General features: G+C 48.2%; 2 protein-coding genes across 6 annotated transcripts; one reads left to right on the plus strand and one right to left on the minus strand.

Moving 5' to 3' along the window:
- Positions 1-9,846: 9,846 nt before the first annotated feature.
- On the plus strand, positions 9,847-43,246 carry Brd7 (bromodomain containing 7). Of its 2 annotated transcripts, none has more exons than XM_038312316.2 (17): positions 9,847-10,064; positions 10,256-10,464; positions 15,214-15,343; positions 15,639-15,696; positions 19,782-19,926; positions 23,709-23,819; positions 29,422-29,606; positions 30,930-31,053; positions 31,760-31,835; positions 33,144-33,251; positions 33,931-34,066; positions 36,310-36,421; positions 38,627-38,683; positions 41,206-41,320; positions 41,538-41,681; positions 42,446-42,589; positions 43,008-43,246. In XM_038312316.2, the coding sequence occupies exons 1-17, from the start codon at positions 10,016-10,018 to the stop codon at positions 43,061-43,063; spliced, it is 1,959 nt and encodes a 652-aa protein (XP_038168244.1). In that variant the 5' UTR covers positions 9,847-10,015; the 3' UTR covers positions 43,064-43,246. The 2 variants fall into 2 exon arrangements, with proteins under 2 accessions (XP_038168244.1, XP_038168245.1); XM_038312317.2 differs by having other exon boundaries at positions 9,853-10,064; positions 41,209-41,320.
- A 2,487-nt stretch (positions 43,247-45,733) lies between these two features.
- On the minus strand, positions 45,734-85,466 carry Adcy7 (adenylate cyclase 7). Of its 4 annotated transcripts, none has more exons than XM_038312314.1 (26): positions 85,276-85,466; positions 67,840-68,260; positions 66,593-66,796; positions 65,550-65,717; positions 64,729-64,878; positions 64,302-64,450; positions 63,054-63,165; positions 61,497-61,624; positions 60,017-60,175; positions 59,744-59,876; positions 57,670-57,861; positions 57,359-57,393; positions 56,801-56,881; positions 56,561-56,633; positions 55,511-55,608; positions 53,955-54,039; positions 53,612-53,737; positions 52,494-52,592; positions 51,696-51,871; positions 50,958-51,039; positions 50,653-50,808; positions 50,038-50,184; positions 49,384-49,488; positions 49,116-49,230; positions 48,064-48,188; positions 45,734-47,912 (listed from the first exon to the last, which is right to left on the minus strand). In XM_038312314.1, the coding sequence occupies exons 2-26, from the start codon at positions 68,008-68,010 to the stop codon at positions 47,766-47,768; spliced, it is 3,216 nt and encodes a 1,071-aa protein (XP_038168242.1). In that variant the 5' UTR covers positions 68,011-68,260; positions 85,276-85,466; the 3' UTR covers positions 45,734-47,765. The 4 variants fall into 4 exon arrangements, with proteins under 4 accessions (XP_038168242.1, XP_038168239.1, XP_038168241.1 ...); XM_038312311.1 differs by having other exon boundaries at positions 50,958-51,126; XM_038312313.1 differs by lacking the exon at positions 85,276-85,466 and adding an exon at positions 79,553-79,607 and having other exon boundaries at positions 50,958-51,126.
- Between the last annotated feature and the right edge of the window lie 31,421 nt (positions 85,467-116,887).

Here is a 116,887-nt window from a genome sequence, read left to right on the forward strand (position 1 = left end):
GCATTTATTGCTTACAGCAAACTTGCTGGAAGTTACATGGCGCTGCCTGTGTATTGTTGCATGCAGCTGCATCAGTATCTGCCAGGGGTCACTGAGCTCCTGGGTAAAGAGAGGGGCACTCACCATCACAGAGCCATGACTTCACTGCATACCTCTGCCCTCTGCCTAGCTCCACTTTCCCCCAGTCCCTTTAACCAACTGAACTCTTCCACACATGCCCTTCTCCCAGCTGGAAACAAGAAGCCCACCAAGCACCCTGCCCACTGCCCCCACATGCCATGGGCTCCCACAGGAGGTGTTTCTGGTCCTGAACAATCTCTTCTTTCTAGCAAAGCCATCCTCCTCTTTAACCACAAGATAGTGCAAGTGACTCCTTCCCTTTCTGCTCCCCTCAAGGCTACGGTCACCTGAATCTTCATTAGAGATTTAAGAGGGGCAAGCAAGGCACACAGTCCCGAAAAAGTACTTCCACTTAGGCCTGTTTGATAATGGTTAGTACAATAACTTTCTCGCATTTATGCCTAATCAATCCAAAACTGAGAATCCTGTGTGTGTGTGTGTGTGTGTGTGTGTGTGTGTGTGTACTGAGCTCTCCCCGGCCCTCTTTTTACTTTTTTTTTTTTGTTGTTGTTGTTTTTTTTTTGTTTTTCGAGACAGGGTTTCTCTGCAGCTTTTTTAGAGCCTGTCCTGGAACTAGCTCTTGTAGACCAGGCTGGCCTCGAACTCACAGAGATCCGCCTGCCTCTGCCTCCCGAGTGCTGGGATTAAAGGCGTGCGCCACCACCGCCCGGCTCTCTTTTTACTTTTTTAAAAAAGGTTTTAGCATTTATTTTTTGCTATGCAGTGTGTATGGGTATGTTCATGGGAGTCCGGGTGCCCCCAGAGACCAGCAGATCAGGTTCCCTGAAGCTAGAGTCACAGGTGGTTGTGAGCCACCCACCATGCGTGCTGGGAGCTGAAATACAGTCTTTCCCCCAGAGCTGCAAGCATTGCTTGTCATCTCTCCAGCCCGTTCCTTCTGGGGAGGGTATCTGTTTGGTTTATTTTTGTTTTAGGGGGGTTGTTTGGTTGGGTTCTTTTTGGTTTTTGGTTTTGAGACAAGTTCTCACTATATTGCTCAGTCTGACCTTGAAGTCACTCTGTAGCCAGTCTGGCCTTGAATGTCCTGCCCCCGCCCTGGTGCTGTGCCCCCAAACCTCTCTAAACTCTCGGTCATTTTGAATGAGGGACTTTGTGTGCTTCCCATTGGCACTGGCTTCCAGATGATTCACTGGCTGAGACCGTCCCACTGCTCCAAAATGCACCTGAGCAAGAAGATAGCACTGCTGCCCCTGTTCTTAGCACTGCTGAGATCGGGAGCTGTGTCCTGGTCCCACTGCATGCTCTGTCCTTTAGACAGAGGATGCACTTAGTGAACACCAAGGTGCACGTGGGGGTGGCACACGTGTCTGCCTTTATTCAGCCACTGCAAAGTAGTCACACTTAGAAGAGGAATCTATGGGCTCACTGGATTGAGAAGATAAAGAAGTGAATAAACTGGGTTTGATCCTGGGCTCTTGGCTGCTTCCCAACGTGACTCTTCTCAGGCACCGTCTCATCCGAAGCCTCCGAAGCCCCAGGCCAACATGCAACCAGCTTAGTTTTTACAAGACAAAATGGCAAGTTCCCACCAGGGCCAGCCTCGCTCTGTGGCCATCTCCGTCTCTGTACGGATCATTAAGCCAGAGGCTGTGGTGGTCCCATTGGCCAGACCTCAGTCACATGGCTACCCCTAGAACTGTCAGTCACAGGCAGTTTGGCTGCCGTTACTGACTGACTGTGCTGGATGTGTAGACTACCAAGGTCAGGTGGGACAGCTAGAGCAGGGAGCAGAATGGACAAACTGATACAGCGCACGAGTCTGGAGCAGGGAGCGAAAAACAGACACAGCGCAGGCAGCTAGAACAGAGACCATACTGCAATGTGGTGTTTAAAAACAAAACAAGACAGGAGGAACTGAAGATGCCCACGAGTAGATCACTTGCTTAGCATAGACAAGGCCTGGCTTCCATCCCAAGCACTGCAAACATAAATAAAATAAGAAAAGAGAAGCAAAGAGAGCAGAACCAGGCGCGAGCACACAGTCCTGAGAAGTCAGAAGAGGACATACTTGAGCAGGCTGCAAGGATGCCTTCCCGAGGAAGTAAAAGAGGGAAAGGAGCCAGAGTCTGGGAGCCGCAAGTAAAAAGGCTGGCCCTGTTGTCAAGGGAGGGTTGTTCAAAAGACTAGGATTAGTCAGAGGGAGTCTAATCACGGATGATAAGTCAAGTAGATTATGAAATAAGATGCTGGTGGGGAGCCAGGCCTGTAACCAGGGCACGCAGAGATTTGTGGACTGCGGGAGAGATGGAGCTTGGCCTGAGTAAGACGGGAGGACCTAGAAGGGCGTGACCAGGCAGTGATGTGGTCTTCTCCGGTGGATGTTTCCAGGCCACTCTGACTGTGGTGGATAGCGTGCATGGACATGGGACAGAGTACACCCCGTTATCAATGGCGTGGTGGCTCTTACCAAGCCAACGTCAAGGGTAGACAGAGATAGGTACAATTTCGTCCTCATGGGGCATCAGGGACAACGTTAGGGAGGAAAAGTTGAACCGATAACCCAGAAGCAGCTTTCAGTTCCCCCTCAAAGATTTTTCTTCCTAAGAAGTGGGAAGATTTGGTTTTCCCTTCTCTTTTCTTTTTTTATAATTTATTTAAATTTATTTTTTGTGCATTGGTGTGAAGTTCTCCTGGAAATGGAGTTACAGACAGTTGTGAGCTGCTGAGTGGGTACTGGGGATTGAAACCATGCAGCCCAGGTTGGCTTTGGATTTTTGATTCTCTAGTCTCCAGTGCTGGAATTGTGTGTATGGACCACTGCACCTAGCTATCATCATTATTTTTAATAATCAGGAATATTTTAAAATGAATGAAAAAAGCTCTTGGCTCCTCCCCATCTTTCCTTGAGTTTGTGAGTAAAAGGCAGCTCATCTGAGATTGTCCTTCAGAGCTCCCCTGTGGGTGTCTAGTTGCTCTGAATTTACAGAAAGACTCTCCACGTCTTGTCCGAGAAATAGTCAGGAGTGACCTAATGCTCTAGAATGTTACTTCTCAAACTTTAACACCTGTGTGTGCATTGCTAGGAGATTCCAGTTCCACATCTCTGAAGAGGGCCCTGCTATTACCCAGTTCTCAGGACATGCAGATTGACCTGTCCATGGCGTTAGACCTGTCCGTAGAAGCAAGACCTTAGAATATTCCATAAAGGAACATTATGGATATACTGCCAAGGCAGGAAGAGGAGAATCACTACCAAACTCTAGTGTGGGAAAACAATGAGAAAGTCTCTGGAATGACATATTCCAAAATATTACAGAAGCGGTGAGGTTCTGAGCAATTTAAATTTTCTTCCTCTTTCTTGTCTGCATTTTCAAATTCATAAGGAGCGTGCACTGCTTAGGATGAAGCTGAAATCTGTTCCAGCTTCATCAAAATTGTCCCCAGCTCACATTTTGAATGGATGCTCCTCAGCTGGTAGAACTACTCTGGGAGGGTGTGGAGACTTTTAGGAGGGGTGGTGGCTACAGAAGTGGCCACAGGAGGTGGGGCTTTGAAGGCTCCTGTCTTGAGCTCACTCTCACTCTCTCTGTTTCTGTCAGTCTCTCTCTCATCTTGAACACTCTCTCTCAATCTCTCCCTCCCTCCCTACTTCCCTCTCTCTTTCTGCAACCCCCATCACAGGCTCCCATGCCATGCCTTCCCCACTATGATGGAATAAACCCCTATGAAACCATGAGACAAAATAACTCCCCACTTTAGCCCTCTCTTCCAGATAGTGTGGTCCAGTAATGTGAAAGTCACCAATACAACATCTAAATGACTAAATCAAGAATAACGATCTAAAATACACACAATTTTCTTTTCTGAGACGGGTTACATGCAGCCCAAGCAATCCTCAATCTTGCTGTGTAGCCAAGGATGAACTTAAACTCCATACTGTTCGAGTTTTCTCATTCTACACAGTGAAGTCCATCCTGGACACTCTAGCTTCAAAGCCCCTCAGACCCTGCCTCTGCTTCTCTTTCCCAGACCTCCACTCGCCCAGCCTCTGACTTCAGTGCCCCAGCATACATGATTCTGCTTGCATGAACCAGCCCTGGAGACTCTTAGGCGGCTTCTCATCTTCCTGAAACCTGATCTTGCCTGTGAGTTCTCTTCCTGCTCCTAACTGGTCTTCCTCAGTCTCCCTGGATGACACCTGTACAGAAGCTCCCTATAGCCCCTTCTCTTCTGCTCACTCCCCTCTCTTTTCCTGAAGTCTCATTCCCTCCTAAGGTCCTGAATTATCTCTATGCTCGCCTTTTTGCCTAGCTGGCCTCTCTGCCAAGCATGGCTTCTAGGACCATTCCTAACCCCTATCAAATGCCCCATCCTAAATGACTCAATTATCCCATCACACCCAGCCCATATTCCCCACCGTCTTCCCTTCAGGACTTCAGCAGCAACCTGGGTCTCTCTGCCACGTCTCCAAAGCACCATTTCTTACATTGTAAAGCTGGACATGTATCCCCTTCCCCCGCTTGTTTCCTTACAAAGCCCCATACCTGAGCCGTGCCTCCCGAGGCTCTCCCAGCCCAGGCTGGCCTCTTACACTGACCTCCTCACACTCTTGCTCAAGTCTGGCCTCCTTTCTCCCTTGCATGTGTCCACCAAGGGGCCTTCTGCTGCTTGCTGGGTGGATTCGCCACGTACCTGACTTTGCAGAAGGACATAGCCAGTAACTGAGAGTGTTGGTTGCTAAAGGGTCCGTGGCCACTACTTTCTCTGGAGAATTGTCCTGGGACAATGGAGTGAACTCTACGGCAGATGACCCAGGGCTGACCTCACTGTCTGACAGGGACTGTGAGAAGTCAGTCCTGTCCCTTGAAGTGTGGGTATCCATAGTGAAGTTTATTCTCTGCGTACCGTCACTGGGCCACCTTGGGACCTAGCTAAGCTTAGGACTCATCTCACTTCATTTTAGCCTGCTTCTCTCCCTCTGCTTTGACTTTCTCGTGGTCCCTCGTTGCCTCTAGAGCACTCCCTTCTAAGTTCCCGACCCTCTTTATGTAAAGGACGGCTTCCCCAGGAGACCTTGCCTGAACCCTATGCTGGGTTCAATCCTAACTGCTCTGTGTTCTACGTAAGAATCAGAACATCTGCAGCTCACTGGTGATCAATGTCATCACTCATGAGGCACAGGTGGCCCTCATAGGTTTGCAAACTCCACGAAGCCAAAACCATTCTAGTTCTCCCAGCATCCTCCTAGCTCCTAGGGGCACTTGGCACTTAGGAGATAGGCAGTAAACACTAGGTGGGTGCACAGGGAGGAAGGGGAGGGAGAGAGGGAAGTCCTTGCATTGCCTTTCATGTTGGGTCCAGGGCTTCACGCTTATCTCTATTTTGGCAGGCACTGAGGCTGGCTGTGGCGTTCGGGTTGGCAGCCAGAAGCATTTGTGTGCCAGCTCATGGCACAACTCCACCCCCAAGCAGCCCGTGTAAGACCACACAGCAGAGGTGGCGCAGGATCCCCACGTAGACTGCTGCTTTCTTTCTGCTCACTAGGAAGCTCACTAGGAAGCTCACTAGGCTTGGCTGCTCCACCGGTGACTGAAAACCCTGACAGCTGCACAGCCAACTGCGTGTCACCATATGTCACCTGAGACTGGTGCATTTCTAAAGAGCTGCCCGCTAACTGGCCTCAGCCCCTAGGTCCCAGGATCTCTCCCAGCAGAGATGGCAGGCTAGCACCAAGAAGACCCTGACATGCCTATCCTGTCAAACTGGGACACCTACTTAGTTATTTCCTGGGCTCTGGAAAATGCTATCTTTCTCCCTCTCTGGGAGATAGGACTCCTTAACCAAAGTATACAGAAGAACCAGGCCTTCCCCGCCCCATCCTACCCCCTCACATCTGGAAAGAGCCAAGGACGCTCACTTCTCTTCTTGCCCACTCTCATGCTGGTCACACACAAGTGTGTCACCTCAGATGTGCAAACTGAGGTCAGACCGAGGAGAGGAGACACAGCTAGGAACGGGGACTCCCAAGCTCTAGAGCTCCTCACCTGCCTTCCTGCCACAAGAGCAAGTTTTAAGAAGCAAGGCAGAGGTGAGGATGAGGGGTGAGGGGAGAAGGACGGACATGCAGTGCAGAGCTTTGGGTCCTGCCGTACAGGAAAACTCAGGAGGGCTCCACAGGATCTCCAGAGCCAGGCCAAGTGGTTCAGTCTCAGCTACAGGAGAAAGAGGCCACAGTCTACTTCAGGATTAGTGGCCAGGACCGCAGATGTGGCCTGAAGGGTACCCTCTCTCCATAGGAGTACCACAGCTGAAGCTCTCAGACCATGGCCCAGCAACTCTTCCCAAAGGGGCAGGGCACAGGGTGGAGGCTGAGCTGGACAGATTTTTCTGGGAGCGCCATGCCCCCCAGTGGCCACCCGAGCGGTACCTCTCCCCTTCCCAGGCTCCCTTACTAAGATACTCAGAACCTGTTCCCCCAGAAAAGACCCCAGGCAAGGGAGGAGGGAGGGATTCATAACCACAGCATGGGGAGGCTCATTCGCTCATTCATGGCCTGTTTCCTGCCCAGTTCTGCAGAAGGTCCAGGGTCCCTGTCCTGAAGGTTCTCATCCTCTGGATGTTGAAAGCCTAAGGGAGCAGAGACAGTGTGCCAGAGCCAAGTGAGTTTAGGGGAGGCCAGCGTGGAGGCACTGAGATGATGGGGTGGGGTGGGGAGGAGAGACAATGGCACAGAAACAAGTGCAGAGGCCAGCATGGAGGGGCTGAGATGACCGGGCGTGGCGGGTGGGTGGGGGAGACAACGGAGTAGTTCAGGCCCTAAGAGCCCAGATGCGGTCTGTCCAAGACTATGACTGGGCTGTTAGCCAGGGCTGAGGTCTTATCTGTATGTTCCAAGCAGGAAAATTCAGTTTGACGAAAAACACAAATGTTACGTGTCAGGTACAGGGGTGGAGTTAGGAATTCGAAAACGGATGCCTTGGGGTTCTTGTTTTGTAGAAATTTCTATGAGCAGAGATTTCTGCTTCATGCTCTTATTTTTCCCTCCTGCGAACCCTCTACGGCTGTGGAGGATCATTCTCTAACGGAGAAGCTACTAACCCTGCAGTATAAATGAGGCCAGCGGGTCCTCTTCCTCCATTGTAGGGGCAGAGGGGAAGGCGAAAGGGAGGAAGAGAGACCTCTAAGAAGCCCTGGGAGAGTTGTGGCTGACTTGCTGCAGGTGCTTCCAGAGAACGGAACCATCCCTACCCATCCCTACCCTTGGAAAGCATGTAGAACAAAGGGCAGACAGGAAAGCCCAATCCAGCCTGGAGGAAGAGGTACGCCACAGGCGTCATAAAGAAAGAGCTGTGCCCAACAGCTGGGGAGCTGGCCTGAGCTCTTTTCACAGGGCCCAGGGCTTGGTTTCACTGTAGCAGAATCCCCTTGGCCACACAATGCCCAGTTTTTCAACCTGTGCCTTCAACTTCGGAGATTCCAAAGATGCGGTGGTTATAAAGTACCAGACTCAGGTCTGGCTTTTGTGACAGTGTAGCTGCCTTCACTAGAGCTTGGAGCTTTGACTTTACTAGAGCTTAGAGCATCACCTTCCCTGGCTCAGTCCCAGACCTTCTTCCTTTTGGCAACAAGACTGGACTTGGTACCAAGATTGGATCAGTCTTCCCTGACCTATAAAACAAGTCTCAAGTGAGCCAACCAGAGTCCTTCCCTGGGATTTTTTTTCCGGGTGAAGCTATAATCACTTCCCCAGCTGCCAGGACATACCAAGAACCTAGAGACAGTTGGTGGCCATGTTTCCAGCTATACGTGGTAGGGGTGGGTAGAAACTCGAGAAGGTGGGGGACAACGGCACCAAATTTGTGTCACCCTCCCCTTTCAGACAATAAATGCCCTTTTTATTGAAATAATTCAAATTGGGGTTTCTATCATTTTCCAACAGCTCCTAAAATATCGGCCCATCCTTTCCCCACTGGAAACCAAGCTCAAGCTCTGGGGCTAGGGGTGTAGTTCAGGAGTAAAGCATTTACATAAAATGCACAAAGCTGGGCTCCAGCCCTACTATACCATGCGCAGAGATAAATACACTAATCTTCCTGAAGCAGGCCATCTAGAAGTACAACTTGGGTTCTTTTTTAAAATTTATTTGTGAATGGCTGCATGTATGCATATACACTGGATGCATGAAGGTGCCCAAAAGAGCCAAAAGGGAGCATCAGACCCCTGCAACTGGAATTACAGGCACTGTGAGTTGCTGACTGTGGGTACTGGGAACTGAACCCAGGTCTTCTACAAGAGCAGCAAGTGCTCTTATTTCTATCTCTGCAGTTCTAGGTGCAGATTCCTAATACAGTAGAAATGATTGCTATCAGATTTCTCCTTGAAGAAAAAAAAATGAAATCATAAGATTATTTTACAGAACATATAGGGCAGTATAAGGTTAAAAGTGCCGTAAAGACATCTTTCACTGTGTATCCTAATGAAAAGGACCACGACTCCAATTCAGACCTGGATTTGAATCTGTCTCTGGCCCCTAACTCGCCTCTCTGGGCATCCGTTTCCTCGTCTATAAAACGGGAATGCATATATTACCTGCCCTTCTCAATGTATAAAGTTGTCTCTCTCACACACACCACTGACACAGCTTTGTGACCCTTGGACATGCAACCGCAAGCGCTATTTTTAGATGACATCTCACCACGTAGCCCTGGCTAGCCTGGAAGTCAGTTCGTCCTCCTGCCTTAACCTGAGTGCTGGGATTACAGTCACGCACCACCATGCCCAGCACAAGCAGATCTTAACATGGCATACCTGGGTGAATGCCAGTGGATAAAACTGTCCGTGAGCCACTGCCCCGGGGGGCTGGGCATCCAGAGATAAGAGAACAGGAAGGGCATTGACAAGGTGAGACACAGACAAGGCCTCCAAAGTCAGTCTGGGCCTCCCTAGGGAGTCAATAGCTACAACTTCGTCACCTTTTCTAACTGATGTTCTAGCTAATTTCTAGATTTTTATCTGTCTTATCTTTCCAGTTACTTTAGCATGTAAATTATGTTTTAAACAACAGAGATCAGCATGAACCTAAAAGAATCAACCGCCATTGGGTCCTGGTCACCCAAGATAATCAAATTAAGCCGTGCTATGTGTTTCCAGCCTTTGACTCCAGATGACTTCACCTCAGGTCTTACTTTTAAAAGCCCTGCTCCACACTTGGTGGATTTAATTAACTTAGATGCTTTACCATATCATCAATAAGGCTTTGTTTTCTTTCTTGTTTGCTTCTTTCTATATTCATTTACTTGTGTAGGGGACGTGTGTGGATGTGTACTACTATGGTACATTAGAGGTGTCAAAGGATAACCTTTCAGGAGTGGATTCTCCTTCTACTATGTGGGTCCTGGAGATCAAACGAAGATCGTGAGGCTTGGCAGAGTGTTCTTGTGTTTTCCAGATCCAGTCAGATTCAGAGTTCAATGATATTGTTAAAGAGAAGAAACAAAAGCAAAGGAAAGTGAAAAGGAGTCAGGAAATGGGGGGGGGAGATGAATGGAGGGAAAAAAAGAAAGTCGGAGAGACTGGCTCCGCCTCCGAGCCCGCCTCCAGACGCGGCCCCGCCCTCGACCGCAGGCTGCAGTGCCACCTCCGGCCGCCAGGAGCCGCCACGCGCTGCAGCCTGCATCCCGCGCGCCCCGCGGCCCCTCTCTCCCGCCGGTGTGCCGGCCTCTCGCCCTCCCGCCACCGCTCTCGCGCTTCGGCCGCGTCTCGCGCGTGGTCTTCTCGTGAGGGGCCTCGCGCCGCCCGGCGCGCCGTCCCCCTGCCTCGCGGCGCGGGGTCTCGCGGGCCCCGCTCCCGCCCTCCGCTCGCCTGGCCCGGACCGGAAGCGGCGCCGCACGGCCTGGGTCTGGCGCGGGGGGCGGGCACTGGGGCCCGGTCGGACATGGGCAAGAAGCACAAGAAGCACAAGTCGGACCGCCACTTCTACGAGGGTGAGGAGCGACCGGGCTTCCTGCGGAGCCGCGCCGCCTCTGCCCGCAAGGCCCCGACCCGCGGAGATCCCCCGGCGGGGCGGCGTTCGACTCGGGCCTGCCGGTCCCGGCGGGTGTTCGTGGGGCGCTGGGAGGTGGGGCGCCCGCCCTCGGTCTGCCCGCGGTCAGCCCGCGCCCTGCTGTTGTTTCAGAGTACGTGGAGAAGCCCCTGAAGCTGGTCCTCAAAGTGGGTGGCAGCGAAGTGACTGAGCTCTCCACGGGCAGCTCCGGGCACGACTCTAGCCTCTTCGAAGACAGAAGCGACCATGACAAACACAAGGACAGAAAACGGAAAAAGAGGAAGAAAGGAGAGAAACAGACGCCGGGGGAAGAGAAGGGGAGGAAACGGAGAAGGGTCAAGGTAAAGGTGGCTTCGTTGCTTATGGCCCCATCACCAGCTCCAGTGGGACACGAGGGCGCCTGGGGAGGCGGCTGGCTTTGTAGAGGAGTCAGACAGACCAGAAGCCTGGGTCACCCGGGAGCTCAGCAAGTCTTGTCTTTATAACACTTTTGAGCACTGAGCACTTGTGCTGTCCCCACACGAAACATAAGCAGCTGAGTCCTGGCCTTCAGGAGCTGCTTCAAAGGGTGCTGTGTAATTATGTAGGAAGGGTAAGACGTCACTCCCCAGAAAGCCGTGGAGGTTTGGCAGCCCTAGCCGTTCTTCAGAAGTGAGTGCCATCCTCGGGAGTTCAGGTGGTGTTCCGAAACAGGAGCTGCAGCTGCGAAACAGGAGCTGCAGCTGCGACGAGTTGGCCCGAGCCTGTAATCCCAGCCCTCAGGAGGCTGAGGCCAGCCTGTGCTGTTTAATGCAACTGCCTCAATAAATAAATAAATAAAAGTTGAGTTTGAGTCGGTTGAAGAGAATGTGATTAGACGCCTGAAATAGCTGTAAACCAAGAGTACAAACAACCGTTCTCACTAAATGAAAAAGAATTTGTAGCTGATGTCTTAAGTTACAAGGTAGGCTGACTAGTAAGAACTTTTCCCTGCAAAGTTGAGCTGGTCCATGTCTGGAATTGTCCCAGAATTCTGCACAAAATTTTTACTACTTCTGAGTGGCTTCCTAAAACTAATTCGCATGATTTGATTGTAGAATTCTTTTGCTGTATACAGCCAAAGTGCCCTCCCTATCCCTGTCAGTAAACACACTAGTGAGTAACCAGGCCTTAGAGATTGTCTCTTTAAGATGTTTTAAAGTATCCAGGGAGCCGGGCGGTGGTGGCGCACGCCTTTAATCCCAGCACTCAGGAGGCAGAGGCAGGCGGATCTCTGTGAGTTCGAGGCCAGCCTGGTCTACAAGAGCTAGTTCCAGGACAGGTTCTTTAAAAAAAGCTACAGAGAAACCCTGTCTCGAAAAACCAAAAAAAAAAAAAATAAAGTATCCAGGGAAAAAAATTGTATGTCTCTCTGACCGGGTTTTTGTTGCCTTTAGGTAGACTATGACAGTAGTCACAACCTTTTCCTAAATTACAAAAACCACAGAAGCACGAGTCTTTGCTTTAACTGAGAGCTTTGGAAGTGGGCATGTTGTAAATTGTTTTACCTGTGAGGCTCAACACGTCTTGTCTTGACTGTTTTCTTGGGCACTTGAACATCAGGTAGGCAGCTGGCCTAAAACTCACTATATATAGTGTGATCTTTCTGTTTTCATCCTCCCTATTACTAGGATTGTGGATGCATGCCACCACCCTAGTTTAGAAACCTAAGAAGTATGTATAGGTAGGTTTGGTAAGCGTTCCACGTTTAGAAATATTTGCTCTTGGATAGAATTGTCATACAGACTCAGAGTTTGAGTCAGTATAGAAATTTAAATTGAAAAGTATTTTCTCTCGGAATTTTAAAATTTGGTGCATGTGCATGCAGTTGCTTGTGGAGCCCAGAAGAGGGTGTCACACCATTAGCTGGAGTTCCAAGCAATTCTGAGCTGTCCAATATAGGAATCAAACTTGGGTCCTCTGGAAGAACAACTGCTCCTAATTGTTGAGCCATCTTTCCATTCCTCCATCTCTCAGATTTTGAAAGCATTTTAAAATTTAAAATAAACTGGGTAGTGGTGATGCATGCCTTTAATCCCAAGCACTCAGGAGGCAGAGGCAGGCAGATCTCTGAGTTTGAGGTCTGATCTACAGAGAGAGTTCCAGGACAGGCTCCAAAACTACACAGAGAAACCCTGTCCTGGGAAAAAAAATTTTAATTAAACATATTTCATTTTCTGGCTATCATTCAGAAGTTACTCTGTTGCGTTCTAATTCTTTGTTTTTTTTGTGTGTGTGTGTGTTTTTTTGGTTTTTCGAGACAGGGTTTCTCTGCGGCTTTGGAGCCTGTCCTGGATCTAGCTCTTGTAGACCAGGCTGGTCTCGAACTCACAGAGATCCGCCTGCCTCTGCCTCCCGAGTGCTGGGATTAAAGGCGTGCGCCACCACCACCCGGCTTAATTCTTAGTTTGTGACCATTGTTTGTTTCCTTGGAGCTTTTGGGATTGTCCCCTTTGTTGTCATTGTCCTAATGTTTCATAATAGATACCTGTACCATCCTGAGGTATCTGCTCAACGTATCTCTGTGGTCATTTTCTTCCTCCATTTTCTCTTCCTTTAGAACCTCTACCGTGTAGATGTTGGACTCCTAGATTGAAACTATTATTTTCTTATTTTTTTCTCTTGTTTTGTGTTCTTTAAGGAAGACCTCAACTTTCTCTTTTGAGCCTGAGAATGTGCATATAAAAATTTCCAAGTTACATGGGTATTGCTGGCATAGGGATCACACTTCGGGGTCACTGGTACAATGCTTTCTGCCTATTCACAGGCTCTACCTTGTACCATTAGCTCAGTAACTCTGGGGACCCTGACTAGCCACCTGTGTTTTAAGGTCTTTGGATGGTTCTAATGCACATTTCATCTTAAGAACCATCATGTTAAGCCAGGCATGGTGCATACACCTTTAATCCTAGCACTGGGGAGCCAAAAGCAGGCAGACTCCAAAGTTTGAGGCCAGCCTGGTCTGTATAGTGAGTTCCAGGACAGCCAGGACTACACAGAGAAACCCTGTCTTGAAAAAACAAAAAAGAAAAAAAGAACCATAAGTCAATAGTAATCTTTTGTGTAGTTCTCTATCATGTTGTGGAGTTTCTCTAGGATATTTATAAAGGAATAGCTAAGATTAGGGGGGAAAGTTCTTCCAGACTTTGTAAGGTAATTATAGCTGCTTTCCTAATTGTGCCTACTCAACTATCTAGAACACGGTAGTTCTTAACCTATGGGTCACGACCCCTTTGGGTCTACTGACCCTTTCACAGGTCACAGGTCACCTGAGACCTCAGAAATCATAGGTATTTGTATTATGATTCGTAACAGTAGCAAAATTACATTTATGAAATAGTGCAAAAATAATGGTTGTGGGTCACCACAACATGAGGAACTATATTAAAGGGTTGCGGCATTAGGAGGGTTGAGAACCACTGTTTGGAAGGTATTTGAGTCTTATTTCTCTACATCTTTATTAAAACTTGTTCAGACTTTTAAATCTTGCCCACCAGAATGACTGTCTTCTAAGTTTTTATTTTATTTTTTAATGTGGATGGGTTGTCTGTGTGTATATGTGTGTGCCACTGCATGCCTGGTGCCCAGTAGAGGTAGAAGAAGGCATTGATCTCTTGGATCTGGAGGTGTGAGACGCCCTGTGAATCAAAGCCAGGTCTTCTGGAACAGCAGCCAATCCTCTTAACTGCTAAGGTATCTCTCTAGCCCTGCCTTCTAGTTTTTAAGTTTAGAGTTCCTGACTCTTAGGAAGCCAAAGCTAGTTTTTACATCCCTTCTGTGAATTACCTGTGGTGTCTTTTTTCTTTTTGTTCTTACTCTCTTTACATGGTTTTGTAAATGTTTTGTATCTATTCTTGCTCTCCCTTTTATGATTATTTATGTTTCAAGTATTTCATCCCAGTCTATGGCTAGATATTTTAGCTTGGATTATTGGCTTTATTGAGGCACCAAAATTTATAAAGTTTCAACTTTGGACTGTAGAGACAGTTGTTATGACCACTTGCTCTGCTAAGGGACCTGAGTTCTGTTCGTAGTGCCCATATCAGACAGCTGCCAACTACCTGTAACTCCAGTTCCAGGATATCTGAGGCTCTCTTCTGGCCTCCATGGGCACTAGATGCATGTGATGTACATATATACACCCAGGCATACATGTATACATAAAATACACATCTTTAAGTCACATTTATCAAATTTGTTTTTTAAGAATCAGTCTTTCTGTGTTTCACTTAAGGAAAAAATTCCCTACTCTTGGGTCCAAGAACCATTTATCTGAACGTCTGAAGTTCTGCTCTGTACACTTAAGTTTTTGGAGTTTTGTGTGTAGGTTGGTTTCTGGGCTTATATTCCATTCTGTTCTGCTTGTCTGTCCCTCTGTCCACATTGTCTTTACACTCACTGTACAAATGCTTAGCGCCATTAAGGCTTACTGTCTTTCGTAGCTTTCCTTCCTTGCTTTTTTGGTTGCTTGTGGTGCTGGAAATTAAACCTAACCAAGCCTTCTCAACTGTTAGGAAAATGCTTTATCAGGCATGTACATCCTCCGATTATCTCACTTTGACCTTTTCAAAACTCTCCTGGTTTAAATTATTCACTCTTTAAGAAAAAGTATGTAATTGGTTTGCAGATTTCATAGAAAATTCTGTTTTACAATTTTGAATGGCATTACATTGAATTTGATGAGCTTGAAGAGAGCTGACTTCATTAACATGGTATATCTCCTTTATTCATGTCTTCAGCTTGAATAAAGCTCACTAATGTTGGCTCACTAATGTTTCATGATTTTTCCAGAAGGTTTTGGGAATCTTAGGTTTGCTCTGATGTATGTTATATATATTGTGTGTGAATAGTAGTATTTTTCTAATCTATTATTTCTGGCATAGAGAAGTGCACTTCTTTTCATCGAGGAACATGTTCTCTTTGTCCAGTAGATGGCAGCAAAATACACTAAGATTTCTTAATTTAGACTTTCTTCTTTTCAGTAGTACCTTTTTTCCTTCAAAACCAAAATGATATGTTTAAATATGTTGATTATGAAATATTTCTAAATTGCTTCCAATTTTTCTACTTAGGACGATAAAAGGAAGCGAGATCGAGACCGCGTGGAGAACGAGGCAGAGAAAGATGTCCAGTGCCATGCCCCTCTGCGATTAGACCTACCTCCCGAGAAGCCTCTCACGAGCTCTCTAGCCAGACAGGAAGGTTGGAGTTACCCTGAGCTGTCTGTCCTGAGTGGGGAGGGAAAGGGATCAAGCATTAGTTTCTGAATTATAACTAAAAGACCTGTAACAAGTTTATTCTAAGTTCTCTTATTTCTCTTGCTGCATGAGAGCTCTAAGTTAGCTTCAATGTTGACTTGTTATTCTCAGCCTTTAACACTTTTGTGATAAATTGAATTCCTGTGTGAGATGTTTAATAAAACATAGATGAGTCATCTAAATAGAAAACTGAAGTGCCAGCTTATATCTTTCTAACATACATTTTCTGTTTGCTTTAGAAGTAGAACAGACACCCCTTCAGGAAGCTTTGAATCAACTCATGAGACAACTGCAGAGGTAAATGTTTTCCAGCTTTTCTAAAGATAGTAACTCACAGGGCGAAGATAGAGGTCCACACCACATCTCTGTTGCTAGTTATCTAACGTCATGTTGTAGGGCCTAAGCCCAAACACACTTGGTTTTAAAGTAGATGGTAAGCACCTTGCCTGGCAACAGAAGTAGTCCCAAGAGGGTGACATGTACTCTTACTTGGTTTGTTTCAACTGGCAACTTTAAGGGTGTTATGAAATGTCTAGTTTCTCCTTTCTGAATTAGTTTCTCGTGTTAAAACTTGAAACTAGCAGTAACAATACAGATAACTGGCCCCCCTCTTCCTAGTAGCACAGGGCAGTCCTTTTTGTGTGTTTGTGCAGCACCTAGCCCCTGTGTTCAGCAGTTATTAAGTCTGAAAGATATATGAAATGCTGTAAGTTTTATGCCCCTTACTTGAGTATGTTATCTTTGAGACATGCTCTCACAATCTGAGGCTAGCCTGGAATTCATCATCCTCCTGCCTCAACCTCCTGAATGCTGAGATTATAGGTGTATGCCACTGTGCCTGGCTTTCTGCTCCTTTAAATGTAGTGATTGTTGTCTAAAGTATTCTGTAGGTAGAATAAACCAATGTAAGTTCATAAAAAAAAAAAGAGGTGCTCAGCTGTAATAAAATTTTGATGCATCTTTTTACTCCAATTTGAATTCCAATTCAGTGATATTTATTTTACTTGAGAAGATTGACGGTTGTGGGTTTTGTTTCTGATAGGGAAATTTTCTCCTAGCTGTGTTACCTGTTATCTGATAGAGTTTATATTCTCAACATCCATCTGGCTTTTCAATTAAAATCAGTAGTTACTAGCTTCTTTGCTTTTTTTTGAGACAAACAGATTTTACTATGTAGCTCTGTCCTTGAACTCACTTTGTAGAGCAGGCTTGCCTGAAACTTACAGAGATCTGCCTACCTCCTAAGTGCTAGAATTAAAGGCAAGGCTTTGACTAGCTCTTTTTATGTGTTGGTATAGGTAAGAAAATGGTATCTCTAATCTTTGCATTTCAGTAAATTATTGCTTGTCAGTCCAGCAGAGAAGAGTTAAGTGTTGCTATCCCAGTTGGAAGGTGTGTCTATAAAGTGTTTTGCTTTTTGTAACAAAAGATCAGACTATTTGCCAATAATATCACCCTAAAAAAATAAAGTCTACATCAGGAAGTATTTAAAGTCAGAAACTAACAGTGATCAGCACATTTTGAGGATTAGAATCTATAGCCACGTTCTGTGACTAGCCTTAGTGACTGGATGATTCTTCGTCCTTGGGGTTCAGAGTTAAACCTGATTTTTTAAAAAATATATTTGATCAATTCTGGTGGTACCATTTTTGTTTAGAAAATAAGGTGGTCTCTATATTAAAATGATTGATTTTTAAGGAGTACAGATAATTTGTCCTTAAAGGTAAGAGGTCAGCCATTGGTGAAGCTTGTTATTCATAGTAACCCCGTGGACTGTTTGGACTTCTGTATGTGGGTTCCACATTGGACATTTTTGCTATTTGGCATTACTTTTTGGTTTTGCAGCTTAGCTATTAGAGGCAGTCTAAGTTCAGGTTCCAACTCTTTTATTAGATTTATAGTCCATATATATTATTCTCTTTTTCTTTTTTCTTTTTTTGATTTTTTGGGGCATGGTTTCTCTGTGTAACCCTGGCTGTCCTGTTACTCTCTCTGTGTAGACCAAGGTGGCCCCAAACTCAGAGAGCCTCCTGCCTCTGCCTCCAGAGTGCTGGGATTAAAGAATTGTACCACCACTGCCCAGCTACAAATTATTCTTACTCCTAAGTTTCTGCCATCATCTACCAGTGAGGAAACCACCAGCTGATGTGCCAGCTCTGTCAGTGGCAAGATAATAAACAGGTTTTCAAAATTGTTGCTGTGACTTATTTTGTTTTTAGTCATTTGTTAAAGTTTTAACAAAATCTGATATGCCAAGTTTGCTGGGTGGATAATAGTCTAATGGCCTAATTTTATAGAAAAGGGCTTAAATTTTTTCCACTTATAACCTCTTTCCACTCAATAAATTTTTATGCAGTCTCAAATGTATAATAACAAAAAGTAGATAAACAGATCAAACATAAAAACATTTAAAAATTGTGGAATTTATTCCATTTATTTATATTTTTGGTTTTTTGGTAAATAGGGTCTCTATAGCTAGCTGTCCTGGAATTTACTATGTAGACCAGGCCTGCCTGGAACTCAAAGAAATCCTCCTGCCTCTGCCTCCACCTTCAGAGTGCTGGGATTAAAGATGTACTCCACTAAGCTCTACTTGAAATTAATTTTTCTTCCTCCATGTTGTATCTCTGGCTGTCCTGGAACTCGATTTGTGGACCAGGCTGGCCTTGAACTCGGAGAGATCAGCCTGCCTCTGCCTCCCAAATGCTGGGATTAAAATTGTGTGCCACAATTGCCCAGTGCCAAATTCTTCTTGACACCTTCCCACTGGCAGTTATGCAACACTGTATGAAGTCACACCCTACAGTTTAAGAAGTTGTCCCAAAGAGCATGGATACTCAACCCTGGCAATATTAAACATACTAATGCCATATGTGGATGCCACACTGAACCCTGGATACACCAATGACTTGGTGCCTTCTTCCTTAGAAAGTCTTACTATAGTGAGGTTGGGGCTAGCCTTCCCTATCCCACTCTTGAAATGTACAGCCAGAGTTGAGAATGAAGCTGTGGTAGAAAGCACTAGTTTTCACATATAAAGGTTGTGTGTGTGTGTGGGTATGCATGTGCTTGCTATAGCATGTGTGTGAGTGTCTTTTAGGAATCAGTTCTCTCCTCCAGCCATGTTGGTCCTGGGGATTGAACTCAGTTGTTCAGTATCTAGTAAAGAAACAGTACTCCTTCTTCCATTATAACTATACAGCATTCATACGTCTCCTCTGGTGAGATACTCTGGCACAAGAGGCTTCTTAAAGCCCCTGAAGGCACTGTACACATAAGTATCACCCTTTTCATTAGGTTAGGATCTCCTCCTCTATTTGCCTCTCCTGTTGGATGTTGTGACCTCTTCAGTCCTGAGCATCTATCTGCAGCTGGATGAAACAGGCAGGCTGGGGCCTATAGGCTATATAGGGCTCCTGAGTCACCGCAAGGATGACAGCACAGGAGGATTACACAAATGGTTAACTTTCCAAGGCCACTGCCTCCAGTTGGGTCACTTTGGGGGGACGGGCGGATGGACAAGAGAACAACCAGAGGGATATTGCTGCAGAGTGAACCTAAACAGGCTCTCCTATGCCCAGTCCCAACCCTGCCCCATATCCCATCAGTTTCCACCACAATCCAATAGGAACTTTTCTTTTTTTCAAACAGTTTTATTTATTATATATACAGTGATCTGCCTGCACACCAGAAGAGGGCACTAGATCTCATAGATGGTTTTGAACCACCGTGTGGTTGCTGGGAATTGAACTCCAGACCTCTGAAAGAGCAGCCAGTGCTCTTACCTTCTGAGTCATTTCTCCAGCCCCCCCAATAGGAACTTTTTAAATGTCTTGGGGGAGAGGGGTTCCAGATTTACATAACAGATATGTTAGTTGATGGGAAAGTATGCTTTTATGGTACAGAACCAGAAAGAAAGCTTATAGATGTATATTCATAGTTAAACCAGGCTGAGTCACTGGGCAGTTAAGTCTAAATTACTCATAGAAGGTGCTGCTAATAGGTTGCTTCTCTAAAAGAGAGGTTCTGTGTCTTAAGAGTCCTGCTGTTAGCAAGGCGGTGGTGGTACTTGCCTTTAATTCCGCACTCCAGAGGCAGGGACAGGCTAATTCTCTGTTAGTTTGAGGCCAGCCTGGTCTATAGTGTGAGTTCAAAGACAGCTAGAACTAAACAGTGAGACCCTGGGAGGAGGGAGAGCACTGTTGTTTAAAGTCTCTGATCCTTATTGTTAGTTGGTCTTGAAAATCATTTCTTCAATTTTTCAATGAAAAGCATATATAAGTTTTTTCTGATTATGAGAGTTTATTATTCTGACTTTGCTTCTGTACCAGTAGGTTGCAATAGAAATAAAATATAACTTTACCTTTTATGTGCCTATACAGAAAAGACCCAAGTGCTTTCTTTTCATTTCCTGTGACGGACTTCATTGCTCCTGGCTACTCCATGATAATAAAACACCCAATGGATTTTAGTACCATGAAGGAAAAGATCAAGAATAATGACTACCAGTCCATAGAAGAACTAAAGGTAATTGTAATTAGTAGTTTTATTCTGTTTTATAATGGGATCTATTTTAGCCTATCCTGACCTTGAACTGATCCTCCTGCCTTCCTTCACTTATCAGGGACTAGGATTATAAATGAGTCCCACAAGATGTCACTCATTAGCTTTTTATTAGAGAAGTAGACTAAAGTATAATGCATTTTAACTGAGAGTCAAACTCTTGGATCCTGTGTAAAATAGAAAATCATGTTAAAAATCTACAAATATGTGTTAGAGTCCCAGCATCACCATGATAGCGGGGAAAACAAACTCCACAGAGCTGTCCTCTTGACTTGTACAACATGTGATGCTGTATGTGTGTGAACAAAATAGGTAAATAAAGGTTACTTTTTGTATTTAGTTGCCAGTCATGGTGATGCACATTCTTCTTTAGTTTGTGTAGCTTTTGGCTCTCTTGGCACTCATTCTGTAGACCAGGCTGGCCTCAAACTAACAGAGATCCACCAGCCTCTGCCTCCCGTGCCCTGGGATTAAACGCATGTGCTGCTGCTACCACCCAGCAATCTGATATTCAGTCTTTAGTTGTAGCTTCATTTTTAAATAATTTTATTTATTTTAAATGTCCAAAGTCTGTATTTTTCTCTTGAGCTGAAAAGGTGGATCAGTGGGTAGAGGTATTTGTACACAAACTTTGATCCCTAAGGTCCCATGAGGTTTCAGGAGAGGACCTGTTCCCTAGAGTTGTCCTGACTGCCAGACGTGTGTCATGGCACACTTGCACACAAAACACATTATTTTATTAATAAATTAAAATACTACAGGGAAGTTTAATTGTATTTTCCAGTTTGATGAAAATGACTTGTTCTCTGAGTTCACTCTGACTGCATTCATCTCAGCACACTGCATTTCCACTCTTGAAGAGAAGGGGCTGAGAGTGTGTGGTTTGATGGTAGAGGAGAGCTCCTGCCTAAAGCACAGGCGCTGGGTGTGACCCCAAGTCTGCGGGAGGAAGAAGGAATAACAGTTACATAGAAGGGCCGGGAGGTGGTGGCACACACCTTTAATCCCACTTGGGAGACAGATACAGGCAGATCTCTATGAGTTCAATGCTAGCCTGGTCTACAAGAGCTAGTTCCAGGACAGTCTCCAAAACTACAGAGAAACTCGGTCTCGAAAAACTCCGAAAAACTCTGTGTGTGTGTGTGTGTGTGTGTGTGTGTGTGTGTGTGTGTGTATGTGTAATCTAGGGAGGTAGGGTAGATGGTTCATTGACTAAAATACTTTCTATACAAAGCATGAGGACTTTGAGTTTAAGTCACTAACACCCACATAAGGCAGGTAACCTGTTTACCTCAGCACTTTGTGGGCAGACACTGTGTGGAAACAGACTGATCTCAAGGGCTTTTTGGCCAGCTATTCTAGTTGAAATATTGAGCTCCTGGTTCAGTGGGAGAGAAATAGACTGACATCTCCCTCTGGTCTACACAGAAACACACACTCACCCACCACAGTCTAGGAGCCCCCAGGACAGCATGTGTGTTTCTTGTTTTAGGTTTTCTTTCCTCTTCAAATAGTCTGAGTGTATGTTGATTTCAGGGATGTGCTTTCATGTTAGTCTTAAATTAACCTTAGGTGGTGAAAGTTTGCATTAGAATACATACACACTTCACCTGGCTTTTGGCAGGGAGGAAGGTCCCATATGATAATGTTCAACTAACCTACAAGATGAATGCTAATCAGTTGCAGAAAATTACTTACTCTTTTTCTTTTTTAATTCACATGTTAATCAACTAAAATTTATGCAGACTACCAGCATCTAATTTGCTTCAGTTTTAGTTTTAATAATTGACTTGGAAAACCTGAATTCCACCTTCTTACTTAAATGGACATTTTTTTTTCTGACATATTTTCATCTAGTGAAAATCAGTCTGAAACTTTATTTCAGACTTTATTGCTCAGTAGAAATGAGTTTTACAGTTTGGGGTTGGTTTGTTTGCTTGTTGTTGATCTTTCTCTTGTGGTCACAGGTGAGAGTAGGGATTTGTTCCCTGAGATGTTTAAGTAAGTCAAAGCTTTTCAGCATTTGAAATGGGGTATTTTAGCCTTCTGAGCTTTCCACAGAAAGGAAAGTGTGTAAGTAGATTGAGCTTTTCGAATGGTCAAGTGCCATCACACAGAATGCAGTAATGCCTACTCACCAGGTGACAGCTAAAATTGAAGGAATCCGAAGGTCACCTTGGACTGGGGATATAGGTAGTTTCTAGGTTTAAACAGCAACATCACAAGAAATAAAAACTTGTTACTTTAACAGATGACAGAGTATCATTAAAGCCATCTCCTGCCAATTCATAAACTCATCATTCTCTTGTCAGCTATAGACAAGTGATTGTTTCCTGAGTGTGCATAGCAGTCTGATGTCTTCCCTCACTTGCATTCCTCTGTAGCTCATGTAAGATTCTGAGAGGTCCAGAATTTAGCAAAACCTTTGACCAGAGCTCAGTATCTACATACACTTCCATTTGATTTTAACTTGATAGCAAATTTATTGTGGACTTTGAATCTGCTCATAATTTAAAAAAAACTTAGTCTATCTCCCTATTTTTAAGTTCTAAACTGTCATTACTGCTATTAGTGAGATTTGAGGGGTTTTGGTTGGGACTTGGAGGTTTGTGAGGCGATGTTTTTCTGTTTAGGTTCCTCCCTTTTTTTTTTTTTTTGTTTTTTTTTTTTTTGTTGTTGTTTTTTTCGAGACAGGGTTTCTCTGTAGCTTTGGAGCCTGTCCTGGAACTAGCTCTTGTAGACCAGGCTGGTCTCGAACTCACAGAGATCCGCCTGCCTCTGCCTCCCGAGTGATGGGATTAAAGGCGTGCGCCACCGCCGCCTGGCTGGTTCCTTCCATTTTAACAATAAGGCAGTGGCACGATTACACATAATTACAGATGTGAAGATGTGTCACCAGGAAAAAGTGCAGGGCTTCTGCTTCAGTACATACACATCTTTGAAATGTAATGAAAGCCCAAGTGCAGTTGTGATAATTTAGCTATTCCAGTTATATGTTGCAACTCCATGATGTTGTATAGTTTATTTAGCATTGACATGATTTTATAATATCTGAAAATTATGTTTAATTTATAGTAGTGTCTAAATATTTTAACATAGTGTAAATATTTTAACATTTTTACTCAGTTTATTTGCATTTGGCAGAAAAACTTGTTATAATTTAGCTCTGGTCCCAGTTTTTAATTAAAATTTGAACTCAAATATTTAACTCATAAATAACAAACTTAAAATTTGCCTTAAAAAGTGAGGGTAATATTTGTAATTATATGAACTACCCAGCTTGAATTATTAAATTTGAACTAGAAATATTTCCTCCAAATTTTTTTTTTTGTTTTTTTTTTTTGTTTTTGTTTTTTCGAGACAGGGTTTCTCTGTGGCTTTGGAGCCTGTCCTGGAACTAGCTTTTGTAGACCAGGCTGGTCTCGAACTCACAGAGATCCGCCTGCCTCTGCCTTCTGAGTGCTGGAATTAAAGGTGTACGCCAACACCACCCAGCCTGAAAAAACTTTTTAGGTTTATATACTAGATTGAAAGTTAATAAATAGATACTAAAATGCTTCAGAATTTAGAAACAAATTACAAGTATTTATTTTGTTGGTCTTGAATTGTAGTTGTTATTTAATAAACGGTAACAAAAAAAGATGTCTTCTTTTGGTTTTCAAATTTTTACAGGGCCTCTATGATTTCAGACAAAGAATTAAGAGTTTTATTCTAATGCATTTTTCCTCTTGATACTTTCTTTTTAGGATAACTTCAAGCTAATGTGTACTAATGCAATGATTTACAATAAGCCAGAGACCATCTACTATAAAGCTGCAAAGAAGCTGTTGCACTCAGGGATGAAAATTCTTAGTCAGGTAAAGAAACTTTATCACAAATAAACAACCACTATAAAATCTATATCTTCACTTAAGTGTTATCTTCCTCATTGGCAAATCATGTTAACGTAGTGAGAACTTAGGAGAAATTGTCTATCAAGAAGCTCACATATAGTCTTTTCTTCTTTTTTTTGAGTCAGGGTTTCTCTGTGTAGCCCTGACTGTCCTGGAACTCACTCTGTAAACTGCAAACTCTCAAGAGATTTCACCTGCCTCTCCCTCCCCTATGCTGGGATTAAAGGTGTGTACCATCACCGCCTAGCCAGTTATTTCTTTTTCAAAAGTTATACTATTCCATTTATTTATGTATTTGTGTGTATGTGCACATGTACCTGCTCACCCACATGCCATAGCGTGTGTGTGGAAGTCAAAGAGCAATTTGTAGGGCTTCAGTTCTCTTCTGATACATGGATCCTGAAGATTAAACTTCGATTGTCAAGCTTGGTGGCAAGTGCCAGCCTTCTGAGCCATTTCACAAGCCATCCTTTTTTTTTTTTTTCTTAAAGACAAGGTTTCCTGTAGCCAAGGCTAGCCTTGAATGGACAATTTAGCCAAGGATGATAGTCCTCCTACCTCCACTTCCTAAGTACTGAGATATAGGCTAATGCCACCACTCCCAATTTTATTCAGTGCTGGAACTCAAACCTGGGGCTTTATGCATGTGTAGGCAAACAGTCAACTGTAATTATTTCCCTGAAGGCTCTTCACAGGTTTATTTTGCTGTGGGAGAAGCAGCAGCCTGAATTTCAGAATAAAATTGGATGAAGTATGAGGTCTTTTAGAGAAAAGTTCTGTTTACTTTAGTGATGGAATCTAATGTTCTGATCGGCCCTGTACTTCCTAGTGAAGTACATGGCTTGTATTGGTAAGAAACAAAATATACAAATGAGAAATAACTTGAAATGTTTCAAAACTACCTCTGTACAAGAACAGTTCCTTCCTTGAAGGATGATAATCAATGCATAATAAAGAAGGCAAGCCATAATCCAGTTGCAGGAGAGAGCTTAGACTGCTTGCTGCACATAGATTGTGGCAAGAAAGTATGTGAGTTTCACCCACTTTAAAAAAAGGGGGTCTTATCTGTGGTCTCCAGCATGACTTCAGCATGACATTTCTAACTCCAAATAAGAACTAAAATAGGGAAGAGAAAGGAAGGAATAGCCAGAGATGGCGACTTTATACAAGGAAAACCTAAGTTTCATTATAATGCAGACACATACACAAGAGACACATACAGAAGAGAGAAGGAGAAAGGAATCAGAATGAAGAGCTTAAGCTCAGGCTTGGAACAAGTAAAGGACAGCAGAAATTAGTCACGCACTCACTCGGGTTCTCTGAGTTAGTCTGGCGATTTCTACAGTGAAGAAAGCGGTCGTGTACAGATGTCTGGGTGTCTGTACGCTTGGCTCTGAGAGATTCTTAAATCAGCTTACCTAGGAAAGGAAAACATTTGAATTGGTGGTTATTCTTACATTCCTAATATTTACTAATGAGTAGTCATTGAAAAATGGTTATTCTTACATTCCTAATATTTATTCCTAATATTTAAATTAAAATTTAAAATCTGTTTAGCAAAATTTGTAAAGGAGAATGTAAAATGTTTGTTTTATTTCTTGTAGAAAGACTATCAGAATCTAGAATGAAGCCATGTTCCACATTTAAAAACCCAGACCTGCTTGTTAAAAAAGTTCATTGAGCAAATACAGTCTTCATTCCAAAATAATTTTGAGAGTTGGAAAGAGGAGGGCAAGTGTGTGTTTTGTTGGGGGTTTTGTAGTTGTTGTTTTGTGACAAGGTCTCACTATATGGTTCTGGCTATCCTGGAACTTGCAGTGTAGACCAGGATAGCTTTGAACTCACAGAGATCCGCCTACCTCTGCCTCCCAAGTGCTGGAATTAAAGGTATGTGCCATCACCCAGTGTGTAATGGATTTTCAAGGAAAAATCTAGTGGTGTTTTGTTTTGTTTTGTTCTTTTTAATCCTGACTTGCCACTATTTTGTCTAAATACTATAGTCAGCATAACTAAAGATTTCGATGTCTTCTAAAGTTTACTGGGAACAGGAAGGTTAAGCTTGTCCCCTTCTCCTTCTCTTTGTCTTGATTTTTAAAGATGTCTTGGAGCTGTAACCTTCTTGTGCTTAGCCTCCTTTTTGACTTTCACTCTAAATGGAAGGAATCCTTACAACGGTGATTTATAAAACCTTTAAATCTTAACTTTCCGAGTTAATACTACTTAGTCTAGCAGTGTAGGCTCCCAAGAAAGTCTACACGCTTTTCCATGAATGGTATCTTTTCAGAGGCAGGTCTTATGAGTAGTCATTGAAAAATGGTAACAGTCGTCACTTTTTCCATTACACCCAATATTAGTACTTAGTACATGTGTTATTTTTATAAAGAAAGAACTGATAGCCAGGCATGGGGATAGCATCGCAACACTTGAGATGAAAATAGAAGGGTTGGGAGTTTGAGGCCAGTATGGCTACACAATGAGGTTCTTGTCTTAGAACAGCAAAGTAAAACAAAGGCAAGACGGCCATAAATACTTGAGTAGACACTGCCTCTGGTACACACACAGCAGTATTTGTAGAATACTACCTCTGGTACACACACAGCAGTAGACGGCCATAAATACTTGAGTAGACACTGCCTCTGGTACACACACAGCAGTATTTGTAGAACACTACCTCTGGTACACACACATAGCAGTATTTGTAGAATACTACCTCTGGTACACACATAGCAGTATTTGTAGAACACTGCCTCTGGTACACACATAGCAGTATTTGTAGAACACTACCTCTGGTACACACATAGCAGTATTTGTAGAATACTACCTCTGGTACACACACGTAGCAGTAGACGGCCATAAATACTTGAGTAGACACTACCTCAGGTACATACATAGCAGTATTTGTAGTGCGGTGGCCTTGGAATCAGACTAATGACGTGTTTAGTCCTGCTGCTGCTTAGCAGCTAGGTGACCTGGCTCTGCAGCCTTTCTCAGCATTCCTCCTGTAGGTAGGGTTGGTGCTTAACTCAGAGTTGTCTGCTACAGAGGAAGGCACTCCATCAAGTGTTGGAACTCTAAAGCAAATGGTGTCTTGAGCCCAGGATTTAGTGAGACTTAACTTGGAAGGGAGGGAGGCTATGTTAAATAGCATGCATACTTATGTGAAGACATGAATTACACACACACAAAAAGCATTTCTTTCAAAGTAAAACTAAACTTCTTCCTGTGACATTCCTAAATTTAGAAAATTTTTATGCTTTAAGCATTATGCACACATTATGTTTATCAATATCCCTAAATGTTTTTTATTATAGTTTGTGCTTTGTAAAACAATGGGATGGATACTTAAAAATTACTGAGAATTTTGTAAGCTGAGCCTGTTTGTCTAGCTGTTTATTTAGTGGCTACAGTATCAGTCTGTTGTCAGTACTACAGACCCAAAGATAAATAGGCACGACCTGAGTGATGCATACAGTGAATAGCCAAATTCACTACTGTCCAGAAGTATGAAGTAAAATAGCGCATTTTTAAAAAGAATGCTGAGTGGTATATTTTTGGTTTTGTTTTAATAATACTGTTCAGTTTGGCACTGATTCAGAGAAACTGTCAAATACTAGAAACTGGTTAAATCTTCCTGGAAGAAAGTTTGACAATAAGTATTCCTTCACGCTCCACTGCAGAAATTTGCCCTGAAGGAGTAAATAAGACTCCTAGAGAGGTTTATTGACTGTGTTTAGTGGAAAGTTTGAGTCTAAATGGCTAGTTATATTTTTAGTTAAATAACTATTTATTATACATTGTAATTTTTAGAATACTAAAGACTATAATGATATGGAGGACAAATACAGTTTACTAATAAATAATTTATTAATTTGTTTACCAAATATTGAGTGTGCAGTTCACTAAAAAGTGTACCATGCTCAGAAGAAAGAGTTGAAATGGTAACTGCTGGTACTGCTTTTCCCCTGAAGATAGGGAACAAGTTCGTACTTGGCCTCTGCTGTGTCTTCATTTCTTTAGTCTGATACATCACTTCATAGTTTTACAACTACTTTAAAAGCTGTCTTAGTTAGGGTTTCTGTTGCTCTGGAGAGACCATACAGCAGCTATTCCCACCTTCACAGCTTCACACAATGACCTCTAGTTCTCCATGCAGGGATGCCCCTGATACACGCCTGACTTCACCACACCCATCTTCAACTGCTTTTCTAATCCAAAATCCACACTCCTCCCAACAGAAGCATGGTCAGGCCTATCAGTCACACCCCAGTCTCTTATACCAACTTCTGTCTTAACTAAAGCTTCTGTTGTTGTGAAGAGACCCCATGACCACAACAACTCTTATACAGGAAAACATTGAATTGTGGCTGGCTTACAGTTCAGAGGTTTAGTCCACGGTCATCGTGGTGGGAAGCATGAAGGCATGTAAGCTGACAGACATGGTGCTGGAGAAAGAGCGGAGGGTTCTTCTGGAACCACAGGCAGCAGGAAGAGACTGCTACACTGGGCTGGCTTGAACATCTGAAACCTCGAAGGCGTGCCCCCCCCCATAACATTTCCTCCAACAAGGCCACACCTCCAATGAATGCCACTTCCTATGGGCCTGTGGGTGCCATTCTTATGCAGACTGTCAGAAAGGGCAAGTAAGGGTCTGAAGACTGCTCAGATGGCTGAGTACTTTACAAAGCATGTATGAAGCCCTAGATTCAGTCCCCAGTATGTACCACATAAAGATTGGGGAGGGAGGCCCAGAACATCAGGATCATCTTCAGCTACATGATGAGTTTGGGGCCACCCTGAGCTATCTGAGACTCTGTATCAAAAACACAAAATGTTCAGTAAAAACAACAGGAGTCGTGCTCTTGGATATGGTCATGTACACACACCCCATAGTGCAGTGGAAGAGGTCTGGAGGGAGGTGTTATAGGGAGTCACTCATTTCTAGTGCTTCCCAGTCTCTGTTATTGCACGGAAGCTTTCCATGCTGTTAAAGTACAGTACTCAGGAGCTTGTGCTTCTGGTTTATCCAGTGGAAACTCTAGTTAAAAGACAGTAGTCTGTGGGAACAGAATTGTCCTCTTTATTTTAAAAAAAATTCAAACCCCTAGTGAAATTTTTCCAGCACATTATTGCAGTGGAAAATTGGGCATATGCTTCACAAAGTAGCCAAGTCTTTTCTGTTTAGTAAGAACATTATGCACTGTGGAAAAGAGAGTATTCTAGCAATCACTTATTTCCCCCAGCCTGTGTTTTCATTCAACAAAATGCTAATCACTGGTGATCGCCATAGGACTCTGGAATATAGAGATCCTTCGGTGTTCCAGAGTTTAAATCCTCAGTCGTTCTTAGCCCCAGTTCATATTTTGTCATCTATTGACTTTTTCATGACACAGTATCGTTGTAAAGCCTCTGCTTACATTGGAAATTAAGAGGTCTGAGATAAGTGGACCTTACTGTCCTGGTTCCTTTGGTGCACTCTTTCTTCCTTAATAATAGTGCAGGCTTTTATGGCAGAAAATGCATTGCTCAGTGACACCCATACAGTATTGGTTTTTTTTAATACTTTCAGGAGAGAATTCAGAGCCTGAAGCAGAGTATAGACTTCATGGCAGACTTGCAGAAAACTCGGAAGCAGAAAGATAGAACAGATGCCTCTCAGAGTGGGGAGGACAGTGGCTGCTGGCAACGAGAGAGGGAAGACTCTGGAGACGCTGAAACACAAGCCTTCAGAAGCCCCACTAAGGATAATAAAAAGTAATGCATCTTGGAATATGAAGGTTAAGTTGTGGGGTTTGGTTTGTTTTGTTTTGTTTTTGCACTTGCCCTATTTTTATTTTTTAAAAGGATTTATTTTTTATATGATTTTTATTGAGCTATATATTTTTCTCCCCTCCCCTTCAACCCTCTCCCAAAATCCCCATGTTCCCAGTTTACTCAGGAGATTTTGTCTTTTTCTACTTCCCGTGTAGATTAGGTCCATGTACATCTCTCTAAGGGTCCTTTTTGTTGTCTAGGTTCTCTGGGCTTGTAAGTTGTAGGCTGGTTTTTCTTTACTTTATGCCTAAAAGGCATTTATGAGTGAGTACATATTATATTTGTCTTTCTGGATCTGGGTTACCTCATTCAGTATGATGTTTTCTAAATTTATCTGTTTGCCCAAGATTTCAAGATGTCATTTTTTCTGCTGTGTAGTACTCTGTTGTGTAAATGTGCCACATTTTCCTTATCCATTATTCGGTCGAGGGACATTTAGGTTGTTTCAAGGTTTTGGCTATGACAAATAATGCTGCTATGAACATAGTTGAGCACATGTCCCTGTGGTATGATTGAATATCCTTTGGTATATACCCAAAAGTAGTATTAAACTTTGGTTTTAAAGCAAAACAGGAATATTGATGAAGTTTGACTTGGGCAAACCAAGTCCCTGTATATCAGTACTACCTTTCTTGGCATAAAGATCTGTCTTAATAGTGTCTTCCCTCCTGTCACACAGAGCACTGTGAAAAATTAACCAAACAGCTCACAGATCAGTTCCAAATAGATATTTTTATTAGTTGTATTACAGCAAATTAAGGAGTTACAGTATCAGGGAGTTTGTTTCAATAGAACTATTGTATAGCTCTAATATAGTGTATTATATAACTTCACTCCATAAAAACTTAGGGATTCCTGTGTACATGGGCTGGCACTAAGGTGTGCACATGTTTTCCATTGAAGAGCTGCTGGTCATGGTGCTGGACAGTCGTCTGTGCTACCCACTCACACCACTGATACCCACTGATACCCATACAGAAAGTTAGAATCAACAGTTGGGGTTTCTGCTCTCATAATTCAAAGAAAGTTTAGAGTGTATACTTCCTCTTCAAAATAATACCTGAATTAAAATTTATTTTCATGATTATACCCAGAAAAAACAATGTGTAATACAAGTAACACTTGGGACCCTTTGCAGGTTGCTGGGGAGTGGTGTTGATGGCTGGAGGACAAGTGTTTCCAGTTACTATGCTCAACTTTCAATATTTTTCATCTTACTTATTTAGGCATCTCATTTTAACTTTGTGTGAATATGTGTCTCAGGAAAGATAAAGACGTGCTTGAAGACAAATGGAGAGGCAGCAACTCAGAAAGGGAGCACGAGCAGATTGAGCGCGTTGTCCAGGAGTCAGGGGGCAAGCTAACGAGACGGCTGGCAAACAGTCAGGTGAGGGCTCTCCTTCCCTCCACCCACTGGCTTGTGTCTCTGAGACCAGTAGCTTTTTAGTTTCTTCTGTACTTTTAATTTTTTATCTGCATAGAAATCTCCATCCCTACCATATGCACAAGAGAGTCTATCAAGTATGACTATCCTATTCTCTATTACTAGGGGTTTTCTTTGGGGGAGGTGTGGATAGCATACTTGGTTTTGTTTTTTGAGATAGGGTGTCACTATGTAGCCCAGATTGGCCTTGAAGTCCCAATCTAATTGTCTCAGCCTCTCAGAATGCTGGAGCTGTAGGTGTGCGCTGCCATGCCTGGCAGCAGACTTTTAACAACTTACGTTCTGGTCTTTTGAACTTACCCTATTGATTACATTGGTTTTACAACCAAGTAGAGTTATAATGGCTTTGGGTAAGTTTCCTGCCCCCTCCTGTACCTCAGCCCCCAGCAGTCTGTAAGTCCATATTAGTTCTGATAGGTTTTTGTTTTGTTTTGTTTGATAGTTTGGGAGAACTAATGGCCCACACAGCTTTTCCAAATTGTATTTCTTCATCTTCCATTTCTCTAGCCCATCATTACCTGTAGACAGAAATGGCTATGAAAGTTGGTGTTCTGTATTTAATAATAGCCTATATGTTCATTTGATAGCTATGTTCTGTATATATAGAATGTGTTAAATTTTATTCCACTGATAACTTCGGTCATTTCAGTGTGAATTTGAAAGAAGAAAGCCAGATGGAACAACAACACTGGGACTTCTTCACCCTGCTGAGCCCGCTGTCGGAGGTGGGTCACAGCTAAGACTGTGGACCTGCTGCTGATTTGCAGAGCTGTGTTAGTGGTGTGTTAGTCTGATGGAATACCTGCTAAACAATTCACAGGACTTAGTGTTACTTAAGTACACAGTTTGAGAGTGTTCTGTCCATAATTTTTGGCTCTAAGCTTCTATTGAGGTAGAACAGGTGGAGGGAACATGCAATGATAAATCCAACTGTTAGCTGCTAAGAATTTGTCTGGATGCTATGTGTTTCATAGAACATCTAGCTTAGCTTCTACTTCTACTTAGGTTAATTTGTCTGATATAATAATACATTTTCATACTGTCATAAGAAACATAGTAGGAAAATAGAAATGGGTAATAACAGAATTCCTACATTTAGAAAGTAATGTCCAGTAGTCATTGTTTGCTGTGGGCAAGTCACTGTCTTTGGAGTCCAGCATAAGTTAAGTTAGGTGTATGAAGGGAGCAAATGAGACAAGTCCCTTACCCTAACACCCTGGAGGGTAAAGTAGTAAGAACACATGAAGCATCACTGAAAGAGATGTCTGCCAAGAACTGAGTACTTCTTAAATAGTTGTCTTCAATCATAAGTACCCGAGAAGACTAGTTCAGCCATAATTGGAGCTGAGGGAGGGTGTGGCTGCCTAGCATTTGATGGGAAGAGAGAGCTTCTTTAAGGAAATGATGTTTAGGTGATGTCATAAATGAGTTACATGATCAGGGAATAGCAGTGGGACCCATGGGAAGAATCCTGGAATTAGGGAAAAGCTTGCTTGATACATTTGGAGACTAATGGTTGAGCCTGCATTCAATGACCAGTAATAGGACTAGCTCAGTTGATAGACTGCTTGCCTGGCATGAGCAAAGCTATGCCCAACACTATAGAAACTAGGTGTGGCAAATGTCTGTAATCCCAGCACATGACATGTGGAGGCAAAAATCGAGAATTTAAGGTCATCCTTGGCTACACAGCAAGTTAAGGCCAATCTAGGCTACATGAGATTCTATCTCAAAAAGCCTTTGTTTTCTTAGTATTGGTTTATAGGTGTGTGCCAATATGTCGAGGGAGCTATTTTATAAAAATCTTACTTTTAGATGAAGTGTAACGTGATGATGGAGAATCCCACAAAGCATTGGAGAATAATGAAGAGGACAAGGTTTTATGATCTATGCCACATACCTTCTGAATTCGGATTAGCTTAGCTTAGAAATGAGTAGAGTAAAATCTGCCCACCTTTTTCATAGTGCATTGATAACATCTCTGAATCTCTGCCATGTGTGCCTCCTTCATTGTGCTGGGTGTTCTGTCCTAGAACCCGGCTACTGCCCTGTGAGACTAGGGATGACTACTGGAAGACTGCAGTCTGGAGTGAACACCCTGCAGGGGTTCACAGAAGATAAAAGGAACAGAGTAACCCCAGGTGAGGCTCCTGCCTGGTTCCCAGAGTTGGGAAAAGAAAGTGCAATTGCTATTCATTGCTCCATTCACTGTCTTCCTGGATATTTTTGCAATAGCAGTTTATCATCAGATTCAAAAGAAACTGAAAAATTGGCTGTTAATATGCAGAGTTTTTTCCTCCCTCCTTTGTGGTAATAACTCATTTGTGTCAATGCTCTGCAGTGCAAGTGGCCCTCTGTATCCAACGCCAACTCATAGAAACCAGGCAGAAATAGGACAGAAGGACAGAGACTATCCTTATCTCTTAAACAATACAGTATAACATGGGAAGTAGAAAAAGACGAGATCTCCTGAGTAAATTGGGAGCATGGGACCATGGGAGAGGGTTGAAGGGGAGGGGAGAGGCAGGAAGAGGAGCAGAGAAAATATAGAGCTCAATAAAAACAATTTTTAAAAAAAAATACAGGTATAACAGTTATTTATATCACACTGGGTTCTTCAAGTTGCCTAAAGCTACAAGCAAATATATCTGTGGGAGCAACAATCAATCCCCAAGTATACTGAGGGATGACTGTACCTAGTGGGAGTGTCTCTTAGATTTATATACAGGTCAGTGAAGTTAGAAAATACTGTCTTTTAATAAAACCAAAAGGTATATTAACAGTTTAAACGATACCGTAGTATTTAATTTTTTTTAACAGTGTTATACTTGAATTATGGACCCTATAGTTCTTATGCCCCACATTACGACTCTACATTTGCCAATATCAGCAAAGATGATTCTGATTTAATCTATTCAACATATGGGGAAGACTCTGACCTTCCAAATAATTTCAGGTAAGCCACCTGATAGTACTCTGAACATTCTTTTTTCTGAAATATTAATATACAATGTGTGATTTGTAGGTAGACTTATAAAGTTATCCAAATGTCTAGAGAGAACATATATCTTCTTGATACTGGTGTTTGTAGTATTTTCTAATAGAAATATCTTTCCTTTGTAGATTTATTTATCACTATTATTATGTGTATGAGTCTTTTGCCTTTGTGTGCTGGAGTTGGTCAGAAGAGAGTATCAGATCCCCTGGGACTAGAGTTACAGAGAGTTGTCAGCTGCTGAGTGGGTCAATTCCAGGTTCTCTGCAATAGCGACAAGTGCTCTTAACTACTGAGTCAATTCTCCAATTTCAGAAATAGCTCTTTGATTTGTTTTGGATTTTGGTTTTTCAAGACAGAGTTTCTCTGTGTTGTTCTGTCTTGGAACTCATTCTATAAGACCAGGCTGGCCTCAAACTGAGGGTTTTGCCTACCTCTGCCTCCTGAGTACTAGGATTAGCGGTGTACTCCCACTGGCTGGCTATAGAAATACCTTTTTAAAGATGTTCCTGATACTCAAGTTTGGGAGCTTCTTACATCAGAACCTGCTCTTCTATAAAACTACGTGTCAGTTATGTTTCAGACTTGATCATCGTAAGAACCAACAAAGCATTTTCCCTAAGCCTTGAAATGTAGGACATGATGACTTAATTTCTAAAGCAGCCCACATACAGGACAGTTAACTATCATGTTCCAACCAAACCATTGTAATTACTCCCAGCCACTCCTTTTACATGTCTCAGTGGGTCAGTAACTTCATATTCCTCTTCGGGATGCTGAGTACTTTTTATCTGATCGGCTTAATGAGATACTTTCCCAGTTTACCAGGACTCTGCCCAAGATGGGACATTGAACCTGAATTTTCTTTTCTTGGCCCTGGTACTTTGTTAATTTTTATTATGTTTAAGAATTTAATCCAGTAGACTAACCAGTCCCCTGGTTTGGGGTTTCTGTTGTTGTTTTGGGTTTTGTTCATTTATATTTGGGTTGGGGGTTGTTTAACTCTGATCATTCACATTGAATGTGCGTGCTCATATTGTGTTTCCAGACGGGGTCCCTACGTTAAGATACTGGCTGTGGTTTCAGATTGAGCAATTTTTATCCTTAGACTGCACAAAATGGGACACATTTGTTGTAGATTACTCATTAAGGCAATCCACAAATTAACAGTGTGTGCCCACTATGTGCCAGATATTCTTCCAGATAGTGAGGATTCCATACAGAACCATGCCCTCCTGTCAGAAAGTGACAGAGCTTTGGAACAAGACGAAGTAGCCCAAGCAGAGGTGGTGATGCTGAGTTTCAGTGGCAGGAGAGGGAACCGGCAGTGCTTCTCTCCGAAAGAGGTGCATCCTGGCTCAAAAGTGGCTAGGCAACGGACCTGAACTGAGGGCTTGCCTGACCCAGCCAAGAGTTTTAGGAATGCTGTAAGGAGCAGAACAGGTGGAGGGGAAAGCAGTGATCACAAGGGTCACTATGGGAGATTGCTGTGAGGACTTGGTGTTCTCAGTGGGTCAGAAGATGGTCGGTGGCACATAGAGTAGTGACCCAGTCTGGATTGTGATTCTGAAGGGACTGCTTGAGTAAGGAGTATTCAGAGCATAGGCTTCAAGGGCAGAAACCAGGACATGAACAGTAAACCAGGGAAGCAGCCATTGTGATGTTGAGGGTTAGTAATTAGTAGGTTGCTGGTTTTTAACTGGAGGGTAAGAGAAGTCAGGATGATATCAGGGTTTTTAGACTTGCAGTTTACTGAAAGGGGGATGATTTTAGATCAGAACACTACTTGGGGAAAGTAGCTGATTTTTCAGTCTGCAGTATTTTAAGCTTGCGATACCTGTTTATGCAAACAACGATGTGATTTTTTGAGGTTTTGGTACATAGGAAAATCTTAAGTTGAATAAGATTATTAAGGGGAATTAGCAAGAAGCCCCAGGACTTACTTGAGCCTCATCTTTAATATCCTTGTTTTCTTCAGGGATCACTTTTGCTTCAGTGTGTGTGTGTGTGTGTGTGTGTTAATTCTTTCATGATGGTAAATTAGTGGCTGATAAGTATGTAGGTGCAACACTGTTTGTGAACAGAACATTTTGTAGTATATATAAACCACGGGGCATCTAATGGGAAGAGTTGACTGTGGTAGAGACTAAGCAAGCCATAGAAACTACTTCTGTAGAAGTGATTTTCTCAACTTTTATTTTCAGTGTCTCTGAGTTTTTGGCCACATGCCAAGATTACCCATATGTTATGGCAGATAGTTTACTAGATGTTCTAACGAAAGGAGGACATTCCAGGAGCCTACAGGACTTGGACGTGGTAAGCATGCTACTAAAGAAACAGGCTGTTTATAAATGGCTTTGAAACCCTAGACACTCAATGTTATGAGTCCAGGGATTAACCAGTATGACAGATGAACTCCATTCCCCCTGAAAGGACAGCCTGCCGTGGGTGGAGGACAATGAACCAAAAGGAATAAGTCAGCTCCAAGATGCGAGAGAGTTAGAACATGGCCATACTCTACTAATTTTGGTAAGACTCAGAATAGAGTTGAGAAGTCAGCAGGTGCTGTGGAGCTCCTGAGCTGGGAATGAAGCTGACTGACGCGATGGGGAGTGTGCTTTCCCTGTTGTGCAGAGATAGAGAGAGCACCACACTAGGAGCCTCAGAAAGGAAAACCTTCACCACTGACTCTTTGTCAACGCTTGAACTCTATAGTTCAGATCAAAACAGTTTATAATCTGGATCATTCAGTCCTGACTCAGAGACTAGAGCCAGGAAGCATTCCTATTGATGTCTACAATGTTCTGATCACCATGTTAGAGGAGTCTTGGAAGTCACTTTTTTTTAATGTTTTTATTTATTTGTTTTTATGTGTATGACTTTTTCTGCCTACATGCATATGCCACATGCATGCCTGCCAAATCTCCTGGAATTGGAGGTGGTTGTGAGCTGCCATGTGGGTGCTGGCCAGCAGACCCAGGCCCTCTGCAAGAACAAGTGCTCTTAGCTCCAGAAGTCATAACTTTTAACGGTGGCTGTGACCCCAGTGCCTCAACTTCAGTGACTTCTGCTGCAAAATGCTATCACGTGAATTCCTTTTCTTACACCTTTTCATATGTCCAAATGATCTGATCCTTCCCCTCAGCTAATTAGAATTAGTAGTTACCTAGAATCGGATTGCTTTGATTTGTTTGTTGGCTGTTTTAAATATGGGTTGGGTTTTTTTTTGCCCTGTGATCTAGCAGTTCTTCTCTCAGAATTTGTCCTAAAAGGTCACACATAAAAAGTAGTGACATCACTACTAGGGACTGGAGAAGGTGGCTCAGTGAGTAAAGACGCTAGAAATTAGAAATGGGCTATATCAGAGTATAAACCTTCAAAAAAAAAGATAACACTTTTATTGATGTACATGATGTGCTTTTTGTTTGTTTCTTTCTGTTTTTTCGGAGACAGGGTTTTTCTGTGTAACAGCCCTGGCTGTCCTGAACTAACTCTGTAAACCAGGCTGGTCTCAAACTCAGAGATTCACCCTTCACTGCCTGCCGAGTGCTGGGATTAAAGGTGTACACCACCACACCCAGCTAGCTATGTTTCTTTTTTTATGTGTGAATTGCACTAATGTGCATATAATCATGTGGGATCATCTACATTCTGTGGCATTTGTATGTATTACAGTAAGCCTCTGCTGCCAGAATGTTGCTTCTTTTGTCTGTTTGTTTGTTTGTTTGTTTGTTTGGGTTTTGTTTTGTTTTGATTTGATTTTTGAGTAATAGTCATAGCTTTCCTGGAACTAGCTCTGTTGACCAGGCTGGCCTTGAACTCACAGAGATAGACCTGCCTCTGCCCCTCAAGTGCTGGGATTAAAGGCATGCGCTACCACCATCTGGCTAGAATGTTGCTTCTTTAATGCCTATTGGCCTCTTAAAGTTTCTTCCTCCATCTCGTTGTCAAAGACTATAATATTTAGGTATTTATATACTACTTACCAAATATATTTTTATATAGACATAACATATATACATATATATAAAACAGTGTTCTAGAAAAAAATTGATACAGGGCCTCAGTCTCCCATTGCTAGTTTATAGGCATGCACCACACACTTGGCTATGTGTAATCAGATATGGATCTTAACATCACTAGCAACTCACAAAGACTCGGAATGTTAATAATTATTATATTAATTAATTTTGGTTTAAAAATATATTCTTGGGGCTGGAGAGATGGCTCAGTGAGCACTGGCTACTGTTCCAAAGAACTCAGGGTCAATTCCCAGCACCCATATGGCAGCTCACAACTACTTGTAACTCGAGCTCCAAGTGATTCAACACCTCACACTGACATACATTCAGGCAAAACACAAATGCTCATAAAATTAAAATAAATAAATCACTTAAAATATTTTAAGTATACTATATTATAAGTGGTATACTTTTCTCTTGCCACAAAATTATGTTTTCTATTTACCTTGATATTTGCATTTACTGTTTGCATAAAAAAGTTTTTCCTTTATCCATATAGTCCTCATCTGAAGATGAAGGCCAGACCAGACCACTGGACACAGCAAGAGAAGCAGAGGTACTTACATTTTATTCCTTAAATGGAGAAAAGTTTAAGAAACCTCGATGATTAGGCTTTATTTATTTTAAGGTGACAATACTACTTGAAACTGGTGAGATGGCTCAGCAGGTAGATGCTTGTCATACAAGCCTGGGGATGGAGTTCAATCCTTGGAATTTATATAAATTTATTTAAATTTACACAAAAACTCTCTTCTAACTTCCAGAACACCATTCTATGCCATGGCATGTGTAAACACACACACACACACAATGATTATTGAGTATCATCTGAAGTGAAAGCAGTAATTTGGGGAGTTTAGAAGTAGCTCATGTCATAGACAAACATTTAAAGAAGGGAACTCAAAGCCATTACCACAGTATAACTGCCCAGCATGCACCCTTGGGGTTGGGGAGCTCATGCTCGCAGGAGCAAGAACAGGGCTGGAAGATGAAGAGGCATTCATTATTCATTCTCCAGCATAGAGGACATGTGCTCAGTGTGCTCAGGAGGCAGGAATCAAGGTTTCCAGGAAGAGGAAGACATGTAGTGAGACTATGTAGGTAGGAACCCAGTAATGTTCCCTGTGCAGGGCTAAAAAGCTGAGATTTTCTCCTAGAAGATAAAAGGTGGGCTACTGTGGTAAATTATAAAGAGAAGGACCATTTAAAAGCTGTCAGACTTGCTGACATAGTGATACGCACCTTTAATGCCAACACTTGGAAGGCAAAGGCAAGCTGAAGTCTGAGTTCAAGGCCAGTCTGGTCTATATAGCAAGTCCCAGGACTATAGGGCTATGTAGAGACCCCAGTTGTTTGTTTGAAGAGGCTTGTGGGACTTGTCTACACACACACATACATACATACATACACACACACACACATATCATTCAACATAAAGGAAGAGAATTTTGGGAAATGCACCAGAAGATTCCTCAGCTATACAAAAGAGAAAAAGAGAGACATAATAAAAGACTGACAAGACCTGGTGGGTGAGATAGGTGATTATTAGCTCATGTAGGACATGCAGGGAAAAGAACTTTTGAGAGAGAAGGCCCCAAGAGTTTCTGTTTTGCCAGGTGAATTTGGGACATTGCTGGAAGTATAAGCCAGGAAGTCCAAAGTCTGGACTATGGTGTGAATCTGACAGGAGTGATTCAAAATTAATTTTATTTCAGCCACTCACTTGAGACTTTTCAGGGAGAGCATGGAAAAGGCTGAAGAATAGAACCTTGGAGAAGTTCAAAGTTGAATAATGTATGAATCCCATGAAGGGATGGTTAGCAGAAATGGAGCAGGTTCAGCAAGATGGGATAGATAAGCCCAGTGAAGGCCTTACAAGTGTCATTCATCACTAATATCATCCATCATCAGAGCATCTCAGTAAAATAGTAGAGGCAAAGGATAGACCTTGGTAGGTCACACAACTTGAGGATACTGAGCTGTATAGGGGTGTTTTAAGATTGGACAGACTCACACCAAGCTTTAACTGAAGGAAGGAAAACTTGTGATATGAGGTTCAAATAAAGGAGATGGTACTTAAGTAGCCATGCCATCTTCATGGATAGAGGAGCCAACATGGTCTTGTGTTTAGTGAAAGAATAGGAAAGGAAATCGGTTAAGAAAAAGACCATTGAGTAGGGTTGTGTGGGCCGGGCTGAAATGGTAAATCAGTGTACATATTTTTCCTGCACTGCACACTCTTCAGCCCATGTGTGGGCTGCCAGGTGTTCAGACTGACTACACTTGGAGCACAGTCAGTACCCAAGTAAAAATGGAACTATGAGCTCTTGGTTCTTGTCAATTGAATTGATGCGTTAGGGGGTAGGTGTTTTGGTTGGGGGGAGTTTGGTTTTTGGTTGGTTGGTTGGTTGGTTGGTTTTTCAAGACATGGTTTCTCTGTGTAACCCTGACTGTCCTGGAACTCAGTTTGTAGATAGGCTGGCCTCGAACTCACTGAGATCCACCTACCTCTCCCTCCCAAGTGCTGGGATTAAAGGCATGCGCCACCACCGCCCAGCAGATTGATAAATTCTTAAAAAGTTGTGTTGAAATTATGGAAATTCTGAGTCTTATTCCAAAATTAAAATTGTCTTATGACTTTGTTCTCTTGTGCAATACTGATGACCTAGCCTTGGGGCTGGAGGAAGACCCAGGAAAGTGCTGAAGCTGTAGATGTGCTGAGACACTAACCTTCAAACAGGCATTACCATAGTCACTAAAAGAAAGCACTTAACGGTTCAGACAGTAACAGGCTCTTAGAACTTTGTCATCAGAGTAGTTGGCATATGAAACAAATTATGCAGATTGCATAAGCTGTCATGTCATTACAGAGAAGTGTGGATTTATGGACACTTTTTTGGCCAGGATTTGAGAACAACATTTCTAAAAGAGTTCTTGGGAGACATAATCAAAATTATGACTGTAAGGTGACTAGGTGGAATGACTTTGCTTGTAAGCACAAGCCATCGTACTGACTTTTCCTTGGCACTGTCATGGTTTCGCAAGCTCAAATAATTAACGTTTCCCCCCCTGTTGAAGCAGATTGCCCAAATAGAGCCAACAGTGCGTTTGGAGTCCAGCAGTCAGGACAGGCTCACAGCACTACAAGCAGTAACAAACTTTGGTGCTCCAGCTGAAGTCTTTGACTCTGAAGGTGAGTGTCTGAGACCACTGATTGCTGGAAAGTGTCCAACACAGGCAGTTAGACTTGCTGTCATGTCAACACTAATTAACCTAATGCTTACTATAGAAAAATCTTGGCCAACTGGATTTAGAGACTAGTAGAGAGAAGCTAACCATAGCAGAGCCTGGGACCATAACTCAAACGCAGGCTGCGTTGTTTTCTTCAGTGTCGTCTTCTTACCACACAGAGGCTGAGGTGTTCCAGAGGAAGCTTGATGAGACTACAAGATTGCTCAGGGAACTCCAGGAGGCACAGAACGAGCGGCTGAGCACCAGACCTCCTCCCAATATGATCTGTCTCTTGGGTCCTTCTTACAGAGAAATATACCTTGGTATGTTTGTCGCAGGGATGGGAAGGAGAGCAGGGCTGGATGTATGAAAGAAAGGCTTCCAGCAGGAGGCCAGACTGGAAAGTAACTGCAGTGACCGCCACACCTTGAATGTAGTAGTTCTGCATTTATACATTTACAGTTCTTTAGGGTTTTGATTGTTTTTGTTTTTGTTTTTTAATTACCAGGGGTTAGGTAGATGGTTCATTTGGCAAAGTGTTTGCCGCGAAAACACTTTGACCCGAGTTCAGATTCCCAGCATGTTGAAGGTGCAGTGGCATGCATCCAGCCTTAATGGGAGATGGAAATAGGCAGATCCCTGGAGCTCACTGACCAAGCCAGTGTGCTTTAGGTTCAGTGAGAGACCATGTCTCAAAAAATAAGGTGGACAGTAACTCACGTTGACTTTGAGCCTTCACGTGCACACATGCATACACACATCTAGGTGGCACACACTTAAAATTCCACCCCTTGGGGTGCTAAGGCCAAAGGATTTCTGTGAATCCAAGGCCAGCAATAGCTACATAGCAAGACTTTTTTTAAATTTCTAAAAGGCCAGGCAGTGGTGGCACATACCTTTAATCCCAGCACTCAGGAGGCAGAGACAGGAGGATCTCTCAGTTCGAGGCCAGCCTGCTCTACAGAGTGAGTTCCAGGACAACCAAGGCTACACAGAAAAATCCTGTCTTGGTGGGTGGAGGGGCAAATAAAACTCTAAAGGAACCACTTTGGTACCTTGAGCTTTTTTTTCTTCCCGTTTTTCCTAGCTGAACAAGTGACCAATAACCTTAAAGAACTCACACAGCAAGTGACCCCGGGTGATGTTGTGAGCATACATGGAGTCCGTAAAGCAATGGGCATTTCTGTTCCTTCCCCTGTCATGGGAAACAGCTTCGTAGATTTGACAGAAGGTAGGTGCCCTGTTTCTATGGGTGGGGAGATTTTTAAGAATAAAAGGAAACTCGTCCCTTTTTCATTTAAGATGACTTAAGAACCCTTGTCTGGCTTGATTTTGTTTCATGTAATTTTTCTTTCATTTTTCGAGACAGGGTTTCTCTGTGGCTTTGGAGTGTTTCATGTAATTTTTGAGATTAGCATACAAAGTAATGGGTTTTATCATGGCACCTTTCAGTTTTCTCTCCATCTTGTTTAAAGAATTAATAGATCTGATACATTTTGTCAAAAAGCTGTGGCACTGACTTGATGCCAGGCTTCTCCCTAGCTGTGAATGTGACATGGAGGGCTGGTAAACAGTGCCTCTACTGAATACTAGCTTCTTGTTCGTAACCCTTGGGACAAAATGCTGAGAGTGCTGTCTTCCTCCTTCAGAGTGTGAAGAACCTAAGGAAACCTGTGCTGCCGAGTGTGGGCCTGACGGGAGCTGAAGCTAGCCTGGTATTTGGTTATATTATGTACATATTTTTTTCATTCTGAACTTGGAGGTGCTTTTCAGAAGATATTAACTATTTGTAAATTGTGTTTTAATTAAGCTTTGGAACAGTTCCTTTCAGTGTTCCAGAGACTGAACTTGTATTAGTCTCTGAAATAAACTGAACCTGGGACTGTGAGGTTGCTGGCGTGACGGCTGGATTGCCCTTTGACTTGGTCTGTAGACGCCTAGAACACACACTAGCCTTTTTCATGATCATCTTCCAAAGGAGTGGAAATAAGTAAATTACCCATTTTTCACATTTTCCACTCTCATTAAAAAATTATAAGCAGGTAATTACAAGGTCTGGTAAGATCTGTCTTACCAGAGTTCATCTGAATGACATTCCAAAAATCTTGTGAGCAGGCCATCCTGGTAGCCTTTCAGACTGCCACTAGTACTGTTTGATTTAACTGAGCAAACCCAGCTTTATTATTGCTGTTATTACTATTGGATGTGTGATATATACACATTGGGCACATGCGCGCATGTGTAGAGGTCAGAGGGCAACTTTTCAAAGTTGTATTTCTGCTTCTGTGGTTACTAGGGATTAAATTTAGGTCACCAGACAAAACGCCTCTTTACTCGCTGGACCATAGCACTGGCCCAGGACACAGCTTTGAAAACACAAAACACAGTTCTGTCCAGTGAGGTTTTCTAGCATCATACCATGAAAGTGAACACTCTCAAGATAATGTTAAAGTTTTCTGGTATAGTTCTGCCCTCTGTGTACCTGATGGGAATGCTGTCCACATTTGTGGTTATTGAGTACTCCACCTGCCCCCACATACAAAAAGAAAAAACAGTGGGCTAGGAGATTCATGGTGATAAATATGTCTAGTGTATTTTTTTTTTTTTTAGTTATTTGGAGCTATAGCAAAAGGACACACAAATAAGACGAACCAAATCACCTTTAGATACATTAGAGTGTAGAACTTAAAGGAGAGCTCACTTCTGCTCAGTTTCTCCAAGGCCACCTGTGCCCTTGAATCATTTCCCTTTATCTGAAATAACAAAGGTCAAGTGACCAAGCAGATTAAGTAGGAAACCATCAGATATGTCCCCTTCTATCACACATCACTGGGCTGAGATGATTGATTTTTCTAAATCTGCATCAAGATATAACCTGTTTGAACAGCAAGCTGTGTATGGTAGCACATACTTACAAGCCCAGTACTTGACGGGCTGAGAAAAGATTGCCATAAATCTCAGTCTGGTTGGGATACATACTGAGACCCTGCCTCAAAAAGGGGGGAAAAAAGGTGGAGATGGGGGCACTGGAGAGATGACTTGGCAGTCAAGAGCACATACTGCTCTTGCAGGGGACTGGAGTCAGGTACTCAGCATCCTCATTGGGTAGCTCAAAGACACCTGTAACTTCAGCTCCAGAGAATCTCATACCTCTGGCCTCTGCAAGCACTGGCACTGTGTGTACATACCCACATAGGATTTTTAAAAATAGAATGTCAGTGTGGACATAACCCCTTTGCCTGTCTGCAAAAATGTAGACCAGAAGATAGACCCATTTTTCTTGATTTAAAATCATTAAGCCAGAACAAGAACAGTAAAGGAAAGCTGATTCTCTCAAGAAATTATGGGAGCCAGGAATGGTGGTACCCATGCCTTTAATCCCAGTACTCAGGAGGCAGAAGCAGATGGATCTCTGAGTTCAAGGCCAACCTGGTCTACAAAGTGAGTTCCATGCAGCCAGAGCTACACAGAGAAAGTCTCAAAAAAGAAAAAAAAATGAAATTATAGTGACTCTCTTGTAGATTATTATGCTAATAGAATAAAAAAACAACTTAAGTGTTGATCAAGTCTTTTTAGATTTTGATTTTAGTCTCTAAAATATAGTTTAGGGGCTGAAGGGTATGAGTCTGTTGGTAGAGTGCTTGAAGGCTAGCAATTCTGATCCCCTAGCACCACATAAATTGGCCACAATGAGCTGCAAGTGGAGTGTGTGGCTCAGTGAGTAAAGTGCGTGTGCAAGCTTGACCACTTGAGTTTGGATCCCCAGAACCCAAGTTCTGATCCAGTGGTGTGCATGTCTATAATCTACACTCCTATAGGAAGATGGAAGCCAGAGATCAAGGACCCCTGGACATTGCTAGGGCAGCTAGCATGGAGCTGGCGGATGAGAAAACAGAAAAACCCTGTCTCAAGGTAGAAGGTGAAGACTAATACCCAGGGTTGTCTTCTGATCTCCACAGATGTAGCCCTGCACACACATGAACATGTATGCGTACACAAAAAGAAACTGGCTGTAGTGGCACATGTCTATAATCCTAGCACTCTAGGAGTAGACACAGAAAAATTCTGAGTGGAAGGTTTGAGGACAGTCTGAGTTATATGAAACCTTGCCTCATTATATATATCTAGATATTTATCTATCTATATAGATATAGATACTTAGATATATATATTTAGACAATAACCCATAATTCACCAGTAGACCTACTTGCCACAGGTCAGTTCCTGAAGACTCAGAAATACCTTAATTCAAAACACCTTAGGACATTGAGGTTTTTGTTTTGTTTTTGAAGGACATTCAGGTTTTTAGTTATTGGCTGAACATATAAAAGAGCCAGGCACTGATTTCTGAAAATAATGAAACAGAGACAGATGGTAAAGCTATAAACAGCACACACAGAGCACACCATAGTTATTTGCCTGCGCCTGCTCAAAGCACTGACCTGTTATCCATGAAGTACACAGTAATAATCATCTTTTGTCGGGGAGTGTCCTTCAGTAAGCCAGAACAGGGTATTACTTTCTGTAGTTAGTAGTAAGGGCCACCTTAGTGGATCCCTGAAATGAATCCTTGAGCCACAGAAGGGTTTAAAAAAAGAAGTTCCTAAGAAATTACTTGGAAATTCAAAAACAAGTATGTGCATAGCTCCCAAGTGTTTTGTCAGTTACGCTCCTAAGACCTGAACAGTAGTAACTTAATACTCCTAGCCCAGTGCTTCAGGTGAAGATGTGTGAACAGTAGCCAGTTGTTCTTAAACTCAAGCTAGGATTTCTGTTGAAGGAGAATATTATTGGATGTTGGAAGAGTAGAAGTGTGTCAGCTTCAGGGAGGCTCATTCCTGCTCCCTGTGAACTGCATTATGACATTAGCGGGAACCTTCTTAGTCCCAGGGGAGCCTTGCTGGGAAGCCCTGACCACTGCTGGATTCCTCTGTGCAGACTAAAATCAGCCCCTCTTCCCTGGGCTGATAAAGCTCCACAGGACACAGTTCTGGTAGGTAGGTCTTGTCCCCTTCCCTCTGCATCCCTGACTACTCATCTTGAACCCAAGTTCCAGGTAAACCTGGCTGGTCAGGCACCCTGCCTACAGCACTTATATCATTTGCAGACTCCTATGTGCATGATTTTCTGTGTTTAGTAGGTTCCTTGGTGACTTCTAAGAATGCCATGACGTAGTGAAGTTCTGTGGCAGTGAAGTCACTTCCAAAAAGGAGTGGGATGTTTGCATTACTCAGCTTGAGTGGTCTGGAGATAAAGCACAGTAAGATGCCATCGCACAGAGCTGAATTTGCCTTGACTGGTGAGTGAGAGCAACTTGGCATTTGCTGAGGCGCTCAGTTTCACAGCCCAGGACCTCAACACAGTGCCCGCCAGGTGGATCACAACTGCAGCTCTACATGTAGTCAGCTCAGAAGACTAGAGAAAGGGCAAGAGGTACACAGGTTGTCTAAGCCCTCTCTACACAGGCTTTCCCACGGGAAAAAAAAAGCTGGCCATGGTAGTGCACATCTATTCGAAACACTCAGGAAACTGAGGCAGGAGAGTTGAAAGTTTGAGGCCAGCCTTGGATGACTCTGTCTCTAAAAAAATAAATAAAGTGCAGACAGAAGAACTGAAACATTACACCTCATTTCTAGACTTTCAGCTTCCTGAACCTTGTCCCAAAAGACTTATTCCAAAAATGGTGGATGCAGATCCAAGGTTTTGCTGCTGCTTGTGTGAGCCCCGTCTCTCAGAACTCCACCCTACAGCCAAGCTAATCCTATGAACTGACGCTGACCAGCAGTCCTGTTTACGTGTAGTCAGTGGCTAGGAAGAGAGAAGATTGTTGTCTAGCATCTCAGAGTTGGTAGGAAAGATAGAACTTCCATTAGTGACATGTCCATTTCAAACATAGAAATGAGGTGGTAAAAAGTGACGTGTCAATTGGAAATTTTTCTCTACTGTTTGAGACTACCTGCCAATATGCCCACTGTTTTCAACTCCATTTGCCAGAATGCCTGCATGAGAGATTAGCATCCCGTGGTGGGTACTAATGGGAAGAGGGAGGCTTTAACCTATGCTAGACAGCCTGGCTGAGCCTCCTGGAACCAGGAGTTTTTCACCCGGTACATGCTGTTCACTGGCTACCAAGGTGGGTGTCAGTCTTGGTCATGCATTAAGGTCTCTTCCCCAACATCCTGGGAACAAGTACAGCCCACAGTAGACCAGTGATCTAGCTAACTAGGAATTGCACAAACTGAAGCACAGAGGTTCTGGACAACGTAGCTGCTTCAAACAAAATCTGATGCATGTGTCAGAGCCATCCATCCTGTAGTGCAAGTCCAAAGAAGCCACACAGCCATCTGCAGCTGGCATGGGGCTGCATTCTTGGCTCCCTCAGGGAAGGAGACAGACTACCAGACACCTCAGTTCAGCCCCAGGCCTTGAAACTTGGCAGTGTCTGTACACACAAAGTAAGTCCGCAGCTCTCCTTTGCCTTTGACGTTGATCAGCCCTCGGCACTCACAGGAATATCCTAGTCCCTGGAGGATGGTGCATGTCTCTTCTGTAACCTGGAATGAAAAAGACCAGTGTCTGTTGTCTGTTCCTAGTAGTGATGGCCAGTGCCACACGGCCCAGTGAGAGATGGGCCATGTCCTAGAGCAGGATACTTCCTCAGGACATGTCCTTTCCCCAAGTGGATGCTTCTCAGTGGACTTTTACCTGAATTTTCCCAAGCTCTCCAGTGCTCTCCATTCGGCTGGCAACATTGACTGTGTTTCCCCAGATGTCATACTGAGGTTTGCGTGCTCCAATCACTCCAGCAATCACAGGCCCGTGGTTTATGCCTTAAGATTGTTTACAGTTAGCCATTTATAGTAACACTGAGGGAGCCTACAGAAAGGCTAACAGGGCAATGGGGTGCAAGTTCCCTTGAAACTGTTCTCTGTAGGTTGTGCCCCTGCAGTATGAAAGGCCCCAACTGTCTCTTGTCCACACTCCTGAACTCATTAGCTCTTCCCTAGTATCTGCTAATTTCTCTTTTTAAACAGTGTAGCCCTGGCTGTCCTGAAACTAGTTCACTTTGTAGACCAGGCTGGTCTCGAACTCACAGATCTGCCTGCCTCTGCCTCCCGAGTCATAGGATTCAGTGCATGCACCACCACCGCCAAGAGGCCCTGAATTTATAGTTATATATTGTTAAATTTTTCAAAGCCTTGGTGGCTGCCAAGGTGGCTTATCAGGTAAAGATGCCACCAAGTCTGGTGATCTGAGTTGAATTCCCAGAACCCACACAGTGGAAAGAGAACCAGCTCTTAAAAATTATCTTTGATCTCCACATGTGCACTGTGGTATGTCACACACTAAATAAATGTAATTTTAAATTTACTAATAAGAGGTCGAAGAGATAACTCAGTTTGTCACATAAACATTGGGAATGTGTATTGGATTCCCTAGCACCCCATGTAAAGAGTGTGATGACATCTGTAATCCTAGTGTTGGGGAAGTGGTCACAGGACAGCCTCACCTCATTAGCAAATCCCAGGTCCCAGGGAGACAAGTCAAAAAATAGGATAGTCAACTGCTGAAGTTGACTTCTGGCCTCCATACATACATACACCCATGCACAAATACACATTTTTCATGAGCATATGCAAGGGAGGTCAATTTTAATAACACCAGAAGGTCTGCTGAAACCTCATAGCAGAAGGCCCATGACACCTTCCAATCAAGAGGGTATGCACAAGGCTAAGCTGCCCATTTGTAAGCCTCACCAACTCGAAGGCGAAAGGAATTGAAGGAGTGCCTGTTGATTCCGTCCAGCTTGCTCATCAGGGCCATGCTGAATTCCACCAAGACACCGATGTGCACGTGCTTCCGCTCTAGGTCCTGCAGGACATGGATGGCATACCTACTCTACAGCCTTCACTGAGGGCACGCACATCCATGGGGATAGGGTGCCTCTACCCAGACACACCCTTTAGTAAGGTGCTAGGACTAGGGATAGCCCGTAGTATTTACTTTCACACAGGCCTGGGGTACCTGGTTCTCGTGTCCTGAGGGGACACTGAGCCCTGCTGCGGCCATGTAGGTGCTGCCAATGGTCTTGATCTTCTCCACACCACTGAACTTGGGCTTCAGCAGCAGCTGCACAACAAAAAGAAGCCACTATAGCCTTGGTGCTGAGAAAGGAAGAGAGGACCCACCTTCCCCTGATGTGCAGTGCACACATCTCGTGTATGTTGTTGTCCTTCTGTGCTCATGACTGCAGGTGAGGACACAGCTCCCAGCACCTCATCCCTTCCCGTCTCTGCACTCTGACCCTTCTAAGAGCAGCCCACCCAGCATAATTTTCTCAGAGGCAGGTCAGTTTCTTCCACAAACCAGCCCAAACTGACTTCCTGAAATGGCTGACAGCATGGCTCAGCCTGAGTCAGAGTTGTTCTGGAAGGACCTAACCTGTTGGCACCTGTCCAGTAGAGATTTAATAAAAGTTTCCTTACTTGATTAAAGAAAATGTGTCTCTTGATATTTAATGTTGATCTCGTGTTTTGTTTGACTACTGTTTTCTCTTACAGGACTAAGGATTGAGCCAGAGCCTCTCACATAGTTAAGCTTACATCTCCACCCTGCCTTGCCACTACACAGGTGACAGGCTGTACACCCCAACCCCTGTGCATACCAGCCAGGTTGTACCTCGTCAAAATCAGCAATGATCTCATTCAACAGGCGCAGGCACTCCAGCCCTTCTTTGTTGACATCACACTCAGTGTAGAACACTTTGAAGTCCGGGACGGATGCAAACATGACACAGACACAGTCATAAGACTGATGGTACCAGTCCTGCAGCAGGACAGGAGAGAAACAGGACCCTAAGACCACTAACCCAGGGGCTCAGGTGCTGGTGGGGAAGGCCTGGCCAGGCTGGTTGGCCGTGTGAGCTGTGACAGCTTGAATGCAGCTAAGGCAGGAGTCCAGTCAGGAGGTGGCCTTAGACTGAGCTGTCTCTGGGCCTGTGTCCTGTGACAGGAAGGCTCTGCCACAGGCACCTCATGGAAGTACAGGATTCTTAACAATACAGACCATCCAGATGACAGACAACTCAGCATGTTTGAACCTCATAATCTGTTTCCCAGGGTGGAAGTCAAGGCCAGGGAGGCATCTTACCCACAGCCCCTGTGGACATAGAGCCCTAACTTGACTGCAAGCCTGCCTTTGCATCTAGCATACTCCAGGGGTACTGCTGAGTAGCCCAGGCTTTCACTGGGCGGCTCTGCCCACAGACTCCTAGAGCACCCCACCTTCACACACCTCAGCTGCCTTGTCTCCAATAAAGTGGGCAGCCACATGCGCTGGCAGCACGTTTTCTAGAAGGAGGCGGTTCACATTCTCCATTGTTTCAAACTCCTCATGTTCCTTCTTGAATTTCTTCTTCCACAGACAGTCCAAGCGGCAGTAATAGTCAATCTGCAAACCAGGGAGCCAGTGCCATAGCTGTCACACCTGACACACCACCCAGGGCTGGGATCTAGGGACTAGACCAGCCTACCTACAGTGCTACCCACCCTGCTCTCTGCACCGTCTGCTCAGAGAAGCTGGACAAGTAGTCTACACACCTGTCTAGACAGCAAGATGAGGGTGGCATAGAACAGGACCAGGTAGAAGTTGATCATGGTCTTCAGGTCTCTCTCTAAGCATCTGCTGGGGAAGGGGGCAGTCACCTGAGCCCCCAGAGCAAGGGTGTAGTTGTGCATGCTTTGTGCAGCAGGCAGGAGTGGAGGTGTCCTAAAGGGGGTAGGGAGTAAACAGTTGCTCTTGAACTTAAAGGGGGACTTCTGGATCACCCCAAAAGGCCCATCTGCTGAGTGAATAGCTGCAACGGCAGCTGTAGATTAATTAGCATAAGGACCTGGCCAGAGTAAGGCAGACAATTTTTTCTAGGTCCTCAATCCAAAGCCAAAACCTTGAAGGCTGCAGGGTGCTCTTCAACCCACAGGAGTGCGCACTACCCAGAAGACACCAGGCATCTCCACTTCTGACATTGGTGATCTGACCACAGGTCAGACTTAGCTGGCTCATGGCTCCCATCTCACACCGTGACAGGCCCAGAAAGAGGAGAAGCCTGATTGCTAGGACCTCCCAAGAGCCTATTAGTAAGCCATACACCCAGCTCACTGCAGGAGACCTGGAGCCTGGACCAGTCACTGTACCTCTGGAAAGCAGAAATCCATTTGTCCACAGTATGTTTCGTTGGTACCATGGACAGAGATGCGCCATGCTCTGGCCAAGGGCTAGGTTGAAACAAACCAACTTACAGTAGTGGGCTACAGAGACACCAGCAAGTAGGTCCCCACCTATGTGTACTGTTGGTTTCGGTGCTGTTGCCTGGGACGTGCCAGCACGGGGAGAGGTTGAAGAGCAGCAGGTAAGCCACCAAGGCCACTGTCAGCAGCATGGCCTTCACTTCCAGGCTTATCCGCAGGAAGACGGAGCATGAAATGAAGCCCAGGATGCAGCTGCAGGTGTAGTACTACAGGTGGGGACAATGTCCTGTGTCAGTCACCAGAGGCATGCCTGGAACAGTCTGGTGCCAGTTCCCTCCTGCTGAGGAGCTCCATGGCCGGGCATCTGTACCATCCTTGGCCCACTGCTTCCCTTTTCAGCAGATCAGCAAGGGCACTGCATAGCACCTGTGTAAGGCCATCCCTAGTCTCCCCACTTCTCATGACCCCTACTCTAGACTTGGGCCTCTCCAGGTTTATGTCAGCTGTCTGGGCCCAGCCCTATATTCCTTTAAGGCTTCAATTAACCTCTGATGCAGGGATTCTGACTGCACAGAGAGAGTGACTCAAAGACACCCTCTAGTGCAACTGATGCTGGCCTGCAGTCCCTGCCCGCCCAAGTCTTACAGCAAGAAGCAGTGACCCAGTGTTCTGTTTCCCTGGCATTGGGGCCGGCAGGAAACAGTCTTGGCTACCTGGGCCTGGCCTTCTCCACTTACACTGGGAGACACTAGATTTCTTCTTCCTCTCCAAGGCCTTAAAGATTCAGACCTTCAAACCATGAGCTGTGCTCTGGCCAGAGTGGTCCAGCAGCACGAGAGGACTGGCCAGGGGCTGGGTGGTGTTGGGAGCCAGGATGAGCATACTCACCGGGAGGAGCTCACAAAGGGTCCCAACTCTAGTTCTTGCAGCCAGCTGACTTGTCTCGTTGCTTCCAGGCCGCTCTGGGCCTGGGTTAAGCATCAGTGGCTGAGGAGAGACAGGTTGCCATTAGAGTAGATCCACGGATGGAGAGCTGTCAGGCCCAAGGCGGGTGACAACTGTAGGAACCAAAGGTGCCCTGATGCTGGGTGCCAGGCTCTCAGCTGGGCCCACCAAGTAGGTGTGTCCACAGCACCCACCAGGTATGAAGTACCTGGGGTGGGGAGAGCTACAGAACGTGTTGACAACAGTAGCCCAGGGAAAGCATAAGAAAAGGCTAGGACTGGCCCCTCAAGAGCTCCCTTCTGCTGGACTCAGAGAAAGGCATGAGTGCTCACTCCCAAAACTGCAGCCTACAGTGTAGGAACAGTGAGGAGACCTCTGTTCTAAAGGAAAGAGCTAGCATAAGGCAGGGCTGTGAGTTCCTACAGGCCGCTTGGCAACTACCCACATGGGACTTGGACCAGAGTCTTATCCCTTACTGAGGAAAGAGAGTGTGGGAAGGAGGAGCTGGCAGTCAGCACGTATCTGTAGCGTTTCTGGGTGCCTCAAGCCCTCCCTTGAAGGGGTGAAGAGCTCTAAGCCTGCACTGGGGACCCCACAGTGCTGCAGAGCTATGAAGGGGTCACCCCAGATGGAACTGTTCAGGCAACAAGAATGGGATTCTAGAATCTACGTTCCCCAGGTGTAAAATGGTTCCTTTCCTGATGTGGGATTACCCTCTGTATTCTGTGAATATGTTTTATTACCACTGGTTAATAAAGAAGCTACTTTGGGCCTATGGCAGGGCAGAATAGAGCAAGGCAGGAATTCCAAGCAGAGATAGAGGAGAAAAGAAGGAGTCAGGGAGACAGCACGTAGTTGCCAAAGGAGACAGACTCTGGAACCTTACCTGGTAAGCCACAGCCTCATAGCAATACACAGAATAGAAATGGTTTAATTTAGCTATCTAGGAATATGCCTAAGCTATTGGCCAAGCAGTGCTATAATTAATATAGTTTCTGTGGATTATTCGGGTCTGAGCAGTCTCCGCCCACACTTTCCCCTGGCCTGACCCCGTAACTTACCATGTTGATGACAGCAACAGTCAGTAGACTGCCAACAGTCAGCACAACCAGGGACAGCCTGAGCAGGGGCTGCGTCTCCACACTCTCCGAGATGGCCTGGAGTGTACCTCGGGCTGGAAGGCACCTCTATGGAGAGGGACAAGACATGCAAACAGCAGCTGGGACGGCCCTACTCAGGAGGATGGATGGCACTAACCAACCTGAGAGTCTAAGGACTTGGGAGCAGTCTGCAGGGACTCAGTTCTCCTGGAGCTAAGATGGGCACCCAGCCATTGCCTAACTACTGGTGAGGGAGAGGCCACAAGGATGAGAACGAATGCACTGGATTCAGGGATCCACTCACCGAGAACTCAGTAGCGAAGCAGAGACCTAGCACCAGCCCCAGCAGGCAGGCCACAAGTCCAAAGGACACGCCCAGAGTGGCCATCCTGGAAAGGAGGGAAAACATGAGCCCAGGTCCCCTCCACCAGTCTGTTCTCCAGTTCATAGTCAACCCGTCCCTCCCCAGTGGACATTCTGCAGCCAGCAATAGAGACCTTGAAGAATGACTCCAAATGTCCCACAAACAATTATCATAAAGATCAAGGTTGTCATTAGGTCCCCCTGGAGGCCAAGTTTATAAGAGGTGAGCACATCGTGAGCCTCTGAAACCATGTCTGCCATGAAAACATGAAAGCAGCTGTATAGGGGGCTGGAGAGATGGCTCGGGGGGTTAGGAACACTTGTTGCTCTTGCGAAAGGATAAAGGTTCAATTCCCAGCACCCACATGGTGGTTCCCCACCACCTATAGCTCCAGTCCAGGGGCTCAGACACCTTCCTCTCACAGCCCCGGGCATCAAGCACATGTGGTATAAATGCATTCACGTAGGCAAAACTCACAAAAATACAATTAATTTTTTTTTTTTTTTGGTTTTTCCAGACAGGGTTTCTCTACAGCTTTAGAGCCTGTTCTGAACTTGCTCTGTAGACCAGGTTGGCCTTGAACTGAACAGAGATCGACCTGCCTCTGCCTTCTGAGTGCTGGGATTAAAGGATTAAAGCCACCACCACCTGGCTACAATAAAAAAAAAAAATTAAGCATTTATATATAATTTTTATTTACCATGGTTTGTTTGCTTTCAGTCTTATTGTTTTGGTTTTTTTGATACAGGGTTTCTCTGTAGCCCTGGCTGTCCTGGAACTCACTCTGTAGACCAGGCTGGCCTTGAACTCACAGATATCTGCCTGCTTCTGCCTCTGGAGCTCTGAGATTACAGGCATGCGCCACCACCATCTGGCTTTAGTTTGGTTTTGATACAGGGACTTACAGCTCTGGCTGACCTGGAACTTACGATATAGACTAGTCTGGTCTCAAACTTGAAGTGATCCTCATGTCTCTGCCACTGAGTGCTGTGGAACCACAGGCCTGGGTCACCATACCTGGTTGCTATTTAGCGTGTGTGTGCGTGCGTGCGTGCGTGCGTGCGTGCGTGTGAATGCAGGCACACGTCATAACATGCATGTGGAAATTAGAGAGTAACTCTGGAGTCAGTTCTCTCTTTTAACCACGTGGATGGCAGGGATCGAACTCGAGCTGTCAGGCTTGCCGGCAGGTGCCTTTACCCGCTGAGTCATCTCACTAGCCCTGTGTAGTCTGTCAAACACATCCAAAACCACAAGGCCAGTCATGCTTTCTTTTAACTGCCTTCTGGAAGCTATCTGTGGCTAAGCTTTGGTCCTCCTGGCCCCTCATCCATGTCCGCACCAGCAGGACCCCAGAACATGAAGTAGGAATTTCAGGGTTCTTGGGTCCAGGCTGGATGCCACGATCTCTGTAAATCTCACCTACCCACGTGAAAAGGAGAACCCCAAAAGCTGGACCCCAGTGGGCTTGCTCATCCTCTCCACCACAGACTGACCTGGGCATCACGAGAAGATGGACAAGCAGGATGCAGACGAAGACAAGGCTGGCACAGGCGAAGTCGTAGCGAGCACGGGGGATGGGCACCAGGCGGTACTAGGTAGGGGAGAGGCGACATGACCGTGAGAGACAGCAACCAGCAAAGTCCCTTTAATGGACATTCCAAGTTCATATCCTAAAATAAAATGTGTGGCGCTACCCCGGGAGCTCGAGGAAGTCTACTCCACGCAGTCACTCGCCTGCCAACACTATACAGTTCCTCTCTGCATGGGCAATACTTAACACCCAGCAAGGCTTTCGTTTTCATTTCTTGGGCCCCACGCGGGAAACAAACTCCTGCTCGTGGGGCTGTTTGTCAGTAGGCCTGACCTCACCCCTCACAAAGGAGTATTATCTGCGTCCGAGCCCCTGGACACACAGGTAGGGATCCCTGTGTCTACTCTGTGACCACATCATCATGCTCCCATGGTAGAGGAGCAACCAAGATTCGGGCCATGTGACCCACAGCCAAGGGAAGCCCCCTCAGCTTTCTTCCCAGTAACTTTACTCAGATCCCCAGGGAGAAGATTCCTCCCCTCAATATTGGATATTAGGCCATGAAAGTCAGGACAGCCATATCCTAAAGCTAAGGACAACCAGCTTCAACACTGGTCTAAACTGGATCTGGCACCTGCCAGGCTGCCTGCGGGAAAGGTGGAGTCGATCCCAATACAGACCCAAGACCTGCCAGGGAGCCACAAGTTGCTCTAGACCTATGGGCATAAAGTGTGTCACAGCAGTCAGGAAGGAGGTACCACAGGTATGCAACCAGGAGACTGGATTTGGGATAGCATCCTCCTGAAAATCTTAAGCACTCAATTGCCCCAAACCTCAGGGACAAATCTCTAGGGTGGTGTGAGATAAAGGGAGCAGGCCAACGGGAATAGCCACAAATGAGACTGCGCAGAATCCCATCTACCCAGCAGTCAGTTCAGAGCGCCCTGTGGGTCTCCCCACCCTGTGCAATTTGCTGGACCTGGCAGTTCTGTGGTACCTGCCCGAATCTCACCTCCCGCTCAAAGTCCTTCTCGAGGAAGATGGGACCAAAGGTGTGGAAGTCATCAGACTTGGAGCAGCAGGGCCTGGGGGAACAGCAGCACAATGTCCGCAGAGCCGGAGAGGGTCACACTCCTGGAGACAACCCCGGGGCAAGGGAAGGAGCTACAGGCCACAGCCAGGGCTCCACGTCTAGCAGAGGGACCAGCCCTGCCGTGGGAGGGAAGAGGTGGGTAGAGATCACAGGCCTCACCTGGTGGAGCTGAGCCCCTCAATGGCCGAGAGCATCTCGTCATCACAGTCGTCATCCAAGCGCCCCTTGGGGGAGGCGCTCCTAGAATTAGAGCCCCAGCTACATCACTCCAGGGGCCCACCTGGCCAGGGGCTAGGCTATGGATGCTGGATTTGCCAGTAGGATTACTGGTATCTGTTGGGGTCCCTGAGTTCATAAAAGGGGTTAAGGGAAGGGCCAGCAGCCCAGAAAAAAGCAGAGGACACATCCCTAACCCCTAGACCAAAGCCACCTCGGCTAGGGCCAAGATCAGCACAGAAGCCAGAGAACACACAGCGACCCGCTGCCCCTGCCCTAGGGTAGCACACAGCATGCATCCCACCGCAGTCATTCATAGAGCCTGGGACCTGGGGGGTCCTGCACCCACAGAAGACAAACCTGAGCCCTGGCAAACCCGCAGAGGCTTGGGCTGGGCCTGGAGGGGCTGCCCCAGATAGAGACTGGTCAGGGCACCTGCCTGCAGGAGGAGCCTGGCATAGCACCGGCCGTAAGCAGTGTGCAGGAGGGCAGTGCACCTACCTGGCAAGGGCACGGTGTCGGCGCAGTGAAGAGGCCTGAAAGGGGCGAGAAGGGGAAGGTGAGCACTCCCTGGACACTGACTCTCATCCCCCACGGGTCTGGCTTTCTTTCCTCAGACTGGAAAAGGACCAGGAGATTCTAGGATATTCCAGGCCCCATTGGAGCCTTCTTCAAAGACATCCTCCTGTCCAGACGGGAGGCTTGGCAGAGACTACCCACAATGCATCTAGAGAAGGGCGGGACAGAGCCTTTTGCTCCCTGTCCCTTCTCAGAGGGCTCCTGACCCAGCAACCAGATGGGAGGGGACCTACCTTTGACCTCCGTCCATTGGAAATGGGGGTCTCGCTGCTGCTCACACTCTCCCGGTGGTTGAGGTGTGCAAAGGGCCGCGCTGCACCCCAGGACTCAAGATAGCGGGTTACACGCACTGAAGCCCGCATCTTCAGGGTCGCATCCCCCTTGGGCTTGGGGAGGTGATGGCTGGGTGGGGGTGGCTGCTGGCTCTGCAAACACATAGACATGACCTATTCTGACCTGTTCTGCCTGTTCCCCTCTCAACTGTCCCTGGCATGCATGTGAGCACGCCTGGAGCACTGGCTGGTCTGCTAAAGGGGAAAGTATTAAGTTTCTGAGCCTCTTCTTGAAGCCCTGGGGACTGGCTGAAGCCCCAAGTCAGGAAGAGGCTGATGGCCACACAGCTCAAGCTCAGCCACCCTTGAGGAAGGGTAAGCGGGAGCCCTGCCCTGCCCTGCCCACACATGTGGTTCACACATGCTCCTTCCGGTGAGAGCAATGGAAGGAAGATGTGTGTTGGCTTGAACTCAGAGACACAGCTACTAAAAGCGCCAGCCCACTCCACACCCAGCTCAGCACCAAGCCCATCTGCCACACACTTGCTGGGCCCAGCACCATCCTGGGGCCTTAGTGATTCAGCCAGGCCCTGAGGGAGGGTCCAGCTTGGCCTCCTGTCTCAGTGCCACTGAGCCCCAAGGCCCCCTTAGCACATGCCTGGGCCTTTGCCAGTCAGGGTGGCCAGGTATGGCTGGAAGCAAAAGAGGAAAAGAAAGCCTCAAGACCATCAGACAAGCACAGGCTCCCTTGTGTCTGCTGAGGCTCTTCCCTCCTTCGCCCCCCACATCTCAGACACTTCCTCCAGAGCCCTTCTCCTCAGACTTGCCGACACCAACAGGCAGCAGCCTTCCTACAGCCCCAGACCGGGCAAAGCCCAGTGACAAATTTACTGGAAACTTCCAGAGTCTCTGGGCATAGAAACCTCTTTAAACCCTCTGAGGCTCCTCTCCTGCTGGCTGCCCTTGTCACATGCTGGTCAGAGACAAGAACGAAGAGGAACTCCTACCGGTCCCTCTAAACTGCCAGCTATGTGAATAAATGGATAAACACGCTGGAGAGAGGGATCAGGCATCGTGACAGTCCCACACTGCCAGTGGCTGACACGCTGACACGCACACATGCACACACATAGGCTGCTGCTTCTCTGAAGCCTGGCCGGAGTCTGGCCAGCATCCTGCAATCGTGCTGGCTCAGGCTGGCAACCCTCAGGGGTAGGTTTTGGAACCACGCCTGCAGATGTCTTTGAGGTTGGGGCTTCATCCATTTCAAAGCCACTAAGCGCATGCTCAGAGCAGAGCTGGGCCATCTGCAGGCTAGAGGGTCAGTGGTCTTGGACAGCATGAATGATAATAAACAAGGAAAAGGATAAATAAACAAGACCACATGGGGACAGTAAGGCCAGAAGCGGGCATTTTCCTGTATGTGGGGGCAGCCCTGTGGACACAGAGTAACCAAGACAGGCAACAGAAGTTAGGTGGGTTTGCAGGCTGCCGCCAGGCACAGCCAAAGACCAGAACCAAGAGAGCAGGAAGAAGCTCCTGCCACCATTCTGGAGCAAATTCCACGGATGATTCAGGAGGTTAAGTCCACAGACAACAAAAGGCAACACACTGCCAGCTTGGAGCAGTCAGCAGAGACACCCAGCAGCCTCTCCAGTTGGGCCACTAGGGCAAGTCGGGCTCCAGGAGAGGAGGCATCTTGAGCCACCTGAGAGTCCCAGTTCCGCAAGCTCCAGGAGCAGGTTGCCCGGCCATTCCCTGCTTCCCTGAGTCTTTGCAGGGGTGAAGAGACCTTCCTGCAATTAGCTTTGTGGGCCTGCACTAACGTGGCACTCTATGCCCATAGTCCTTGCTCCCCTCCTTACAGAAAGACAAACAGGTTGTTCCTTGGTGTCCTAGACTGTGTCCAGTTCAAGGAAGTGTCTTCCTACTTTGAGCTAGTCTCTGCCACCTCACCACAGCCTTGAGGGTCAGTTGCTAGTAATTGGAACCTCCCAGGCTGCCCAATCCCCATCCACCCCCCAAGCCCTTGTACCCGAGGGTCTATCACCAGGTAGGTTCGGATGTTCATCTCTTTCAGATAGGGGTCGCGCTGCTGCCCGTTCCCATCCTCCACCTCATACGCCTTGTCCAGGTGGTTCAGTGTCGCCTCTGTGATGTGCACCCGGCTGGGGAGACGGAAGCCAGATAAAGCAGCGTGGTCCAGGCACCCACTTAGGGGTGCACAGCAGACAGGACTGGCATCATCCCCTGCCTCCACTCTTGGCCCCACCCTCATCAGCCTGGCCTCTGCCCCGCTGAAACTCACCCAGGGACTCCGGCCGCCTCCATCCTGTTGGCCAGGGACACGTCATGGGACCACACGTCATACTGCCACTTGCGAAGCCCGATGACCCCACACAGCACATTGCCGGAGTGGATACCCACCCGCATGCTGATGTCCACGCCTGTGGCCTCACGCACCTGCCTGGAGCAGAGCGGTCTGTCACCTACAGCAGTTCAGGAACACACTGGAGGTCTCAGGGATGGCAGCGCACCAAGGAGGGAGGCAGAGGGTCCTCTTCAGAGAGGTCAAGAACTCCAACCTTGGGAGTGTGTAAACTCACACCCAGCTCAAGGGTGTGCAAGAAGAGAAAGGGACTTAGGATGCCGTTTATGCTGATGCGCCACCTTCTGTCCCAGGTATCCCCTGCCGGGCAGCCCTGTTGGTTTTGATAAGGCTTCCAGGGTGTAGAGGATGCTAAGCCCTACCCAGCACCCAGTATAGACAAGGACCGTGGGGGTTTCTCAACTCCACCTGCAGGAAATGAGAGCCCTATTCAGCACAAGGAGGTCCCAGGGTGGAGCCTTCCAGGACGTGGCACTACCCCTATTTCCCAGGCTAGAGCAAAGCTCTATACCCCTCAGGCAAGCTGGTGGTTAGGGGCTCAGGGACCACCAGCACCTCTGTCCACCACTGCAGCTGCAGATGAGCTAAAACCACCAAGGCTAAGCCAGCAGGAGCAAAAGCTGCCTCTCCACAATGCAGAATGGGGACATGCCGGGTCCCACGGCAGGCATCCTGGGTGTCAGGCCGGGTCCCACGGCAGGCACTCTGGGTGTCTGCACTGTGGACTATACCTACGACTTGGGGAGAGTTCTGGAGGTACGGCAAAGAGGTATCAGATGGAGTACCTCCTCTGCTGCCTAGACAGGCCACCTCCACCACCACCTCATGAATCTTCCTGCACACCCCTGAGCACCTCACCAACAGACCAGTGCCAGCAGAAGGGCCCAGAAGATCCAGGCCTACCTGCCGATGGAGAGTAAGCTCTCTGGCACCAGAGGCTTCCCAGAGGAACGGAAAGCTGATGGCGTCTGAGAGCTGGACCTCGCCTCTGGAAGGCCTTCCTGCTTTCTGTCCTGAGCTCCTCCTACAATCTTAGTCCTTGGAAGGGTGGAACCCAGCTGCCCAAGCTCAGCTTTTTATTCATTTTGTTTTGTTGTTTTGTTTTTTTGAGACAGGGTCTCTCTATGTAGTCCTGGAACTTGCTATGTAGATCCACCTGCCTCAGCCTCCTCAGTGCTGGGACTAAAGGTGTGCACCACCATGCCTGGCCTAACACAGCTTTTCAGATGCTTATAGAACTTGAAGCCCCAGGTGGGCCCAGAGGAAGGGAGGCCAAGAGAAGGAGCCTGCGTCCTCCACACGGCATGCTGAGAATCCAGGCAAGCCTCACACCCCACCCGCCTCGGTTTGGAGTTTTGCTGGGGGACATGCTCCCGAGCTCTGGCCCCCCTGCACCTACTTAATGGCCTCACATATGTCCAGACCCATCTTCACGCAGTTGCGGGCGTGGGTGGGCAACGACACAGGCAGGCCCGATACGCAGTAGTAGCAGTCACCCAGGATCTTGATCCGCATGCACTCGTTAGCCTGCAGGGTAAGCAAGCAAGGGGCATGCTCAGGGCAGGCCTGGGCCAGCTGGACTCCTCCCTGCTGTAAATGGCCTTCAAGGCTGCTGCAGAGCCTGGCAAGAGGACCTGGAGAGACCCTGCCAGGAACCCAGATAAAAGCAAGGCTTAGTAGGGACCATGCAGGAGGGACTGTCTTTCTTATTTGCCTATGTAATGTTTGAGCACCTATTGTATACCTGGCCAGGTACTAGGACACAGCAGTAGGCTACAGATACAAACCCTGCAGCTGTGGAATGACCATGCAAGCAGAAGGCTGGGTCTAAATCAATGCAACTGGGATGTCTACCCAGGAGAAGGAGGAAGGGCCCAGGAGACCAGAGCCAACACAGCCCTAGAAGAAGAGCATTTGAGGGACTAGAGAGATGGCACAGTGGTTAAGAGCACTGACTGCTCTGAGGACCTGGGTTCAATTCCCAGCACCCACACGGCAGCTCACAACTGTCTGTAGTTCCAGTTCCAGGGGATCCAGCCCCCTAACACAGATATACATATAGGCAAAACACCAAGGCACATAAAATAAAAATAAATTAGTTTTTTAAAAAGAAAGAAAACCCATTCCTGTTTGGTATGCCTTCTCAGTGCCAGAAGGACAAATTCCATTCTGCCTAGGCCACTGCGTCCTTGTCTATCTCCTGGACACTCTGCTCTACACACACCGAGCTGCCTTCAAGTCCTGGAGACAGAGTTTTGTGTCTGCTCCAGGCCTTGTTCCCCTGCCCCACAGGCTTTCCTTCCCTGGGTCTGAGTCTGTGTCTTTGTCTGCCCCCTCCCCACCACTAGCCTCAAACTCACAGAGATCAGCCAGCTCTGCTTCCCAAGTGTTGGGATTAAAGGCATGCGCCACCATGCTAGGCCATGGGTTCCTTTGGAAGGCTTCTCAAGGTTTCATTTTGTCTGGTTTTTCAAGGCAGGGTTTCTCTGTGTAACAGCCCTAGCTGTCCTGGCACTCGCTCTGTAGACCAGGTTGGCCTCGAACTCAGAGATCCGCCTGCCTCTGTTGGGATTAAAGGTGTGCACCACGACTGCCCGGCTTCTTATATGCACACTTCACCTGGGACTTTGTCAAGCCGAGACTCTGAGTGAGGCTGGGCATTCCGGCTGCTCCCAGACCCCCAAGGTAAGGCAAGGCTGCCAGACTAAAGCCATTTGCAGACTGCAAGTCTAAGCCGCCATCTGCTCTGGACCCATAAACACTCCGGGCACGCACTCAGCCTTGTTCTACATCTGCTGAGGTGGAGGTACCCTGGCACCCAGCTCACAGGGATACACAGAAATCACCTCCTACCCAGACACAAGCCCTCAGCCCCAGCCTCCCACCCACTCCCAGCTCATGCAGCGCGTGATGTCCTGTGACCGCAACAGCGGGCTGACGGCATGCCCAGGCTCACCTTGGCAATCTGGTCGAATTTCCCGAACAGCTCGTTAAGCACCACCACCAGCTCCTTGGGGGAGCAGTCACTGGCCAGCCGCGTGAAGCCCACGATGTCTGCATACAGGATGCTAGTCCGGGTGCACAGAGCTAGGATCAGATCCCTGGGAGGCGGCCCTGCCTCTGCCCCCATCAGCCCCAAAGGCCAGAAGAGATGCTCCTGGCCAGCTTGACCCATCTTAGCTCCAGAGGCCTCTCACTACAACCGGACAGAGCACACTACCTACGCTCAGATCCCAGCACCCTCCCCTCTCTCTGCACCTACACCCAGAGAGTCAAGAGACCTCAACTCCGGGAATACAACTCCCCCTCTTTCCAATTCTCCCCAGGCCCTGAAAGAATCACAGGTGAGCAAGCTGAGGTCCGGGGACGTAGGTGGAAAAGCCCTCAGGCCTCGCTGTGCTCCATGTCCTGTGAGACCCCAGGCAACAGATGTAGCCCTGACTCATACTAAAAGATCTCTGCTGCAACATAACGCCGGCCCTCAGGCAGAGACCTAGAGAGAGTTCAAAGTGGCCACAGTACACGCCACAAGAGATCCTGCACCTGTCAAATCAGTAAGGCCATGTAAGGACGGGGACACCCGGTCACCAAGCTCAGGGGTTTCACCTCCTTTAGGGAGAATCATCAGAAATGCTCCTCTCTCCCCACCCAATTGTCCGGCTAATTCACGTGACCTGCTCTGATTTTGGGAGGACACTGGGTCTTCTTCCTCTAATACCACCCTAGCCCTTTAAGAGCCTTGATCTGATTCGCCCCATGAAGAAACAAGGAGAGGGGTTGGGGATTCAGCTCAGTGGTAGAGTGCTTGTCTAGCAAGCGCTGGGCCCTGGGTTCAGGTCTCAACTCCAGAAAAAAAAAAAAAGAAGGAAGGAAGGAAGGAAGAAAAAAAGAAAAGAACAAACAAAAAGAAAAGAAAGGAAGGAAAAGGAGAGGAAAAGGAGAGGAGAGTGGAGGGGAGGAAGGGGAGGGAGGGAGGGGAGGGGAGAGAGGGAGGGAGGGAGAGAGGGAGGGAGGGAGGGAGGGAGGGAGGGAGGGAAGGATTTTGCCCAAGAAAGATAAAGAAAGGAAACAAAGAGAAACTAAGGCCCAAGGAAGTGGCTGACCGCCAATCCCTGTGTGGACTGAGGCTCCCAACAGAGCGCTATTTGCCCTGGGAAAGGGGAGCGGTTGCCAGATTCTAAAAAGGACACCATGCTCCGCCCACCTGACATTCTGGTGCCGCTTGACATAGAGGCTGTGGAAGTTGTTGTCAGGCATGTGGCGGCGGTCACCACCCTCTTTGAGGCGCTCAATGATGGCCAGCTTCATGCCCATGGATATATGAGCTGGCAGCACCGAAAGCAGCAGGTTCTCCTGGGCACAGAAGGGCAGACCAGTGGGAGGGCAGTGGAGGCAGGCAGAGCATCCCCAGGCCCCCCCGGCCAGCCACCTGCACCTCATTTCTTCCCACAGACTATCCACAATGTCATGTACACAGGGTCGCCCTGACAGCACCTGCCCTCCCTATCACCTAAATTCTGAGGACGGAGACCCCCAAGGGACCAGCCACATGGGCCACATGTGCAGGACAAGGTGCAAGATGGGGTACACAGCAGTCGGGGAAGAAGAGGAGAGGGTACGTAGGTCCCTACCTGCTGGCGCTTCTCCACACGCAGCTTCCGGCGGATCTGGATACACTTGACGGTGTAGATGAAGAGGTCCCGGGAAGCATCCTGCAGCTGGTGCTTGTGAAAGGCCCCCGTGAAGTTCCCACCCAGGAGGATAATGGCGTTGGCCAGAAGCTGAGGGCAGCCGAGGGCAAGCAAGGCTCAGCATGGTCCAGCCAGCGCACTTGCTCAGCACGAACCCCACAGCAGACATGGTGGCATTTGTGCCCCATTGCCTGACCCAAATACTCTTCAGGTTGTTGTTTTTCCCTGGGTTCGGCAGAAAACTGAGGTCCAGGTGGCAGATGATTCCCCAGTGAGTTGCTATGACCACAGGACCAGAACATGGGCCTTCTTTGCCCCACCAGACAACATGCTCTATCCGTTACCAAGTACTTCCAAGGAGATGCTGGCTCCCTCACTGAGCTCTGAACCCAGCCACAGAAGGTACAGAACCCAACTGGCTGCCCAGAGCTCTAACCTCTCCTCCAGAAGTGGCATTTAGGCCAGTCAGAAAGAAGACAATTCCCTGTACCCCAATGATGTGAACTGGGGGCACACTTACTCAACAGAGTCAACATACCAAGACCAGGGTGTTAAGAACCTAGGTCAGGGTCCTGGGGAGAGTCACGCAGAGCAGGACCCTGAGCACAGCTAGGGCCTGAGTCTAGACTATCCTAGACCAGCAGTTAAGGCAAACAAGATGGGGCCCTGCCTGCCACCACAGGTCTGCAAACCCAGCCCCCAAGCTCAACTTCCACCAGGCCAGAGCCGGCCCCCACCCAGCCACGGTCGCCCTCCCTCACCTGCAGTCCCAGCTGTGCGCCAGACATGGACGTCTTGGAGGTTCCGGTCACAGCTCCAAACACCAGGAGGTGGGAGACAGTGGAGACCATCCCCACTGTGATGGCTGCCCGCGTGCTGAGGGGCAGCAAGGCATACACCACAAAGACGATGAACAGGAAGAAAGGCACCTGGGGACAGTGCACCCTGAGAGTCAACATGGCCCAGGACCATGAAGGAGGAGACGTCCTCAGCCTCTCGGCACCTGGGACATCCCAACCCTGGGATCTCTCACCTCTCCCCTACATGGTGAGGCACAGGAACAGACACACTACAGGACAGGAAGACCTAAAGAGCCCTGCTCATCACCTGAATACTGAATCTCTGTGTCATTGAGCTCAGCTGTTGGCCTGATAACCACTGGAAGGCTGGGATGGGGCAGGGTCACGTGTTGCCTCCCACTCCAGCCCTGCTTGCCTATGGTTTCATGAGCCTGAGCCCACCCAATCACAGTCTGAGCCCGCCCAATCACTGTCTGAGCTCGCCCAATCATGGCCTGAGCTCGCCCAATCACAGAAAATGGCACAGGCTGTGCTCAGAGGATGCCACTTCAAGGCAACTGTGACTAACCAGGCCAGGCTGGTGCAGCTCAACCAAGGTCTCCAGCTGTCACGTGGCACGGCTGTCCTACTGAGTGAACAGCCATCTCAGCCTCGAGCTGGGGACAGGCTGCTCAGGAACAAAGTAACCCAGAGGAGAGCGGGTCCAAAGGGGCCAAGCTACTCGAGCAAGGGCTAGTCCTACTCGGTTCTTCCTGGCACTTGAACCCATTGGTGCTTTTTTGCCTTCTTGAGTTGCAATTTCGTCATCTTTAATCAAACAGGTCCAGGGTGGCACTCTGAGAAGAGAGTCAGCTTGGGGTCATCTTAAACCCAGTGCCCTCACCTGCAGGGAGACCACAGCATACTCCCATAAACCCCAAGGCCACAAGCGGGCAGAAGCTGCTGCTGACTGTATATACCAGCTACTCGCACCCAAGCCCAGTGATGTCGACTCCCACCGTTACCTGCTCCCACGCACAGGCTTCGTTCTTCCAGGAGTCCCACACCAGCACGGAGCCGAGCAGCATGAGGCAGAGCCAGGTGAGCAGAGCCAAGGCCTGCAGCCACCGCCGCACCAGGCACTCAACATAGACCAGCACGTAGAGAGCCACAAACAGCGTCAGCAGGAAGAACGCAGTGCCCAGGAGAGCCTTGTGCCTTGGGGGGTCCTGGGTAGAGCAAACAGAGAATACCCTGACTTTCTCCAGAGGAGCACGTGCTCCTCCAGAAATCTACCCACAATCACGTCAAGCCCCTTCCACACAGCAGTGCTGGGCTCCCCTGACACTGGTCTCCCCATAACCTGAGGTCTGCATATAATGCCATTCACATAATCCCAGCCATTGCAGCAGCTTGAGCACCCCCACTCGGCCCTAAGAGAACACTGCTCCCCTGTGGGGGACAGGTGCAACCACAGGAGCCAGAACAGGGTTTTCCTCAGGTAATGCCTCACTTAAGTCCGGGAAGAGAGGAATTTGTGCCTGACTAAAGAACTGGTTTTGGGGTGGGGGGGACACAAAGAGCAGGCACCCCACACAGAGGTGGCACTGGAGGAGAGGTGTAGTTGGGGATAAGGATCCAGAAGATAGACGGACCCAGAAGATCCTGGGTCCCCCCCCCCATAGACCCTAAGCATCAGCAGAGCAAGGGCACAGGTCAGGAGAGATGCCATCTGCCCTGACAGTGGTAAGGATTCTATGCCAGAGTTTAAGAGGCTGTGAACTCAAGGCCAGCCTGGGCTACATAATGAGGCTCTATCTTTAAAAAAAATAAAAATAAAGAAAAGACAAATACGATGGCAAGGAGGAGGAAGAAGAGGAAAAGGAGGAGAAGGGGAAGTGGGGGAAGGAGAAGGAAGATGAGGTAAAGGAAAAAAAAATCCCAAGATCATAACTAGATTCAGAAAGGAATACAGGGATTGATTGGTGATGTCTGCCGTGGTCAGATAAGGGAAGGAAGTAACATACAAGCCTTGACTCAGATCATTTAACAGATTGAATTTCATGGTGAAAAAAAAAAAACTGAGGGTGATTTCATACAATTAATATAATAACTAAAATCAATCAGACTTCAAGATCAAATTCAAACTAACTGGTTTTTCATCCACCTAGCAGTTCACAAAAGAAGAAAACGAAGCTTCAGACAGGGACCATGGTGCTAAAGCTTTCCCATCGGAGCAGGAGGGCCAGAGTACCCTAGCCTGGGGCCTTACCTCATGACTGAAGGTGATGCTGATGAGGGCAACGCAGACGGCCACAGCCACCAGGAGGAGCAAGAGCAGCAGTGGCCCATGCTGGCTGGTGAGGCGGTACTTCTCATAGAGCTTTGCCTGGTTGGGGCCCTCGTCACCTTCATTTAGGAAGTAACGCCCCTTGGCTGGCATCTTCTTCCCCAGTGGCCTAGTCCAGTGGCCTGTTTAGGAGCCCCACGGCCCGAGATACATCTGTCTACTGACACTCTTGAATGTGGCCTAGGCCTCTGACTTCTCTGAGGCTAGCAGTCAGGACTGGGCAGAGGCACCCAGAGCCTGTGGCTCCATGAGCACATAGCACCGGCTCCAGCTACTGAGTCTTGGTCACTGGTGTCTTCAGGGTGTCTGGGATGGGCTGACAGGACCTTCCGGGTCGTCAGATCTGTGGAGACAAAGCAGACCAAAAACACTTGATGCCCACGGAACAAATTAGGGAAGGGCTGGCATGGAGCTATTTTCATACAGTACCTGGGCATGTGTGAATTCAGAATCGTTAGAAATGGAATTATGGAAGCCAGGTGTAGCGGTATTAAAGAGGCTGAGGCAGGAGGGTTGTAAGTTTGAGAACACCCAGTGCTATATAACAAGACCCTGTCTAAGGAAACTCCCAGCCCTGTTATGCTAGTCACTTAGTAAGGGCACAGGTGCACATAACTTGTGGGCACTGCAGTGGATGGTACAGACCCACAGTACCTTCATCGCCCTGGAGACCAGCATGGTACACGGGCACTCAAAGCCCGACTAAGCCACTTCCTGTTTGGTGACTGACTCCCCAGTATCACCTGTATGATGGAGGCTGGGCCACATGCATTTCTTTTTCTAGGTGGCTCCCTAGTGATCTCCACACTCAGCCTTCCTCGCTTCCCTGGGCTTCAGTAGAGCCACCTGCTATATCAGGTGAGATGATGGGCTCTGTCCCCAGGGTCCCAGTGTGAGATGATGTGAACAACACACTCTCTGGATGCCTGGGGCTCCGTCTGTGTCTTCAGGTCTACAGGGTCCCAAACCGAGATCCTGAAAGCCTGGGATTTAAGGACCATCTCGGGATCCAGGTGGTCTGGGGAGGTTGAGGAGCCACAAGCTCAGCTTCCACACCGCTAGCTTCAACCAGGGCAACTCTGAAGAGCTAGGATTAAACTCTACACCTGGCTTGAGATGTGTTTTCTTAAAAGGACCCACAGACACAGAAGTTTTTTGTTTTTTGTTTTTTTTTTTTCTGATACAAGGAGTTGAGCCCGGGCCCTCACGTATACTAGGCAAATACTCCATTGTGGAACAATAGCCCCAGCCCTCTCTTTTCTTTACGTTTTGAGACAGACTCTCACTAAGACACCCAAGCTGGCCTTGAACTCATTCTGTGGCCCAAGTAGGCCTTGAACCTGCCATCCTTCTGCCTCAGCCCCCTATATATCTGGGATTATGGGTATGTGCCAGCATGCCTGGCCCACTGACACAGATTTATGAAATCTGCAAGTCCTACCTCATAGGACAGAAAGCAGTCAGGGAGGGAAAGACAGCCTTTACTACAAAACTACAGTCCGGTGTTGTAGTTCAGCGGCAGCAGAGAATGGACCACAATATACAACAAACCCATGTGGGAGTTTATTGATGGGGGGATGATGAAAGAGAAATTTTGCACCTGTTGGCAGAGGAAGGAAAGTGAGGCAGAAGAGAAAAAGTGACGGGCGGAGCCTGTTTTTAAAGGGGCCTTGGCACAGGTGTACAGAGCCTTACAGCGTCACGCACCGCATGATGTAGTCGGCTGGCTAGGCCTTTGCCTGAATACTGACAAGTGCATTTGCAGCAACCCTGGGGTTGGCTAGGCACTTTCCTAGATACCGATGCATCTTGCCAGGTGACAGGGGCGGGCCAGCATAATGCCTGACTGCTAACAACAGGTGGACTCCAGGCTGGCTGTGCTCACCACAGACCCCTCTATGGATCGCGTCACCCGCCCATCAACACAACGTGTATTCCCAAAGGGCTTCTCAGCCACACTTGTGATGTGCCAGCTCAAGATATATCCTTGTGGCTCAGGCTGTGACAATATTCTTGCTTGTCAACTTGACTACATCTGAATTCAGCTAAAACGCAAGCATCCCACACCTGTGAGGGACTTGTCTTAATTACGTCATTTGACGTGGGAAGACCCTCCTTTTAACCTGGATCTTTCGAGGTGGGAAGATCCACCTTTAATCTGGGCCACACCTCCTGCTGGCAGCCTGTAGAAACGGGATGTAAGAAGGAAGCTTTTGCTCTTTGCCTGCTTGCTCTTGCTCTCTCTAGCAAGTCCATTCCTTCACTGGCATTAGAGCCTACTTCTTCTGGAGTCCAATGTATACTGAAGACCAACTACTGGGTTCTTGGACTTTCCATTGGTAGACAGTCATTGTTGGAGTAGCTAGACCACAGCCTGTAAGCCATTCTAATAAATATATATGATATATGTGTATATATCATATATATCCAGTATATTATTTCTAGTATATATCTCTGTCCCATATATACAATTTTCAAAAACATTTTATATTTCTATATATTCTAATAAATCCCATATGCATTTTTTTCAGTCACTAAGTTCTGTTCCTGCTGTGGGACAATGGTCTGTACCCTGTCACTTGTATTTTAAATAAGCGCTGATTGGCCAGTAGCCAGGCAGGAAGTAGAGGTGGGGCCATGAGAACAGGAGAATTCTGGGAAGAGGAAAGATTCAGTCTGCAGTCGTCACCCAGCAGCAAAGGAAGCCAAACACAGAGCAAGCAAGATGTGACTGTCTTGCTGAGAAAGGTACCAAGCCACGTGGCTAACAGACACAAGAATAATGGGTTAATCTTAAGATGTAAGAATTAGTTAATAAGAAGAGCCTGAGATACTAGGCCAAATAGCTGTGGGACCTGGTTTCTGTCCCATCAGGTCCCACAGCCATTTAGTCCCAAATAAACACAACAGAGGTCTACATTAATTACAAACTGATTAGCCTAGTAGCTCAGGCTTCTTATAAACTATTACTATTATAATTTTGCTACTGTTGTGAATTGTAATGTAAGTATCTGATATGCAGGGTATTTGATATGTAACCCCTGTGAAAGGGTCATTTGACCCCAAGGGGGCAGGACCCACAGGTTGAGAACCACTGCTCTAGAGAACCCCAACTTATACACATGCTGACCTTCCCGACCTCCAAGAGAAACAAAAACAGAGCAACCACACAGACTCCACCTGAAGGCAGCTGCCCTATTGCAATAGAAGCCTGTTAGAGAAGAGCCACCTCGTACCAGGAACTGGTGACCCCCTTTATGTATGTGACAGGGTAGAGGGTACAGGGTGGGCAGGCTGCTGGACATAGCGAGACTCAAAGGGGTCACAAAGGGCACAAACAGCCAGCTGCTAGTAGATGCTTCAAAGAAAAGTATTCAGGAGGAAACAAAACCCTTGGTGGCTGAAGTACAGGGTCCCAGGGAACCTACTCCTGCCCACTGCTGGGAAGTCCCTGAAGGCTCCTCCAGCTCTGCCTCCCTCTGCCTTTAGCACAGGCCCAGACACAGCAGAGAGAAGCCTAGGGACTTGAGACTATACCCAAGCAGGTGTCCTCAAGCACCTGTCTAGTCAGGGTCCTGCTCATGAGCCTAGGCTTCCCAAGGCCTGCAGCCGTAGGCAGATTGCAAACTGCTAGCTAGGAGAATACTGCCTCCTGCAGGCTGGCAGTTCACCTCCTCTATATCTAAGCAGGCCATTCTGGAATCCACAGGATTCCAGCGCCGGCTGTATGTGCCCAGCCCTATGCTGTGGGCTGCAGGACAGGACGAGGCCCATCCTGAGTGGTGCCCAGCTCTACAGTCACTGCGCACACATCCAGCCCCTTCCTAACAGCCGCAGAGCTGAGCCCAGAGAGGCACAGTAACTAGCCTAAGATCACACAGCTGGAGGTGCTTGCCAGAAGGGCTGGGACTCAAACCACAGCTCCTGGGCCCAGGCTTCTCCACTGCCACTCTAGGGGACAAAACCAAATGCCACAGGCACATAAACTGCAGTCCTGCCTGGCCCTCTGGCTCAGCGCCAAACACCAGTGGGCAGGGACTGCTGGACTGAGAAACCCCAGACACCACTGGTTGAGACAGCTCCAGAGCCACTTCTCTAGGCAAAGCCAGGCTGTGGGCAACCAGGACCCATGTGTGTGGTGTGAGGGCACGCACGTGCACGCTCCAACACATGCGCATGCCTCCTCTGGTCCCAGACATGGCCCGCCTCCCCAAGCACAGAGCCAGGCTGAGGCATTGTTGCAAGAGCCCCCACCCCTGAACCCATGGGAAACCAGGCCTGGTAAACATTTTTATTTGTGGATCTAATTAGACCACTTCCCAGGCAACAGAGGCTGGGGATGGAAGTGGACAATAGGATGCACTGGGCGCAGGGATTCAGCCCACCCAGGGCTCTGATTCGGCCCCTGGAATAGCTAGCTGAGCAGAGGAATCCGAGACTGCAGCTGGAAGCAAGGCTCCCGCACCTGGGCCGAGGAGATGCCTCAGTGGGCAAGAGCGTGCACCGTGCAAGCGTGCCCGAGGACCTGAGTTTAAATGTAAAAAGCTGGGTGTGGTCTTTCACACTCCTGAAAACCCAACCCTGGGCCCCCCCCCCCCCCCGTGCAGAGAGACAGGTGGATCTCTAGGGCTTTGTGATCAGCAGCCCTGTCAAAACAAAAAAGAAAAACGTGCTCCAGGCCCAGTGAGAGGCCTTGCCCTTAAGTCTGCACACCTGCCTGTAGGGCCGCTGCTCCCATTTCCTGGGTGAGGGAAATGAGCTACAGAAAGGCTAGACCATCACCATGATCACACAGCTAATGAGACAGAAAGCTGTGATTTGAACACAAGCCACGCACAGCCCACTCCTCTGCCTCTCACCCTTGTTAAAAAAAATTCCTAATACCTCAAAATGCCGACCCCTTTCCTGTCCCTATCCCATAAGGCAGGACAACATGACATTTTTAAAAAAAAAAAAAAGTGGCAGCTAAATGGAGATCATCAGACACTTCCTTCTACCCCACAGGGACAGGGGCAAGGCAAAGCAGCAGGATCCGGGAGGGGTGCCTTGTGGGGAGCCCACTGAGCCACACACATATTCCTTTCCTGTATCCCAGGCAGGGCTGAGATCTCCTCGCCAATCCTGACCTGTGGTGTCCGTGTTCCTGAGTAAAAAGACGGTGACAGAAGGCAGGGAGCTGGCACATCACAGACTGGCACAGGGCTGGGCCTTCAGGCTATCTGAGAGGCCCACCCCCAGGGGAGCCAGCAGCCCCATGTTGTAAACCACCCATACTTGTACCCACTTCCTTCCCTAGACAGAACCAGCAGGAACCCCAGTCCAGCTTCCTCAGCAAGCATGGAGCTGCAGAAGGCGTGGGGCCCTGGTGTCCTCAGAAAAGGGAAGTGGGGGCCTTGAGGCATGAGGGCCCTATGTAGGCCTGTGAGGAAGAGAGGCCCCACCCCAGCCTGGCAATCTACTACTCCTGTCATGCCTACAACAGACCCCGTTCCCAGGTCTCAGCAGGGACCACTGGAGAGCGTCACCATTGCCTGCAGGCTTCTCATTTGCTGAGAAGGTCTCAGACTAACCCATCTCTTTCAGAAGACCCTAAACTTCATGCACACACTACTAGAAGTGTCGAGGCACCCAGGAAACCCCGGGACCTAGCGATCCCACTCTACGGCCTCTCTCCTTGTGCCTCCCTCCCTCCCCAGCTTGGTCTTGGCCCTAGAGCCCTGAGGGCCATGGCTTCCATACTTCCTGCCAGTTCAGTGTGTGCTGGTCAGACCCCAGTACCAGCCTCCTCATGGGGCCCAGACAGGATGCTTTTCTGTCTATCCTACAGCTGGTCCCTGCTAGTCTTTGTGAAGTAAGCCTACAACAACCCAGAGTGGGGACCAGAGCTTCTGAATGACCAGGGAAAACAGAGAACACAAGGGGCTTCCCTTAGGAGAGCAGAGGAGCCTGCGGCCTGCTGCACTATATAGCTCCCAGGTGTTGGGGTTCAGCCAGCTCTGTGCTGATTGGTGGAGGGACAGCGTCACTCATTCTCTGCAAGGGCCCTAGCTTCCTCTGGGTGGATAAGGGGTCTACAAAATTACAAGCCTGCTGGGCCAAGGTCGCAAAGACAAAAGGACAGAGCTAAGAGCCAACCTAAACCAAGGAAGTCCTTCAGAGGACCAAAACCAAGCAGTGAGGCCCAGCCTGGAGGGGTAAGTGTGGCAGGGCCAGGCCAATCAACCCCCATCTCCCAACAGTCTGCCAAGCCCCAGGCAGAGCAATCATTAGAGACTCTCAGTGCCGTTAGCTTCAGCCTTCTGTTTCCTCTGTGATGGCTTCACCTAGGCCAGGGGCCACAGCCATGGTTCAGACTGTCACTCCAGTCACCATCTTGCTGCGTGTGACCCTGGGCAAGGCCCTGACCTGAGTTGGGCCTCACTTTCCCCTCTTTCAAAAAAAGCAGCATGCCAGACCTCTGAGGTCTCAGCTCTGACCTGGGCTCTTCTGGGCCTTGGGTGGAAACCGCCTTACTCAGTGAAGAATCTGAAGGCTGAGGCCAAACCAAGAGCAGGCTGGCACCACACCTGGGCGGAGGGAGAGATGGGTCCTGGGCACGGTGATCCTTCCTTCTCCCACCGCTAAGCAGGAGGCTGCCTCCTCAGCCTCTCTCACACCTTTGTAGCTTTTTCCTGTGTGTATGGGGTAGGGTTTGGGGTGCCTGTGGAGGCCAGAAGAGAACAGGAGATCTCCCTGCAGCTAGAATTACAGGTGGTTGTGAACGACCAGTTTCAGGGGCTGGGAACTGAACCTCAGTACTTGGAAGAGCAGCAAGGGGCCCTTATCCACTGAGCCATCTCTCCAGTCCCTTATGGTTTGTGACAAGACCTTACTATGTTGCTCAAACCGATTCAAACTCCAGATCCTCCTGCCTCAGGCTCCGAAGTGCTCAGGGCTGAGATCATAGGAGTGGACCTGAACCGCTTCTCTGTTAAAATGCAAAACAACAGACGTGTCCGGCAATCTGGTGAGGGCTGGTTTGCCTGCCCTGGAGGAGTTGGGCATCCATTCCTTCACTCATCCCTCAGCATGCATTGCCAATACAGAAATAACACCTGTACGCCAGGCATCTGGCCATGGCCCGCAGAAGCTGCCAGGACGAGCTCCAAAAGGCAGAGGACTCAGGGCTTCCGTATCATGTCTGGGGACTCTGCCTACCGTGGGAGACAGGCATGTGCTAACTAACATGTGTCCACGCACGCAAGGCACACACACCGGCTTTGCCTCCACCTCTTTTTTTTTTTTTTTTAGTTTATTTATTTATGCCTGTGAGGGCTCTAATTGCATGTATGCCTGCATGACAGAAGAGGGCATCGGATCCCATGACAGATGGCTGTGAGCCACCATGTGAGCACTGGGAATTGAACTCAGGTTCTCTGAAAGAGCAGCCAGTGCTCTTCACCACCAAGTCATTCTAGAGCTCCTCCTCCCGCCCTTCTTTTTTTAACACTTACTGCACTTTTTCTCACACTTTGAGGGTGGTCACACGACGGCTTGCATTTCTCCTTTCGCTGTGTGGGTCCTGGGATTAAACCTAAATCATCAGTCTTGGTGACAAGTGCTTTTACCAGCTGAGCCATATCACTGGCCCCGTCCCCACCTTGTCCTCCGAATTCACTTAACTATGATTCATCCTTTTAAAAGCTGCCCTCTAGCTCCTTCCACCCTTTCGAATGGAAACACTTTCACACCCACTCGGAGCAGAGTTCTGATCCCCTTTCCCTTGATAAGGAAGAACAGAAAGAGGAAGTCTAACCAGCCTCAGGACCTCACTGATGCCAGGCCCAGCCCACACAGCAGTTCAGGAGGCTGCCTGCTGGCTTCACCGCACAGGGCCTCACCCAGACCGTCGCTGTGATGGATGGAAGCGAGGGGCAAACTGTTTCCCTAATAATCTAGAGGAGAGCAAAATTGAGCATGTGAGTCTTTAATGAGGGCTGGCCAGAGTCTCAACCAACCAAGGACGGGGTTTAACAAGGGCAGGAAACTGTACAAGCACTCCCAAGTCAACACTCACGGAGCTAAAGCTTTTCTGTTTTTGTTTTTGTTTTGATTTGTTTTGCTTTCAAGATCGGGTTTCTCTGTGTAGCCCTGGTTGTCCTAGAACTCTCTCTATAGACCAGGCTGGCCTTGAACTCAGATCCGCCTGCCTCTGCGCCCTCCCAAGTGCTGGGATTAAAGGGGTGTGCCACCACTGCCAGGCCAGCTAGGGCCTTCCTAACCCAATTCAAACTCAAGAGCCATAAAGAGAAGACTGAAAAATTCAAGCATTTAAATAAACAAAATTTACTACTTGATTAAAAAGAAACCTTACCAAAAGAATAATCAGCAGAAGAACTATACACACAAAGAAAATACATTGCAACTTGCATCACTGGGAGCTAATCTCCCCCATATGTGAAGAACACCTGCAAAGTAAAAAGACTATGAGTGAGAGAAGATCACAAACAGAAAGGCCCGAGAAAAGTCAACTCAAATCACTTTTAAACGTTTGAGGAAAAAAAAAGATGATATCACCTGAGTATACTGAGTATAGAAAATAAGAATTAAAACTACCATGAAAAACGATTTTACCTGTCTGATTGGCAAAGATGAGGACACATAAAGTCTGTGAAATGGGCACTCACGACCGCTCCTGGCAGGAACGTGTGTCAGCTACGGACACACACAGACATTTAATGCAGTAATAGATTGTGTACATACTCCTGCGTGTGTGCAGGGACACACATAAGATTCCATGTCCCACTGCTGGTGACAGCAAATGACTAAAAGTGTGTCTCACCCTTGGCTGGTACAACACATCCTTGTGGCAGGACATGCCCACGTGAAAACACACAGCTCCCTATGAAAACTCCACAGAGTCAATGTCAGGCCTCATAGATACACACCAAAGTGGAACATGCTCTCCCCACCCCCCCCAAAAAAAAAATCCACTCTGGTCCTAATGGCTCAGTTCTCATTCTCACCGTGTAGTTCTGTGCCATTATAAAATGTTAATAGGTAAGTGGCCCCTGGCTCATCAGACACAGCTGCACGACGGCACTATGCCTCAGTTTCCTCTTTCAGAAATGGAAAAAAAGCAATCTGACCACAAGGCTTAGAGAGGGCTCCAAAGGGTCAGGCAGGCACGGTGCCGAGTCAGCATCTGGAGTGAGGACATCCACTCGGCTCTGTTACCACAGCAGCAAAAAGCATCAGGAGCATGTAAAGGAGGGACTTAGGAAGAACTCCTCCCTCCCCAGTCCTGTCTGAAGCCCACAGCACTGGCTCCTGGGGAGGACAGAGCAGAAATCATCTCCTCAAGCTGCCTTTTGGGGTTCCAGACAGCAGCAGAGCTGGACCCTGAGGAAGTAACCATACCGTGACTGTGGAAGGGGCTGGGGATGCTGATCTGAGCAGAAGGAGCTGGCAGGGGACACCCAGGAAGTACTGGACCCTGCCCTAAGCCTCCCAGGCTTGCCGACAGGCTGGAAGTGCTCTGCAGCCCCTGGACATAGCCATGAAGGAAGCAGTCTGCTCTCCTCAGAGTCTCTAGTGCTCCAGGAGCCACTGCTAGCTTTGGCACACACCTCTGGGATCCCAGCCTACAATCCAAGCTCAGCGTCTGGGATGGCCAAAATTCAAACTCAGGCCTGCCTCATTCCAAGGTCCAAGCTCTTTCCCTCTCTCTCTCTCTCTCTCTCTCTCTCTCTCTCTCTCTCTCTCTCTCTCTCTCTCTCTCTCTCTCTCTCTTTCTCTTTCTTTTTTTTTTTTTTTTTTTCAAGACAGGGTTTCTCTGTGTAGCTTTGGAGCCTGTCCTGAAACTAGCTCTTGTTGACCAGGCTGGCCTCAAACTCACAGAGATTTGCCTGCCTCTGCCTCCTGAGTGCTGGGATTAAAGGCATGTGTCACCACCGCCCAGCTCTTTCTCCCTTTCTCTCTCTCTCTCTCTCTCTCTCTCTCTCTCTCTCTCTCTCTCTCTCTCTCTCTCTCTCTCTCTCTTTAAAATTCAATTTATTTTTTTAAATAATTTGTTTTTGACTTTGATGTATATAGGTGTTTTGCCTTTATGTGGTATGTGTACCATATGTATACCTGGTCTGAGGAGACCAAAAAAGGTCACCTGATCTCCTGGAGCTGGAGTTACAAATGGTTATGAGCCACCAAGTGGGTGCTGGGAATTGAATCTGGGTCCTCTGGAAGAGCAGCCAGTGTGTGCCCTTAACTTCTGAGGAACATACCAGTCCTAAATTCAAGTTATTAATTTTAGTTTATGCATGTGTGTTTTGCCTGAATGTATGTATGTGCACAACACGCATGCAGTGCCTTCAGGTCAGGAGTCAGATCTCCTAGAACTGGAGTTATGGATGGTTGTGAGCCACAAGGTGGGCACTGGAAATCAAACGCAGGACCTCTGGAAGAGCAATGGGTGCCCTTAACTGCTGAGCCATCTTTCCAGCCCCCAGGCTCATTCTTAACTTTTCCCCTGCGTTCCTTGATGTATATTGTGCCAAGCAAGACAGACACAGAAAGCTATGCACACATCCACAGGGGTCCATCACAGGCATCCTCTCCCCTTTAAAGCCCCTATATACTTGAGCAAGTCAGTGATCAACAGGCAAGTGGCTAGTTGAAGGGCCTCTCTCTGCACTGATCTAATGAACTCCCATTAGGAGTCTCCCAGACCCTGGCAGTTCCCCGTTTCTGGCAGCCAGGAGGTCCTCAAGGTTAGGGCCCCACTTGTACCTGAGCCTGGTCCCTTCCAGGGACCAAGCTGACTTTGCCCTCCTGGGTGGTGGAAAGGGAGAGAAGTCAGGGTCATGGGCCTGGGCTCTATGACTCTCCGGGTTCCCCGGGAAGTTTCCAGGTAGGGACACCTTCTTCCCTGGGGAAAGGAAGAAAGAAGACAGCTCCCAGTGCCCACGTGTATCAGTTGCCAGACTGAGCAGGGAACAAAACTCAAAAACCAGTTCAGTTCCACCTTATCCTACCCAGCTCCAGGACCCAGCCAATTCTTAACCTCTCCAATCCTGGTCACCACAGGGTTCCTGAGCTTCTGTCCTGCTTTTCCAGCAGAGGGCTCATAGGTAGGGGTGAGCAGCCAGCCCCACCAGGACCCAGCAGGCAACCTAGGGAGCCCAGTGAGACCTCTGTCCCAACAGAAACCTGTCTCAGAAGGTCTCAGCTGTGGAAAGGTCTCCCTAGGCCCAGGTCCTGAAAGCCTCACTTCCTAGGCTTCCTGAGACCCTATCAAGGCCAAAAAGAATCTGTCCACAATGGGGGAGGGGCGGGCCTGAGAGCCGGAAGTGTTAGCCTTCAGGGAAGGCAGCCTAGGTATCCCCTAAACCACAGCCTGGCTTCCGGGGCCACACCTACCCATGGGCTCAGAGGCCCTCCCCATAGCTACCTGAAGCCTGGGCACCCTCCTCCGGTCCCTGGATCCTTCCCCAAACTCCAACCTTCCAGAGCTAGGCTGTAGGCTGCAAGCTAAAGACTCACACATGGAGGCTCTCTCTCAGCAGGCCCTGCTCCCCAAACCCTGGCCTCCCCTGAGGGACAATCCTCCTAGGGCCCTGGCCAAAACACAAAGAACACCAAGCCCATTCCCCTTGCTTACCCCAGCCCAAAACTCAGCAACTTCTTGGGTCTTCCTGACAGCTGTACGGTTTGACTGATTTTGCTTCCCCAAATAAGCCCCACCCACCCTTTCATCGCTGGGTCTGGACGACCCAAAGACACTGCCCATCACCCTCACCCACCTCCTACCACATCCACCTGGCCAACTCCTGCCCTGCTGAGTCAGCTCCTCTAGGAAGACCACCCGGTCCCTCCCACCTGGCTTCAATACCCATTGGTGGCTGCACCTTACAAAGCAGGCATGCAAACCCTACTCCACACTGCATTAGAGTGGGCACCCAGGGGCCAGGGTAGGCAGGCCCAAGCATGGGATGTCTGACCTCCATAAAGCCACCTTAGCAGTCTACAAATGCTGAAAGAAAGAAGGGGTCCACCCTGCCATCCAGGCCTCTCTGGACTCCTGCCCTCCACCAGACCCAGGACGAGGTGCTGAAACCACAAGACGCGAAATAGCACAGGGTTCCTGTGCGACACACTGGGGAGAGGGAAGCCATGTGATGAACTTTCTGAACGAGGAGAGGAAATGGGAGGGTGGACGAGGGTGCCGCTTGTGCCCACAATGGAAAAACAGCAGAGCCTCGAGAGCGCAAGTTCTGAGTTCAAAGTCAGGGTGTGGATCCCACTCCGCCCAGAAGGTGCTGTGTGGCCTCAGACATGTTTACTAACCCCTCTGGGCTCCAGTCTCCTGATACAAAGAATAAACTGGCAATGGTACCTATAGTGGCTTCATATAAAAGAGAATACTCCGTCAGCACCATGATCTCCCAGGGTCATGCCAGCCTACTCTAAACATAAGGTTGGAAGCCTAAGAAACCGTGACGTAGAAGGACCAGGAACATCTTCCAGGGGTATCTATCTCACTGCCCGACAGCCCTCTCCCAAGCTGCTCTTCTCCCTTATTCCCCTCACATACTGGTCCTGCCCCCTTCCCCAGCCCCTTGGCATCAGCATGCATCTCCCCCAGGGCTGAGTGATGTCTCCAGGAAGTCTGGGAGTTTCAAAAGAGGCCGCCTCCCACCCATCAGGGCCCCATTAGAGCAACACCTCTAGCCCACCTCATAGGATACCTCCTTCCCAGCCAGATGAGGTCCTGAAGACAGGCGTGGGAAGCAGGGCCAGGCTGCCTGCCCCAGCCCCTTGTAATTGGTAGCAGGGCCAGCCAGCCTGCTGCAGAAATGGGAAATGGGTAAACTGAGGCCCAGGAGAGAAGGACAGACACACCCACCAGATGGGCCCCAAGTCCCTATTCTTCTGAGCAAGAGACCAGGAGAAAGGCCCACAGATAGAGCTGTGCTCTCCCACAGTACTCGCCAGGGAAATTCACGCTGGCCTGGCCGCTGTAGAGCCCGGTGGCCCTCGGGTGTCCCACCTGTACTCCAGAACCCTGTGTGTCCCCATACTCAGCCAGTGAGAAACACTGATGTAAGTCATCTGAGCCTGGGACATGAGAGTAAGCCAATTCCTACGTGGGCAGCTGGGCCGGGACCCTAGGAGACAGGGGCCTCAAATAAGGCATTGTGGACCAGGTGACAATCCAGGCTCAGGGCTCTAGAAGCATCATTGGCACCCGCTCCCTCCTTCAGGGTATACCATGATCCCCAGATCTCAACCTGCCATTATGCAAAAGGGGTATGAGCACCTTCCAGGAGTCAGGCCTCTGTCGCAGGGTCATGGCCACTCTGTTAGCAACAGCTGGGTGCTGATGCCCAGGGAGGAAGCAAAGAAGGTGGCCCCGGGGGTCCTGAAAGCAATGGCAGAAATTTCAAAGAGGCCTCAACTGCAGGGAATTCCTTCTAGTGGCCAGCCATAGTGGAGATGAGGGGCGGGGATAGACACAGAGGCATAAGGAGAAGACACAAGAAAGAAGATGTCTAGCGATCACAGGAGCCTGCAACAGAAAAGGGTTGACCAGAGTCAAAAGCTGGAGGCAGTTGCCACATGGATGGACAAAAACACTGGATTCCTTCTTGGTGGACCCCCAGTCCTCCTTAAAGAGATCCCTGCAAAGGAACACTAGCCAAGTGAGTTCGGACATGCAGTATGGAGGCTGTGCTGGTGGGTAGTGGGACTGCACAGCAAACAGCGGGAGAGAGTCAAGCCAGTGCTGGGAGCAAGTCAGTGGGCTGGTTAAGACAGACAAAAGGACAGAGATGGTGCTGAACTGAGAGAACATGCATGCATACGTACATACATACATACATACATACATACATGCGTATGTATATATATGTATATGCACATATATATGTAATTGACTTATGTGCATTGGTGTTTTCCCTGCATCTATGTCTATGTGAGGGTGTTAGATCCTGGAGTTACAGACTGTTGTGACCTGCAATGTGGGTGCTGGGAATTGAATCCATCGCTCCAGCCCAAAGAGAATGGGCACTGTGGAAAGCCTGGGAGGCAGGCAGAACTCACAACTGACCTCTGCAGAGGAGAAACTGGCCTTACACTACTAGAGATCTCAATATTGTGGACGTCTACTGGATCCAAGCTAGCCACCCCTGATCCTGTGCTGACCACAGGTTTAACTCAGTTCTACCGAATCAGCACCTAGACCACACTACTTACAGCCTTGCAAGGACAGCAGGTGGCAGCAGGAAAGCCCTGTTCTAAGTGTCCCTAGAGAAGGCCAGCTAGGGAAAAGAGAGCTCAGGGTCAGGCTGCCTCCCATTCCACCCACCACCTAATCTGTCTAGCAAAGGAGTCAAGGAACAACAGACCTTCAGCCAGGGTGGGTCTGAACCAAGATTGATGAAACCTAGCCATGATGCAATGCTGAAACATCACACAGCAGCAGGTATGGCCGGATGCCTGTGGCTAGCTGGAGGTGTGGTGCCACCCTGCATCAGAGGACAGAAGGCCAATGGATAAGAGAAGAGACCATGAAGTATCCCTTCCCCAAGCGGCAGAGGAAGCAGATGCTCAACATGCTGCCATCATAGCATGCATCTGACTCTCATATTTACCTGCTTGACATCATCAACCCCATCTCACCAATGAGAAAACAGAGGGACACAGAGAAAAAGGGATGCTGGCTACCCTAGAGTTGCCCGCTGACCCTGTCCACCCTCGCTGCCTACCACCCAAGGTGGGAAGAAGGCCGTGACATGCTAATGACCAGCATTTCTGGAGCACTGGGGACCAACAGCAAGCCATTTCACGGCAGAAACAGGCTCCACTCTATGCGGGTCCCCTACAGTAGGGGGAATGGGTGGACTGATGACCCTTTCCTTTGGCCACTGATCAGATGAGGCTGACTTGCAAGTCAAACTCAGACCCTGCTCTGGTTCTGTCTAGTTCAGTGAGAGCTTCCCCTTGAGGCCTAAAAAGCTTGAGCAGGGGTTGCCGTGACAGGGTCCTGCCCAGTGACCCCTATGCCTGCTGCAGGAAAACCAAGATCATCCCTAAGCACCAACTAAGATAACCAGCAGGGGCAGGTGGTTTATCTCTTAGTAGGAAGGACCCCAGAGTTTGTCTTCCAGGGCAGAAGGAATCAGAGGCCACACCAAGGGACAACCCACCTTGCCACTCAGGCGGAACCAAGCAATGGTGGGGTGGCAAGGATCCACCGTCCTGGTACAGCTCTCTCCCTACATAGCCAAGAAGGATCAGGCCAGCGAAGGACTCAGGTGGTCAGGCTTACGAGGAAGTTTCATGTCACCCAGCCATCTCACGGTGGGTCCAAAGACAGCAGTCACACCAAACAGGGACCTTTGAGGAAACTGACTCTCCAGCTGGCAGGGAGGCCACCACCATTAGCGCCCCCCACTAGTCCACAGCAGAGCCCCTGCTCTCTGCTTGGACCCGAGTTGGCGTCCTGACACCCATTCTCGCCCCTAAGCATGGTGGCCCACTACCCTTGCAGCGCACAGGCAAGAACTGGAGGGGGAGGACTTGACCCAGGACAGCACAGCCCCCAGCCTCTGACCACACACCGTCAAAGAAATAGTAACAAGCCGGGTAGTGGTGGTGCACGCCTTTAATCCCAGCACTTGGGAGGCAGAGACAGGTAGGTCTCTGTGAGTTTGAGGCCAGCCTGGTCTATAAGAGCTAGTTCCAGGACAGGCTCCAAAGCTACAGAGAAACCTTATCTCGAAGAAAAAAAAAAAGAGATAGTAACAAATTGTAAGAATGCTCACACTTGGGCCGGGCGGTGGTGGCGCACGCCTTTAATCCCAGCACTCGGGAGGCAGAGGCAGGCGGATCTCTGAGTTCGAGGCCAGCCTGGTCTACAAGAGCTAGTTCCAGGACAGGCTCTAGAAACTACAGGGAGTGCCTTGGCCTGCGTCCCCCCTTACTATGTCCACCTCCACTCCCTAGAGCTCCAGGACCAAGCCCTAGCATGGAGGCCTTTACAGAGCCACTTCCAACCCTGGAAATTGGTCACTAGGACACAAGCACTTCTAGCTCCCACCATGGGCGACTTTCCTGCAGCCCCTCCCCACACAGACACCTGGAACAGGACGCCCCAGAATGCAAGGTACTCTAGAGAAACGAAGAGACCTCAAGCCTGAACTTCCTGCAGTGCGTCTTGCTTCAGACTTCCTCTGAAGCCCAACCCTCGTCGCTGAGGTCTCTCTGCTCTCCAAGACAATAACACATTCCATGCCAGACTCAGTATCTTTCTACATTTTTTTGGTTTGTTTTTTCTTGTTTCTGGTTTTTTGTTTTGTTTTGTTTTTAACAAAACTCACTCAAACATTAAATACTTAAATTTTAATGTGTCCATTCACCCACAGGCTGAGACCTCCTGAGCAACAACAAACGATCCATGCCCTGGGGCCCGTGCGTCTAGACCCACCCTCACATTTAGAGCTGAAAGCTGCTGACAACACACGGTGACAACAACAGGGCCAGCCCATACTGTGGCCTCCAGTCCAAGCCTTTGAATCTTTCTTGGCCCCACATCCAGACACCATGCCACCCTCTCCCAGAGGCTGGCCAGGGAGATTGACTCCTGTGTCTGTCCCTGAACGGGGAAGAGGCACCTGTTCCATCCTGTGCCATGTGCATGGGACCCCCTCCAAGTGGCCCACCTTCATCCTGGGGCCTTGAAAGAGAGGGAAGGAGGGGAAGGAGGGGAAGGAGTTGTTCTCATTTTCTGAGGCATCTTGGCTTTCTGTCTCCTTAGTGTGTATTGCTTTTAGAGTATTTGTTTAAAACTGTTCCCTCTTATTTTTGGTGCTGTGGATGGAACCCAGTGCCTCGGGCACGCTAAGCAGGTACTCTACCCCTGAGCGACACCCCAAGCCCCACATTCAGAATTACTTTTGGTTGCTTTGTTTAGTAAGCTTCCTTGATAATGTTTATTTTCTGTGAGAAAAATGAAATGTACGTGTAAATGTAAAATCACAATCTCGAAAGAAACACGGGCATTTAAGAGCATGCAGTTCCCAGAACTTCAGGTAACAGGGCCAAGTGAGCAGCATCACTGCCCAAGATTCTGGCAGCACCGTTTCGCCCAGACCGGGAGAAGCCAGGGCCAAACTGTCTGGGTTTCCCAGTGAGGAGCCGCCCTCCCAACTGTCTGCCTAGGAAACAGAGGGGCCCCTTCTCCCCACCAGCCAGCCCAGCCCACCAGCAGTCAGGCCTGGGCTCACCTCCTTCCCACAGGCCTGGGACCCAAGGCCTGTCCTGCTGTCCCCTCAGGCCTGGGCGAAAGAACAGATGCCGTCCCATGCCCAAATCACACTTTACCTGGCTCTCCTGGGGCACTGAAGCCGCCCAGCCAAGCTCGGTGCCTGCAGGAAGGTGGCTGGGCCCTCGGTACCCTTGCTCTGAAGGCGTCCAGTCTCACACATGGGAAGGCTCCCTCCACCGGCTACCTAATGAGAGTGAGTCACATCTGGGGCCCACCACTTCCTGCTCGGCGGTGGTAACGGCAGAGGGCTAGCTAAGGCTGGGCCCTCAGCTCAGCTCGGCTCCTGCTGTGGTGGGGGTGTGAGGAAGGCCCCCTCTCCCAGCCTGTGAGCCTGCCACAGGAGTGGAGAAGCTGCCAGGCCAGGCTCCCAGCTCCAATGACTTCATGGAAATTTGAAGCTTGAAGCTGGAACAAATTTTTTTTTTGAAAAAAAAAATATGAAACAAGAAGTGAAAATCTCCATTAGAAGCCCCAAGACGACGGCTCCAACCAGAGAGCAGACGCATCCTCACTGAGCAATTAAAGCTGACAGCCTGGCACGAGCCTCCAGCTCAGCCACTCCCAGACAGGCCCCTTCCCTCCCTGGATTCATTCCACGGCAGTAATGTGGTGGCCTGGGGTACCCATTTGAGTGGTCACAGATCTTTCTGCACTCCACATCTGTCCCCCATGGGGGCTAGGGCAGAAGTAAGGCTCAGGCTTAGCCTTAGAATTCTGGTTCCAAACCAGCAGAGACCCTGCCTGAAGACCCTCGGCGGCCATGATTATCATGAGCCCAGGACTCTGGCTTCCCTTCCATCGTGCCAGGCCTCACGTTCCCCTGCGGTCACAGGGAGCTTAGTAGAAACACAACACACTGCAAAGGGCCAGGAGGCAATGGGCAGGAGCCTCCTGACACAGAGAGAGCACTCACCTAGTCCGCGGACAGTGCCTGCGTGGGACCTAGAGTACTGGGGTTCTTTCCTACCTTTTCCTCTAGCCGACCCCCTAACTCTATGTGAGCTTCTCAGAGCAAGGCATGTCTCCCCCTCCCAAAGTGTGGGACATTCCTAGTGTAGCCCCTAGTCTCTATCCTTTTCCCCTAAAGGCTGTCTTCCCACAGGTTACGTCCCTGCTGAGAGCTACATCCTTTTGTGCCCAGCATCCAGAACACACTAGCCAAGTACCAGGACATGGGCGGGATTTCAGAAATCCCTGTGCTGGTGGGGTACAAGGTGGCCTCCAGGTCTGCTCTCTGGGTCACACAGGACTCTGGATTGTCACAGAAGATACAGGAGGGCAGAGGGAACCTCACAGAGAAGCCAGACATTGGTACACCCTTCACTGAACAACTATCTCCCAGGCATGGGTGTGCTGAAGCGAAGAAGAAGCCGGTGTCACCAAGGAAGAGAAAAGGCAAAGACCTCTGCAACACACACAACTGGAAATGAGCCCTGAAGACTATACAAGGATCACCCACAGAGCCAGTAGGATGGCTCAGCGGGGCAAGGAGCCTGCCGCCAAGCCTGGCAGCCTGAGTTCAACCATGGAAAGGCACATGGTAGGAAGAGAGAACCAACTCCCACATCCCACAGGTTGTCTTCTGACCTCCACACATGTACGGTGGCATATTCACTAAATAAAAATGCAATAAAACGTTAAAAAAATAGGTTACCCACAAATCAGTAACAAAAAGACAAATGGCCAGGAGTAGTGGCGCATGCTTTTAATCCCAGCACTTGAGAGGCAGGGGCTGGTTGAGCTTCATAAGTTCAAAGCCAGCCTAGTTTACAGAGTGAGTTCTAGGCCAGTCAGAACTACACAGTGAGACCCTGTCACAAAATAATAATATAAGAACAACAATAATAAAGACATTGGTCCAATTAAAAGACAGGCACCAGCCAAGCATGATGGGACACACTTTTAGTCCTAGCTCCTCAGGGAACTGAGGCAGGAGGATTGCTTCAGCTCAGGAGTTTCAAGTCAGCCTGAGCAACACCATAAGACCCTGTCACAAGCAAACAATAATAAATAAAATAAGTAAAAGATTAAGCAGGTGTTTCAACAAAGATGTTACTTAAACAACCAATAAGTGCCTAAAAGAACACTTAGTAGCATGAAGTAGGAGAAAATTAAAGTCCTACAGATTCTGCTGTACCACAAGGTCAGTTCAACTTAAAGGAAAATATGGAGCGTTGACAAGAGTGTGGGGCCAGGCCAGTTCTCGATCCTACTGACAGGAAATGCTGGAGAGCTGCAGGGTATGCACAGACTCTTCCCCCGTGACTCCAAACTCAGGTGTTAACACAAGAAATGTGCGGCTTTAACCGTGATTGGCAAACTGGAAACAGCCTGCTGCTGTTCAACACAAGCTACTCCACAATAAGAAGGAGGACTGCTGATAGAGGTAACCACACCATGAACCAAGACGGACCGAGTGAGAACCTTAGGGCTCCCTGGGCAATGCCTCTAGGGTGTCTGTTGATTAGAGGACCCAAGGGACCTTCTGGGAGCCACCTCTCCCTCTGCTGTTAGCTACCCTGGCATGCAGAAGTAACTCTTCCCCCGCCCCCTTCAAACCAGAGTCCTTGACTGAATTACACATCTTTTTCTTGTAGTCACTGATTAATCCCTGGGCGTCCATTAATTATTCAGGAGGCTTGGTGCTGGGCACTGTAAGACTCACAGAGGACAAGATTTGAGTGAGGCCCAACAAAAAGCAGATGCGGCCAGCATGAGACGTGGGCCCAGACTGGTGCTTGTGAGCAGCAGGGAGAGTGTGTTGGGGTTGGATCCACCCATCCGGCAGGGAAGACCCATGGACCTGGGAGTTCTCAGGCTAATGGAGGAGGAGCCCTCTGCCCCGATGCTAACTCTGAAAGGTTTCCCCAGAAGACGAGAAAGCACACAGAAACCTGGTCGTTGGAGAGGACCCTAGCTATGGGAGGGAGGAGAGTCACAAGGGCTGGACCATCCAGAGATGGCAGGAGATGAATGATAACAAACCCAGAAATGCCTCACGCTCTCCCCTGGCCTCCTGCCTATCTGTCCTTGGAGAGCATGACAACCCCAGCACACTTGACTCCCTCACCCCACACCTCACCCTCCCCTGAGGTCCTCTCAGCACTGAAGGCGGTGGCGCCTGTGGTCACATCTGACACTTGGCTGTGTTCTGGGCAACATGCCGACCTCAGAGGCACAGTTCACTAAGTCTCCCATCGTCCAGCCCCGCTGCCCTCCTCAGAGGAGGATGTCGGTTTGGAGGGTTCAGCACTTGCCAGTATACAGTTTCGAGAAGCAAGACTGGAACTCAGGGTTCCCTCGGCCTGACTCCACTGTACCTCAACTGCTTCCTGGGAGTAAGGCAGGAATTTCTTAAGACAGATAGGTCCTGAGGACCTCCAAGTCCTGACCCACTGGGCTCCCAAGCCTTCTGTGAGGATGTTCCGTATTCCCCCAGTTCCCTATCTTCCTGCAGCTCCCCCAGAATCTGATATCCTCGGGCCTAAAAGCAGAAGACAGGCAGACCAGAGACTGCCAGTTCCACCACTAGGCCTTTCTTTCAGGGTTCCCCCAAGCCTCCTCTCCAGAGTCAGAGACACAAAACTGATTTAGATGCTCAGCCAGGAGATGGCATGGTGAAGGCAATCACTCTAGAAGCCGGGCACACAGACCCGAAAAGCTCCACTATGAGACCTGGGGTCCCAAACTCAAGAAAATAATCTCACCTATGCCAGGAAGTGTTTGGTCTCTACAGAAGGGGGTCCCAGGGTGAAGCTGGAGCCACATGCAGGGTAGGCAGGGACAAACAAGACACAACTGTCAGTCAGCCAACCAACCAATAAGACTGAGTGCTGAGCAAACAGCCTGACCCAGTTTGACAAGCCAGATGTGGAGCCCCGCCCCCATGGAGAAACTCCATAGCACCCCATTGCCTTCCAAACCCTGGGCAGTTTCCACAGGGGCGGGAAAGAAGTGAGGAGAGAAACCGCCCTCACTCTGTCCAAGAGCCTCGCAACCACGGTCTTCCTCCCCTGCCTCGGGGGCTCAGGACCCTCATTGGGCTGACCACAGTCTGAGCAATTGGCTGGACACTCTCACCAGTCCAGTTCCCTGACCTGGGGCGACGAAGCTCTACAGACTGAGCTTCCGTGTGTGACCTCACCAAAGCCACAGCATTCCAGTGAGCTGCTGTAAGTCAAGGCAATACTGGCTGAGCATCTGTGAGGACTTAGGTTCACAGTCAGTTAAAGAGACAGGCACGGGTGTTGGCTGGGGTTATCCTCGCAGTGCCAATCCCTAGAGCCTGGCTCTACTTCCTGCCTACTCTCCTCACAGACTTTACATGGCTGACCTGTGCCTCAGGATCATCTCGGCCCATCGGACCCCAACACTCGGCCCAAATCCTTTTTCCACCCTGTCTCCCTCATGCTACCACCCAACTGCCTCACTCTTCCTGCCCCTGCTCAGGCCTTTCATTTCCTGGTAATGTCAAAATACTGTGAATCCAGTCAAGTCAGGTCTAGCAAGCCTCCCTCTGGGCCCCAGACCCACTGCCAGGGGTCTCGCCACAGAGAACAGGCAGTGCTAACCTGTGCAGTTCCCTGGTCTGTGCTGAGGGTAAGCAGCCCCAGGTGTACTTGTGACCAACGAAAGCCAAGGAAGGGGCAAGCATGGGACTTTTAGGTGGACCACAGTGACCTGTATGGGAGCAGGGCTCTATTTTCATAAGACTGTTGGCACATGAGCCTCCAGGGACCCTGCTTCCTAGGAGTCACATAACTGACATAGCCCCAACTCCTTGTGTGACCAATGGGAAACAAACCAAAACAAACAAACAAACAAAAAACATGGGACTGGAGAGAGATGGCTCAGCCGTTAAGAGTACCAACTGCTCTTCCAAAGGACGGGGTTCAATTCCCAGCACCCGCACAGCAGTTCACAAGTGTAACTCCAAGATCTGACACCTTCACACATACACACATGCAGACAAAACACCAACGCGTGTAAAATAAAAATAAATAAATTATAACAAAAAAAAAGAATTAATGAAATCATGTGATCTCTAAAGTCAAGAAAGACGCTAAGGCCTCTCTCCTGGATTAGCCCCTCTAGGGGAAGCCGTTTTAGGAGCAGATCCCCAATCCTCTCTCAGGCTTGCAGCTCCACAAGCAGTCTGGCTACAACCTCAGTTGACACAAGTCAGAGCCACCGGGCCTGAAGACCTGACCATGGACACCGAGGGAAAGCTGGAGATCAATCATTTCATGGTAACAGACAAGGGAGCAAGCACTGTGCCTGAGAAGACTCTCAAAACCAAAGAACTGGAAAGTTAGACAGGACAGTCTTCTGGCCGCCAGAGCCCCGGGGTCCAGCCACGCATGGCTTATACCAGAGCTTTGATTCCAAGCCTTCTTTCCTTCCTTTCCCTCGGGCTGGAGCAGAGTGTCCAACACACCTCCCAAAACCTGTCTTTGCCACCCTGTCGTGTGGCAGCCCTGCCTATTTAGGAGGGTTCAAAGCACCTCTCCACTCTGGCCTCAGAGCCCGTGAGTAGGTTTTCCTGCAGCAACAGGGATTTCGGAACCTCATGGTGTTCCTGCCAGATTGATTTATAGCACATTCCTTCCTAGACAGTGCAGCGCAGGGGCATGGAACCCACTCTGCCACCAGCAGTACAGCACTGTGGGGGTTCACCTCCTCGAGAGGCAGAGCAGGCTGCCCTCAGTACTCCCCCGGCCCCCGCCAGCCCTTCCATGCTCTGGCCAGTCAGAGGTGCCTTGCCAGCCCTGTGGTCCTGTCATTTAACCTCCCTGCAGACGGCCTGAGACCTGGGGAGCATTCTAATGCTTAGATTCCACTCCTCCCAGCCTGGGCTCAGAGACACACAGGGATCTTTTCCTGTCCTGGCTGGGCACATAGACAATGCCCTGGTCACACCTTCATTTCATAGGACAGCAGGATTTCCAGAAGAAAGGGCCTTCCTAGGGTCATACAAGCCACGACAAACTAAGGAAGAGCTGGGGTCTCGTGGTGTCACTGGCGGTCTTAAAAGTGAACTGCTGGCGGGTACCAAAGCTATTCCAAATGCCCATCTCACCAAGCAACACACCTCGCCAAATCCAGCCCCCACCACCCCTGCCAGTGCAGAAATGCCAACCTGCTGCTTGGCCTAGTCTCACGAGAGGTAAGAACAGAGACCCGCACCTGTGAGTGCTACAGCCTGCAGAAGCTGGCTCTGTGGTCACCAGATGTTAGCCAGGCCTGCAAGCCGGGTTTTTGCAGAAGGGAGAGGGCAGCCCAGGTCACAGTATGTTGAGTAACAGCAGAGAATCCTAAAAGAACAGATGTGAAAGCAATGGCCCTGCCAGCCAAATGCCTGATTTCCTTTGAAAGACTTGGCAGCAGGGGCTGCAGCAAGTGCCTGTCCTTTCCTGTATCCAGCCTGGAATGACCTTGGGAGGGCAGGGAGGAAGACCACATCCCTTCCAGGAGAGCCTGGGAAACAGCTCAAGCAAGGAGCATGGCGTGGTGTGTACCAGGCCCTGGCTTTACACCCAGCATCACAGAGGAAAACAAAAATCAGGAAGAAGATACTGCAGGCTTTAAAAGTTACTATCACATGACAGCACGTAGCCTTTTTGGTCTATCTTTTAAGAAAGGGTCTCGAGCCCAGGCTGAACACTCTACGATGCCAGTATGACCTGCGGGCCTCCCCACCACACCCTGCTTATGCTGGGTTGTAGATAGAACCCAGGGCCTCCCGGATACCAGGCAAGCATTCTACCAGCTGAGCTGCAGGCCGGCCCCTAGCACACTCTGAGGACTTATGATTTACTTCTCCAGTTTCAGCTGATGAGAGAAGGCTGGGGCTTGGTAGAAGAGCACCTGTCTCTGTGTTGTGGAGGAAGAAAGGAAATAAGGAGACGGGGAAGAGGAGAGGGAGGAAATAGCAGGAGGAAAAGCCGCCATTGGGTAAACCATGAAGAAAAGAGGAAAAATAAAGAGAGATGCACTGAATAGGGGGTGGAGGGATTGTTCACCAGACCCTGCCACACTCAGCAGCTGGAACCTGGTTAAAAGTGAAGGTTTGTCCTCACCGGAAGCCTGGAAGTGAGTGCCTGTCAGCGCTCCACTAGGAGGGCCCAGCAGGTATCTTCCAGAGGCGGCACTGCCAACTTCGCCACACTGTATGGAGCAGTCGAGCTGAATTAGATAAGCCTGTGGGTACAACCAACCGATGAGATTCAGGGGGCCAGGAACACAGCGGGGGACCAGTGGCATAGAAAAAGCTTCAAGTGAGATGGGCAAGAGATAGCTGCCACCCACACATATGCAGCAAATGAGAGCTACAGCAGGACCCTCGCGAGACTTGTCTGGATCAGGAGTTTTCTTTTGCTTTTGTTTTTTGGACAAGGTCTCACTATGTAGCTGTGGCTGTTCTGAAATTCACTATGTAGATCAGGCTGGCCTCGAACTCATAGATGCCTCTGCATCCTGATTGCTGGAATTAAAGGCATGCACCACTACCACTAGCTGGATCTGTATGTGTATATATGTGTGTGTGTGTATTTATAAATACACACACACACATATACACACACACACACACACACACACACATATTGAAATTTTTCGAGACAGGGTTTCTCTGTAGCTTTGAAGCCTGTCCTGGAACTAGCTCTTGTAGACCAGGCTGGCCTCGAACTCACAGAGATCCACCTGCCTCTGCCTCCCAAGTGCAGGGATTAAAGGCCCGCACCACCACTACCCGGCATGGATCTTTATTTTTTAAATACTGAAAAACAGCTATTTTGTTATTCGAGACAAGCTGGTCCTCCGGACCCTGCCTTGGCCTCCTGAGTGCTGGGGCACGCACACCACGATCAGCTCCATATTTGTCCTCTTTCCCGGCAGAGCACTTGAAAATCCCCACAAGTTGGACGTATGCGTCATGAACAATAGTCACCATGCTGGGCCACTGAGCTCTTGAATGAAGTGCTCCGTCTAATCAAGAGTTCGTCCCTTCTGGCCTGCCTCTTTCCCCTGCCCCTGCTTCTGAGTCTGATTACCTTACATCTATCTCACTATCTCACACAGACGTGCGAGCAAGCAGGATTTGTGCTCTTTTTTTCTCTCCTGCCACTCATCGGTATTGTCGTAACAGAATGGCCTCCTTTTAGAGGCTCCATCAGACTCCACTGTGCAACTTGCCACATTTTCTCTACCACACCTCTGCTGTTGGGACCTAAGGACGCGGGTCTGCTTTGCTGTGGAGGAGGAGTTGCTACCGCCACGGGAGTGCTGACAGTGTCTCTAGCAAACCCATCTCTGAGTTTGGGCTATAAACCCAGCGCTGGGTCCTGTGTTAGCCCTGTTCCGAGTTACTTGAGAAGCTTCCTCTCTCTCCCCGGTTTCAGTAACGGCTGCGGTGACTCCATTCCCACCAGTGCTGTGCCAGGGTTCCTCATCTCCATGCTGCCGACAGTCATCCCTCATCGTCTTCCTAATAGCCGTTCTGACAGGTGTCACGTGGCCTCTCCTTGTGGTTTTGCATGTGTTTCCCTGATGACTCACAAGCATGTTATTGTATGTACGCTGCTCACTTGTAGGCCTCGTGCCCACACATTTGCCATTTGCCCATTTTAAATAAGGGCTCTTTAGATCCCTGCTGTGGCTTTCCTAGCTCACATGTTTGGGATATTAACCCCTTATCAGATGCTCACCTTGCAAATATGTCCCCTACTTCACACACCCTCTCTTTCCTGGGATGCCTCCTTCCCCATGAAGAAACTTCAGTCTGATGTAATCCCATAACCTGAGATTTTAGAACAAAAGTATCACAGGGATCTCTCTCTGTCTCTCTCTCTCAGGAGTTTTATAGATTTTTTTTTTTGTTTGTTTTTTGTTTTTTTGAGACAGGTTTCTCTGCAGCTTTAGAGCCTGTCCTGGAACTAGCTCTTGTAGACCAGGCTGGTCTCGAACTCACAGAGATCCGCCTGCCTCTGCCTCCAGAGTGCTGGGATTAAAGGCGTGCGCCACCACCGCCCGGCTCTCAGGAGTTTTATAGGCTCAGATTGTATGCCTTTAGTCCTCTTGGACTGGTGTGTGTGTGTGTGTGTGTGTGTGTGTGTGTGTATGAGTGTGTGAGTGTGTGTAAAATGTGTGAGACAGGAGCCTAATCTCTTGTAGGTGGATACCTACTTTTACTATCCTTTTTTTTCCCTTTGTGTATTTTTGGCATCTGGTTGGAAATCAGTCATAAATGCACAAGACGGGGCCCTCCCTATCCTGTTCCATTTTTATGCCAGTGCCATACTATTTTAATTTCATAAGCTTTGTAGCATAGTTTGAAACCAAGATGTGTAGTATCTTCAGTCTGAGTCTGTTTGCTTGAGATGGTTTTGACTATTTGGAGTCACTTGTGGTTTTACATGAATTTTGCAGGTTTTTTTTTTCTATTTCTGTGAAAATTGTCATTGGAATTTTTATAGAGATTACACTCAAATCTGTAGATCATCCGGGTAATTTGGCTATTTCAACAATTTTAATCCTTGCAAGCCATGAATATGGGCTTCATTGCCGTTTATTTTTGTTCAGCTTCTTTCATCAGTACTTGATAAATATCAGTCTGTGGAGAAAGTCTGCAATCTTTCATCTCCTTTGGTTAAATGCATTATTAAAGCCTCTTCTGGGCTCTAATGCCCAGAAGAGATGGGAATTATTTCTTCTCTGGCTAGTTCCCTGTGAGTGCGTGGAAACACGGCTGGCTGCCCGGTACACGGATCCTGCCCATGGAGTTTATTGCATTCCTTTATCAGTTCTAACAGATTTTAGGGCCACGTGTGTGTTCCAGACTTATTATCTGTTTCTGAAACTTCTACGGATGAAGTGATGTGTTGTCTGGAGGGGGAAGTGCGTGGGCAGAGATGACCCGCGGCTAGCCAGGATGTGTAGGCTGGGGATGAGTCTATGGTGTAACCATACCATTCTGCGCACGCTCGTTTTTCCACAATGAAATGCCAAAGTGCGTCCCCACCGGAGCCCTGACACCTGTTGTCAGCCCCTTCTACAGGTGAGGAATGTGTGGTGGCTCACTAGGGCCTCAGTCAGTGGGCCTCATTCCCAGCAGGAGGGAAGACAGACCAACATAGCCTCCCCCAGCCTATAAGACTCTCCTGCTGGAAATCCAGCAGGCTGCAGGGTCTCTGCCTTCCCGCCACCTGTCAGCCAGAGCACACTGGCCACCTTCCCCGTGTACCTGCACCTCACCCGTGGACTCAGACTCCAGGTTCCAGTGTGGACAGCATCTCATGCCTGTCCAGGCAGAGCCCTCTCTAGAGAGCTCCTCCCTGTCTCATCCCCGACCACAAGGGAGCTAACCCGGTAGCTGAAAGCCCTCAGAGCCTGCCATGTCCACACCCCAGACACAGCTGAACACAAACCCATGTTTGTCTGTGGCCACCACTATGTCAGGAAATGGACTCATGTTAGCTTAGCTTAAAAAGGTTTTCCCACTGCATGCAAGGATTTGGCTGCTGGTTGTTTGAGCAAAGACGTAACTACAAAACTACCGAGAAGGGGGGCCAGAGAGATGGTTCAGCGTTTAAGGGTGCACGCTACTCTTGAAGAGGACCTGTTTTGGGTCTCAGCATACATGTCAGCAGCTCACAAGCCCTGCAACTCCAGCTCCAGGGGTCAGCTGCCTCTTGCCTCTGCAGACACCTGCACTCTCATGCACAATGGCTCCCCCTCCCCACCACCACATATGCATAAACATAATTAAAAATAATTTTTTAATTGAAAAAATATTGAAAAATACTGAGAACACCCTTAATGTCCAGCCACGGAGGTCAGGGAAAGCCAATCAACACTCCTGGTTAAACGTTGCTCTGTCTGAAAACCCTTAGTCATCAGCCCCCAACTCCACAAAGAGCAGGGTCACATGACAGTCTTCTTTGAGACTGTCAAGAAAGCTGATGCTCTCTTCCTCTTCTGTACTGCACACTGAGTCCAGGCCTTGTGCACGAGGCAAGCACTCTGTCACTAAATGACATTCCCAGCCCTGTTTTTGATTGTTTTGTTTGATTTGGGTATATGCTTGTTCAGGTGGGGCGGGGGGTGCACGTTTGCCAGCTGAGTTTAAATTAATGTTATTTCATGCACACATGTGTCCACCTATGTGGGGCTGAAGGATGGCACTGAGATGCCTTCCACAATCACCTTTACCACCTTATTTTTTTGAGACAGGGTCTCTCGCTGAACACGGAGCCCACCAATTTGGCTACACCGACTGGCCAGAATACCCCAACATCCTCTTGTTTCCACCGTCTCCCAGGTGCTGGCACTGCAAGTATGTGCCACTGACCCGGCTTTGTATGTAGGTCGGGAGATCAAGTCACAGCCTCATGTTTCCACAGCACACACCTGACATGTGACAACCTTTAATCTCTAGGCTCGCTTCTGATTTTAATTCAAAACAGGGTCTCACCAAGTTATTCAGATTGTCCTGGAACCCACACTGTAGCTCAGGCTGCCCTTGAACTTGTGGTCCTCCTGCCTCAATCTTTTGAGCAGCCAGGACAGGTGTGTGTGTGTGTGTGTGTGTGTGTGTGTCCACGCGTGCGTGAGTGTGCATGCACATGCGTGCATACGCGTGCACATGTACAAATGCCACAGCTAACAAGAAATGGTCTGAAAGGACATACCCCCATATCCAACATTATACTTTAAAGAGTAAAGACCCAATCAAGGTGTGGTGGTGCACACCTGTAATCCTAGTACTTGTGGAGACTGAGGCGGGAGGATCAAGAGTTCAAGGCTAACCTGAGATACATATCAAGATCCTGTCTCAAAAAATCAACCCCTACCCCCCGGGCTGGAGAGATGGCTCAGCGGTTAAGAGCATTGCTTGCTCTTCCAAAGGTCCTGAGTTCAATTCCCAGCAACCACATGGTGGCTCACAACCATCTGTAATGGGGTCTGGTGCCCTCTTCTGGCCTGCAGGCACATGTGTACAGAATATTGTATACATAATAAATATTTTTTAAAAAATCACCCCCAAAGGGAGGAGAGTGAAAGATAGCTGTTGGGTTTTCTTCCCATATCATCTCTGCAGTCTCTGATTTTCATTTCAATATCAAATTGGGATGTTTCTATAATTTAGTAATGAAAGCCGGCCTAAGATAAGGACCACGATACAAGCCTTCCAGGCAGCAGATGCTCGGCCGCCCACTCACCACGCTGTGGCCTGGTTGAAGACCCCCGAAGTCATATCACCCATGAAACATCAATTCTATCTGTCTCACCCCACAACCACCAAATTACCGCCCCCCCCGCCATCTTCACAGAGCCTGGTCCCTCCTCTAGGAGGTAGAAACTGTACTGCACACCCATTGGGTCACATACACTACGTTCATGGCCACTACCCCTCCCATAAACCCCTTTTCTGCCTAATGACCCTGTTTCCAGGCTGTTAGGACCGGCGGTGTCCAGAACCATTCTGTCCCCGTTTGCAGAGTTGTCCTTGGTGGAGGCACCAGATGTGTGTCCCCACTTTACAGAGACTTTTACAGAAGTTCAGACAAGAGATGGCCTTTGTAAGCAAAGGTAGGGAGAAAATCACAGCCTGGACGCTCTGCAAGCCCCACCCTCACCCCAGTGAGGGACCAGAGACCAGCAACAGTTCAGGGCTGGGGCCAGGGCAGAAGGAGAAGTGGGAATACAATGACATAAAGGCAAGAGCCTCCCCCTGCCCTGCGTCCCCAGCACCCATCCCACTCCCACTCCCAGCAGATAAAGAAAGACAGCCCCCGAAGTACCCTCAGGACAGCAAGCCCAGAGTCGCGAGGGGCCATCAGACACTGGCCAGTGAGACAGGTCAGCCAGGAGGGGATGCTGGCAAGCAAAAGCCTGATTGTGAAGAAGTGCCGCTCAGCTCCGTGCCCCAACACGGCCGGTGACACCGACCTTCTGAGCTGGCAAAAGAAACCAGAGACTGGCGGTTTTGTGTAAAGCTGTATAGCAATAATACAAAGAAAACTCTAAGCTCCTCCGGTGGATGTCCTGGAGTCTGCTGTGTGGACTTGAGCTAACCATGTGACCTCTCTTGAATAGCTGTGATCTGCAACACGGAGAGTTAAGACCTGTCCCTCAGTTATTTTGGCAATGAGACAAGACACACTTAGCCGGGACTAGTGATAACAAAACAACACTAATAGCTAGTGTTTCCTGAGTTCAAGTGGAGGTTATTTCACTCGGACCACAGGCGCATAGGACAGGCCTTACTTTAAAGCTTCTACTGCAATGCCGATGCACATCTGTAATCCCAGCATTCAGCAGGTGAAGCAGAAGATCATGAGTTCAACAACTACCCTTGGGGTTTTAAAACTAAGGGAAAAACATCTTCAGAAAAGTCTTAATACAGGTAATTCTATTTTTTTCTCCAGATTTGTGTAGTTTACCCTGTTTTGCTCCATTTTCTTTATTGTCTATCTGCATAGATCTCATTAATAGTTGTGTGTGTGTGTGTGTGTGTGTTTGCAGTGCTGGGATGGAACCCAGGGCCTGGCACAGCCTAGACAAGAGCCCCATTACCCTGCTCTTATCATAAAACACCCATATCGTGCCAGGCGGTGGTGGCACACTCTTTTAATCCCAGCACTCAGGAGGCAGAGGCAGGTGGATCTCTGTGAGTTCAAGAACAGTCTGGTCTACAGAGCTAAAGAGTAAATTCCAGGACAGGCTCCAAAGCTACACAGAGAAACCCAGTCTCGAAAAACAAACAAATGAACGAATAAATAAATAAATGAAGATAAAACACCCGCTCTCCACTTGCAGCAACACTGCTTCCGTAACCTCTCCCGCTTTCTCAGTCCTGGGCTCCCATGCTGCAGCTCACTATCCGGTCTCCTGCGGATCCTTCAGCACAGAGCTGGTCCTTGGCCTTTAATCCTTACTGTCTTCATTTTAGAGATGAGAAACTGAGGCCCAGAGAGGCTGAAGCACCTGCCCAGGGGCACCCTACAGGAAAGGTGAGTGGGGGGAGAGGCCTCAGAATGCCAGCAGCAGCCTCACCGTCCGCAGGTGGGGGCTGGGCTCCCTCTGAAGCATGCGGAGGCTGAGGGTAGACACCTCGTTCAGCTGGTGATTACCAAGCACCTGTCTGGACATACCACCTGGGGTCCTACTCAGCCCCCACAGGTGGCTATGGCCCTGGCGGAGTGCCACCCCCTCATTCGGTGACCCCAGTTAGCCACTTGAAGATAAACAGTGTGCTCCGGCAGAGAATACTCCCCACCTGTATGCAAAGCGGGGACAAAGGGGACTGGGGAGAGATGGGGTCAGCTGGGTGGTGGTGAAGCTGCCTTTAATCCTAGCACTTGAACTCTGAGTTCAAGGCCAGTCTGGTCTACAGAGCAAGTTCCAGGAGAGAAACCCTGTCTTGAACTGAGCAGGGTGGAGGTGGGAGGGTCTGTCGACTTAGCCCTGGCTGTCCTGGAACTCCTAGGTAGACCTGGCTAGCTCAGAACACACAGAAATCCACCGCCTCTGCCACCCAAGTGTGTCACCACACCTGGTCCACCCAGCTTTTTTTTTTTTTTTTTCTGTGAGTTCTGGGGATTAAACTCAGGCCACCAGGCTTGAGCGTGTTACTACTGCCTGGGTTAGCTCCCCAGCCCCAGCCTTTTCTCTTCTCAGCATAGCAGTCTAGGTCACTGTGTTCAAAAGGCCAAAGACACAGAGCCTAAAGCCCTAAGGGCCCCCAGGCCATTTCTCTGACCCACAGACTAATCTGGCTGACTGTAGCCACAGCCTGACCCCTTTCCAAAGCAGATGATAGTTGTCCAGCGGGAAAGGAAGAAGTCCTAGAGCAAGGGCTGGGAGGTGGACACGGGCGTGGAAGATATTGCAGATGGCATAGGACGTTCAGACCACAGTATCCGTGATGGACAGAGGGAGTCTCGGGGCTGAGCCCACACTCTGCCTCCTCAGAGAGGGACTGCTGGCCATTGCTGGTGCAGGGCAGAAGAGTGGTCCCAGAACCTCAGCCGGACCCCCACCCACAGGCCAGGAATCACTGGTTCCCAAATGAAAGCTGTCACTAAGCTTGCCACCTCCTCCGTTGGCCTACTGTCCCTGGAAGGAATCATTTATCTCCCCGTCTACCCTCTGTCCAGCCTCCTCCCAGTGGAGAACATAACACACACCTCAGATGCAGCAGGAGACGCAATCGTGCCGTAGACACTCCGGGCATGCCTTCTGCCTGGGTTCCAGGCCTTTCTGTTGGGATCGAAACACCTCATGACCTGAGACCTCACCATAGGAGACCATAGGAGACCTCGCAGACAACATCTGCTTCATGTAAAGCCAGCGTCACATCCCCAGGACTGCTGTTGAAAACTCACCAGGATGAACACAGAAGGAAAAGATGGGCCTCTCCTCCCCACTGTGACATTTTGAAAACACCACATAAACAAATAAATGACATCAAGAAACTTCTCCAAAGATTCCTCCACAGACCAGCCACTCTGCAGTCTGAGTCCTTGGTAGCATGGACCAGACACCCTGTTTTCCTAGCATCTGGTGGCCTTTTGAGGGCAGGGCCACTTGAGACTAACAACTCACCCATCTGCCTGCCCAGATACTGGTCGGCCCACTGAAAGAAAAGGTCCCCCTCTGGGTTCGGTGAGGGACCAACATAGGCCACCAACGCCCTATGTCCAGCTACTGAAGAGACGTGCACAGGAGCAACAGGAAGAAGGGAGGAGGGAGGGTAGCATTCGGCAAGCAGTGTGGCCTTTCTTCCACAGGTGATCTTAGGCCCACTGGAGACTCTGCCTTTGGGCATAGGAGTTCAGTTCACAGGTCTGACACATCAGAACCACGTCAGAATGGGATGAGAAGGTCAAAGGTTTGAGCCTTGCTCCTAGTTCCTGGCCTAACTTATCTTGAATGAACGCTGCCTTCCCAGATGTCAGTGAGGCTGCCTAACTCAACGGTTAACTGGTTACAAGGCTGAAGAGCATCCACCCACAAAACCCCAACGACATGAAACACCAAGATGACCTAGTGCCTGGGGAGCCTGAATTCAGCACCACACAGATAATGACCCCCAACTCATCTAGGGGAATCTGCTTGCCAGACTGCATAGGCCCAGCAGCCACTCCCAAGTGGGACTGTCTCCTTACAGATATGAGGACTGACCTTTCTTGTCAACCAAACCTCAAGTCACCAGGGCCCAAGCTGCGCTGCCCCGGGAGGCCCCTACCACTTGTCAAAGCAGCCCTGCTCCAACAGTTCCCTCTGAGGGCCTGGAGCTGGCTGCGCAGCCAGTCTCCTCGGCCACACAGCAGGCCAGGCAGTCCTACTGGTTGTATCCTCTGTCCAGCATCAGGACTTAAGCTACTGTCCTCTCATCTTAGGCTCTGTGCTGGGCCTCTTTACCCTGAGAGGAAGGCATCCAGGCAGCTAACCAGGTCCTCAGCACCCTGCCGCTTCCTTCCTGTGGAAGGCTTGTGGGGGGCCTGTGGAGGTCCCCGCTCGGCTACACCCCCCCCAACGCGCGCGCAGCCCATTAGCGGGGGTCCAGCTGGATGGTGGCTCTCAATGAGCTGTGTTCCCTAGTCACTCTAGGCAGACCACCTAGACCCCTGCCTAGCCCCCAGGGACACATCAGACCCTCCCGTCACCAAGCGCCCACAGCTATCCAAGGGAGGGATGTGCGGGAACGGGCGCCCGGGTGATCCAGAGCCTCGTGCCTCCCCCGTCTCCCCCAGACCGGGAAGGAAGCTTCTGAGGGGAAGCGCAGGGCGGAGGCGGCCTGCCTGGATCCCGCGCCCCGGCCGGAGAAGGGCTGGCCGAGCCACCCGTGGCCACCTTTGCGTTTGTCCCGCGGGAACCGAGGCGAGGACCCCCACAGCCACGCCCGTCGCCCGAGTCCCCGGACGTCCCAGCCCGCGTTCGCGCTCACCTGCTGCCACCGCCGCCAAGGGCCCGGCACACTGGAGTTCCCGCCCGTGGGTGTGAGAGCCCGGGCGCCCCCAGCTGGCCGTCCTGACCATGCGGGGCGCGGGCCGGGGAAATGTTCCCACCCGGTCCTCAAGTAGCCACCTCCGGCTCCCTTACCAGCAGTGCTCGGCCATCTCCCGTGTCCCTGAGTCTTCAGGAGGGAGCCACGCCCGCAGCCTTAGGTCACCAGACAGATCCCATCTCCGGGGTTCCCAAAGTACCTCTCCCACGTGGTTCCCGGCTCCCGGTCCATTCCCACCTCCGAGGAGATTATTAGACAATGTTGTCTCCTCCGCCTCCTTTCAGAGCTCGCCTGCCCTCCGGCCACGCCCCTGTTTCTGGAAGGCTCCAGGCTGCAACTAAAGCTCTCCTACCTCGTGTGGACGTCCCAATCTTTTGTCACCCAGAACTTGACCTCTTAGGATCGTCTGAGAGGAGAGCTACCCACCCATCCGCCTTACAGGCACAGCCCTATTCACCTGGAGGGAAAAGCCAGCCTAATAAAGTTTGTGTGTAGCTTCGTGGTGGCCCCTATAACCTGGAGTGGAACACCAGAGTTGGAAAAACAAAATAACAACTACAACACACACACACACACACACACACACACAAAAACCAAAAAAAAAAAAAAAAAACCCAAAAACAAAAACAAAGAAAAACTGCCCTGGCCAGCCAGTGACGGCACACATCTTTAATCCCAGCACTCAAGAGGCAGAGGCAGGCAGAGCTCTAAATTCGAGGCCAGACTGCTCTACAGAGGGAGTTCCAGAACATACAGGACTACATAGAGACACCCTGTCTCAAAAAGTTCCCTCCCCCTCAAAAAAAAAAAAAAAAAAAAACCCTACCCTGTTTCTGAGGCTGGGCAAACAAGACGTTGCTGCCCTGAGTCACCATGAAGCCACCAGCAGGGCATTCAGCTGGGACCTCCCCAGGCCTTCTGTGCCGCATCCTTGTGTGTATGAATCGCTTTCCACATTGCCGGAAGAGCCCAGAGCAACTGTTGTGCATGCTTTCTTCAGGGCCAACTCAAAACCTTGGTGGGATCTGCTCAGTGACATCCTGAGCATCTGATGGGCACACGGGTGATCCTGGGACAAGCAGAGGGCAGGAACCTGTCTGGTCTAGTGGGATCCTGGGACCAGGTACCCTAAGAACACGAACGAAAAGAGGCTCCAGAGGACCATGACTGCTTCCCACAGAAGCCCTGGGTCCCACCCCAGAGATCCTCTGTCACCTGGAAGGTAATAACTGATTTCCACTCGAGGGGAGTAGTCAAGGCTTACGCCCCGGTCTTCAGCAAGGCTGCCCAGCCTTCCTGACAATGGCCAGGCATTACTCCTGGCAGGCCACAGTGATGGCCAAGGTGACCCTTGCTGTCTAGACTGAAGCCTGTTGGCTTTCCGTCACTAAGAGCCCTGGCCTTAGTTCCCAAGAGACGAGCCTCCTGACAGCTGGCAGCCCTCATCAGAACCCCAGCATCCTCACTCCAGCAGCAGAAACCAAGACACAGACAGCTTGCCTAATTGGTCCCAGAACTCCAAAATGGGGGGGAGGGGTGACTTGGTGCAGAGGTGGCATATCCTCCGGCCTTTCCAAAAGAAAACAAATGAACTAACAAACACGATTGCAAGGAACCCTCCATTCTTTTGATGTGGGAACGACACTATGACTTTGGTCTTCGGCATTTGTATGTCATCTGCACACAGGCCTGTGACCAATCTGCCAGCAGACAGGAAAACAGAACCGGAGAAAGGGAACGCAATAGGATGCTCGTCTCGGCATATGCTGCCAGCCCACAAGACGCCTTTACAGTCCTGATCTCTGCTGTGGACAGCCCTGTGGTAGCCTGATGGAAGACTAACGCCCCAGTCGATAATGATGTTCAAGCTGGGGCCAACACTAGATCTCCCAAAGGTCCAGCGGAAGTGCTCACTGGGTGGGGTGGGCCTGAGATTCTCAGCACAGTGTGGCTGGGGTACTTGAATTTCTAGCTTGTTTTGTTTGTCAAGACAGGGTTTCTCTGTGTAACAGCCCTAGCTGTTACTCCTGGAACTCGTTCTGTAGACCAGGCTGGCCTCGAACTCACAGAGATCTACTTGCCTCTGCCTACTGAGTGCTGAGATTAAAGGGCGTGCGCCACCACTGCCTGGTCTTAACTTTTTTTTTTTTCAAGATTTTTATTATAGGTAAGTGTGTTACTTGCATGTCTGTACACCACATGAGCTCAGGGCTTAAAGAGGAGAGAAGAGGGTGTCAAGACTCCCTGGAGCTGGAGTTACAGACAGTTGTGAACTCACGTGTGGATGCTGGGACCCAACCCTGGTCCTCTGAAAGAATAACAAATGCTCTTAACTACTGAGCCATCTTTCCAGTCCCTATGTGTGGATGTTTTGCCTCTATTGCTTGTAACGCCTGCACTACTGGACGATATGCAAGCCGGGAACTCAGTAGGAGACTTAAACACGTAGAGGGAGCAGGAAAGGACTCCAGACCAAGCTGCACCACCGCCTTCCTCTCGCTCCACCGCCACCTTCTCCATAAGCCGCATGCAGACAGGTCTGAGCGGTCCAGCCTGCCTCAGCTCCAGCACTTATTGCTGTGGTTGCCAATGTTCCTGGCACTGCCGTGGCATCCCCCTCGGCCCCACAACCGCTAGTAAACAATTTGGGGAATTTGGGTGTCATTCTCTCTCCAGACTACTTCCTGCTGTTTATTGGGTGACGTTTCTTTGGGGGTTTTTCCATGATGACCTTCAGGGATTCTTGGTGCATTAAACCACATTAGTCTGGAAGGATTCCACAGGTTCTCATCCTCTGTAGAAACAAAAGCAGAACCTCTTTTCCAGAACAACAAATCCTTAGACCTGCATTTTAAAGTCGAGATGCCTTTCTTAAAGTTCCCAGAATCAAATGTCTCTCTAGTTAAAAAAAAAGAAAAAAGAAAAAACACAATATACATAATCCAAATTCTCTGTGCACATTCCATCCTTTTGTGGCTTATTATTTCTTCACTCCTTTTAATCTGACTGTCTGTACTCTGTCTCTTTAAAGACTTACTCTTTTTCCCCCATTCTTCCTTTTAATCTGTCTATACCCTGTCCCTTTACAAACTTACTTTTTCTTCCATTCTTTTTGAGGCCCTCAATTCACCCTCCCACCTCCTCTTTATTACTTTCCTGCTGGCCAGCCTTCTGGAGGGCATCCCTGAGGGAACATCTAGTTACTGACCTCAGTGGTGCCTCCTGCTGTGGCGCCTGCACCACCCAGAACCACTATCGGGCAAGAGTCTGGGGATGAAAACACACATAGACACATACCATCTTCAACCCACCCTCACCATTCCTGAGGGTGATCTCTCGGCATCTCCCTAGTTCCCCATCTCGCTGGGAGCCTCCACGTGTAACATCCGTGATACTGTGTATTCTATGGCTCTGTAGTGCCTGTACTATGTGTACTATGGTACTATGCCTGTAGTGTACTGCCTGCACTATGGGACTGTTCATGAGTCTCAGGCAAGGGCCTTGAGATTTAAGCACATACGCACACAGACAGAGACACAGGGACACAGGTCATACTTGATAAAAGAATGCCAACTTTATTGTGTTCGGGGGCAGCTTATATAGTGCTCTGGGCATGCCCCAGCTCTGGCCATGCCCCAGCTCTCAGGATCTTTTCAGCTGCAGCCACCAGAAACCACTTCCCTGTCTCGTGCTCAGAGCAGCTGCAACACAGAAAAACACAGTGTTTTGCTCAGAGCAGCTGCAAGCAAGTTGTTTACAGGAAATTCAGGGTCTGGGGGTCCACAGCCCCCAACATTTGCTTACGTGCCTACAGAAGCCAAAGGAAGGTATCAGATCCCCTGGAGCTGCAGTTACAATTGTGAGTTGCCAAGTAGGTTCTGGAAACAGAACTCAGGTCCTCTGCAAGAGCAGCAGGTGTTTTTGAGTGCCAAGCCATCCACCTAATTTTTGGAGAAATCATCTTTCAGCCAGGTGGAGGTAGCACACACCTTTAATCTCAGCACTCAGGAGGCAGAGGCAGACAGATCTCTGAGTTCAAGTCCAGCCTGGTCTACAGAGTGAATTTTTTTAAAAATATTTATTTGTTTATTATGTATACAATATTCTGTCTACATGTATGCCTGCAGGCCAGAAGAGGGCATCAGATCTCATTACAGATGGTTGTGAGCCACCATGTGGTTGCTGGGAATTGAACTCAGGACCTTTGGAAGAACAGGCAATGCTCTTAACCACTGAGCCATCTCTCCAGCCCCCCTACAGAGTGAGTTTTATGACAGGCAGGGCTACATAGAAAAAACCATGTCTCAAAAAAAAAAAAAGGAAGAGGGGCTGGAGAGATGGCTCAGAGGTTAAGAGCACTGACTGCTCTTCCTGAGTTCAATTCCCAGCAACCACATGGTGGCTCACAACCATCTGTAAGAAATCTAGTGCCCCCTTCTGGAGAGTAGGCATATATGGAGACAGAACACTACATACATAATAAATAAAAATTTTAAAAAAAGGAAGAAAAAGAAAGAAAAGAATGAAGGAAGAAAGAGAAGAGAAAGGAAAGGGTCTCTCCTTGAACCTGGAGTTGTTTGATGAGCAACAAGGACTCATGAGTACCCATCGCCTTCACCTCCAGTGCTGGAGTCACAGGGTGTACAGACCCAGCTATACCACAGCCTGGCAGTGTGTGGTCTGGGGAAGTACTATTAGGAGGTGGAAGGCTAGCTGAGTCGGGGAACTCCATCTATGCAGTTTTTAGATTATCCCCTGTGCAGCTGTTTAATAATGCAGCTGTTTGGGGGGGGTCACCCACACTTTTATAGGTAATCCTGCAGTTCACCAAGCTGAATCGTTCCTTTGGTCTGTTTTTGGCACCCTATCTGGGACGAGCAGAATTTGTTCATCTCTGGAGCTGGAGTAATAGCTCAGTGGTTAAGAGTACCCACTGCTCTTGCAAAGGACCCAGGTTCGGTTCCCAGTAAGACAGATGGTAAACCCTACAAGCCCGTGTGAGCTCCAGGTCCTTTAGGATGGCTGTATCTGCAGGCCTGCCTCCTGTGGCACACACGGGCCGGCCATCTCTAGGGCTGCCCTACTGGCTGCCGATAACTTTCCTCAGCAGACATCCCATGTTCCTGGTATCATTTCCATAGCAACTGTGGCTTTCCCTTCACAGCTAAATGCACACATTTGGACATGGAGGTCGGAAGACAGCTTCAGGGGTCAGTTCTCTCCTTCTGGACTGAGTTCTGAAGATCAAGCTCAGGTCACCAGGTTTGGCAAGTGCTTATGCCAAGTCACCTTGCCAGCTCAGGTTGTTTTTCCTTACTATCGTCCCATTCCCTTTGGGGATAGAAATGTTTACCCTGTTACACGTTACATTAGAAGTTTGTAACCTGGGGGCTGGAGAGGTGGCTCAGAGGTTAAGAGCATTGCCTGTTCTTCCAGAGGTCCTGAGTTCAATTCCCAGCAACCATCTGTAATGAGATCTGGTGCCCTCTTCTGGCGTATAGGCACCCATGCAGGCAGAACACTATACATAATAAATATGTTTTTAAAAAGTGAAGTTTGTAACTTGTTGGGCATGGTGGCACATGCCTTTCTTTGATCTCAACACTCTAGAGGCAGAGGCAGGCAGATCTCTGTGAATATGAGGTTAAGCCAGGTCTTCAGAGTGAGTTCCAGGACAACCAGAACTATACAGTGAGACTCTGTCTCAACCCAGCACAGCCCCTTGCCTGTCACTTTCTGATTATTACAAGGGTTCACATGGAGTTCTCCATGAATCTCAGAAGATACTTTGGACTTTTGAAGAGTGCTGGAATTCAAAGCTGTGGGGACTTTTGATATTGTACTAAATTTTACTTACATCATGAGATGTCCGTGAGCATACAGGGACCTGGGGGAAGAATATATAATCTGAAATGTCCCCACAGGCTTCTGTTTAGGGTACTTTGTCTCCAGCTGGTGGCATTGTTTTGGTGAGCTGTGGAACACTTAAGGAATGGAGGGGTAGTGTGTCAGTAACATACGCAGAGGGCCTGAGTCAGTTCCATGCAGGCTCTCTGGTTGCCTGTTCCGTCTCTATGAGCCCAGGTTAGTCTAGTCTGTGGGTTTTCTTGTGGTGTCCTTGACCCCTCTGACCCCTACAACCCTTCTGACTCCCCCTCTGCAGGATTCCCTGAGGTCTTCCCAATGGTTCCATCAGTTACTAGATGATGCCTTTTTGATGACCACTGGGCTAGGTATCAATCTATGAGTAGAACAGAATATCATTGGGAATCATTTCATTGATTTTTTTTTTAAATTCCTGTTTTGTTTTGTTTTTTTTTTTACCAGTCATGTTTGGTTCTATCCTAGGTCTCAGATACATTTTCTTAACAAGAAACATCTGGGGATGAGAGGAAAAGACTTGAGGAAAAATACAAAAGCAGAAATGAAAACCTACCAGGAGGGTTAGAGATACAGAACAAAATGCCAGAGATGGAAGGGATGGAAAGCAAAACAGACAGCTAGAGAGAGGCTTTCTGCCCCATCACCTAATATTGAACAAGTGTGGAGCCCCCAGGAAAGCAGAAGAGATGGGAGCAAATGAAAATTCAGGATTTCCCCGTATCTGAAGGATGTGTGTCATGAGGTGGAGCACACCCGTCGTGTAAAGAGCCCAGCACAATGGATTAAAAGCTCAACTTCCATACAGTGATTTTTTTTTTTTAAGAGCATCGAGGGGAAGGAGGTCCTAAACATTTTAAAAGAGAGAAAAAATATATACCAAATCAGTATGGGACTCCTAACAACACTGAGAACGATGCTTTCGGCCTCTGAGAGATGCTTCCCAGCCCAGAGTTCTGTATGCAGCCAAACTGTTAACTGGAGACTAGAGCGCATTTCTGATGTTTATATCTGCACAGAGTGCACCAGGAAGTCAGGGGTGGACACCCAGCAAAGCACCTTATGAGAAGGGAAACCCAGGAAACAGGATAAGCCGAGGAATGGACAGGTGAGGGCAATCTCCCAGGTGCAGGGGGATGCAAGACCAAGTGACACCTGCGTATCACAGCAAGCGCACCTGGGGCCAAGCCTGGAGGACTGAGGGGAGTGTGACAAACACCTGGTACAGCTAAATAATCTTCAGGGGTCTCACACACCGACAGGGTTTAGGCTCAATTACTATACTAAAACGCCTGGAAAAATAAAAACACTTAGCTGGGCGGTTGTGGCAGACATCTTTAATCCCAGCACTTGGGAGGCAAGGGCAGGTGGCAATCTCAGGGAGTTCGAGGCCAGCCTGGTCTACAAAGCAAGTTCCAGGACAGCCAAGACTACACAGAAAAACCCTGTTTTGAAAAAAAAAAAAAAAAAAAAAAGGAAAAAAAACCCCACAAACGAAAATAAAAACACTTGTTCAGAAAAAGAAACCAGGACCAAGGGTGTAGCTCAGCGGTATACCATGTGATTCCACGCACAACACCCTGGTTTGAATCCCAGCCCCCACCTCCTGTGCGCCAGTCACATTTTACACAGAACACTGTACTCAACAGACTACTAGGAGGCGGCAAACGGGCCAGAGATTTAAGGACATTGGAAAGTCAACAATTTCAAAATGTAAAAATTGAGAAGTGGCAGAAGCGTGTCATCGAGAGGCTGCACAACGTTCGCCCGCTCCTGGCTGTAAACAACTCGCTTGGCTTTGCGAGTGGCTACCCCACAAGCTAGGGGAGACATTTAGAACACTTCAGTGTTCTGACGGCGTGGATGCTCTGCTCCCAGCTGCTGGCACTTTCTCAGCAGAGCCCAGGACCTCTCAGCCCTCTGCCTCTCTCTCCTGCCTCCTTGCCTGGAGGGCTGTCCTGAGTCCTCAAGCCTGGAACTTGGAAACGCTGTTGTGTTGAAGTGGATTTTAAACAGAGAGGCTGGCGCAATCTCCCTCGTGGCATTTTGAAGCGTGCTCGAGAAAAACCACATCCTTGGTGCCCAAAGTGCAAAGCTGGCCTGCAACCTAAGTTGAGTGGTCAATATTCTGAAAATTGATGCCATTTAGAGAGGCCACTTCATCCTTTTAATGAGACCATCCTTTCCTTTTAATGTTAACATTAAACATTAAGACATCTTTGTAGGGGCTGAAGAGATGGCTCTCAGGGGACCTGGATTCTCAACACCACAAGATGACTCACAACTGTCTTTAATGCCAGATTCTGGACATCTGATGCCCTCTTCTGGCCTTTTTGAGCATTGCATGCACACAGTGTACAGACAAACAGGCAGGCAAAATTCATACACATAAAACTAAAAATACATGCTTTATTTTTCTAAAAAGGGCACTGTTCTGTTTGTGTCCATCCTTTTGAGGAGTTCCTCTCTTAATTCCACAACTTCAAAAAGGCATTACTTACCAGTTTTAAATGCACACACACTTATTTTAGACTGAAATCATATCTCTCTCCTCTCTCTCTCCTCTTTCTCTTTCCCACCCCAGGTGGATTATTTCAAATCCCTAGATCCTTGGGTTCTGAAATTGTCTTCTTAGACAAGCAGAGAACTGAAGACATTTTACTTCAAAGGCAGAATGTTCCCAATTAAAAGCCAAAAAAGTTCCATTCCTGACTTAAGCTGGTCAGCCCAGACTGTCTGTCTCACTCACTGCAGCACAGACTCCAGCCGCATGACTCAAGACTGTGATCCAAGGGAAACAAACATCTTTTCAAATAATGTTGTTCACCTAGAGCTTAGAGATGACTCTGGGATTCCCCACAGCCCAGTTGGCTTTTATTCTTTTTCCTAGATTTGTCCCCAGATAACTCGGGTCAGCTCTGCCCTTCTCTGTTTCGATTAACCAGAACCCAGTTATTCTGTCCTGGGAGGAGCCCTCTCTCCTCACCTGCAACTCACTCCTTGTGAGTTCGAGGCCAGTCTGCCTGGCTTACACGATGAGTTCCAGTACAGCCAGGGCTCCACAGAAAAACCCTGCCTCAAAAAAAAAGGAAGGAAGGAAGGAAGGAAGGAAGGAAGGAAGGAAGGGAGGGAGAGAGGGAGGGAAAAAAAAAAGGAAAGAAAAGAGAAAGAAAAGAAGAAAAAAGATTGAGTTTTACCAGGTAGGTAGTAAAAATGATCAAAGAACTGATCCTTACCAGTTTTGCCCAAATCGAGGTTGATTTTCTTCTTCTTCTTTTTGTTTTTCAAGACAAGGTTTCTCTGTAGCTTTGGAGCCTGTTCTGGAACTAGTTCTTGTTGACCAGGCTGGCCTCGAACTCACAGAGATCCTCCTGCCTCTGCCTCCTGAGTGCTGGGATTAAAGGTGTACGCCACCACCGCCCAGCTCAAGTGGAAAATGTCAAAAGGAACAGAGTGCTGTTCTGGATGACTGTGCTGCACCGCGACATTCAACTCCTAGGAAAAGAATCAAGAGCTAGGCTGGGGACACAGCTCAGCTGGTAGAGTGCTCGCCTAGCATGTACAGAGCCCCGGGTTTGATCCCCTGCAACCAGTGAACTGGGTGTGGCAGTCAGTGCCTGAATCCCAGTGTTTGAGTGACAGATAAAGGAATCAAAAGTACAAGGTTATCTTTTTTGTTGTTGTTGTTTTGTTTTTTGTTTTTCAAGACAGGGTTTCCCTGTGTAACAAGTCCTAGCTGTCCTGGAACTAGCTCTTGTGGACCAGGCTGGCCTCGAACTCACACGAAATCATCTTTTGATACATAGCAAGTTTGGGGCTAGCCTGGGCTACACAAGAGCCTGGCTTTAAAAAAAAATAAAGGTGAGAAATATACCAAAGCAATTTACAAATACTCTCTGGAAAGAATGTAATCCCGGCCCTGAGGAGATAAAACAGTGAGACCTGAGTTCAAAGTCAGCCTAGCCTACACTGGAGTCTGTGTAGGAAAAACAGGGATCTTGATTGTCTCAGTAAACTCAGTTCAAGCGTGTCGTTGTTGTCGCAACTTGCTAAATCTTTTATCTAAAGCTCTGGGAGCTGCCCAGTGGCCCGCTGATGTCTTAGTGTCATGGTATTTACTATGCTGATTTACTAAAGCAACTTCCAGCAGCCAGTACAATACACAGTAAGGACTAGCTCCACACACGTGCAATAGCAAGGGAGCTGTGGGTACTGTACAAACAACACTAATAAAGAAACCCCCAACAGATGTTGGTATGGGCAATTGCATAAAACTCGGCTTAGGCTGCACCCAGTATTAAAACTTAGCTCTGGGATGCCTAAGCAGGACTAGGGAGTCAATGGCTAATTGATAAGTGATTTAATTAAATATTTACCTATTTTTCTTCACAATGGAACATACATATGCACAAATTCACTATATCTAGGTGGATGGCAGAATTTTTAGTAGCTCATCCTATTGTTTAGGATCAGCTGGGAAGCTAAATAGGATTCTAATTTTGCTTTCTCAGGAAGCTCTCAAATGAGCAGAAGGACCTACTAGTAAAGTTGACTTCTCCCAGGTAGTCCACTGATGAGCAACTTGGTGCCAATCAGCTTGGTTTTCTCAGTGGGGTCTCAGCAGCCAAAGGGCTGCCGGGTCCTTTGCACAATCCTAAAAATGGTTGATAACCCTCCCTCCCTCCAGCTGTACTGAGACTCAAACCTTGGGCCACCGGCATGCTAGAAAGTGGTCCATCACTGAGTCACACACACATAACCCCCTTCCTCATTGTTCTATCCAAATCAGGCTGTGTGTCTTGTTCCACCAAAACCTACAGCAAAGTACTGTAATTCCTTACAGCATGTTCTATCCAAACAGGCTGTGTGTCTTGTTCCACCAAAACCTACAGCAAAGTACTGTAATTCCTTACAGCATAAATTTACCAAGCAAGGTTAAGACTGGGCACGTTGGGGGATGCCTTTGATCCCAGCACTTGGGGAGTGGGTTCCAGGCCAGCTGGAGCTCCATAGTAAGACTATCTCAAACAAACAAACAAACAAACAAAAAACCTAGGCTACTATTTGCAAATAACCAAATTCTGTTCCAGCTTTGTGCTGGTTATGTGGGCAGGGCATCGAACACCCTTCATTGGAAACACTTTAAAGAAGAAAAAGGAGTTTGACCATCACACTGTATGAGCAAGGAAATGTCCACTCTAAACAAGGCTATATTTAGAATTTTTCTGAAGTAGCAAATCAGGTTGTGCATAAATAGCTCATACCGGCGGTTGTGAGGATAAATGAAAGCACACAGTCTTTATTGAACTGCAGACTGTGAAAACGCCCCGTGGGATGGGCTGTGTTTGCATACAAGTGCAATTTATAAACTTTCAAGGTAAACAACGGACATCTTTGAAGACACTGTGAGCTTAAAAAAAGAAAGCTTCCAGGTGTGACATTCACTCAGTTTCCATCACTGGTGCCCAGTCACATGGCCTCAGGAAATGTCGAGATTTCATAAAGCATTTGTATCAAATCTCTTTCTGGAAATCTCCTTAGTGCCTCTGCAGCGGTAACTAGACAAGAATGGAGAGTTGAACACTCAGACCTCCAGCACCTCATGGGCATCTGCGTTGCTTAACACTGAAGGCAATGCTAGCAGAGAAGAAAATAAACAGAAAGCTGGTTAGATACAAACCAACTTCACCAGACTTCTAAGCATCTGTCTATAGGATACGCTACCCGAGAAAAATGTTGATCCCACTCTTATGTCCAGAAACAACACTGGCCACTACACATCCTTCCCCCTTTAACGATGCACACAGAAGCAACACTTCTTAGCAGTCAGTAAAATGTGGAGAGTCGCAGAATTGCTGGACTTTCAATGACTTGAAAACATCAGTGTAATGTAACCGAGGAAATCTTAAAAGCCAGAGGTGGACTGTAGAGATGGCTCAGAGGTTAAAAACACTGGCTGCTCTTCCAGAGGTCCTGAGTTCAATTCCCAGAAACCACATGGTGGCTCACAACCACACCTATGGTGGGATGTGATGCCATCTTCTGGTATAAAATTGCACATGCACTCATATACTCATATACCAGAGGCCAGGTTTAGAAACCAAGTTTCACAATCAACTGCTGCTAAATGGGGCTGGAGAGATGGCTCAGTGGTTAAGAGCACTGGCTGCTCTTGCAGAGGTCCTGAGTTCCATTTCCAGCAACCACATGGTGGCTCACAACCACCTGTAATGAGATCTGGTGCCCTCTACTGTTCTATAGGATATATGTAGGCAGAATACTATATAATAATAAATAATTTTTATAAAAACTAAAAAGGTGGAACTGATCTAGGACCAAAGGACAGAAGCAGCGGAGTAGCGCAGTTTTGCACTTTAATCTAAGAAAAAGGCTGACAACCCAGGATTGGGTACTGAATTCTAGGAGACAAGCTCTATAACCCAGCGAGTACTAGCTGTAGTATGCTTCTCTGGCCCTCCCACTCCTACCTCGGAACAACTATTATGAGCCCTACCATCTCCACAGCAATTCTATTTATTTATTTATTTATTTTTTTGGTTTTTCGAGACAGGGTTTCTCTGCAGCTTTAGAGCCTGTCCTGGAACTAGCTCTTGTAGACCAGGCTGGTCTCGAACTCACAGAGATCCGCCTGCCTCTGCCTCCCGTGTGCTGGGATTAAAGGCGTGTGCCACCACCGCCCGGCTTCCACAGGAATTTTATAACAAGGTCTTCAGATTCTCTGACAGAGACCTTCTCCATCAAGCTGCAGAAACACCGAGCCGAGGGAGTGACCGAAACTGAATGGAAATGTAAGTCTGGCTCAAAGTATAAAAACCCATTTCCCCCTTTAAAAATAACTGAAATGTAAAGATAAAACTACCAGCTACCCATAGACAAATCTACTGCAATCGCAAGCTCAGAAAATACCCTCCTGCTCTATCCCCCAAAGTCAAGGCCATAACTGAGCCTAACCAGGGCAGCCAGTTGCTGCCATCTCTCCTCTCTCTCTCTCTCTCTCTCCCTCCCCCCCCCCACACCTCGTTTAGACTAGGAATCACAGCAAACTCACTAAGACAACACTTAACTGGATGTCAAGGCCAAATACATACTCAAAAACAATAAACCTCTGATTAGAGTGAACCAGGCAAGGAGTTAAATAACCAGGAGGGCTAAGCAGGCTCCCATGGAAACTGTGTCAGGCCTGAGCTGCTGTGAGAAACACTGAAGGGCATCCTCAAGTGTGTGCTTCAGCATCTGCTCCAAGAACACTCTGACAAAAGGGCAGGAAACGACTCTGGAGCTCTTGAGGTTCACACGAGGCAAGATGGTGATACTCCCAGGGAAGCCTGCTCCCACGTGCACTGTCTTCCCAACGCTCCACTGGCTAGCTGCTACTTGTCGGGCATTTCAACAGTGACAGTAACATCTAACAAGCCTATTCAAGCTTACTGCAGCTTTACAGAGCCTTGGCTCACAAACTCCTCCCTGTGGATGTTGCTTTATTACAAAGTAGCCAGGCAGTAGTGGTGCAAGCCTTTCATCCCAGCACTCGGAGGCAGAGGCAGGAGGCCTCTGAGTTCAAGGCCAACCTGGTCTATAGAGTTCCATAACAGTCAGAGCTACACAGAAAAACCCTGTCTCCAAAACCAAAAACAAAAGGAATGTTTCAAGCCTTACCCAGCACTTGAGAAGCAGAGGCAGGCAGATCTTTGTGAGTTTTGAGGCCAGCCTGATCAAAGCTGTCCCAAAACATGTCATGGACTTGGAGATCACCAAGTTAACATTTCAGTATCTACCAGTGAAACCAGGGACATCTAACAGCTTATTCTTAAAGGTAATTGTAGAAAAAACCAATTGTCTATGAACATTCTTCGTTTCTGGGCAACACACAAAGACCAAATAAACAGGATGGAAGAACTGAGCAGTTCAAAACAGCTCACCAACAAGTCCAGGACCGCACTAACCCTGTGGTAACCTCTAGATAGCACTCTTCAGTCTATCCCCACACATCTGGAAGGAGAGCCAGTGAACACACGCCACAGCAGCAGGGGCCGGCGCTGCCCAGTTCCACCTTTCTTCTGACTCTCGTCTTTCTCAAAGTCCCAAGCACTAGCCCAAAGATCACACTACATAATCATCCCCACTCATCACACAGGACGGAACGGGAAGAGATCAAAGGAGACGGACAACTCCAGAGCAGAGTTCATTCAAGATGCCCTTCCCAAACAGAGCCATCCCACACCCTTAGTGCTAGCACCTGGGAGGCGGGGGCAGGAAGAGCTGGCGTTTGAGACCAGCTGGACTACAGCCTGTCTTAGCCAACGCCAACCCCTGGAACCATAACGCACAGCCATGAACCATGGGCATTATCCAGGAATATCTGGGATGAATCCAACAACCTAATTTGAGAGAGGCTCCTAATTTAAATCAAGATACCCTCAAAATGAACAAATAGAAAATGTGGTCAACTGCTTAAGACGAGAGAGAACACACATGAACCCAAAATCTAGGACTGGAAAAATGACTCAGCAGTGAAAAGAGGAGACCCATGTTCAGTTCCTAGCACCCACATGGTGGCTTACTCTAGCTCCAGGGCATCATCCAACATGTTCTTCTGGTCTCTGTGGGCTCCTGCACTTACAGGGTGCACATAAATTCACGCAGGTACTCATATAAATATAATCCTCTAGAAATATTTTTGAAGTTGAAGATCCTATGGATAAAAGCTAGATTTGAAAACTAAGTGTAGAATCCTCAAACAAAAGATGCTAAAGACC

Source organism: Arvicola amphibius, chromosome 15 (assembly GCF_903992535.2).
Source record: "Arvicola amphibius chromosome 15, mArvAmp1.2, whole genome shotgun sequence".
NCBI lineage: Eukaryota > Metazoa > Chordata > Mammalia > Rodentia > Cricetidae > Arvicola > Arvicola amphibius.

Coding starts and splice junctions, on each gene's coding strand:
- Brd7 (XM_038312316.2), top strand. CDS start 10,016: ATGGGCAAGAAGCACAAGAAGCACAAGTCGGACCGCCACTTCTACGAG. Junction 23,820..29,421: donor GGATGAAAATTCTTAGTCAG/GTAAAGAAACTT, acceptor TAATACTTTCAG/GAGAGAATTCAGAGCCTGAA. Junction 38,684..41,205: donor ACACAGCAAGAGAAGCAGAG/GTACTTACATTT, acceptor CCCCTGTTGAAG/CAGATTGCCCAAATAGAGCC.
- Adcy7 (XM_038312311.1), bottom strand. CDS start 68,010: ATGCCAGCCAAGGGGCGTTACTTCCTAAATGAAGGTGACGAGGGCCCC. Junction 60,176..61,496: donor GACATATGTGAGGCCATTAA/GTAGGTGCAGGG, acceptor GCTCTGCTCCAG/GCAGGTGCGTGAGGCCACAG. Junction 56,882..57,358: donor CGACACCGTGCCCTTGCCAG/GTAGGTGCACTG, acceptor CTCTAATTCTAG/GAGCGCCTCCCCCAAGGGGC.